General features: G+C 39.6%; 2 protein-coding genes and 1 long non-coding RNA gene across 4 annotated transcripts; 1 reads left to right on the top strand and 2 right to left on the bottom strand.

Moving 5' to 3' along the window:
* Positions 1-22,900: 22,900 nt before the first annotated feature.
* Positions 22,901-69,500, bottom strand: MYBL1 (MYB proto-oncogene like 1). The gene is made up of 16 exons (XM_030795529.1): positions 69,442-69,500; positions 59,290-59,395; positions 58,575-58,646; positions 57,314-57,406; positions 55,578-55,798; positions 53,829-54,003; positions 51,362-51,436; positions 50,684-50,788; positions 38,521-38,754; positions 36,812-37,180; positions 34,135-34,277; positions 33,238-33,352; positions 27,602-27,718; positions 27,410-27,514; positions 26,784-26,963; positions 22,901-25,545 (listed from the first exon to the last, which is right to left on the bottom strand). The coding sequence occupies exons 1-16, from the start codon at positions 69,498-69,500 to the stop codon at positions 25,417-25,419; spliced, it is 2,298 nt and encodes a 765-aa protein (XP_030651389.1). The 3' UTR covers positions 22,901-25,416.
* A 15,823-nt stretch (positions 69,501-85,323) lies between these two features.
* On the bottom strand, positions 85,324-127,439 carry VCPIP1 (valosin containing protein interacting protein 1). Its single transcript, XM_003274789.2, has 3 exons — positions 124,438-127,439; positions 111,628-111,714; positions 85,324-92,205 (listed from the first exon to the last, which is right to left on the bottom strand). The coding sequence occupies exons 1-3, from the start codon at positions 127,148-127,150 to the stop codon at positions 91,334-91,336; spliced, it is 3,672 nt and encodes a 1,223-aa protein (XP_003274837.1). The 5' UTR covers positions 127,151-127,439; the 3' UTR covers positions 85,324-91,333.
* A 323-nt stretch (positions 127,440-127,762) lies between these two features.
* On the top strand, positions 127,763-138,105 carry LOC115830634. Of its 2 annotated transcripts, XR_004026162.1 has the most exons (4): positions 127,763-127,894; positions 134,786-134,886; positions 136,890-137,047; positions 137,794-138,105. It is a non-coding gene; the product is annotated as an uncharacterized LOC115830634 (long non-coding RNA). The 2 variants fall into 2 exon arrangements; XR_004026161.1 differs by lacking the exon at positions 134,786-134,886.
* Positions 138,106-144,179: the final 6,074 nt, after the last annotated feature.

The following is a 144,179-nucleotide window of genomic DNA, read 5'->3' as shown; positions in this document are numbered from 1 at the left end:
GATCCAAACAGGCTCGCTGTGGGCAAATATGTCAGAAGTGGCTTTTGGGGTTCCTCTGTGGAGTCTTCTCTCTTTGCCCCACCACCCACAGCTGGGACCCTCTGCTGGGCTTTCACAGGTCTGCCTGTCCTCTCTCTCTCATCCTAACTGCAGACCTCTCCCGGTTCTCATGCCTCAGTGTACTTTTGGGCCAAGAGTCATTGCCTGCATGTAATGACTGGTCCCTGCTAAAGGGACGAGGTGAGCTAATAGACTCGGGTCACCACCACAGATGTAACCAGGGCCTTCTGGAGACAGCATCTAGACCTGAAGAGGACAAGGCAGTGGAGCAGCTGCTTAGAACATAGAAGGGGCCTTCATACAGCTTCCCTCACATCTACTGGCCCAGGACCTTGGTGTTCTAGAACAGAACACCCCATTCAAATCCAAACGGGGCATTTCCCAGTCCGTGTAAACGGTGGTCAAGCTGCAGCCCTAGATAAATCATGCTTACTATCATCAGTTCTGCTGCCAGATCTGAAGAAACGGCCACCAGGGGTGGCAGAGGTCAGGGGACGTGTGGCTACAGCTAGAGCATGGCTCTGCCTGCCTGTGTCCTACCTCCCTCCCCTACACACACCACACATCCACACCTGGTCAGGGGTGGGCCCACGTCTCCCAGTTGCCAGGTCTTTCTCAGGGCAGGAACACTGGGCCAAGAGGTAGCTTGGGAGACTCTCTCTGGGGGTCCCGGTGTCCTGTCTGTCTGCAGATGCACACACCCTGGGCGCTCCTGGGGCGGGCCCTGGACAGAAGGATGCAGCGCAGATCCATCCTGGCTGACACCCTGCATTGAAGAGTTCTAACAATGGCCCGGGGCCAGCCGCGCTCACCCAAGTGCAAACATCGCTCTAGTCTCTGCCCACAAAGGCCAGATGGAAACTCCCCCTCATTTGCTGGCTCAGATCTGACAGAGCAAAAGCCTTTTATCCCAGAGGAAAGAGCCGGTTCTGAGCGGCAACCCCGCCCCCGAGCACACACAAAGTCAAAAAGACGTTTGTCCGAAAGGCCTGTCACAGGGAAGACGTTCTTTTATTTATTTTGTTTTTAAATGATTTTCTCTTCCCGCCAAAATGTCGGTAGTAGTAGCAGCAGCAGCAGGTCCACGGGGAGCCTGCCCTCGGCCCTGCTTGTCACATCCCTAATGGCGTCCCATCTGGTGTCTGGCATGCACAAAGGCCGCCCGCTCCGGCGGGTTGTGCATTTATGCTGCGCAGCGGGGCCGCCCCGCACCGGGCCGACGCGACACGCTTCTGGCAGGTGCGGGTCAGGGCCATCCGCAGGCTACATGCCCGCCGCGCCCTCAGCCTCTCCGGGGCTCGGGCCACACAAAGGGCGCCGGGTGCTGCGGGCTTGGGCCCCCTCCCGTTCCGGGCTGGCACCGGGACTGACGGCTGATGTGAGTGGACTGGCCCTCAGCGAGAAAAAGGGATGCGTGTGCCCTGGGACCCCAGCAAGCCTTGACAGTGCACATTAAAGTGTGCGCCTCCGACTCAGCAAGTCGCCTCTTCTAGAAGTACATCCTGAGGTGTCACTCAGAATGGTCCAAAGACACACCAAGCGCCAGCACCACTATTTTTTGTGTAATAGCAAACATTTAGAAACAACTCTGACAAGAAAGAGTTAGGTTACATAAATTGTAGAAACACACATACTATAAAAATATTATGTAGCAATTTCAAGATGCTAAGAATAAGACCTACTATTTGATGGCACAGCAGGGGTGACTATAGTCAAAATAACCTCATTGTACATTTTAAAATAACTAAGAGTGTAATTGGATTGTTTGTAACAAAAGGATAGACCCTTGAGGGGATGAATACCCCATCTCCATGATGTGATTATTACACATTGCATGCCTGTATCAAAACACCTCATGTACCCCATAAAATATACACACCTACTATGTACCCACAGAGTTTTTTTATTTAAAAAAAATAAAAAATAAATGTTTTTAAAAAGATTAAAGATGCTGAAGACAGGTTTATATTACTATCAAAGGACATCCACAAAAACATTCTTAAACTGAAAAAGCAAGTTACAAAATAATATGTACAGTATGATTCTATTTTGTTACTATATGTGTGTGTATATATATGTGTGTATATATATATATACACGTATATATATATTTACATATGTGTCAATGGATGAAGAAAAAGTATATACACCAAGATGATAATAGTGATTATTTCTGGGTTGTGTGTTTATGGCTGATTTTATCTTCCTATTTTTGGATCATCTGCATTTTCTGACTTTTACATATTTTCTATAACTAAATGTGTTACTTGTATAATAAAAAAGAAACTTAAAAAAATGAACACTGGGGACAGCTCTCTTTTTACATATAGATGTTATTGAAAGCCATGGACTGGATGAAGTCACCTGAGGGGACAAATACACAGAGAAGAAAAGGGGGCCCTGGCTCAGCCCTGGGGACTCCAGTATTTAGAAGTTAGGCACCCAACGAGGAGGAGACAGGAAAGGAAATCAAGAGGGCAGCCAGAGAACAGGAGAAGAGCTAGAAAGATCCCAGAGGCCGAATGAAGGAAAGGGTCAAGTGGGCTCTGCCATAAGCCCCTAAGAGATCAAATAAGAGAAGGACTGCAAACTGGGCACTGGTTTGGCAAGAGGTGATTTTACCAGAGTAAGTGGGAAGGTGAAAAAGTGGAGTTTTGCTGTGAAGAGCAGCAGGGTAATAAATGGGAGATACAGAGCAGGCTTGGGTCACGGGAGGGTTATTTATTCAAAGTGAGAGATATTTCCACCCTATTGTAGATGATAACCACAATCAGGTAAAGAGGGGGAAATAGTCTGCTAGTGCAGGATGCTGGAGAGAGAAGGAAGGCATGCAGGGGCAACAAGTCAGGGTGGGTGACAGGGTCCAGCTCACAGGGTGGGTGCGCCGCAGAGCAAAGGATGGTGCACCCTCAGGAAGCAGAGTAGAGAGTATAGGTGGGCACCTCTGCAGGGAACTTGATGGGTGTAGGCCCAGCGGGAAGTGGGGGGTTGTGCTGGCAGGCAGGGGCAATGAGGTATTTCTGGCTGGTTGTCACTATTTTATCTAAAACACAAAGCAGAAACCAAGAGTGAATGCAAATCTCAAGAGAGAGGAGAAGATGGAAAGTTCCCTCCTGAGAGGGAAGGAGCTGACCGCCCACGGGCATGGGGCAGGATCATGCAGCCATGCTGAGGGACTGCTTTAGGTCTGTGGGCATGAAATGCATTTCATAGAAGGCCAGTCAGCACCTTTGTGCATTTTGCTTTTGCGACCTGCAGGTGCTCCTGAGAGAATGGTGAGCCCTATGGAGGAAACCTGCCCAGGGTGATGTCAGAGATGACAAGGAGCACTGGGGATGGCTGCCCTGCAGACAGTTTGTCACCTTGGAACATTGGATTGTGATGTTCTTCAGCCTCTTGCCGGAGAGAGCTTGTCCAACCCCAGCTTAAAGCCCAAGCCTATTTTGACTCTTTTTTTATTTTTATTTTTTTATTTTTGAGATAGAATCTTGCTCTGTCATCCAGGCTGGAGTGCAGTGGTGTAATCTCGGTTGACTGCAACCTCCATCTCCCTGATTCAAGCTACTCTTGTGCCTCAGCCTCCCAAGTAGCTGGGATTACAGGTGTGTGCCACCAAGCCAGGCTGATTTTCATATTTTTAGTAGAGACAGAGTAACACCATGTTGGCCAGGCTGGTTTCGAACTCCTGGCCTCAAGAGATCCACCAGTCTTGGTCTCTCAAAGTGCTGGGATTACAGGTGTGAGCCACCACGCCTAGCCTTATTCTGAGTTTAAGACTTAACTTAGGGGTTACACCCTGTAAAACCTAAAGAAGGGGCTGTCACTGAGCACATGAATTATAATTATGTCTTTGACTCTGTTTCTTGTTCTTCTTTTTTTGTTTTTAATAAGGTCTTGCTCTGTCACCTGGACTGAAGTGCAATGGTGAGATTTCAGCTCACTGCAACCTCCACCTCCCTGGTTCAAACAATTCTCTTGCCTTAGCCACCCAAGTAGCTGGGACTACAGGTGCACGCCATCACACGTGGCTGATTTTTGTAGTTTTAGTAGAGACAGGGTTTCCCCATGTTGGCCAGGCTGGTCTCAAACTCCTGGCCTCATGTGAGCTGCCTGCCTCAGCCTCTCAAAGTGCTAGGATTACAGATGTGAGCCACTGCATTCAGCCAGTGACTCTGTTTCGGAAAGTAGACTAGGAGTTACTGGGGCTAGAAATGATTATTTCTATCTCCTGAATCTCTAGCACAGAACTTTAAAAATATATAGTAGGAGCTCAATAAATACATGTTGGAGGAAGGAGGGGAGGGAGGGAAGGAAGGAGAGGAGGGATGGAGGGGAGGAGGGAGGAAGGGAGGGAGGGGAGGGAAGGAGAGAGGGAGGGAGGGAAGGAAGGAGGGAGGGAAGGAAGGAAGGAGGGAAGGAAAGAGGGAGGGAGAGAGGGAGGGAGGGAGGGAAGGAAGGAAGGAAGGAAGGAAGGAAGGAAGGAAGGAAGGAAGGAAGGGAAAAGGAATAAGATTCTCTATTTTAGAATTGAGGAAATCAAAGCCCCGAAAGTCTTCTATATAAGCCTTCCAATTCCAAATCCTACCTATAAAACCAATCAAGAGTTACATAGAACTTTTTTTTTTTTTTGAGACAAAGTCTTGCTTTGTAGCCTAGGCTGGAGTGCAGTGGTGTGCTTACTGCATACCTCAACCACTTGTGGCTTACTGCAGCCTTCAACCTCCTGGGCTCGAGTGATCCCCCCAACTCAGCTAAGTAGCTGGGACTACAGGAGCACACCACCACACCTGGTAATTTATTCTATTTTTTGTAGAGGCAGAGTCTCACTTGTTGTCCAGTCTGGCCTTGAACTCCTGGACTCAAGTGATCTTCCTTCCTCAGTCTCTCAAAAGTGCTGAGACTACAGGCATGAGCCACTGCTCTGGGGCCAAATATTTGTTATATTATCAGACACAAGATTAGAGGTAGAGTGACTTTGCATATGACTTGCTCATGTTTATTGTTCCTGTATGATTATGAATAGCATCACATTTCAAGTTCCAAACTGTCCTTAGTTTACATAATAAATTCTATGATCATTCCAGTTACAGCTACTCTTTCTCTTTTTTTTTTCTTTTTTTTGAGACAGGTTCTTACTCCGTCACCCAGGCTGGAGTGCAGTGGTACAATCATGGCTCACAGCAGCCTCAACCTCCTGGGTTCAAGCAATCCTCCCACCTCAGCCTCCCAAGTAGCTGGGACTACAGGTGTGCACCACCACACCTGGCTGATTTTTAAACATTTGTGTAGAGAAAGGATCTCACATTTTTGCCCAGGCTGGTCTCAAACTCCTGGGTTCAAGCAATTGTCCTGCCTAAGCCTCCTGAAGTGCTGAGATTACAGGCGCGAGTCATCACGCCTGGCCACAGCTACTCTTAAGTCGACAAAAACCCTCTGAGTCACCCTCTCCTATAAACTCTTTCTTGTCCATGGTTCCTGTTAGTACCTCAGAACCTGTTGGAGTCATTGCTGAACACTGAATACAGAACTGGGGTGGTTACATGGGTCAAAGCTTTCAGAGCACTCTTCAAACTAAAAATGCAAATTTTTTCATATTTCTCACGTGATTCAATATCAGAGTCTCACTTTTGACCATCCGTCTATAGCCTACAATATTACACATGGATGTGAACTAAGTTACGGCTTTTTAAAAATGTTTTGCTCCTATCTTCTTTTGTTACATTTTATTGGTTATACATGCCAAACAAATCAATTAATTTTTAACAGCTTTATTGAGACATAATTTACATACCATTAAATTCACTCATTTCAAGTATTGAATTCAATAATTTTCAATAGGCTGGGCATGCTGGCTCATGCCTATAATCCCAACATTTTAGGAGGCCGGTGAATTGCTTGAGCCCAGGAGTTCAAGACCAGCCTGGATGACATGGCAAAACCTCATTGCTGTAAAAAAAAATACAAAAATTAGCTAGGCGTGGTGGTATAGACCTATAGTCCCTGCTGCTTGGGAGGCTGAGGCAGGAGGATCACTTGAGCTCGGGAGGTCGAGGCTGCAACGAGCTGTGATTGTGCCACTGCACTCCAGCCTGGGAGACACAGTGAGACCCTGCCTCAAAAAAAAAAAAATTTTTATAAACTCACAGAGTTGTGTAACCAACACCACAGTAATTGGATTGTTTTTATTTATGTAATGGAAATAATGCATATCTTGAGCTATTATATGAGTTATTTGATGTACAAAACCCCAAACATATATTCTCTAACTCTCTCTCTTTTTCTCAACAATTCAATTTTGTAATAACTTATATCTGTCTCAGGAAATGACTTCCTCTCAAGCCTTAGGAAAATAATTGGGGATTATAAAATAATGACCATATTCTTGAGCATAATAGTACTGTTAGCAGGCCTCAAATCCATAAGGGTCTGCAGCAACCTCAATTCTTGCCTCCTCAGAAGAATTCAACCGAGGGGCATAAGGCAGAGTGAGAGACCCAGGCAAGTTTTAGAGCAGGAATGAAAGTTTTTTAAAGAAATTTTGGAGTAGGAAGGAAAGAAAGTAAAGTACACTTGGAAGAGGGCCAAGTGGTGACTTAACAGATTCAAGTGCCCTGTTTGACCTTTGACTTGGGGTCTCATACATTGGCATGTTTCTAGGGTTTTGCTCTCTCCTCCCCTGATTCGTCCCCTGGGGTGGGCTGTCCACATGCTCAGTGGACTCCCAGCACTTGGGAGGAGCCCCAGGAGCAGTGTTTACTGGTGTTGTACATGCTCACTTGAAGCATTTTTAACTTACCAGTCAAGTGTTCCTGGAGGAAGGTCATATAGCACTTAAACTCTGTCATTTTGCCTCTTAGTGCTCATGCTGGAGCCTGCTCACCCGACTCCTAAGATCTTATTGGGAAGCTGCTAATCACCAGTTTCAGGTGTTTCTATCTATTGGGAGACTGCCTTTGCCTGGTGCTGGTTGTGACCAATTTTTTTTTACATCATTTTTTTTTACAGAGACGAGGTCTCACTGTATTGCCCAGGCTGTGATCCCCCCACCTCGGCCTCTCAAAATGCTGGGATTACAGGAGTAATCCCACTGCCCCTGGCCACTAAAGCCACTGCCCCTGGCCACTAAAGCCACTGCCCCTGGCCACAATTATTATCTTAGACAGTTTAATAACCACCTGACCATCACCTGATGGTTGCCTGACATTTCTGGTGAACACAGGGTTGGCGGGGGGCCTTTCCTGCCCTGCTTGTGTCTGACTAGCTATCTACTGTAATGGTACTTTAGTATTTTTTTTTCCAGAACACACTGCATTTTACGTTTTCGTGAAAATGAGGAGAAATAACCATAAGTGAGAAGATAGCTCTCTCCTTACAATGTAGGAGAAAGTCGACAGCCGACATCTGATGATTTAATTACATGGCCCATAGACATTCCACCTCCAGGGTTCCTCTCATCACTATCACCCAACCAAGCATTCTACCTCCTCAGCTATTTTCTTTTTGTGGTTATTACTAAGTAGACATCCTGTGTTGTCATTTAAAACCATTGCCACTGGGTTGTAATAAGAGAAGAAAATCCAGGCAGCTGCTAAGAATGCAGTGGCTTGTTTTCCCGTGGGCTCCTTTGTTCTTTACCACGGCTTGACATTCTGTGTGAGGATTCCAGGCTTGAAACTGCTAATTCACTGTCTTTCATCACAGAACCCAAAGAGACCCCATCATGGCTGCAATGCCCAATTTAACTGAAATGTATCATTAACTGTGCTATTATCCATTTAATATAAAATCAACTACTCCAGTCAACTCCTGTGACTAGAGTTTCTGATACCAACATGCCAACAAAACAATGGCAATGAGAGCTAAATCTTACTTCCCACCAAGCTTTGTGTCATAGTTCACTGGCCACCGAACATATTCAAGCCACCGAACATATTCAAGAACACGAACAGTACAAGGAAATGCTGGAAGAGAGTGAAAGAGATCTTTCTAGGGATGGGGGTTTCTTATTCAAGAACCCCAGGAGTCGTTCCCCAAATTCTGGATTTCATGTGCCTGTAAGATTTCAAAAATATTAGGAGTTTGGAGAAGTAATAGGTTTGGGGTTTGGCATATATTGCCAAATTAGGACTATCCTCATTGTTTCAGAAAGAAAGATTATTATGCAGACACCCCAAAAATAGAAAGAATGTGTTCTCAGAATGAATGACCATTCTATAAGTTAATTAACTTTTGTTTTACTTAAAAAACTTATTATGCCCACCAACTTTTCTCAAATAAAAGTATAGCTTCACCCAAAATATAATTGTCTTTCATATAGACAATGAAATTTTTAAAATACTTGTTTGTACTCAGCTACAGAAAGGAGATCCTGGATGGGCATGGTGAGACATGCCTATAATTCCAGCACTTTGGGAGGCCAAGGTAAGAAGACACTTTAAGCCAGGAGTTTGAGACCCGCCTGGGCAACATAACAAGATCCCCATCTTTACAAAAAAAAAAAAAAATACAAAAATTAGCTGAGTGTGGTGGTGCATGACTGTATTCCCAGCTACTCAGGAGGCTAAAGTTCAAAAATCACTTGAGCCCAGGAGTTTGAGGCTGCAGTGAGCTATGATCACACCACTGCACTCCAGCAAAACTCTACCGTTAAAAAAGAGAGAGAGAGAGAGAGCCTGCCATTTCCCACAACATGGGATGGAAAGGACCTGGAGGACATCATTCTAAGTGAAATAAGCCAGACACAGAAAGAAAACATAATGCATGATCTTACTTACATGTGGAATCTTAAAAAAAAAAAAAAAAAACCCAAATATACAAAGATAGAGAACAGGGACAAGTGAGGAGGGGAAGGGAGAGAAAACAGGGAGACGTAGCAAGTACAATGTGAGGACCAAAGTTAATAAAATTGTACTGTATTGGGAATTTTCGTTAAATAAGATTAAAAGGAACTATGTGAGATAATGTATATGTTAATTTGCTTTACTATAGTATCAATTTTACTATCTATACCTATCCCTTAATATCATGGTTTGTTTTGTTTTGTTTTGTTTTGCTGTTTTGTCTTGTTTTGTTTTGAGACAGGATCTCACTCCTGTAGCCCCCGCTGGAGGGCAGTGGTGTGGCTCAATCTCAGCTCACTGTAGCCTCAACCGCCTGGGCTCAGGTGATCCTCCTACCTCAGCCTCCTGAGTAGCTGGGACTGCAGGCACCCAGCTAATTTTTTTGTATTTTTAGTAGAGACAGGGTTTCGCCGTGTTGCCCAGGCTAGTCTCAAACTCCTGGACTCAAGCAATCCGGCCACCTCGGCCTCCCAAAGTGCTGGGATTACAGGCATGAGCCACCATGCCCAGCCAATATCATGTTTTAAGCCTCAAATATATGCAACTTATTGTTTAGCAAAGAAAAACATTTATTTCTAGTTATTTGCCCAGATTGAAAGATTGATTTTTAAAAATCTCAAACTGAATTCTAGAATTCAGGCAATATTTGGTATTGCAATGATCTAATGAATTCCATTCACTCTATGTTCCTATCCCGCCCACCTCCCAACCCTTAATTTGTATTATGGTCTAGGGAAACACGCTGTTCTTTCTACGGAAACAATGCTATTCTTTCTCCACCAGCAAGCTTGAGAAAACATTTACCTTTAAAACCACATCATAGCAAGACCCTGTCTCTACAAAAAAAAAAAAAAAAAGAGAGAGAGAGAGAGAGAAAAAAAAAATTAGCCAGGCTTAGTGGTGTGCGTCTATGGTTCTAGCTACTCAGGAGGCTGAGGTGGGAGCATCTCTTGGGCCTGGGAGGTCGAGACTGCAGTGAGCCATGATTTCACCACGCACTCCAGTCTGGGTGACACAGCAAGACCCTGTCTTAAAAAATAAAAACCATATCATAAAAAGTTACAGTGAGAAAAACTATTAGGTTGGTGCAAAGGTAATTGCAATAAATAAAGGACCCAAACTACACAAAGAAGCTGCCACTAAATCTAAAGTGCTCAGAAATTGCGGTAAATTTTGATGTTATCATCACATCTATTCCCCAGACTCACTATGACTCCCTGGTGCCATTCATATAGTTTCTCCTTTGGAAAGTGAACAGTAAATGAAATAATAAATATATAAGTTACATTTACACTTCAAATTGTTTAAATACCTCAGAGGTTTATCACCCACTGGCTAGTCTCAAAGAAGGGAGGTCAGACGCAAAGAGCAGCCTTCAAAGACGTGGGTAGCGGGGCCAGGCTAGAGGCACAACATCCAGGAAGAATGGAGGAAAGTCTTATTCCCACCTCCTCCAGAACTCCAGACTTCTTTTGCTTCTTCAAACATTTCCTGTTTAACTTTTCATTCTGAAACGATTCAACACTAAATGTAACAAGAATAGCACAAGAAATTTCTTTCTTTCTTTTTTTTTTTTTTCTAACACGGAGTTTTGCTCTTGTTGCCTAGGCTGGAGTGCAGTGGTGTGATCTCTGCTCACTGCAACCTCCACCTCCCAAGTTCAAGCGATTCTCCTGCCTCAGCCTCCTGAGTAGCTGGGACTACAGGCACCCGCCACCACACCTGGCTAATTTTGTATTTTTAGTAGAGATGGGGTTTCACCATGTTGGCCCGGCTGGTCTTGAACTGACCTCAGGTGATCCACCCACCTTGGCCTCCCAAAATGCTGAGTTCACAGGTGTGAGCCACCGTGCCTGGCCAATACAAGAAATTTCTGAATCGTTCTGCAAACCTGGTCCACCAATTGTTGACGTTTTAGCCATGTTTGCTTTATTATCCTCTTTCCCTCTCTCTCTGTATGTTTACATGCATACGTGTGTGCACACATACATGCATATGCACAGGCACACACATTTCCCTTGAACTGAGTTACTCCTTTATCCCTAAATACTGCTCCTTTATTAGAAACAAAAATATTCATTTAAATAATCATACTATGAAGATCAAAATCATGAAAGTTAATTCTGATACAATACCATTATCTAATATATTAATTTGATTTAAGTGTTGCTAATTGCATGGACTGAATCTGTCTTTCTACAATTCATATGTTGAAACCCTAACCCCTAGCATGGCTGTATTTGGAGATGGGGCCTCTAAAGACGTAATTAAGGTTAAACAAGGTCCTGAGCGTGGGGCCCTGATCCGATAGGACTGGTATCCTTATAAGAAGAGACACCAGAGCTCTCTCATGCCTGTCCACACATGCATAGAAGAAAGGCCATGTGAGGACACATCAAGAAGATGGCTGCTTGCAAGGCAGGAAGAGAACTCTCTCCAGAAACCAAGTTTGCCAGCACCCTGATATTGGACTCCCAGCCTCCAGATCTGTGAGAAATAAATGTCTGTTGCTTAAGCTACCCAGTTCATAATATTTTATTATGGCAGCCCAAGCATGGTCCCAATAATGTCCTTTATGGCAATTTTTTGCTCTGGCCTAGCATCCAATCTTCCCCAAACTCTTAAAGGGCTCCATCTCTATCCCTTCCTTTGGTCCGCAGCAGGAACTGCCGTGTGTTTTTGGTAAACTTTTCACATGCACATGTCCATCTTTCTGGGGGAGCTGTGAACAATGTTAATCTTCACTTTTATCTTGTACTTCTGTGATTGCCACACATGGTCCACACAGGCTCTTGCACACAGAGGCACTCAGTAAATACTTGTTGGTTGATTGGATGGGAATAAGTTATAATCACTAGCTGTATTAAAGCTTGGGGCCAGTGATCACTATGTGAGCCATTTCTTGGTAGCCCGTCTTGCCTATTGTCAGCACAAACTTTCCTGTTTGTAACACATACTCATAGGTTCCCAAACTCCTTCAGTATAAAAGTTCAACCTCTTACCAGGATTTTAAAGACCCCTTAGGGTCTGATCCCAGTGTGCATTTTTACCACATGATTTCTTCAACCAAAGTGGAGCCACTTGGCATTCCTTAAGTACATCTTTAATTTTCCATTCTCCAGCCTTTTACTCATTTTTTTCTCTCTGCCTAAAATTCAATTCCTCCATCTATATTGATTAAAATTACCCTCTAATATTGGAGCCCAAAATGGGAGTAGGGCAGAATTTCAATCATTCTTGCATATATGCATGTATACATTTATTCCACAAATAATTATTGAGCATCTACTATACGCCAGGCACTCTACTATGTGCTTGAATTACAGTATTGAATGAGATAGAAATGATTTGCTGCCCTCTTAATCATCCATACCTCTGCTAATTGGGCAGTCTCTTCTGCAAATTTGAGGCAGGGTTTCTATTTACAATGACTTGTTTTCCTGATATAATAATACAGTAGTTGGTCATTTGGCCAATACAAATGCCTCATCTTTGCAGACAATTCCATAGTTGATAGGCACATACACACCCATTAGCTCATTTCATCCTAACTCAGAGGTTAGTAACAAAGATATACCTGTTCCCATTCTATAAAAGAGGAGACTGAAATTCAGAGAAGTTAAGGCAGCCAACATAGGCCACTGTCAGATCTATCATTCCTCTAGAGATCTCTCTCTAGGATGAGAATCCTGGCCTTCTTTCTGACCCTTTGTGCCATATCAACACCTCCTTTATATACAAACGAAACTAGGTGTTAGAGAAGGGATAAGCAGCATTAGTTCTACTTTATTTGTAAAAACCGGCTGGGCACAGTGGTTCATGCCTGTAATCCCAGCACTCTGGGAAGCCAAGGCGGGCAGATCACTTGAGGTCAGGAGTTCGAGACCACACTGGCCAACATGGTGAAACCCTGTCTCTACTAAAAATACAAAAATTAGCCAGGCATGGTGGTGCACACCTGTAATCCCAGCTACTCGAGAGGCTGAGGCAGTGGAATTGCTTGAACCCCGGGAGGCGGAGGTTGCAGTGAGCTGAGATCACGCCACTGCACTACAGCCCCGGGGGGACAGAGTGCGACTGTGTCTCAAAACAAACAAACAAACAAAAAACAAAACAAAAACAATATGTAAGCACAGTGGATGTCAAGGATCTACTGCAAAATAAATGCAAGCTAGTGGCATTTGGAAATAAAATTCCATCTTACTTCTTCCATCAAGAAAATATAAATGAGATATCAATGCCTTCAGAGAAAATAAGCTCTTTGCCAGAATTTATCTGAATTTATAAGTTTGATTGTTGGTAACTTGGCCTTGCTTTATAAACACTTAAAATTTGAACAACTAGTATCATAATCTGTTAAATCAGTAAAAATTGTAAATTCTTCTGTATGTCCAGTTTTGTCTTACACCATTGAAATACCTTAGCATTTCAGAAAATTTGGGGAAAAAAGAAGATAAATCACTAATCTACACATTTTAACACATAGTTCTTAGCCTGAAAGTGTTTTCTTTCAGTCTTTTATCAAATATAAGGTTTTACATTATTACACTTATAATTCTCATGCCCTGCCTTTTCTGATGTCCTATTTATACTTTTCTGTGTTTTGACACAGTCTGAAAATAGAATAGGTCTTGGAATCAGAAGACTGAAATTCAAAACCCAGCTCTATGACTTACCACCTGTGTGCAAAAGCACATGCAGGTTTGACGGGGCTCAAAGCTTTTACAATTTGGGGACCCTTTATACAAAATTAGAAGAATTGACTGTTTCTTTGGAATTAAAAAGGAAATCACAACACATTTCTGGAGATGTGGAGATTTCGATCTTTTCTTGTAAGAGCTCTTTAGGCAATTTACCAGAAATGCTTATATAGAAATGCTTTCCAGTTGCAATCTGGTTTCCCCTCCTATATCTCACACTGTGTGACTCCCTGCGCTCACGGGAGTCCATACAAGCCTTGATGTTTAAGCCTCATTTGCTTTACAGTAAATCCACCTCTGCCAGTATGATCTTGGGCAGGTCAAATAACTTCTTTGGTCTTCAGTTTGTTCCCCTGTAAAATGGAATCATTATATTAATAGCTACCTGCAGAAGTTACAGTGAGGACCAAATGAAACCATGCAGAAACTAGTGCTGGAAAGCACAGAGCACCACCCAGGCCGTTTATCATTCCCCTAATGCCAGCCCTGCAGTCCTCTGGCTCCTTATGAAGACCAGCTTCTTTCCATTATGTTATTGTCATTTTTCAACAAACAATCTATGTCTTCCTTTCTTATGTCACTTTTAATGGATTTTTAGACTAGTAAATGTTGTTCGTTTTCACAAATCCTTCTGTAGCAATTTATGGCTAAAATGGGAATTAAGTAAAGAAACTCTTTATCTGAGCGCTATCCCTTGGTTATTTCTTCAGAAAACAATGCCTAATAACATCTGATTTTGGAGAAAGTGGATTAAAGCAACTAGGAAAGAGGTTAGAGGACTCAAGGGATCCAACGGCTCTGGCCTCTGAGCAGACGGGCCATTCATAACTTTGTAGTTTCTCATTCAGAGCAGCCTCCGAAGAATCTCCTGCCCAAGCTGGTCTGCTCATGGAACAAAAGGCTGGCGATGTGTGTGTTTCACGCCCCATTGCTCAGGGCTGGCCTCTCTGGTGGCCTGCAGTCATCAGAGGGACTTGCCGCCCTCAATTATTTGGCTTTTACAAATTACTACAGGGAAATCCAGCATAGGCAACACATAAACGCTTTCCTTCATACCACCGGGAAGCTGCCACAATCCTTTTATTGTTTAAGTAACCGACAAAGGTTTCTATTGACTATTTCCTGTTACAGCTTCCTCACCAAGGAAAGGCACCCTTTCCTGCAGTGACTTTTTCAAAATGTTGTGAAAACCCTGAGAGTGATCATTGAAAGTTGTCCCTAAGTCATTATTCCATGGTTTACAACATAATTCCCTCAAAGGATGATTTGCAGGTGGCTGCATTTCACCTGATATTCTCCCAGCTCTGAAAAATAATACACAACCTTGGAAAAGGTGATAATACCCCAACAGGAGAGAGATGCCAATTTGTCTCATTCCATTTTAAACAATTGTGAAAGAAATGCTTCTGCAGTTACAACTACTCCCACCTCAGCTGGAAGCTACCTCACTTTATATAATACTGGAAGAAGGAAAGGGTGGAGAGAACTGCAACGTGGGAAGAAATGAAGGCTTGGCCCCATCTCATAAGCAGATCTGGGCCTAAAGGACAGGAAAATGGGCCATATATTAACCTGGGAGTACTGGAAAGAGGAAATAAGTTACCAATTAGCTAATTTTATTTATTTATTTATATTTTAACTTTTATTTTATTTTTATTATTATTTTTTTTTGAGACAGGGTCTCACTCTGTTGCCCAGGCTGGAGTGCAGTGGCACTCACTGCAACTTCTGCCTCCCAGGTTCAAGCGATTCTTGTGCCTCAGCCTCCCCAGTAGCTGGGACTACAGGCATGCACCACCACGCCCAGCTACCAATTAGCTAATTTTAAAGAGTAAGAAGAAGCTGTTGTTGTTGTTGGTAAGAAGCGGCTGTTACTTCCCAAGATTTCTCTAAATTTTAATTTTCTCTTTCACATATAAAAGAGTATATGTTTAAAATACATGGAGATAATTCAATACATATAAGCAAATTTCCTTAAATATTATATGTCTAGCAATTACACATTCTGTAAGAGATAGAATTGACCTCAAATTTTCAATTAAATTTATTAAAATAGAAAAAAAATTAGCCAGGCATGGTGGCGAGCACCTGTGCTCTTAGCTACTTGTAGGGGCTGAGGTGGAAGGATTGCTTGATCCCAGGAGGTCGAGGCTGCAATGAGTTGAGATTGTGCCACTGCACTCCAATCTGGGTGACAAAGTGAGACCCCGTCTCAAAAAAAAATTATAAAAATAGAAAAAAAATACTTGCTTTACCAACTTTTGGTTCTATGGCAAACCTCATGATCCCACCTCTCAATATAACATGGCCCACCTATTTATTCCACAGTCCAAAGGCATGAGAAATTTACACTAACACCTATAATTGTTCTTCCCAAAGATTCAACCCAGGTTTCTTCTTTATATCTTGAATTTTGGCTTCCATATTCTTCAAACATTAAGCTAAACTGATTTTTTTTTGTAGTATCAGTATAGCTTTATGCATGGTGTTTTCTAATAAGAAGAGTGTGCCCAGCCCAACCAAATTCAAAGTTAAAAGTGTCTAAGGGAAATCAATAAACACAATCCAATGTAGATACTTTATTACATTAGTTTTAAAGAAAGAATTTACCCAATAACTATCATTATGTGCTTTTCAAATCATTTCAAGTTTTGTTTTTTTTTTAAATACTATTTCAATAAACTCTAGAGTCCTTTAGGACTTAATGGTAACGGTGAACTCAATATGTTGACAATTATAATAATGGCCCTGACTGTATGCTGGGTTTGATTTTTCTAGACTCAATATAGTTATAGAAACAGATTGTAGATGTGTATAGAGGAAGTTTCTTCCAGAAGTATTTATAGTTGTCAAATGAGAACCAGAAGGTCAAAGGTCAAGGGGGCCTGTCCTAACAACTGGCTTTCCTTCTTCGAACACTCCCCAACAAGGTGCCGTATTTCTTGTGCCCTTCTGAAACTTTGAAAGATGCAGAACTTGGACAAATGCCATTTGGTAGCAAATGCCAAGCAATAAATAATCGTAGCCTCGTTCTGTTCATATTCTTACGTTTTATCTCTTTCTCCCTATTAATCCTTTCCCCAGTCAGGGATTCTGACCCTGCATCATTTCTTTGGGAAAACTTTCCCCGCCTGACCCATCTATTGAGTCCCTTCATTATAGATGGCCATACACTCTGTATTCCCTTTCTTCAGAATGTTTATCATGTTTTGTAGTTACGTAATCACTAGGGTGGTTATGTGTTTGGAATGTGTCTCTCCCTACCAAACATTAAATCCTGTGACTGGGATTGCAACCAGGTCTGACTTATCCCTACTAGGTTATGGCAGAATATGATCAATATTTGTTGAGTGAATGAATGAATGAATGAATGAGAAACCTAGGGTACAGATTCAGGCTCCCTTCCTCGTCCCCTAACACTTGGCTAAGTTATAAAGTCAATGTAAGTGAGTCAAAATAAAAACAGAAAAAAACATTCCAGAACATTTAGAAAACATTTATTGAGGGCCCAGTGGGAGTTGGAACTCTTCAGAGAGCTACGGATTGAGAAGAGGAGCTAAGCTGCACATAAATACCACGACCAAAAAAATGGAATGAATGACAACCACAAAGAAGGGACAGATACAACTGGAATTCAAAAGAGGCGAGATGACGTCATGTAGAGGGTTGTCCTGCCATTCCATGAACCACTATCCTTGATAATATTCCACACTCCGTTGCCTCTCCAGCCTTCGTCACATCATCTGGCAAATGCATATGCTGCCTGTTTCCTCTGCTGCTGCACCAGATCAACCTTGCCTTGTTAGATGATGCCAAGGGCAAGACAGGTGAGTATCACTGTACACTCATGCAGGGCTTCTGCTGTGGTAGTGTGCCCAGCTGAGAGGAAAGTGGGGACTAAATTAGCACAAAGTATCATTATGGACATAGGAGAGGGCCTGAACTCATGCTTACCAACCTAAAATGAGTCCTTGGTGCCCCTTGGCAATTCTACTGTGTTTCCCTCATCAAATCCCTCATTCTTCTCAAGGGCTATTTCAAAAATTCTTTATTCTCATGAGATCTCTGATTGTGCCTCCCATACCAACAATACCTCATTTTCCTCTCAGCAGACGATTCTGCCTCTTATTCCACAGACACTGATCAAGGAATTAGCTCTGCTGACAAGAGTGTTCTCACCCAAGGGGCAGCCCCCTTTCCCAGGGCAGTCCACTTCCAGTGTTAGACCCAGGACTATAAAAATGTGGTCTCCTTACCCTGACTTGGGACAACTTGAAGGGCCATCAGCTTCAGAGCTCCCCCCATGGAACTTCCGAGGCCTTCATGGAGACTGCACCGCAGCCCAGCTTCTCCCTCTGCTAGTCCTGCTTCCTCCCCTCCCTCAGGTGTCGATCACCAAAATGCTCCCCAATGCATTTCCTCCTTGCTAATCTCCATCTGCGAATCTGCCTCCTGCGGAATACATGGCCAGCCAGGCCCCTCTGCTTCAGGAGCCTCCTCTGGACCATCTATTCCTCCACCAATCTATTTCAGCACCCACTCCCCCACTTTTAAATATGGAATGGGCCCCTCCATTGGGCCATTACCTGCTATTCCCCAACCTCTTTACCTATTTACCTCATGCCTAATCATCTGTAAGATCTCACTTCAAACATAACTTTCTCCTGAGGAAAGCAGATGAGTTTCCTTTCTCACAACCTCTCATGGAACCATATTTCCTTCACAGCACTTGGATTTCTGTCTATCTCTGCTCCTAGACTCTAACTATGCCAGCAGGGCTGCTTGTTTCCACTCTCCATTGCACCATTGGTGTTTTGCATAGTTTCAGGTGGTGTGCTAAATGCTGGACATGTCGTAGTGAGCAAGACAAAGCTCCCACCTTCGGGGAGCTTACAGTCCACTGAGAGAGATGGGAAAGGAATTAAAAAATGTAGTAATCTCTGTTTTACTAAAGAACAAAAGGGACTGCAAAATACTTCATTAATAACGTATATTAATCACATGTTAAAATTATATTTTGGATATATTGGATTAGATAAAATATATTAAACCTAAAAAAGTAGTAGTCCTCGTTTCTGGCATTATTTGCACTCACAGTTAACTGAGCAAAAGTGTTCAATAAGTTGGAGAGCCCTACTAGTCCACAAGCCCTTGATGAACAGGGACCCTGGTGAAGGAAGCATGTGGGTTAATTGGGTGAGTGAATTAAGTAAATGTTGGTTAATATCAACTCTAAATAAACAAGAAAACATACTGTGTTATAAAGAAGTGCAGTTGATAAGGTACAAAGTAACTAGTGGACCACATTAGACAGATGACTATCTCGTGACAAGTGATTTGGTGAATGTGGATATTTTGGTGGGGGCGGGAGTGAAAGTATGAACTTTGAGGTGGAGATTCAGAGATGGGTAATTGTGAATATTTATGGAGAACTGCAAGTGTGTAGCTTGGCTTGAGTAAAGGATTCATGCAATGAGGTAGAGTTAGCACTTACAGGCCAGGCGCGGTGGCTCATGCCTGTAATCCCAGCACTTTGGGAGGCTGAGGTGGGTGGATCACTTGAGCTCAGGAGTTCAAGACCAGCCTGGGCAACATGGTGAAACTCCACCTCTACCAAAAATACAAAAATTAGCCAGGCATGATGACTCGGGCCTGTAGTCCCAGCTACCCAGGAGGCTGAGGTAGATCACTTAAGCCCAGGAAGCAGAGGTTGCAGCGAGTTGAGATCTCACCACTGCACTTCAGCCTGGGCGACAGAGTGAGAGCCCATCTCCAAAAAACAAACAAACAAAAAACCAAGGAAATAAAAAGAGTTTGGTCATATACATAAAAATTTAGTATATGTAGCTCAAGGAAATAATTATTTCATGTAAAAATTTAGTATAAATTTACTTTACCAGGAGAAATGGGCCTAACACATGCTGGAGAATAATGAAAAGTTCTGAGTGCTAGCTTTGTAGACTGTTATAAGTAAGCATACAAATGGAAGAATATAGAAAATGATTCATTGGCCAGGCGTGGTGGCTCACACCTGTAATCCCAACGCTTTGGGAGGCTGAGGGGGGTGGATCACAAGGTGGTGCACACCTGTAGTCCCAGCTGCTTGGGAGGCTGAGGCAGGAGAATCACTTGAACCCAGGAGGCGGAGGTTGCAGTGAGCCAAGATCGTGCCACTGCACTCCAGTCTGGGCAACAGAGCAAGGCTCCATAAAAAAAAAAAAAAAAAGAAAATGATTCATTACATTTTGTTCTGGCTGAGCACTTTTATTTTCCTGTTATAACCTAGCTTTCATTTTTAAAACTTGTTATTAAGGCATAATGTAGATAAAGCACACATACCATTAATAGTAGAGCTTGATCTTTACAAACTGTGAAGACATCCATGAAATCAGTACCTGGTGCAAGATGTGGAGTATTGCAGCACTCAGAACTGCCCTGTGCTCCTTCCAACCCTCCCGCCCAGGGCCACCAGGACCATCACTATCCTGACTTCTAACAACACGCATTAGCTCTGCCTGTTTTTGTACTTTTATATAAAGGGAATCATACACTATGTAATCTTTCGTGCCCTATGCTTAAAGAATCAAACTAAACCTCGGATGACTGAATCCCAGCTCAGTATTTCATTGTGAATTTGGAAAGCCTCTTAACCCTGTTTCCACATCCAGAGAAGTGGATTATAACAGTGTTTGCCTCATAGGGGTATTGTGAGGATTAAGTGAGATAATGTATGTAAAGGTTTTAACACAGTGGGTGGAGTGTGGCTACAGCTGCCACACTGTACTCAAACTTATAGTCTGTGAACTTCCTGGGTAATGCAAGACTCCAATCAATTCTGAATATGAGAGAGGGAAAAAATCCATGTCATCTGGGCAGAGTCCAACTATTCCTTTATTCACAAATGAGCATCTACACATACAATAGGGAACCTGGCTATTTGATCCATCTCACTTTTGGCCAAAGGAGAAAAGACATTTCTGTTACATACTTTTTCATCTCCCCTTCTAGAATATCAGCTTCCTTAAGGGAAAGGTAATGCACTGTTTACCATAGTATATGCAGTGCCTAGCACAGGGCATCATAAGCACTTAACTAAACTGAATAAATAGGTAAGTACTAACAATATTAGGGCTTAGGACATTATGTTCAAATCTGCTCAAAACTTTTGAGCTTTGTTTGGCAAAATCACAGTAGTTAAATCAGAGTAAAGTGAATCTCCTGCCTTCTTTCCCTGTGCTGGCCAGGAAAATCCAATCAAACCTAGCACATTCTGTACTTGGAACTTGAGTTAAGCATACTAGGTCTGAAAACTTCAGAAATAAGGGCAGTACACACTACTACTTTTAATACTATTTGCTCCAAACTCAACAGCTTTTGATGTACTTAGACCAACACACTAAAATGTTTTCAAAAACACTCTCTTCCTAGCACATCAGTCACAAGTATTTTCCAAGTGCACTTTATCTTGATTTTCTACTGATATATTTCACATATTATTGACAATATCCATACTCATTTAAAAAAAAAGGCCAGGGGAAAGTGCAATGTTCCAACAGAATTCTACTTGGTTCAATTTATCTCCTACTACTTAATTAAAAATAAATTTTCACTTCTCACCAAGTAGGAAGCACGTCTTCAAATACTATCATCAGTTTTACATTACAAATTAAAGGTCTGATTGGCTGGCAAGCCTACCACTATAGAACTGGATAAGTCAGGCAGGAAATTATCTGGCTATAAAATGAACTGAAAGATTTTAAGAAAGTAATAGAATTTATTGGCTATGAAGCAAAACTAGCTTCATGCAGATAACTAAGAAATCAAAGCTATTCATAATTCATAGTATAAAAAAGTATGGTTAATATTCCAAGTCATGACTAATTTTTTAAATTACTCAACACTTGGTGAGATTTTTCTAAGCACCATGATGGGCACAGAAATGAAAGAGTTATAAATAGCAATCCCTACTCTTCAGAAATGTAGTCTGGTGGGAAAGTTTTATGGAAGCACTAGGATAATCAGGAAATGACTCACAGACCCATGCCTTGAAGGCTAAGATTTTAACAGGCTAGGGAGACAAAGAAAAGAAGTCATACAAAGAGGGCCCGGCGAGGTGGCTCACGCCTGTAATCCCAGCACTTCGGGAGGCTGAGGCGGACGGATCACTTGAGGTCAGGAGTTGGAGACCAGCCTGGCCAACATGGTGAAACCCCATCTCTACTAAAAATACAAAAATTAGCCTAGCGTGGAGGTGCACACCTGTAATCCCAGCTACTCCGGAGGCTGAGGTAGGAGAATTGCTTGAACCTGGGAGGTGGGGGTTGCAGTGAGCCGAGACGGTACCACTGCACTCCAGCCTGGGCGACAGAGTGAGACTCCATCTCAAAAAAAAAAAAAAAGTCATGCAAAGAGGGTATTACAAATACGGGCCTGGAGATAGGAGTGTGCACATATGTTCCTGGGAGATCCAAGTCGCCAGTATGACTGAAAAATGAAGTGTGGAAAAGTTGGTCATGTCCAGGTTAGGGAGTGAAGGAGGAGGAGAATTATTATTATTTAGGCAACAGAGAACTATGGAACGTCTGTTTTTTATATTTGTTTCTTTCTGTTTACATATAAGGAGAAAATGTGCCTAGTCCTCTCAGCAGTTTTATTTCACACTATAAATTAAGAGCCTGTCATTATAATTTCATATATCAGTCATAAACTTGATGTAAGCCTTCTACTGAGAGGTAAACTCATTTTTAATGAGTTAATTCCCTCAGACTTCTGAGCCTACAAGGCTAGAGATAGAATCTAGATGGTGATGAATTTACCGAGGTAATATAATACCAAACAGCCCTGCCTGGATGACCAGTGTGCCTTTCCCAGATGACACCCTTATGCCACTGCTCAATTTCTTGACATTTCTATAGAATGGAGACAGAGGCCATATGCAGGCTGAGAATTCACAGCTGACTTCAATGTGGAGATGGGTGATTACTCAGTGGGTAAATGAAGGGAAGGCAATACCACTAAGTGACAGAACAAAGGGCAGGTCAAAGTTGGGAAAAAGAGGAAATCTGCTTTGAACATGTGTTTAAGGCGCCAACAGGAAGTGTCATGTGAAAGTATCTGAAAGACAGCTGAAAATCTGGTTTTAAATGAGGCTCAATAAAGGGGCAATGTTGTATTTATTGGTAAAGTCACCATAAAGAGAGTTCTAAATGAGAAAAAAAGGCCTAAGAACAGAATGTTAAGTCTCTAAGGAGTCCATCAGTCCTTATAAAGCACAAAACCAAGTGAATGAGCAACGCCAAGTCAGCTTGTACACAGATGCTTTATTTTGGATGTTAATATGTCAACATTGTATGCAAGATTCTCTTACAATGAAGTTTTCCATATATCACAAAACTCAATTTAGTCAGGGTAATTGCTGTATTAATGTGAAAACCTTACAATAAAATGCAGTATTATATAAGTGTAGTCAGTTTCTATGCAAGTATGGCTGCTACAGGTATGTCTGGCATTTGTATAACATACTGAAAGAAACTCAGAGGAACAAAACAGTATAAAGGTGACTTAAGATGCCTGACATGTTTAAGATAAAAAATCTTGCAAAAAGCAACAAAACAGTTAACTGAAGGATTCAACCAGTACCAACCCAAATATGTATTATGTCCAATAAGCCCAGACTTATCCACAATATATTACCATATAGGATAATTTAATGCTCAAGAAAAAATATGCTTTAAAAAATATAGCTCTTACAAGATATTATACTTTGGTGATTGCAGACTATGTATATCCAGGTAAGGGCTACATTAAAAACAACAACAAAAAACCATTATGTGCTATTAGTTCAAGGTAACTGAAATGATCCAGTATGAGTTTGCTACAATCATTGGTTTCACTAAGTGAAATTTCTGTGAGAAGTTCATTAATTAGAAAGCATCAACATACTTAAACATGCTAAGAGGATTCAAATTGATTTATCTATTTATCAATAAGGCATAATCTTGGTACCATACATTTTCTTCTTCACTTCTCACTATATATATAAAAATATATATATATAACATGCAAAAACTAGCAAGTAGATTTAAATAGCTTAAAACCCTTTTGGGTCTACTGTTCAAGAGCTAAGCATTAAAATACTTAGTATTTCCATTTCTATTAACATACAAACAGAGCAGAAAATCTTAACCTGCTTTCATTTTGTTTTATAAGGCATAGTAGTATTTTGGTATTTGTAAGAATTTGTCTGGTAATGGTTGATTCCATTTAGTTAACTTGAGAACTTGCCATCATTTGTTTTTTATCTTTTCACACAGTGCAAGTGGTGGTCGCTCTTTCCTTCTCTCGTAGCAGCAAGCCGATTCTGCTATTTTCTATAGCAGCATACTTCAGGAGTGGAGAGGGAGAGAGTGTGTCAATTATAAATAATTCGAACTACAGTGTACAATTCTATTTACCTGTCAGTGTTTAAGTTGACAGCACACCATTATATGACTGAAAAAAAATTACATATACTATCTACCACAAAAGCAAATAAAAATTCTTTCAAGAAGAAATAAAATAAGTGCAAACACCTAAAACAGGCAACTGAAGCAACTGTTGTAACCTGTAGAGAAACACAAAACATTTAAAAAAAGGACAAAATATTTTTATAAATAAAAGATAATGTTCTCCACTTCTGAAACACTGGGTAAATATAAACTTCTAAGTGCAGACTGTTTTTAGGGACCAAGGTACCATATTATTTTTTAAACAAAATGCAAAAATTTCAAACACATATACAAATCACCAGATTAATGTATATGACCACCCCCGATATAATTTAAAAAGAAAATATTAAATTATTATTTAGTACATTTTTAGAACTACTTTATAACCAACATGATTTAAAGGGCATAGTGCAACATTTAGGTAGATGTGACATACAGTATAGATATTGTATTCTTTGCAGCTATAACTTGCTACTGTTTCATACTTAAAGTCAAAATTATTCTTTACTGTGTTAGCTGTAATAACAGGAAACAACATTGGCTTCTAGGCACCCTGTATACGTATAAATATCTACATTTAAGCTTTAAAAATAAAAATAAATTATAAAAACAGACTTCTTTCCAATTTACAAAGTCCTCCTGCTCCTACATACTGTACAATACATTCAACAAAACTCTCAGCTCCTCTGAGGTTAAGAAAATACTATTTACTAATAAAGAAAAAACTCTATTTTGAATGCTTTTTGTTTTCAGTACTATGCTCAAATAAATACATTTAACACTGTAGTTAATTTTACTGCTTCTGAAAAAAAAAACCAAAAATTAGTAGTGCAACTTTCTATCCTTCCTTTAAATTCCTTCTCAATGTGTTTCTTTGTAAATGGTAGCCTAAGTAAATCAGCACGTGGGCAAAAGTACTTCATAAAATCATGTGTGCTTTCCATACATAGACTAATTTCAGAAATCATATATACTCATACACCTGTCTATAACAAAACTGCAGCATCAAGAGAGTAGCAACATATATCTGGTGAAGAAAATATATGAGAATTTACTTTTAGAAATCCATGAACATTCTATTATTTTCCCATCTTGTTCTTTAAAAACAATTTTTAAAAATCTCATCTCTTAAAAAATAAACTATGAAACTGTCTACCCCTTAAGTGACTTACTACCTTTCTGCCTACTATATAGAATAGAAAAAAGATGCTGTATTAAAAGGGCTATCTTACAACTTTAAAAACAACTAATTGAGAAAAATTTCACTGCAACCTAATTTAGTAGAGATTGCAGTAAGGGAGTGGGGCAGTTCATCAATTTTAATAACAATTACAGTATGAGAGCTCTTGAAGTACTACTGGTAGCTGTGTAAGTACTCAGATATCTTCTTGCTTGTTCAGTCATAATAAGTTGGTCTTCTGTCTTCCCATAAACCACTGTTTCCCATTCACAATTTGACTAGAAAGGAAATATTAATAGTGATGTGAAAATTATTAAAATAGCTATCCATATTATATCACAATTAGACTCTTAAAGTCAGTTATTTTAACTGATTATTTTATAAACAATAATTATAAAAATGTTTTAACAATGGCATTGTTTTTTTTAATAATAATGTTTTAAAATATATACTGAAATATTTTTGATCAAGTTTTTAAAAAGTCAATTATTTTAGCTATCTATATTGCTTACAGGCCTATGGAGGCAGTTTAAAAGTCTTGTCCCCAATAATTCCTCCCCCAAATCAAATGAGTCTTAACATGGAAATAAATGTTAGTCTTTATTGCTTCAAAATTTTGCAAAAGGTTTAAAGAGAGGATGTAATGTCAAAAAATGAGCCAAGAATGCTTTATTTACAAATTAGGAAATATATTCATAACAAAAAATCAAGCTTATGTTTTTTTCCTTCCCTTATTATAAAGATTACTATGTTATAGACACGATCTTCTATATAATAACTTTCCCCAAAAGTTCTATGTTAATTAAACGCTGGGAACTCAAATCATTTTACATGGATTAAGAGAATATGCTACATGGCTCTTAGAAAGCAGTGGCTGAAAACAGATGTAAGGTGGTCATATGTAATTGCCAAAGATGTTTTCAAGGTATGCTTCAACATCAGGAATACTAGTGCTGCAGTCACTGTGGCATAAAGAAGAAAATTTCCTACTCAATGAACTCTCAAATTCTCTGGGGTAAACTCTTAATGCAGTAAAAATTTTTCCAACCTTCATTTGCAGTTATACACTGGCCACAACCCAACAGAAAAAAGAGGACTTTGTTTTACAACTTCTCAGCCAAAAAGTTCACTGGAAACCATGGTACCAACAAAATCATGCTGAAACTGCTTCCAACCACTTACCCTTTTTCAGAATAGCAATTAGGGCTATACATATTTGTTACAGGAGAAGAGGTGCCAGAAGTAGATTTATATATCTTTAGTTTAAAAAAGATACAGTGCTTAGGAAATCACCAAACGAGTCTTTGGTTATAGCTCCAATTGTTTAGTTTATATGTGCCCTGATGAATGAGTCTCTCAAACCCAAATGTGAGTGACAAAATAATGGTAAATGCTTAGTTACTGTTACAATCAATTTTGAATTTAAAAGAAAAAGTATAATTTGTGATCAGTAAATCCAAAGTGATCATTGATTAAACAAAAACAAAAATCACTAAAGAAATTTATAAATCCATACCTGAAGATTCTTTTCCAATTTGACAACTTTGGAAGTGTTAGGGTTTGGTTTCTTTTTAGTAAGTGTATATGTTTTGTTGGTTGAATTTATATCTTGTTTTTCAGGAATCAAGTTGCACCTATTGTCATGTATTTCCAATAATGGTATCATTAATAAGGATGTAGTAAATATATTTTCTGACTAAGAGAGAAAAAAGAAAGAGGAAAATAACTAATTCAAAAATGGAGACAAATGGAGGGACTACTGAATAAGTGGTGATGGAAGCCCTGTTTATTTCCCTCCAAGAAAGCATTGGGCTCTGATCAAATTTCTAGTAATGTAGTAATATTAAGTATTTTGGAAATGAACCAAAGATAAACTTTGATATTTAAAATCTTGAGAACTACGATTTTTTGACATCAGATATAAGGCAGCTAACTCCTCTCATAACAAAAGAAATATAAAAAAAAAGTAAATAAAATATCCTCTACAGTGAATAGTTTCTCTGTGAATTAGGCAAAATGATACTAAAATTAAAAATCCTCCATGATTCTCTAATGAACTGGCTACACAATGAGTAAGAAATAAGAACCTCTAGGACTTAAAGCAACCATTTAAAATAACAATAATAATAATCCTTTACAAACCTGCATGTCTGAAATGTCTTCGGTCAACAGCTGAGTGCCTGATTCTTCTTTTTCCCAATTATCTAAGACTAGTGATTTTCTGACTTTCTTCCCAGAAGCGGTATTCTAGAATGAGTAATTTATGGAGAAGCTTTATGGCAAAGTCTCTTGGATAAAATAAGACTTTTATTAACAATAACACTAGAAGATTACCTCTTGTTTGCAGCTTTTGTAAGCAGATTCATCTTCCTCTTTGAGGAATAAGTCTCTTCCAGTTTCTTCTTTTAAAACTTCCCGAATATCTTCTTCCAAGAAGGCAAGTGGCTGGGACTAAATTGTTTTTTAAAATGTTGTAAAAAGTCATTTATAGCAATTCCTCTTTCTCCCTATATATAGGAAACCCATCTTTTATACTTTTCCATTATTGTCATAATTTTCTCCTAGCCCCTATAGATATATTAATTAAATTAATCCATGTTATGGCAAAACAATATTATACATTTGCAAGTACTGAGTAAAGAATAGCAATTTCTTCTTTCTAGGCTACTAAACAAAAATCTTCCTTTTGGGGAAACCACTGTAGCTCCTGCTTCAGGTCAGGATCTTCAGAATTAAACAGAAAAGAAAGATGTTATTTCTCAAGTTTTTTTTTTACATAAAAACAGGAAATACAGAACATTGGGAATACACTAGCTCTTATTCTACTTTTATTGTACTTATTACATAGTATGTAATTGCTAGTTAACATGTTTCTGTTACCACTAAGATTGTGAGATACTTGAGAGCAATGATCAGGTCGTTTTCATCTTTGTATACCTAGCCTAAGCAAAGAGCTGACACAGTATCCAAGAAGACAGAGAGAGAGAGAGAGAGAGACTGAGAGAGAGACTGAGAGAGAGAGAGAGAGTGTGTGTGTGTGTGTGTGTGTGTGTGTGTGTGTAGTGTGGGAGGGTAGGTTACAGAGAGATAGATACTTGAGTGTGAGCTGAGTGATGAAATATTATTCATCTAGCTTTCTGTCAAATAGGTAAGCACAACTTATAACCCAGAAAAAATTTAAAAATTATATCTAACTCATACCTTTCATAACCAAGATATACTTGAAAAGGTAATCAAACCTCTACTAAATAAAAGAACTGGCAGCACTTAATAACCAGCAGCTGCTGGGCATGGTGGCTCACGCCTGTAATCCCAGCACTTTGGGAGGCCGAGGCGGGCAGATCGTGAAGTCAAGAGATCGTGACCATCCTGGCCAACATGGTGAAACCCCATCTCTACTAAAAACACAAAAATTAGCCGGGGGTGGTGGTGTGCATCCCGGGAGGCTGAGGCAGGAGAATTGCTTGAACCCAGGAGGCAGAGGTTGCAGTGAGCCGAGATCACGCCACTGGACTCCAGCCTGGGCGACAGAGCCAGACTCCGTCTCAAAAAAAAAAAAAAAAACAACAACAACAAAATAAAAAACAAAAAAACACCAGCAGCTTATGTCCCCAGGCAGCAAAGTTAGAGAGAATAGTATTCATATATAAATGAGATTTCACAGCACTTACAAAAACTTTTAAGATGAAAACAAAATGTTAAAAGTATTCTCATCTAGACTGAGACATACAGGAATTATTTTAGTGTTTCTGTATACTTCTCAAAGAGCTTATTATTATTATTATTATTTACTTATTTATTTATTGAGATGGAATCTTGCTCTGTCACCCAGGCTGGAGTGTAGTAGCATAATCTCAGTTCACTGCAACCTCCACACCCCGCCACCCTCTGGTTCAACCGATTCTCCTGCCTCAGCCTCCCGAGTAGCCGGGATCATAGACACCTGATACAATGCCTGGCTAATTTTTTGTATTTTTACTAGAGTCGGGGTTTCACCATGTTGGCCAGGCTGGCCTCGAACTCCTGACCTCAGGAGGTGATTTGCCTACCTCAGCCTCCCAAAGTGCTGGGATTACAGGTGTGAGCCACTGCACCTGGCCTCAAAGAGCTTTTTAATGATGGTATTTCACCAAGAACATAAAGTATTCTTTTTTCAAATTAACTTTTAAGTTCAGGGGTCCAAGTGAACGTTTGTTACATAAGTAAACATGGGGGGTTGTTGTATAGGTTATTTCATCACCGAGCCGGGCGCAGTGGCTCACGCCTGTAATCCCAGCACTTTGGGAGGCCGAGGCGGGCAGATCAAGAGGTCAGGAGTTCAAGACCATCCTAGCTAACATGGTGAAACCCCGTCTCTACTAAAAATACAAAAATTAGCCGGGGTGGTGGCGGGCACCTGTAATCCCAGCTACTTGGGAAGCAGAGGCAGGAGAATCACTTGAAACTGGAAGGCAGAGGTTGCAGTGAGCCGAGATCACGCCACTACACTCTAGCCTGGGCAACAAGAGTGAAACTCCGTCTCAAAAAAAGAAAAAAAGATTATTTCATCACCCAAGTATTAAGCCTAGTACCCATTAGTTATTTTTCCTGATCCTCTCTCTTCCCACCTTCCACTCTCTGAAAGGCCCCGGTGTGTGCCGTTCCTCTCTATATGTCCACGTGTTCCCATCATTTAGCTCCCATTTATAAATGAGAACATGCAGTATTTGGTTTTCTGTTTCTGTGTTGGTTTGCTGAGGATAATGGCTTCCAGCTCTATCCATGTCCTTGCAAAGGACATGACCTCATTCTTTTTTATGGCTGCATAGTATTCTATGGTGTATATGTACCGCATTTTCTTTTTTTTTTTTCCTTAATTTTTTTTGAGGTGGGGTCTCACTCTGTCACCCAGGCTAGAGTGCCATGGCATAATATCAGCTCACTGCAACCTCTACCTCCCAGGGTCAAGCGATCCTCCCACCTCAGTCTCCCAAGTAGCTAGGGCCACAGGTGCACAGCACTACACCCAGCTCATTTTTTGTATTTTCGGTAGAGATGGGGTTTCACCATGTTGCCCAGGCTGGTCTTGAATTCCTGAGCTCAAATGATCTGCCTGTCTTGATCTCCCAAAGTGCTGGAATTACAGGCATCAGCCACTGCATCCAGCCCACATTTTCTTGATCTAGTCTAGTATTCTTAAAAAGATTTGGAGTTTTCTCCCCCTTTAAGAATACAAATGTCCTAGAATAGGGCTAAGACAGATTAATTCATTCACTAGCAAGAATTATTCTCTTAATTGTTCTAATGTGTCAAAAGCAAAGAACTCCTGCATTTAATGCTTTCAGGTTTGATACTACCAAACTTAATATTTCTACAGTTTTTAGCCTTTTGAGTAATTCATAGTAAATATTAAAAGAATTGGTTTATTAAAAGGGCAACAGATATTTAAGGTATACCTGATTAAAATTCCAAAGCTAATCTCCAAGAAGTACATTTGACTCATAGTAAGATACAAAAGAAAGCTAAGTGGTTCGCATATAGTAGATGCTCAGTAAATAACTGGAGGAGGAGCAGGAGAAATGAAAAGTCAGCTTACTGCAAAGAGATGTATGAGCCTATAGATATTCTAGGAATTTTAATTTATAAATCATTGCCTTCCTTTTATCTTAAATTGCTGATGCAAGTAATCTATTTTGGCAACAGTCAAATTCTATCCAAAGAGCTGTGAGTGCTGCTGGTATTAAATTTAAAATGTCAGAAGGCTAGTAAACAAACTGACAAGGACTTTAGGTATTTGAAACCTATTACAAATGATACTTTTGTTTTTGTCTTTTTTTTTTTTTTTTTTTTTTTTTTCAAAAAGAGCTGCACTCTGTCCCTTAGGCTGGAGTGCAGTGGCTTCATCACCACTCACTGTAGCCTCCACTTCCCAGGCTCAAACAAACCTCCTGGGACTACTACAAGAGCATACTACCACACCCAGCTATCAAATTATAATTTTTATTCCACTTATATGTTGACCAAATGACCCTGACTCACTGTAGAACTTTTAAATGCTTTCAAATCATTGTTTACTTGTCTAATCCCAAATTAGTCTACATGCTCCTATGAAGGCAGAAACCATACTTGACCTTTTCAACATTCATTCCATCCCTAAAGCCTAGTACAGTGCTTGGAACCTATTAGGCACTCAATCAATATTTGCTGAATTAATGATGAATTTTTTAAATAAACAGCAAAACACTGAAACAGCCTAAATCAATCAGGTAATTCCATACAATGGAATATTATCCAAACATTAAAAATTATGGGATAAATATATACATTTACTTGGTTAAATTTAAAAAGTGTTATAAAGTGTGGTCATACTCTTGTTTTATTTATGTATATGCATAAATAAAAACTCTAGGAAGCTCTAAAGGAAATATGATTGTTCATAGCAGTACATGGAGCTAAATGACAAAAAGACGATCAACCCTACTATTTACCCTTTAACACAGTATTTTGAAAAAGAAAGAAAAGACGAGAAGATGTGCGTGTGTAACATGCTTTTGGACAGAAAATTAATTAAATCAAGTAAACTAGAATTTGTTAATGAATCTAACCAAAAAGTGACTAAAAATAGAAGAACATAACTGAAAAACCCTGGAAGTGACCAGTATTTTAAAAATCCTATTTCTAAAGAACTTGTCAGAAATCTGTATCTGCCTAAAATGCCCATCACTTTTCCAAGGTATTTCAAAGGCGGTAAGATATATGAAAGCACAATAACTAGAACACTTCTCAGTCCTATTCATTCGTGAACTACTACCACAAATACTATTATTAGAATAATAGCAGCAACCAAGCACACACTACTTGAAACTCAGACAAGCCCCTTTAATTACATCATCTCTTTCAGCTTCACAATAACAATTTGGGGTGTGTTTTATGGTCTCCTTTGCATAGAAAAGGAAACTGAGCCTTCTCCTAATCAGTTTCCTAAAGAGGTACCCTGATTAGTTTCCTAAATATTATCATGAAAGTGCTTCAGTATATCAAAATATTAAAATTATTTTATTCTAATACATGTAACCATGACTGAAACTACTAAAATGTATATTTCAGTATTAAGAAAAGTGTTCCGACAGGGCGCAGTGGCTCATTCCTGTAATCCCAGCATTTTGGGAGGCCGAAGTGGGGTGGATCACGAGGTCAAGAGATGGAGACCATCCTGGCCAACACGGTGAAACCCCGGTTCCACTAAAAATACAAAAATTAGCTGGACATGGTGGCGCAAGCCTGTAGTCCAAGCTACTCGGGTGGCTGGGGGAGAATCGCTTGAACCCAGGAGGCGGAGGTTGCAGTCAGCCGAGAATGAGCCACTGCACTCTATCCTGGTGACAGAGCAAGACTGCGTCTCAAAAAAAGAAAAAAGAAAAAAAAGGAAAAGAGTTCCACTGACATCTGATCTATTTTCTCTAGATGCTATAAAGTTAAGAATTCAAAACAAGCCAAGCAAGGGTTTATTTACAAGTTAAAGAAAAAGGTGAACACACATTCAAACTTGAAAATTAGGCCAAGTGTGATGGCTCACGCCTGTAATCCTAGCACTTTGGGAGGCCGAGGTGGGGGTGGATCACCCGAGGTCAGGAGTTCAAGACCAGGCTGGCCAATGTGGTGAAACCCCACCTCTACTAAAACTACAAAAACTAGCCAGGTGTGGTGGCAGGCACCTGTAATACCAGCTACTCAGCAGGCTGAGGCATGAGGATCACTTGAACCCAGGGGGTGGAGGTTACAGTGAGCTGAGATCGTGCCACTTCACTCCAGCCTGGGTGACAAAGTGAGACTCCGTCTCAAAAAAAAAAACTTGAAAATCAAAAGATAAACCTTTGTATCTGTTTCAGTAAATATCTTTTTTTAAATGTTAAAAATCAAAGTGAAAAAAATCACAATTTGTGTTTTATTAAAATTAGGAAAATTATTAAAAATAAAATGAATATACATACCACAATTTTAAGAGGTCCATATTTTTTCTCCTGAGCAGCAAGCGCATTCTTAAAAGGAGTAGGAGTTCTTGGTGTGGTACCCAATATAGATCTTCTAATAGTAGGTGTTCTAAACCTATCCAGTCATTTAGATATTTATGTTATAGTCACGATCTGATTTCATACAAGTTAATGAAAGCAAAGCAATTTAAGCACACGCTAAATTTTCTTACACATATATATATGCTTCATTTAAACATTCTAAGATTATTTTAAAGTATGCCCACCTATGGTAATTCTGGTTTCAATCAATCATCTTAAAATAGAAAAAAAGAATTAATATAGAAAAAAGTACTAGAAATGTTTTGATTGAAATCAAAGTTTGATTTTCATTGAAATCAAAGTTTGATATATAAAAATATAGTTTTGATACTATATTTAAGTGGGTTTTCACTGTCCTAAGGAGAAAACATAAGGTTATGATTAAAAATAAATTCTGGCTGGGCACGGTGGCTCACACCTATAATCCCAGCACTTTGGGAGGCTGAGACGGGCAGATCACCTGAGGTCAGAAGTCCAAGACCAGCCTGGCCAACATAGTGAAACCCCATCCCTACTACATTCACAATATTAACCAGGCATGGTGGCACATGCCTGTAATCCCAGCTACTCGGGAGGCTGAGGCAGGAGAAGAATCACTTGAACCCGGGAGGTGGAGGTTGCAGTGAGCCAAGATCTCACCATTGCACTCCAGCCTGGGCAACAAGAGCGAAATATCATCTCAAAAAAAAAAAAAAAAATTCTAAGTCCTGCAGGAATAGGGATTATGATACATGCTATTTATATGCACAAAAAGCTAATCTACTTTGACATTGTGCTCCCCATTTTCTCTAACACAATTATTTAATACCTACTTACCCTACATTTTCCTTTTGATCTTTGGGAGTTGTTTCCTTATGAAGAGGAGTTGTAATGAGAACTTTCTGCCCACAAATAGGGGTTGATGTAAATGAAGGATTTTCTATATTAAGTTGTTCATTACCAGGACATGTGTTGAAAAACTAAAAAGGGAAGAGAGTTTAAAGATGACTTCTAGAACATCAAAATCCCTACACAAATATTAAACTGATAAGATTTTCAAATTATTTCTTCATACCTCTTAAAAAAAGCTTATGAATAATATTATACTTATACTCCATGGAAATTATGCTCCATGAGGGTAGGAATTTTTGTCTGGTTTGTTCATTTTTGTCTCCCCAGCTCTTAGAACAGTGTTTAGCACATATAGGAATTCAAGAAACATTTAACAAATATTCAAAAGTTACAAAAAAAACTAAAAACTTAAAAAACAGTATATTATCAAATAGAGATCTATAGAAACCATAAACAGCTGCTGTGTTAAATGTAACAGTTTTGTACAACAGTGTGTAACTGAAAAAACAAGTTTTTTAGCTCTTATTAATAAATGACCTTAAGTGGCTTTTTCTATGAGAGTATTTTAATTTAGAATATAATAATAATGCTTTGCTGATAAGAAATACAGCTGTCTGGCAAATTTGCCTATCTGGAACACAGAACTGAACCTCTAAGCAGCCAAAACTGGCATAACAGAGTCCATTTTCTAAATTATATAATTTACAATTGTGAAATACTAATTATATTCACAATACGATTGTGAAATACTAATTTATTTTTGTAGTCAAAAGATTAGAAACAGTGATATGAAGCCATAGAAATGGCTTCAAAGCTACTTATAACTAGAATGAAGTCTAGCTCTATCACTTCTGGCTCTGAATACTTGAATTTATTTTACCCTAAGATTAGTAATCAAACCCTCTTTTACAGGATGAAATCCAAGCAGTTTGCCATGGGAAATTAGCATCTTTCAGCCACTTCTACCTTAGAATTCACACTTCAACAAAAATTGCTAGCATGCAAAACTCCAGAATAGAAAACTGCTAGTGTGCCCAAGCCTACTTCACTTTCTCCAGTGCTTTTTAACTCTGAGAGCAGGGCTGGGGGTGAACAGACTATTCACATTGTAGTCTACACAACATCCCCTGAAGCATGGGTGCACAATTTTTAGAGATCTGTGTTCTGCCAGATCCTACTTATCTCCCTAGCCTCAAAATATACCTCCAATAATATCCCAGCATTCTCCATGTTTGACCATTAAACTCCCTTCTTCCTCCTTAAACTTTGTAGTCTCTGCCAAACACTTTCAGAAAACATCAGCTCCATCTCTTACTAACTGTTGCCTTTGACAAGTGGCTCAACTTCAGAATTTTATTCCACCTAACTCCTTTTGAAAGAGCATTAACTGAGATGCTGTAAGAAAAGTGTTTGGAGGCCGGGCGTGGTGGCTCACGCTTGTAATCCCAGCACTTTGGGAGGCTGAGGCGGGCAGATCACCTAAGGTCGGGAGTTCAAGACCAGCCTCACCAACATGGAGAAACTCTGTCTCTACTAAAAATACAAAATTAGCTGGGCGTGGTGGCGCATGCCTGTAATCCCAGCTACTCGGGAGGCTGAGGCAGGAGAATCACTTGAACTCGGGAGGTGGAGGTTGCGGTGAGCCGAGATGGTGCCATTGCACCCCAGCCTGGACAACAAGAGCAAAATTCCATCTCAAAAAAAAAAAAAAAACAGTGTTTGGCAAACAGCCTGGAGCATAGCAAGTGTTCAATAGGAAACTGTCCTAACATAAACATCTATTGTCCAGGGATATTACGAGAGGAGAAAGTAAGTAGGTAGTTCCAGACATGCTTAGGAAACCTCTTGACACATTAAATTCTTACAGTAAGCAATTATCTAAGTTTCTTCCAAAGAACATTAAAAGGAAAAATTCAGTGGGCAAACTAAATAAATTACTCTAAATAGGTAAGGCCACTTTAAACTTTATCAGGTGTATCTATCGAACAGTAGTCAGTCAGGAAACTGGATCTTAGTCTCAGCCTTGCATTAAATAACTTTGGGCAAATCAATGTTACCTTTCCGGGCTTGTTTTCTGATGAGTTCTATAAAGATATGGGACTACAAGATAAAGAAAATGTCCCTCTAAAAACTGTAGTATAATATCATGCAGAACTGGGAGCAGTGGCTCACGCCTGTAATTCCAACACTTTGGGAGCCAAGGCAGGTGGATTACTTGAGCTCAGGAGTTCAAGACCAGCTTGGGCAACACGGTAAAACCCCATCTCTACAAAAAATACAAAAATTAGCTAGGTGTGGTGGCACGCATCTATAGTCCAGGCTACTTGGGGGCCTGAGGAGGGAAGATCACTCGAGCCTGGATGGTTGAGGCTGCAGTGAGCCGTGTTTGTGCCACTGCACTCTAGCCTGGGCAACGAAGTGAGACCCTGTCTCCAAAATATATATATATATATATATATATATATAAATAAATAAATATTTGCGGCTACTACATTTTGTGAGATACTTTCTATTCTCTCAGAGTTCAGTATTCTCAAGTATACATTTAAACACATTATTTTTATATGTTATCAAAGCTACCAACTGCTAGTAAGGATGTTAAAGATCTAATTTAATGTAACTCATTGACATTTAGAAACATAAACAAAATCAACACCACTACCTGTGAGGGAGAAAATGGTAGTGTTTTCAGTGGTGTATGTTTTAGCGTTGTATTACCACCATCGTTCAATGAGCCATCCCTAAGTTCACTGCCTGGGGAATGACCCACTCGCATTTTTCTCTTCTTTCTGAGGATGGCTGGTGGAGTGCTAAACTTGGCTATATTTGGGGATGTCAAAGGAACAGCTTCACTGTTGCCACCATTACAAGTGTTTTTTTTCCCTTCAAGTACAAGACTGACGTTGAATTGGCATTCCATGGCTCCTTCATTGTGTTGAATTCTCATTAATTTAACTGGGGTGGATTTGATAGGAGAAGCAGCAGCATCAGAAATATCAAAACTGGTAACATCACTCCATGCTACAGGATCCTGCAATAAATTAAACTGTTAATAAAGTTAATGCTATAACCTAGTTAAATCTGATCTTGAACACAGGATGATGATTTCCACAGAGTTAATTAACAACTCATTTTATCAGTAGAAATGCTTTCCTTGGACATTTTTTTTTAAGCAAGACCATTTAAGAGGAACAGATTATGGCTTTCCTATGATTCCAAAATACATAATAGTTCATCTAATTCAGTAGTTGAAGCTTACTGTCAAAGTACTTTAAGTAAGAAGAACAAATTATAAGTTATTACAAAAATTAAGTTATTATCCAAAAGTATAGTTCATCATAAAACTTCACATTCTACCGCACATCAGGAAGACACCATCAAATTCTGCATAATCATTTGGAAATGTGTATGGAACATGTTAAAAATGGTGATACACTTTGATCCAGAAATTCAATTTAACCTAAAGACATAATCATGATTTTGCACAAAGCTTTATATGTTATTTGTAGTACTGAAAAACTAGACACTACCTAAATGTCCAATAATAATAGTTGGGTAAATATATTTTCTTATATTCATTTGATGCAATACTACAAAGCCCCTAAAATTCAAATTTAGGCCCGGCACGGTGGCTCATGCCTGTAATCCCAGCACTTTGGGAGGCCGAGATGGGAGGATCACTTGAGGTCAGGAGTTCAAGACCAGCCTGGCCAACATGATGAAACCCCCATCTCCACTAAAAATATAAAAATTAGCTGAGTGTGGCGGCAGGCACCTGTAATCTCAGCTACTCAGAAGGCTGAGGCAGGAGAATCGTTTGAACCCAGGAGCACAGGCTGCAGTGAACTGAGATTGCACCACTGCACTCCAGCCTGGGCGACAGAGTGAGACTCCATCTTAGAAAAAAAAATCAAGTTTAAAAAAGGAAACAGAAGCATGCTCATGACAGGGTGGAAAACAAAAAAATCCACAAATATAATACAGAAGTGTATTTTTGGGTTTAAAAATATAATGTTTTCTAAGTACAGAACACAGACTGAAAGGAATATATCAAATTATTAACTCTGGGTTTATGAAGGATTTTAATTTTCTTTTTTATAGTTTTCTCTAGTTTCCAGCTTTCTCTAATGCACTTGTATAACTTATATAATAAAAAATGAATTAAGTTTTTAACTTTTAAAAATTCCTCACAAGGCACATACTTGAGAAAAATTTAAACTTTTTTCCCCTAGAAGCCACTGCAAAATATCAGAACAAAATTAAGCATGGCATACAAAACATAAAACTGGCCAATGTCCAAAACTGACTTTCTGAGCATGAAATCATATAACTAAAATTGAACTTTTGATAATCTTACAATTTTTTACTTACAGATTCAATAAGTTCTAGAGTCTCTGCAAATTCTGGGATGGTCTGCAAAGAGGATAACACAGCGTTTGCCTCCACGGCCAGGAACTTTGTGGGTGAATTCTGCTGAGCAGACACAGGCTGATTTTCATCCATACTGTAAAACTCACTAGTGTGCTCGTCAAGGCTATTTAGAGTATTAGACATGTTATCATCCATGAGGAAACTACCAGACCAGCTAGAAAAACTTCCAGGCTGCTAAAGGTACAAAAGAAATTTGAATATTATTTGTCATTCTCAATGTAGGCATAAATTCAGATTTCAACAAATTTCAATTAGGCTAAAAATATGGTAGCAAATATTTTGTCTTTCCTCAAAATTGGTATACTTTTTTCATTAAACTTCATGCTTTGACTATGTTTCTTTTTTCTAATTAAAATTTTTAATCTATACAATCACGATGAGATAAAACAAGCACTTACATACAACATAAAGTCCAAACTCTTAGAATCTGGCTACTCCCTTCCTTCCAAACTTCATTCCTCAACACTTCTACTCAAGAGCTATATATTTAAACATTATCAGGTGTATCTATTTATTCCTGGTAGTTATCAGGAATACCCAACTATAGCACTTGCAATTCCCCAGTGAATTATACTCTTTTTTTTGAACTGGAGTGCCTTTGCACATATTGCTGCTCCCTTTATCTATTAATAAAATGCTCTGTAACCTACTGACCAGGGAAGCTATTCTTTTTTTTTTTTTTTCTGAGATGGGAGTTTTCACTCAGTTGCCCAGGCTGGGGTACAGCGGTGCTATCTCGGCTCACTGCAACCTCCACCTCCTGGGTTCAAGCAATTCTCCTGCCTCAGCCTCCCAGGTAGCTGGGATTACAGGTACCCATCACCACGCCCAGCTAATTTTTTGTATTTTTAGTAGAGACAGGGTTTCACCATGTTGGCCAGGCTGGTCTCAAACTGCTGACCTCAGGTGATCCGCCCACCTCAGCCTCCCAAAGAGAAGCTATTCTTAAGACACAGTTCAAATACTGGAAAGTACTTCATCTGATTATACACTTTTATCTGCTTCATTCATAATAATGTCCTAATTCATTTATCTTGCTAATATATAATCACTGTCCTTCAAGGCTGAGTTCAATTAGGACTTCTTCCAGGAACCCTTCCCTGATGACAACAATCTAAATCAAGCACCTCTCCTGTATGCTACCATAAACTTTGTGACTTACAAATTGTCAAAAGTCAAAGACAGAATTCTAAAAATAGCAAGAGAGACCAGGTACGGTGGCTCATGCCCATAGCCCCAGCACTTTGGGAGGTCAAGGCAGGCAGACTGCTTGAGCCCAGGAGTTTGAGAACAGTTTGGCCAACATAACGAAACCCCATCTCTACAAAAAATACAAAAATTAGCTGGGCATGGTACCATGCGCCTGTAGTCCCAGAACTTGAGAGGCTGAGGTGAGGGCATCACTTGAACCCAGGAAGTCAAGGCTGCAGCAAACTATGATCACACCACCACACTCCAGCCTGGCTGACAGAGTGAGACCCTTATCAAAAGAAAATTAAAAATAAAAATTGCAAAGTAAAAGTATTACATCACATATAAGGAAATCCTTATTAGATAACAGCAGATTTATCTGAAAAAACCTTACAGGCCAGAAGAGAATGAAATGATACATTTGAGAAGCACTGAAAAAAGAAAAATGCCTGCCAAGAATACCCAGCAAAGCTATCCTTCAGAAACGAGCGAGAAATAAAGTCTTTCCCAGACTTTTTCTTTTTAAATGGTGGGAATTCATCACCACTAGAACAGCCTTACAAGAAGTGCTCAAAAAAGTCCTATATCTGAAAGCAAAAAGATAACAGACACTATTATGAAAATATGTAAAAGTATAAAATTCACTAGTAGAGCAGGTACACAAAGGAGAAAGATAAAATAATCAAACCACTGTACTACAGAAAACCACCAAACTGCAATAATAAACATTAAGAGAGGAAGAAAGGAACAAAGAATGTACAAAGCCAGAAAATAATTAACAAAATGAAAACAGTAAGTCTTCACATACCAGTAATAACCCTGAATGTAAACAGATTAAACTCCACACTTAAAAGACACAGACTAGCTGAATGGATTAAAAACACATGACCCAACTATATGCTGCCTACAAAAACTCATGTCACCTGTAAAGACACACACGGACTGAATGTAAAAGGATGGAAAAAGATATTCTATGCAAACAGAAACTAAAAGCAAGCAGGAATAGCTATACTCATATCAGATAAAGCATAATTTAAATTAAAAACTATAAAAAGAAGCTGGGCATGGTAGCACATGCCTGCAACCACAGCACTTTGGGAGGCCAAGGTGGGCTCAGGAATTTGAAACCAGCCTCGGCAACGTGGCAAAACCCCATCTCTACAAAAAAAAAAAAAAATTAGCTGGACATGGCAGCACATGCCTGTGGTCTCCGCTACTGGCGAGGCTGAGGTGAAAGCATCACCTTAGCCTGGGAGGTTGAGGTTGCAGTGAGTCAAGATCACAGCACTGTATTTCAGCCTGGGAGACAGAGTGGAACCCTGCCTCGAAAAAAAAAAAAAAAACCACCCTATAAAAAAAGACAAAAAAGGTCAATATATAGTGATAAAGGGATCAATTCAGCAAAAGAATATAATTGTAAATATATATGCACCAATATCAGAGCGCCCAGCTACATCAAACAAATACTATTTGATCTAAAAGGAGTAATAGATTCCAATAAAAAATAGTTGGAGCCTTCAATACCCCACTCTCAGCAATGAAAGATCATCTAGACAGAAAAATCAACAAAGAAACAAACATTGACTTTAAATTGCACATTTATACCGAATGAACCTAACAGACATCTACAGAATATTTCATCCAATATCTGCAGAATATACATTCTTTTCATCAGCACATTCTCCAGGACAGACCACATATTAGGCCACAAAATAAGTCTGAAGAAATTTAAAAGAATTAAAGTCATAACAAATACCTTTTTTGACCACAATGAAATAAAACTAGAAATCAATAACAAAAGGAACTTTTGAAATCGTAAACGGAAATTAAACAACATGCTCCTGAACAACCAATAGGTCAATGAAGAGATTAAGAAGGAAACCAAAACATTTCTGGAAACAAATGAAAACTAGAAACAAACATACCAACACCTATGGGATACAGCAAAAGCAGTATCAAAAGGGAAGTTTATAGCAATAAATACCTACACCAAAAAAGTAGAAATATTTCAAATAAACAATGTAGCTAGAAAAATAAGAACAAACCAAACCCAAAGCTAGCAGAGGAAAATAAATAATAAAAATCAAAGCAGAAATAAACAAAATTGAGACAAACAAATACAAATAATCAATGAAATGAGAAGTTGGCTTTTTAAAGAAATAAACAAAATTGACAAACTGCTGGCCAGACTAACCAAGGAAAAAAAAAAGACCCAAATAAAACCAGAAACAAAAAAGGAGACTACAACTAATACCACAGGAATACAAAGGATCATTAGAGGCTATTATGAATAACTGTGTATCTAATTAGAAAACTTAGCAGAAATGGATAAACTTCTGGACAGATATAACCTATCAAGATTGAACCAAGAAGAAATAGAAAACATGAACAGACCAATTACAAGCAGCAAGACTGAATCTGCAATAAAACATCTCCTATAAAAGTAAAGCCCAGGACCCAATGGCTTCATTGTAGAATTCTACCAAACATATAAAGAAGAACTATCAACTCTTTTCAAATTCTCTCAGAAAACTGAAGGGTAAGGAATTTTTCCAAACTCCTTCTACAAGGTCAACATTACCCTGATACCAAAACCAAATAAAGAAAACTATAAGCCGATATCCCTGATGAACATAGATGCAAAAGACATTCACCAAGGTCAAATGGAATTTATCCCAGGGATGTAAGGATGATTCAACATACATAAATCAATAAATAAAATCAAATATCAATAGAATAAAGATTATCTCAATAGACACGAAAAATCATTTGATAAAATTCAACATCCCTTCATGATAAAAACTCTTGACAACTTAACTACAGAAAAAACACACAATAAAGGCCATATATGACAAAACCACAGCAAACATCATACTGAACAAGGAAAAGTTGAAAGCTTTTTCTCTAAGATCTCAAATGAGACAAGGATGCCCATTTTCACCACTTTTATTCAACACAGTACTGGAAGTCCTAGCCAAAACAATTAGGCAAGAGAAAAAGAAAAGGCATCCAAAATGGAAAAAAGGAAGTCAAACTGTCACTGTTTGCAGACAACATGAACTTATATATAGAAAACCCTATAACCAACCCTATATAAAGCTCCTCTAAAAAAAACTCTTAGAACTGACAAACAAATGGGGTAATGCTGCAGGATAAAACATCAACACACAAAAAATCAGTCGTGTTTTGGCTGGGCATGGTGGCTCATGCCTGTAATACCAGCACTTTGGGAGGACAAGGCAGGAGGATCACTTGAGGTCAGGAGTTCAAGACCAGCCTGGGCAACATAGCGAGACCCCCCCATATCTAAAATTAAAAAATAAAATAAATCAGTAGTGTTTCTATACACCAACAACAAACTAGCACAAAAAGAAATCAAGAAAGCAACGCCATTTACAATAGCTACAAAAAAATAAAATACGTAGGATAAATTAAACCCAGAAGGTAAAAGATTTCTACAAGAAAAACTACAAAACACTGATAAAAAAAAAAAATCAAAGAGGACATGAAAAAATACAAAGATCTCCCATGTTCAATAATTAGAAGAATTAATATTGTGAAAATGATCATATTACCAAAAGTAATCTACAGTTCAGTGCAATCTTTATCAAAATACCAATGACATTCTTCCCAAAAGTAGCAAAAAATGCTAAAATTAATTTTAAAAACTACAAATAGCTAAAGTAATCCTGAGAAAAAAACAAACAAACAAACAAAAAAACAAAGCTGGAGGCATCACACTAACACGCTTCCCAATATTCTATATAGAGCTGTAGTAACCAAAACAGCATGGTACTGGAACAGAATACAGAACCCAGAAATAAATGCACACATTTACAGCCTCTCAACAAAGGTACCAAGAACACTCATTGAAGAGACAGTCTCTTCAATAAATAATGCTGGGAAAACTGGATATCCGTATGCAGAAAAATGAAACTAGCTCCCTATCTCTGACCATATTAAAAAAAACCTCCTTTTTTGTGAAAGAAGAAAATCAATTCAAAATGGATGAAGGACTTAAATTTAACACCCAAAGTATAAAACTACTAGAAGAAAATATAAAAGGCTGGGCACAGCAGTGGCTCATGCTTGTAATCCCAGCACTTTGGGAGGCCGAGGCAGGCAGATCACTTGAGGTCAGGAGTTCGAGATCAGCTTGGCCAACATGGTGAAACCTTGTCTCTCCTAAAAATACCAAAAAATTAGCTGGGCATGGTGGCAGGCGCCTGTAATCCCAGCTACTCAGGAGGCTGAGGCAGGAGAACTGCTTGAACCCAGAAGGTGGAGGTTGCAGTGAGCCGAGATAGCGCCACTGCCACTGCACTCCAGCCTGAGTGACAAGAATGAGGCTTCGTCTCAAAAAAAGAAAGAAAACATAGGAGAAATGTTTGAGGACGTTGTTTGGGCAAAAATTTTCTGGGGAAGACCTCAAAAACACAGGCAGTAAAAGCAAAAATAGACAAATGGGATTATATTAAACTAAAAAGCTTCTGCACAGCAAAGGAGGCAATCAACAGAGTGAAGAGAGAAATGATGTACAGGATGGGAGAAAATATTTGCAAACTATTAACCAACAAGGGATTAATATCTAGACTAGACAAAAAAACTCAACAGCAAAAAATACTAATAATAATCTGGTTTGGGTTTTGTTTTTTGTTTTTTTTTTTTTTGAGATAAGGTCTGGCTCTGTTGCCCAGGCTACACTGCAATGGTGCCATCCCAGCTCACTGCAACCTCCACCTCCCAGGCTCAAGCCATGCTCCCACCTCAGCATTCTGAGTAGCTGGGACTACAGGTGCTCACCACCACGCCTGGCTAAGTTTTGTATTTTTTGTAAAGATGGGGTTTCACCATGTTGCCCAGGCTGGTCTCGAACTCTTGAGCTCAAGCAATCTACCCACCTTAGCCTCCCAAAGTGTTGGAATTATAGGCATGAGACAAGGCACCCAGCCAATAATCTGACTTAAAATAGGCAAATGAGCTGAACCAATATTTCTCAAAAGAAAACATACAAATGGATAATGGGTATATTAAAAAATGCTCAATATCATTAGTCATCAGGGAAATGCAAATCAAAACCACGATGAGATATCACCTCACCCTTGTCAGAATGACTATTATCAAAAAGACAAAAAATAACAGATGCTGGCAAAGATGTGGAGAAAGGGGAACTCTACTGTTGGAAGGAATGTAAATTAGTACAGCCATTATCAAAAACACTATGGAGGCTCTTCGAAAAACTAAAAATAGACTATGATATGATCCAGTAATCCCACTACTGGGTATGTATCCAAAGGAAAGAAAATTATATATGTACTCCTATGTTTATTACGGCACTATTCACAGATATGGAATCAACCTATCAACAGATGAATAAAGAAAATGTGCTGTGTCTATATATTTATACACACACACACAGACACATAACGACATAATACTATTTAGCCATAAAAAAAAAAACCATGAAATTCTATCATTTGTGGCAACACAAATGAAGTTGGAGGACATTATGTTAAATGAAATAAGCCAGGCAGAGAAAGATAAACACTGTAGGTTCTAGCTGACGTGTGGAAGCTAAAAAAGTAGATCTCATAGAAGCATAGAGAAGAATAGTGGCTACTAGAGGAGAAGAAGGGGAGCCAAGGAAGGGAAGCAGAGAAGGGAGAGTAGCCAAAGGTTGGTTAATGGATATAGAAGTACAACTAGAGAGGAGGAGTAAGTTCCAGTGTTCTATAGCACTATAGGGTAACTATAATTAACAGCAACTTGTTGTGTATTTTCAAATAGCTGTAACAGCAGGATTTAAATGTTCCCAACACAAAGAAATGATAAATGTTTGAGGTGATGGATATGCTAAGTACCATGACTTGACCAAGACACATTGCATACATGTATCAAAATAGTACACTGTACACCCAGAAAATATGTACAATTATTATGTGTCAATTAAAAATAATAATAAAAGCAAAAAAAACCCTTGTGTCTTATTTTATCATATACTATCCTGTTTCTTGTGTAGGTTCCCATTGCAGAGTAAAACCTGAAGTCAGAGACTATGTCATTTTTCTTTATCTCTTTAGAAATGTACACTAGGCAATTTACTTATCTTGCAAGCCTAGCTTTCTGGTGTTTTATAATAAAAAATAAGAAACGAGGCCTTGAAGAGTTATGAATGAGAAACAACATGTAAAGTGTGTAGCACTGTTCAACAGAACTTTCTGAGATGATGAAAATGTTCTATATTTCCAGCTGCTCAATATGGGAGCCACCAGCCATATAAGCAACTGATATGTGGCTAGTGCAACTAACGAACTGAATTTTAAGTTTTGTTTAAAATTAAATGTGGCTAGTAACTACCATATGGTAGACAGCACATTGGAAGTCCATAGGAAGCACTGAATAATGTTAACTATTACTACTTAAAGTAAAAATTTTCAGAATGTTCTAGAGATTCACAACAAAATGTTACATTTCAACTTAAATAAGGTAATAAAACACTGTTGCAAAGCAAATTCGACATGTTTTGTTTTATAAATAAAAGAAATTAAAGTAATCTTATTTCATTATTTCCCATTTCATTAGCATAGCCACCTTCTGAATTGACAATCACTTGCAGGAGACAGCATGGTTTTCCTGTCATGCTGGAGGGAACATGTGGTTCCCTCCAAACCACATACCTTTCAGTTGGTATGCAGGTGAGAAAAAGATCCAACACACAAAGAGGGCGATAACTGGGCCCAGTGAAAAAAACCATAGGTTACAATCAGACAGACTTAAATGTGAATCTCTTTTCTTTTTTTTTTTTTTGAGACAGGGTCTCGCTCTGTCGTCCAGGCTGGAATGCACTGGCCCGATCTCAGCTCACTGAAAACTCCACCTCCCAGGCTCAAGTGATCCTCCCACCTCAGCTTCCCGAGTAGCTGGGACTACAGGAGCGCACCACCACACACCTGGTTAATTTTTGTATTTTTTGCAGAGACAGGGTTTTGCCATGTTGCCCAGGCTGGTCTCAAACTCCTGGCCTCAAGTGATCTGCCCGCCTCAGCCTCCCAAAGTGTTGGGATTACAGGCGTGAGTCACCACATTTGGCCCTAAATGTGAACTCTCTAATGAAATTCTACCCACTTAACAGAGTTTTAACATCAGGATTACCAAGCATACATATAAAACATTCACAAGAGTAGAGCTCAATGGATACTCAGTAAAATGGCAGTCAATATTGTCACATAACTGTTTAGAAAAAAAACTTTAGGCAGGGCACGGTGGCTCATGCCTGTAATCCCAACGCTTTGGGAGGCCAAAGCAGCAGGATCACAAGGTCAGGAAATCAAGACCATCCTGGCCAACATGATGAAACCCCGTTTCTACTAATAATACAAAAATTAGCTGGGTGTGGTGGCACGTGCCTGTAATCCCAGCTACTCGGGAGGCTGAGGCAGGAGAATCTCTTGAACCAGGGAGTTGGAGGTTGCAGTGAGCCGAGATCACGCCACTGCACTCCAGCCGGGTGACAGTGTAAGACTCCATCTCAAAAAGAAAGAAAAAAATGCTTTATATGTGTATGGAGTCTATTCTACTGGCTGCAGCAACTTCCCTCTAGATTTCAGAATACGCTTATTCAACCAAATCTTTATGAGAACAGATTTTAGATAGTGAGTTCTAAAAAGAAAATAACTTTCTTCCTTTTTAATGCAAAATATTCATTCTTTTAGTTATATTTTTCCTGTTGAATTAAAAAAGGGTAAGATTCTATTAAAAATCCAAAATGGTTTAAACATGATATAATCATCTACAAATGCTGATTCTCTAACCATAATTCTTTGTGGCTTTTTTTTTTTTTTTTTGAGACAGGGTCTTGCTGTCACCCAGGCTGAAGTGCAGTGGTATGATCATAGCTCACTGCAGCCTCAAACCCCTGGGCTTAAGCAATCCTCCCTCCTCAGCCTTTTGAGTAGCTGGGACTACAGGCACGTGCCACCATGCCTGGCTAATCTATTTATTTTTAAGATGGGGTCTTGCTCTGTTGCCCAGGTTGGAGTGCAGGGGTGTGATAACTACTGACTGCAGCCTCGACCTCCCAGGCTCAAGTGATCCTTCTGCCTCAGCCTCCTGAGTAGCTGGAACCACAGGCATGTGCCACCATGCCTATCTAATTCTTTTTAAATTTTTTGTAGAGATGGGGTCTCACTATGTTGCCAAGGCTGGTCTCAAACTCCTGGGCTTAAGTGACCCTCCCACCTCAGCCTCTCAAAGTCCTGAGATTACAGGCATGAGCCACCAAGCCCAGTCTATTTGTAGCTTCTTAACAAAACAAATTAACTTTAAGGTAAGTATATGTCAGGTCTTCCTAGTTGCTCATGGTTTTTGCAGTTTCAAAACAGAAACTGCAACATAGGGAAGTCTTGTCTCTACAAAAAGTATTTTTTTTTAATTAGCCAAGTGTGGTGGCACACACCTGTGGTCTTAGCTACCCAGGAAGCTGAGGTGGGAGGACTGCTTAAACCCAAGAGGCTGAGGCTGCAGTGAGCCATGATCATACCACTGCACTCCAGCCTAGGCAACAGACCAAGACCCTGACTCAAAAAACCCCAAAAAAACAAAAAACAGAAATTGCTTTTCTTATGGTATATATCTTGCCTATTATAATCAATAAATATCATTTTTATTAATATCCTCTTAATTAGTATAAAGACATCACCAGTTGCCTTATAATACTATTTCAAGATCTCAGGTTATCTTCTTAGTAATTTTGCCTGAGTTCCCAGTCACTCTCAATATTCTGTCCTCTCATTCAGTCCCAAACAAACAACAAACAACCAAACCCTTTTCTAAATGTAAAAAGGGGCAAGGAATGGTGACTCATGTCTGTAATCCCAGTACTTTGGGAGGCCAAGGTGGGCAAATCACTTGAGGTTAGGTGTTCAAGATTAGCCTGGGGAATATGGTGAAATGCCATCTCTACCAAAACAATTTTAAAAATTAGCCGGGCATGTTGGTACATGCCTGTAATCCCAGGTACTCGGGAGGCTGAGGCAGGAGAACCACTTGAATACAGGAGCCTTCTGGGTAGTTAGGACCACAGGTGTGCACCACCACACTTAGCTAATTAAAAAAAAAAAAAACGTTTTGTAGAGCCAAGATTGTGCCACTGCACTCCTGCTTGAGAGAGAGTGAGACTCTGTCTCAAAAAAAAAAAAAAAATAATAATAATAATAATCATAAGGCTCAAGGCATTATTTTAAACTTTTAAAAATGTTATTTAAAGGAAGGGTAGGGTGAAGGCAGGGACAGGGAAATATGTGTTAAGGAATACAAAATCACAGCTAGATAGAAGGAACAAGTTCTGGTGTTCTATATCACTGTAGGATGACTACAGTTAACAATATTAAATAGTTAGAAGCATGGATATTCAATGTTCCCAAGACAGAGAAATTATAAGTAATTTGAGATGATAAATATACTAATTACCAAGATCTGGTCAGTATACATTACATGTACGGAAACATCACTGTGTACCCCACGAATATGTACAAGTATTTCCCAATTTAAAAATTTTAATTTGGCCGGGCGCGGTGATTCACACCCTAATCCCAGCACTTTGGGAGGCCGAGGCAGGAGGATCACGAGGTCAGGAGATCAAGACCATCCTGGCTAACACGGTGAAACCTAGTCTCTACTAAAAATATAAAAAATAGCCGGGTGTGGTGGTGGGCACCTGTAGTCCCAGCTACTAGGAGGCCGAGGCAGGAGAATGGCGTGAACTTGGGAGGCGGAGCTTGCAGTGAGCCGAGATCGCACCACTGCAGTCCAGCCTGGGCAACAGAGCAACACTCTGTCTCAAAAAAAAACATAAATTTTTAATTTAAAAACCTAAAAAAAGTCATTTAAATATAAAGTTGTATCTTTCTTCTAACCAATCTAGCATAACCTGCTTAATTCTACTAGAATGATTACCTTTGATCCTAATTTAACACTCCTAGTTAGTCTCATCAACCAAATCTTATACAATAGTTTTCACATGTGGTAACCAACACCCAACATCTATATAAAATTTCTTCTTTTAGAAGAATTGTTTAGAGAGCATAAAATCTAAATGTTCCTTTTTCCATATATTTTTAGTGTTATTACTTTTTTTTAATTTACTGAACTCATATTCTAAATCTAGTAAATAGGAAAAAATTTTCAAAGAGAATAAAAGTAATTTTGGAGCTCATAAATCCCTCTACATCTACTCAATTCTTTATTTCAAAAAGAATTAAACCCATCATTACATGGAATGTCTAAAATAAAGCCAAAGCCTAATCTAAACACACATAATTTTCACAAATATATATGTGTATATATATAAGATTTTACTTTACATCTGCTTTGCATTTATGACTCAAGAAGTATCCTAATACAGAACATTGTAAATTATGCTCAAAGAAATGCATATCAGGCAAACTTGGGCCAGGCACAGCGGCTCACACCTATAATCCCAGCACTTCGGGAGGCCAAGGCAGGAGAATCACTTGAGCCCAGGAGTTTGAGACCAGCCTGAGCAACATGGCGAAACCCCATCTCTACAAAAATAAAAAAATAAAAAAATTTTGTCAGGCATGGTGGCAGGCACCTGTAGTCCCAGCTACTTGAGAGGCTGAGGTGGGGCATCATTTGAGCCCAGGAGGTCAAGGCTTCAGTAAGCAATTATTACACCACTGCATTTCTGCCTGGGTGACAGAGCGAGACCCTGTCTCAAAAAGAAAAAGAAAAAAACAGGCAACCTCAAAATTGCAAATGAAAAAAGAAACAAAACTATTTTTACTCCATATTAAAATCCGCAGTCATACTGAGTATGCTTTCTAACTGATAAAAATGACAAAAAGCATATATGAAAGATTCTAACAATACAAATAACAAGCTTATTTCTTACTGATGGAATTCGCTTTCTTCTAACTTCATTCTCAGCTGACATAAGAAGCAGCTCAAGTTCCTTTATTTTCTTTTCCTTATCAGGATCTTCATCAATGAAGGGTTGCTAAAATAAGTTAAATAAAAGAGAAAACAGGCTACTTACATAATTGCTTTATTATTAGTGTTCTCATTTTTATTTTCTTCTATGAAACATGAAATATATTTTTTCTAATAAAGCTTAATGCTACTAAATACTAAATACTCATTATCACAATCCCTCTGGTATCTAAAGAGGTGCTGGTAAATATTTTCAACTTAATGGATGTGGGAAAATTTTAATGCCTTAAAAAATGTTGCATCATCTCTATCAGCTGAAATGTATGCCTGGAATATTTTAGATTTTTAAATCTTAATACATACATTCTATACAATTTGGCAAAAATATGTCCATTCCCAACTTGAATGCTTTACCTTGAAAGAATGAAAGGACTACCATACTGGTATCATCAATCATATTTGTACAGTTTATATTTCTTCAAACTCACTTACACACTTTCTTTTTTAAGGTTAGAGTACTCCAAGTAGGACAGATCATATTATTTTTACACTAGTTTAATAGATGAGGAAATAGATACTATTAGGCTTTTAAAAATGTGACTGAACACATTTCCTTTGGTTTTTGTTATAAATAAGTTACCTGAATAAAGGCAGAAGTAGGCTGAACATGTTCTATACAATTGCCTTCAGGTGACACATACTGATACCCAGGGATCTAAAAAGTAATTAATGCATTATTATCATACACATAATGCTATATAAATGTTTAAAATCTGAAGCAAATGACAAAAACTTTTGACACAGTATCAACATAAAAAACTTAAAAAGTACCTGTATTAATTTTGAAATTTTATACCTATAATACTTTCTTATCTATTAAATAATAACTATGGCTCCACTCCTAGAATCTATGATTAAAAGTCGTAACACTTAGAAAAGACTTTTTTTCCCAGATGAAATATGAGAATTACTTAGCCTAGATTTATCAGCCAGTTTATTAAATCTAACATTCACCAAATATATTTAAACATCTACTATTAGAAGGGTTGCTCTATCTCCTAAAGAAAACAAAGTAATTGTGTTCCTAAGTGTCCATATGAATGAAGCACTCACAAGGACAGAAACCTGAAGCAAGTTTTTCAATGTTCATATCTCCTACTTTTATCACCACCCCATGCCAAAGTCTTCTTCTATTACTTGTCTTAGAAAAACAATAAGAATCACTCATATACTTTTAATAGACACACTGATGATAGGCTAAGTATCATTCTGCTTCTTTTCTAAAACATCTGTAATAAGAATTTTCAAGATACATATAAACTTAGTAAGCAGTAGTGGAAAGAAATAAGAGAGAAGGTGTTTTTAAAAGCCTTAAAATCGGGGCCAGGTACAGTGGCCCACCCCTGTAATGCCAGCACTTTGGGAGGCTGAGGGGGTATGGTCGCTTGAGCCCAGGAGTCCAAGACCAGCCTGGGCAACATGGCAAGACCCTGTCTTTACAAAAAATACAAAAATTAGCCTGGTGTAGTGGAGCACGCCTGTAGTCCCAGCTACTCAGGAGGCTGAAGCAGGAGGATCACATGAGCCCAGGAGGTTGAGGCTGCAGTGAGCTGTGTGCGCACCACTGCACTCCAGCCTGGCAACAGAAAGAGACTCTGTCTCAAAAAAAAAAAAGCCTTAAAATCAAAAACTATAAATATGAAATTGTCTGCTTTCCGTAATGGTCTACCTAAATCACTATATAATGCAGAATCATTATGTATAACTTCTAACGTAGAACTTAACTTTTAGAATACTCGATTAGTACCACTTATCACTCAACTTGGTAACTCTAATGAATTAGAAACGTATCTTCCCCAAACTTTTCATGAAAATCTGTGACAGTATTTTAAACCCATCTATTTTTTTATCAAGTCACACATATAATAAAATTATTTTATTAGTTTAAATTAAATGAATAATGAATATATCTAAATTAAAAGGGAAACAATTCTTACAGTATAAGAAATATCCTCATCTTTCCAACATATTTAGATTAAGACTTAAATACTGTTGGCCCCATATATTATCTTTCTATGACTTAAAAAAATAAATTTAAATGATAACCTTTCTAAGACAGAAGCAGAATGTTTCAGTTTATGCTGCTGAAACCTAGACTCTAAAGAAAAATGTGAAGAAACATAATAAAAACCTTAAGGTATTGAGTATCAGCAGATAATTATACTGTCTTCACATGTTTTCCTATTGTTAATGAAAATGTCATTACTCTAAGTGGTTCTTTTAAAATGATGCTTAAAAAACTTAACAATGTCCACAAAATGTCAAAAATCAAATCTGAGGCATAGTAAGCACAGATTTTTAATATCTTGCCCAATTTTATCTTTTGGTAGACAACTACTAAGTCCTGACTTAATCTTTATAATTTATGTGACAAGAATCAAGAATTGCTCATTGTGAAAAATGGCATAACAGGTAGACAGGGAAATGTAAAACAAATCCCATGAAGACTCCTACACTAATTTCTTCCAAGTAGAAAAATGCACTGTAAGGGACAACATAGAGCTTGCCCCATTTTGAGCTTGTGTAATATCTACTTTAATGAATCATCTAAACAAAGACTAAAATTACCCAAGTGATTAGTTATTAGGGGGAAAAGCAAAGTTGAATGCCAGCAAAGTCCAATTAATTACCACATCCCCAAAACAATTACTTGAGTTATTTTTTGCTACTTTCTCTTTTAAGCCATTCTATATATACCTACCTCTTAGAGATAAGCAATACTATAATTACGCCAAAATTTTTAAAATGGAAAGTACAATAGAATGTTAAAGCACAGATGACCATTAGCTTTGAATCATAAATGAAGATTCAAAGAATCAGAGTATTAGGAAATGTACATAGCTTCTTAATGTAAAAATTACATATAAAAGGAAACATTTTAATAAGTTTGTTCTCAAAATACTTATAAATCAAAGTTACACATTTTTTTCAGTTTGTCTATTTACCCCTTAATACGCATTGTATTTGTCCTATTAAGAAACCAAACACCTTCCCATATAGCAACTTAAGAAAATTTTTTAAATAATAAAGGTATTAAAAGTATGTGCCTGAACAGGTATGTAAAACTGATTCTGGGTTTGCATATGATCCATAGCTGCACAAGGTTTGTGTTGAAGTTTAGATGAAGATTGTTCTGATTTTATTCCATCTTGTAAATAGCCCTCCTGTTCCACTTTTCTTCGCATAGTAGAATTCCAATGATTTTTGATAGAATTATCAGTCCTAAGAAAGGAAAGGTATGATTTAAAAAGAAAAAAGGATTCCACAGGTTTCAACACTATGTAACTTGTACAAAGTGCTTAAAACAAATTTTTACACTGATGAAATTAGATACTTTTTTCTTAATTTTTCTTTTGGAGTTTCTACTCAGGAAGATAGGTATTTTTTAAAAATTCAAAAGATAAACTGTATGTGCATATGTCAGGCTTAGTTCTAAGCACCAGAAATATTGCAGTGAATAAGGCAAAGTAGGCCACTGCTCTCGTGGAGCTTACACTCTCCTTGGAAGTGTGGGAGTGGGAAGCAAAGAAGAATAGAAAAACAAATAAATAAAAAAAAATCAGTACAATGCAAATAAAGTAGGATAAGAAAAGTGGATAACAGAGTAATTTTGGTTTGGTTAGAACAAACCAGCTACACAAGAACAGAAAGAAAAAAAGAGCATTCCAGATAAAGAGCATAGCAAGGGCGAAGGTCTTAAGCCAGGAACAAACATGATCATGAAAAGCAAATCACAAACTAAAGAATCCCAGTATTCTTTTTCACTTCTTAGAACAAAATATTTATGGTAAGAAAGAATTCATTGGCTCCCTTCTTATCTAAGGTTCCCTTTATAAAAATGAAAATCTTCAACCTATGGCTACCTGTAGTGCAAATTTCATCCCTCATAAAATATACACACATACAGCAGGTTTTCAGTAAATGTTAAGGCACTAAGCTAGGTTCTATGGAAAGCAAGAAGATGTACAAGAGATTAAAAGCATCTAGACCTGGTTTAATAACTTGAATAAAAAATTTAACACTATGCCTTAATATCTTATCTATAAAACAAAGATAGCAATGTTTGCTCTATATACTTTCCAAGTCTATAAAAATTAAGAATACATGTAAAAGCACTTAATGCTATAAAGTACTATACAGATAGAGATTACAGCAACAAAAGACAAATGCGTATCTTCTAAGTTATGAATTTTCACAAGGTTGTTGTCTGCTGTACTAAACACTATCAGAAAACATATGAACCAGTACAAGGTAGAGTGTACTTAGCACATGACTGCCTCTGAGGAAAATTTTGTATTTTAGCCACACGGATATATATACTACTTCCATGGTTTGGATCACACCATAATTAATTAAGATTGAATTTTCCCCAACACACTTTCATGGCAGTTTACTGCAGCTAGCATATCGTTCCCTGGTCTTACACACAGAACGCAACATGAAAGAAATCTTAAGATTTAGATTCCGTTCCAACAGAGTTTATACAAAGGGGATCTCACTTGATTGGCACTGATACATCAACATGATTTTAGGAGTGTATTAAATGTTTATATAGTCTAAAATCTATCATTTTATTGTACAAATTATTGCCATAAAATAATTAATTAAAAAAGTAATCATACCCTTTACCACAGAATTTAGTACAAATGGTCCCAAAAGGTTGCTTATGTTATATAGTCTACATTTTAATTATAAATTTTAAAAAAAGTCATGGGGGACTTGTAAATGTAGTTAATAGTAAGGTAATAAAGGTCATGTTTAAGTACAGAAAAATATATATACATTTATATAAGCACCTTCCTGGAAGTAGTTTGGCAATTTCTGCCCAACGATTTCCCAACCGCTTATGTGCTTCATAGATGATCCTGTCCTCCTCTTCTGTCCAGGAAGATTTCTTTACCTCAGGATTCAGATGATTATGCCATCTTTCTCTACACTGCTTGCCTATTCTTCCTTTTAAATGTTTTGCAATTAAAGACCATCTTTTTGGTCCATATTTCTGAACTAATTCAATAACCTAGGAAACAGAAAAACAAAGTTTAAAAAAGCATTACCTTGAAAGAATTTTAAAACATAATTCAAGAATACCATTTTAAATAAATGCATTAAATCCAAGCCACAACTACAATTTGTTAAAAAAAAATTACTAATAAATACCCCTTTAGCATTTGCCAGCTTCAAAAATTGATTCCAAACTCATCTAAAAATCCAAGAGGCTAATTAAAGACTCTTGAAATTCAATTGCTTTCACACACTATTAACTTGAAATAACTGTAAACATGCTGAAACTTGTGCATTTTCTACTCTTACATCAAAAACAAAAAACAAAAAACAAAAAAAACAAAAAAAACGCTTCAGCACAAAGCCAAAAGCCAAAAAACAAAAAAACAATTAGGAAGCAGAAAGAGTCTACCAAGTTGTTGGTTGTCATTTCTTCCTTTCTCAAACTGAAAGGACACAGATTACATATTCTTTTTTCCACATTTTACAGTTGTTTTTATTTCATCTAAAATTGCAAGAATAGTTATTCCAGCCCACTTTACCTCACTGCCCTATGTCAAATATCACCTCAGAAACATTTTATACTGGTAGACTAAGTTTAATATATGTTGATATTTTCACTATATGTATCTATTTACTATCTTTAAAAAATAAAATTTCAGGCTTTGGTAAATGTATTTTTAAACAAGATCACACATTTTAAAACTTATGAGTAGCCATCAAATAAATCAGAGCAGTCTAGGTGAAGTAACTTTAAAGTTTGTTCTAGCTGGGCATGATGGCTCAGCCTCTAATCCCAGCATTTTGAGTGGCCAAGATGGGCAGATTGTTTGAGCTCAGGAGTTCAAGACCAGCCTGGGCAACATAGCGAGATTCCATCTCTACTTATTTAAAAAATTTAAAAAATAAGAATAACAAATAAAGTTTGTTTTGAGCAGGAGTAAGGATGCTGTAATTCCTCAACTGCATTAGCAACTTTTATGACTTAAAGGGCATTAACTAAAGAGTGCAGAAACGCTTCTATTTATCTCCAACTTCATAGCACAAACAATGACCTGGGTTTTTAAATCACAAAACCTTTGGAAACATGACGCTCTGACATCTGTCTAATCCTGGGGCTCATTATAGGTTAAGAGAAAAAGTTAAGAATGACTTCCGTGCTTATCAAGTTATTAGATGTAAAAATAAAATGAAAATCTGTTTTAAAATGTTAATTAGATTTTTGACAAAAAACTATACCCTAATAGTTATGAAACTGAGCTCAAAACAAGGTAACTAACCTTACAGCAAGTATTTTTCCTTCTGCAAACCAAACTCTCAGAAAGAAAGGGCTGTATGTTATACTTGGTTTGACTCCATTTTCTAAAAACCCAACAACATTTCCAGACACTTGACATTCAATTCTTATGCAAGTAGCCTCCAGAGAAAATCAAAGTGACTTAAACATGTACTTCATACGTCAAAACACCACATTAAAAAGAAAAAAGCTAGTCTACCTACATAGTGTATATAAAGAATATGAACATATTACCCTCTGATCTTCTTCTTTAGTCCAAGGACCCTTTATCAATTCAGGATTTAAAACTTTCTGCCATCGATGCTGGCATTGAAAATCAGAGCGATTCTGAAAAAATTTAGATGATTTTGTTATTAAACAACTGTCTTCCAGAAAGCAAGTCAGCCCGAATTTATGTCTCACATCCTTAGAACAAAGACTTCAAGAATAGTGTATTCAGTAGCATTCTTTAAACATGTAACATTTATGTTACATGTCTCTGTTCCAATTACGTTTTTTCTTAATTATAGTAGTCAACAAGGCTTAGACTACAAATAAAAACAATTTATTTAAAACTAAAGTGTGTATCTTTACACTACACCTTATAATACAGAAGCAGCAAAGATAAAACACAGATAACTGCCATAAAGAAATGGATTTAATGTTGAGGAATAAAAAGCAGTGGACAGAAAACTACACAAAGCTGACATAAGAACTCAAATAGTGCCAGGCGCAGTGGCTCATGCCTGTAATCCCAGCACTTTCGGAGGCTGAGGTGGGTGGATCACCTGAGGTCGGGAGTTCGAGACCAGCCTGACCAACATGGAGAAACCCTGTCTCTACTAAAAAAAAAAAATACAAAAAAAGTTAGATGGACGTGGTGGTGCATGCCTGTAATCCCAGCTACTCAGGAGGCTGAGGCAGGAGAATCGCTTGAATCTGGGAGGCGGAGGTTGCAGTGAGCCAAGATTGCACCGTTGCTCTCCAGACTGGGCAACAAGAGCGAAACTCCGTTTCAAAAAAAAAAAGAGTACATGTGAAAATACTTCATAAATTATAAAGTTATATAACGAACAGCAGGTGAATAGTAGTATGGTAAACAATAGGCATAACAGTTTTTAAAATCAACATTTTAAAAGGTAAGCCTCAGATGATAAGCTTTTTTAATAGGGCTTTTCTGGATTTTTTGGTTAGCTATCAAATATCTCAATATATTTCTCACAGAATGTTTTAACATGTATTAGCAAATATTTATAAGGTCCCACATACATTTATTATCATTTTTGTTTTAAGTTAATAATCTTTTTAGGCCCCTGGATAAACACATTACTAGAAAACCAGACTCTAAACCAGACTCTCTAAGCCATTAGCAACCAACTACAGGCAGACCAAACAGGGATGTTTTTAGGAAGGAAACCTAAAATTAAAATATGTAGACACATTTTTGAAAAATAGCAAATTTAACCCAATGCCTTAAACCAGCCATGTTAGAAATATAATTTAATATTTCACTTACTTGAAGATGACTAGCAATTAGAGTCCAATCATCAGTTCCATGTTGTTCAACCAACTTCTTTAATTTATCATCCTATTAAAACAGTACGAAAATTAGAAAGCTTTCCCCCATCCTTTACCTCTACCCCTAAATATAGATAACTCTCCAATTCTATTAAGGAATATCTGGTAACCATAGAATAACTAAAGCCACCCACTATAATACAAATTCCTCCATTTATTATACTGTTTCTGTAAGTCCCAATGTCATCAGTTATTCATGTCTCTGGTTGAAGAAAAAGAACGTACAGTTAATTGATGCATACCTTTTCTCATATGTTTTTAAATATCTTTCATAACTATAGTAGCATTTTTTTTTGTTTTTGAGATGGAGCCTCGCTCTGTCACCCAGGCTGGAGTGCAGTGGTGCAATCTTGGCTCACTGCAACCCTCTGCCTCCCAGGTTCAAGCGATCCTCCTGTCTCAGCCTCCCAAGTAGGATTAGGATTACAGACATGCACCACCACACCAGGCTAATTTTTGTATTTTTAGTAGAGACGGGGTTTCATCATGTTGGCCAGGCTGGTCTTGAACTCCTGACCTCAAGTGATCCGCCCATCTCGGCCTCCCAAAGGGCTGGGATTACAGGCATGAGCCACCACACCCGGCCGTATAACTATAGTAGTATTAACCAATAAATACATGTAAGAAACTATGAAACCTTGTCAGATAATTACCTCGTCCCTTGTCCATTTTACTCTGTTCCAGAGTTTCTTCAGTCCTTTTTGTTGTGGTACTTCATAATCATGATCGGCATACTGAAGGTCATCATCCTCATCCTCACTACAAAAAAACACAATTTGTGAAATCAAGAATTTTATTTAAATTTGTAAATTCAAACATTGAACTTGTGTGTGCAGGTATGACTGAAGAAATCATACAGACTACAAGACATATTCACAATGCAATTATTCAAAGTATAAAAAGTTAAGAGTCAGACGACGGGGTGGGGTGGAGCTATACTTTTTTTTTTTTTTTCTGAGACAGAGTCTCGCTCTGTTGCCCAGGCTGGAGTGCAGTGGCGTGATCTCGGCTCACTGCAAGCTCCGCCTCCCAGGTTCATGCCATTCTCCTGCCTCAGCCTCTCGAGTAGCTGGGGCTACAGGTGCCCACCACTACACCCGGCTAATTTTTTGTATTTTTAGTAGAGGCAGAGTTTCACCATGTTAACCAGGATGGCCTCAATCTCCTGAGCTTGTGATCTGCCCACCTTGGCCTCCCAAAGTGCTGGGATTACAGTGTGAGCCACTGCACCTGGCCTGGAGCTATACTTCTTACTGATACCAAACACATGAGGTTGGATATGCCACTATGGGAAAAATCATAATCTTGTACATCATGTTAAGGAATTTGACCTTTATTCTTTATTTGACCTTTACTCTAAAGAGAAAGAATTTTAACACAGCAAAAGACAAAAGACAGATATCTTGTGTTTTAGAAAAATCAATGACAAGAGTGTGGTGAAACTGAAAAAGAAAAACCAATTAGTAATCTTCACAACAACCCAAGCAAGAAATTATTGGGGCCTGACAAATGGTAATGGTAAAATATAAACCACACCAATTAAAAGACACAATAGAAGTGATCCAATTAACAATACCAACAACAAAAAATTTTTAACATCTAAAAATATTTTTAACATAAAAGATAAAGGTACAGTAAGTGACAAGACACTATCGTGAGACACAGAAGTCTTGAACAAATGGAAGAACATTCTGACTTTTGTTTTGTTTTGTTTTTTTCAGAGAGGGTCTCAGCTTGCTCTGTTGCCCAGGCTAGAGTGCAGTGGCACAATCACAGCTCACTGTAGCCTCGAACTCCCAGGCTCAGGCAATCCACCCACCTCAGTCTCCCGAGTAGCTGGGACTACAGGCATGCACCATCATGCCCAGCTAATTTTTTCTATTTTTTGTAGAGATGGGGTTTTGCCATGTTGCTCCACCCCAAGGCTGGTCTTGAACTCCTGAGCTCAAGTGATCCTCCTGCCTCAGCCTCCCAAATCCCACGCTTGGGATTACAGGCATGCATCACCATGCCCAGCCTCCTGACCACATTCTTGGATAAGAAAACAATATTATAGATATGTCCATTCTCTAATTTAGGGAGATGCCCATTCCCCCTAATTCATAAATTAAATGAATAAAAATACCAATAGATTTTGGGAGGGAACTAGACAAGCTAAATCTACAATTCATATGAAAAAAAATCAAGAAGAATGGCGAGAAAAGTTTTTAAAAAGAATAATCAGAGAATTACCACTACCCAATATCAAAATACACTGTAGAGAAATAAAACAGAATGGTACTGCCACACGAACAAACACATAGATAAATGGAACAGAACAGAACATTTAGAAAAGAAAAAAGACCCACACGGAATTTGGTAAATTATAACAGTAACATTTCAAATCAGTGGAGTAAAGGTAGACTTTTCAATAAATGGTGTTAAGACACTGGGTAGCCATTTTTTAAAATTAAGATGGGCTGGGCATGGACACCTGCAATCCCAGCACTTTGGGAGGCTGAGACGAGCAGATCATTTGAGGTCAGGAGTTCGAGACCAGCCTGACCAACTGGCAAAACCCTGTCTCTACTAAAATTGCAAAAATTATCTGGGTGTGGTGGTACGTGCCTATAATCCCAGCTACTTGGGAGGCTGAAGCAGGAGAACTGCTTGTACCCAGTGAGCCAAGACTGCACCACTGCACTCCAGCCTGGGCAACCAAGTGAACATCCATTTCAAAATTAAAAAAACAGAAACAAAAACAAAAACAAAAACAAACAAACAAAAAAACATGGTGTCCTACTTTACAATAAAATAAACTGGGGTGAAGCAATTATTTACATTTTTTACATGAAACCATAATAGTACTATATAAGAAAACACAAAAGAAGTCTACTTTTCATATCCTTGAGTAAAAGAGAGGTAAATGTGACAAAAATCTGGAAGTCATAAAATGGATCAACCAAGGTAATGATATTAGGAATTGAAAGAAATATATTAAACTGAGAGATATTTAAAAAGTAGAAAAAAAAGGATTTTGTAACTGATAGATGAGGGACATGGAAGAAGGAGGAATTAAGGATGACTCCAAAGTTTCTGGCTTTGAAAACATAAGTAGAGCTATTTACCATGGAAAATGATAGAAGGAGAAACAGAACTTTGGGAGAGAGAAGAAAATGGGGAGAGTGTGTATAGTTTGGGATTAGCTGTTTTCAAGGTACTTGAAAAATACACAGGTGGATGTCTGGAACAGCACTTCCCAACAGAGATATAATACAAGCCACACATGTAATTTTCTAGTAGCCACATTTTTTAAAAAAAGAGAAATAAGTGAAATGTACTTCAATAGTCAATATTCTTTAGCTTAATATAGCAAACATATAATCATTTCAACATGTAATCAATATAAAAAAGTATAAATGAAACGTTTTACATATTTTTTTCTTACTAAAGTCTTCAAAATCTGGCGTGTGTTTTGTAGTTAGAGTTCACTACAATTCAGACTAGCCACAGTTCAAGAGCTCAATAGCCACATGTGGCTAGTGGCTATCCTACGGGGCAGAGCAAATCTAGAAGGCAAATGAGCATGGGGACCTGCTCAAATACAAGGTCTAGGGTAGAGATGCAGTTTTGGCCAGCACACAAAGAATAGTTGAGGGCACAGGATGACCCAAGGAAAATTAATAAAGTGAGGAAAGGGCCAAAGTCAGTATCTGAGTTTTGATGGAGTAAAAAAAGAAAAAGCAACTTTGAAGAATAAAGCCCCATAAAGAAGGGCAAGCCTTAACAATAAACTGAATTAGAAGGCCAGGCGTGGTGGCTCACACCTGTAATCCCAGCACTTTGGGAGGCTGAGGCAGGCGGATCACCTGAGGTCAGGAGTTCAAGACCGGCCTGGCCAACATGGTGAAACCCCGTCTCTACTAAAAATACAAAAATTAGCGGGGCATGATGGTGGGTGCCTGTAATGCCAGCTACGCGGGAGGCTGAGGCGGGAGAATCACTTGAACCTGGGAGGTAGAGGTTACAGTGAGCCGAGATCGCACCATTGCATTCCAGTCCGGCTGACAGAGCAAGACTCCGTCTCAATAAATAAATAAGTAAACTGAATTAGAGGATTCTGAGTAGGCAGTGGACTGAATAAAGTCATGGCATCTGAAAATAACACAGTCTAACATTTATTTAAAAATTTCTAAGTACCAGACATTGTGGTAGTCTATTAAATTTTTCTCTTAAAGCCTCACAACTGGAAGAGGGGAATATTATCATTATTCCCATTTCACGGAATAGGAAACTTTGACTTAGAAATGTAACCTCTTGCCCACAGTCACTATTTAACCACTATACTACAACATACTGGAAAAATAGGGGGAAAGTTCTAGGAAGCTGGAAGATACTAAAGACAAACCTCAAGTTCATTTTGGAATCAGAACAAGGTTCTGGTTCTAATTTAATTACTCACTCTGTAACCCTGAACACATTAACCTCTCAGGGGTTTAGTTTACTTGTTTGTAAAATGATAATAATACCACCTACCTTACAGTGCTGCTTTAAGGATAAAATTAAATGAGAAAACATATATAACACCTCATACAGCACATGGCACAGAAAGGTGCCTCAATATTAGTATTACGTGCATAGGCTGATCACCTAATAGTATTCAAAATAATTTTTGCCTTACTAGATTCAACTCTTTCTCAAAAATTCATTCTGATTTCAAACAGCAAAAGTTTGAAGATTTGTTTAAGCTTACTCTAATATAGTTAAGCGCATGCAAGTAGTTTCTAATATCTATGTAAGTTATGTAATTTTAATCTTACAAAATTGAAAAATGAAGGCCCAGATTTAATATATGCTGTCTATAGATCCTTTGCAGGAACATCTAACTTCCGTTGACTTGTCAATTCCACTGGAACAAAATTCTTCATATTTGACCAGGCAAAACACCAAGATTCTCCCATTCCCCTATGATCTGCTTCTACAGTTCAACACACTTCAGTAGTCCAATGTTCTCTCTCCCTGAAGCCATTGTCTATTTGTAACAATAATCCACCAGTCCTCCTTCCATACATGGCTGTTTTTTTTTTTTTTCTTTTTTGAGATGGAGTCTTGCTCTGTCACCCAGGCTGGAGTGCAGTGGCGCAATCTTGGCTCATTGCAACCTCCACCTCCCCGGTTCAAGCAATTCTCCTTCCTCAGCCTCCCAAGTAGAAGGAATTACAGGTGCCTGCCATCATGCCCAGCTAATTTTTGTATTTTTTCGTAGAGATGGGGTTTCAGCATGTTAGTCAGGCTGGTCTCGAACTCCTGACCTCAGGTGATCTGCCAACCTTGGCCTCCCAAAGTGCTGGGATTACAGGTTTGAGCCACCACGCCTGGCCCATATATGGTTGTTTTATTAAACTGTGTTAAAAAACAACAACAACAACAACAACAACTAAAAAAAAAACCTCTACAGGCTTGATTAAATATCTGATACGTGCAGCCATTTTTGGCTATCAGAAATATCACCTGATTGGCCAATATTAAATTGTTAAATTCGACATGCTTCAGGGTCCAATGACTTCATAAATTTCTAAGAAAGCTACTGAATCAGATAAAACACCAAACTGTAACTTGCTGCCCTATTTGTATGTACTAAGAGCACCTACCTTTCTTCTTTTTAATGTTTATCACATTTGCCAACCTCCACATCCAAAAAGTAAGCTCATGAGTGCAGACCATGTCTATCACGTTCACCTCTCAGGACTAACTAAGCACAGTACCTGCCACTCAAATATTTGTAAAACTAATGAACAATCTTCCCTAACCTTCCAGCTTCACCAACAGCTCTATATTCCAAAATTATCTCACTTCTTTCCAACCCAACCAAAACTTCCACCTTCTTCAATACATGTGATCTCAAAGTGGATCTGAGAAAGAAAACTTTTTAACAAATGAAAATACCTCTAGGAAGAGGTAAAAGGCATTCTCATTTGTTAAAGGAGACTTTCAAAACCCAAAAAAAACACCTCCAAGTGGTAGAATTTTAAGAAGCAGAACCTGCTGAAACAAACATTTTTAAATATTCAATACAGAAAAGGTTATTCGAAGGTATCTACTATACTGTTTAACCTTTCTTAGAAATGCCACCAGCAACATTACCACTTCCTAACACCCCAAATAGCCCCCAGGCATGCTTTTCACAGGGTCTCTTTCTTTTCCTACCTCTCTTCAGATCCTCAAAGTTTCCAGAACAGCATATTTGAGACTGCTTTAAAATACAGGTTATTTCTAAGTCAAAATAATTTTTACCTTGGGAATTTGCCCATATAAATCTTGAGTATTCACAAATCTACATCACATTTAATCTATACGAAACCCACTTTAAGGTTCTTACAAAATATTTTAAGGATACGAGTCCAAAAACATTATTTTGGTCAAAAAGATGAGTTTTCAAAGAGTAATTTTCCTAAAAACTTGTTCATTTTAACTGTAAAACTTTGCCCCTTTTTACCCACATACTTTATTGTGAGAAATTTCTATTTCTACATGAGGTTTCATTCTCTGTTTTGCATTTCAGCATGGTCATCAGTTTCAGACACTGAGTTATACAGCCCATTCAATGTTCAGTAAGCTGGGCTTTTTGAATGGGTAAGTGTGAAGAAGCAAGTAGAATTCTTAGAATTATCTACCACTGGGACTTTCCTACAGTCTACCTACTTCTTAGTTATAGCATCAAGTTATCTCTACATATATATGAGTATTGAAAAGACAATGTTAACTTTCAAATACATGAGACCAAAAAAAAAAAGATCCTAGATATCTATCAACATCGCTAGCTACAAAGAAAGATGCCTAAGAATGCGTATAATTTGCAAAGAAAACGGGGAAAGGATAAAACCCCACAAATCACTGCACCAATATCCCACTTTCACCATTTAACAATGAAAAAGTCCCATCACTGAAAAATGGTTAGACATCATCAAAATGGATCTGCTCTATTTGTCTACTTTTATATAATCTTTTGACATTTCTGTATTATAGCAATCAATGCTGTTAATATGTAATAATTTAATAAAATCGGCTTCCTACCATGTAGTTAAATAAACCATTTCTAGCCTAGTGTAATTATCTAGAAGACAGCAAAATAAAGTGACATTATTTCTCTAGTCACAAAGCAATAATAGATTAATTGGTCTTTGACTCTCCAGCCCAGGACTTGGTTTCCAGAATGATTCTGCTAGTTTTCCTAAGTCAAAGAAAATATTTATGTGATAAATGTCTAATACATAACCAAACTACTATATTCAAATGGTAAGTTTCACAGACTGAATTAAAGTGATTACAGTGATTATAAAACAGTCAAAGGAAGCACACAAAAAAATTGTATAACTCATTAGGCCAGGAAAATAGTTTAAGAGTAATTTTACATTGGGGTACAAGCTAACAGGACATGATAGTCATGACTTTGTCTGTGAAATAATACGCACTTGATGAAATAATTCACATGTGATGTTAAGATAAAACATTTAGAAGTTCAATTTTAGAGGATAATAATTATATCACTTAAACCAGTAAATGAGGTATTCCAAGGAGGAAACTGAAATTTTTAAAAATTTTTTATTCTAAAAGAAAGAGAAATACCGGTTCTATAAATTTGCTCTAGTAAAATCACATCAGGTTGATAATATTTTAATCACAAATTAACTCAAGTCCGAAATCTTTATCACAGACAAAAAAAAAAAATCTTTATTATACAATCTTGAGGACAAGTCCAATCATATTCAAGGTATGAAAATTTACCAGGTTGATTTAATAAAGTGAAATTAGGCCACCCAGTGGTTAATATGATGTACTGCATACATGAATATTTTATTTCCAAATCTGGACTGTGCAAACCAGCATTATTATAGTAAGACAAACTTTACAAAATCTTTGATCATTATTAATAGCAATATTGAGGAGAGTTCTACCTAGTAATTCCATAAACAAAAACAATGTGAGAAAATTTCTATTTCATTAGTATGTATGTACTTTTAAATGAGAAAAGATTACAAAATGTCTTCAAATATATACATTAAAGCTAGAAACTACCTTACAGACCATAAAATCCAAACTCCATATATTAACCAGATGAAAAACTGAGGCAGAGTTTGCCTGCTTCCCCAAACAATATTGCCAGTTAATGACAAAACTGATTAAAAGATCAGTTCTCATATTTCGGTATAATTTCACTCCCACCCATTTTGCTGGAAACAACACAGTAAAACTGGTTCCTATACACACACATATACATAACACTGCAAAAAACATCTTCTATTTCAAGAGCTGGCTTTTATCTTTTCAGGTGAGTGTAGTCATAGGTCATCTCAAGTGTAAATAGTTTAATCTGTTACTAGTAAACAGGTTTCTAAATGCCATTTTTTAAAGCTTACTTTAAAGGGTAAAACTGACTTTCGAATCTCAAATTAATTATGCATATATAAATATGCTTAAAAGTCAAATATATGTTAATAACAGATATATTAATTTTAGTAGTGCCTGTAAATTGTCATTGCAATTCCCAGTGGGATGTAAAATTATTTAAAGTCAACAATACAAATGAGTCTTCCTTTATGTAAATCTAGAGGACAGATACTACAGCTATCTTAAAGATCAAAACAGCTGACATCCTGCAGTTGTTTCACACTTGAGGTAACACTTAGTTTTCTACTCTTAGGTTTTTTTTTTTTTTTTTTTTTTTTTTTTTCAGATCACGTAGGAAACATATATTACAGGATTTACGCCTATGCTCTTAGGCAAAACTTTTATACAGCAAAGTATAGTTTTCACTTGAACGCTTAAGTGGTTGTATACTGGAGATCTCAAATTACAACTTGAAGTAACTGAATTATTTCTTTTCCCTTTCAACTATAAATTGAGTTCAAATATATTAAGATACTTAGCTAAAAGGCAAGAGAGATTTTTCCCAATGACTACATTATTTTTGCTTCAAAACAATTCACACTCTATCCTCTTTTGTTTTTTGTTGAAGCACAAAAGCAGAGCATCTACTGTCTTCTAAGATATGTAAATCATATTTACGTGGGCAAGAAATGTAATTCAGAGTATGAAACACATTCAAGTATGAAGACTTAAGAGATATATCATTCAGAGATGATAATATCTCCCCACATCCTCTATCTGTATACTCCCAGGGAGAGTGTAGCTTCACCCCACCACATTTAATTACTCCAGATTTATGACCCTTTAAATCATTCTATCATGTTTAAATTAACTTACACAACTGTCAAGGGATAAATGTCAAAAGTACAATATTTAGATTTCAAGCTCACAGTATTCTCAATAAAATAACTTATATAAGCAAACTAACATTAAGTTATTTCTCCTTTCTTTGTCCATTATTATGAAGCATACACTTCACACATATGGACAGAAAACCCATGGTGAGGGGAAGGTTCTGACATTTAAACATTCGTGTCTAGCCATAATTTAAATTTAACTAAATGCTGATGACAGAATTAGCCAAGAAACTGTTCCAAATAAGATTAACATCAATACTGATAGTAGATAATATCACACATTAATAAACTTGTTATTGAGTTAACATATTCAATTGTCATCTTATTTTTAAATTTTTTCATATTTAAAAATTCAAAAAGCCTACACCAGTACTTCAGCAATCATAATTACAAGAGCTTTAAATATCTATCTTTTCTGAAGATTGATGTTAATTGGGTGCTTGAAGTTCTAGAGGGGTGGTTCTTTCCTGGGTGATTTTGTCCCCCAAAAGATACTTGGCAATGTCTGGAGACATTTTTACTGTCATGACTGAGGGAAGCGGAGTGTTACTATCTCTACTGGGTAGAAGCCAGCGATGCTGCTAAACATCTCCCCATTACAAAGAATTATCTGGTCCAAGATGTCAATAGTGCAAAGGTTGAAAACAGTTTTAGAGGGGTCTGTGTATACATTTATTTCATCTCAAGGGTTTGTCCTATAACTTATTTCAAAATTAATAAGCTTACAGAGACCTACGGATTTCTGCAGAAGCATCCTGCACACAGCAGATGCTTAACAGAAAATTAAGGAAAAAACAATTATGTATATATAGTTACTGCCAATTTTTAGCAGAACTCTGCAGTGAATGACCCCCATTACTAAATTTCAACTTAGGAAATACATCTCTAGTTAAGATTTTGGGGCTGTGGATCTAGACAAATAAATATTTGGAAATTCTGCCAAACATCTTTTCAGGTTTATCTGATAATGCTGAAAATCAGAAGACATCCTATATTTTTGTTATCTAAGCAATTACTCCACATAATTTATGAGTAGCTGCTGTAATGGCATGTAAACAAAAATTAGACGCATAAATTCATCCTAGCAAATTTTCCAGGCAAAGGTGGAAAAAAGTGCCTTACCTCTGTGCAACACTTAGGTACGGTCAGAGCCAAACACAGACACTCAAAATATTAAGTGAATCAAACACATTGTTTCATTTTAAGATCAAGCTACTAGTTGTTACTACTAGTTGTTACTATGTGACATGGTCCCAATAGAGGATATTAAAATATACATATATCCATAAAGCTGAGAATATGGGTATAGGAATTACAGAAAACACCAGAAAAGTCCTCTCAGCTATTCCCCAGAGGATTTTCCACAACGTTTCAAGATAGCCAAGTTGGCAGAGGGGTGGCCGCCCAGGTTCACCGAGGAGTTCCTATTTTGACTGTACCGTCATTCAGAAAAGAGTCGCCCGAACACCATTTTCAAGTCCTCCCGGCAGGACACAGCCAGTTTTCTCTGCGTAGCGAACTCCCTAAAAGCGCTCGACTTACCTGGCAAGAAACCTGCCTCGAAGAAGTGGCAGCATGAGGTCAGGAATCTGGAGGCGCATTGTGGGGAGAGCCACCGAGAAACCTGGGCATCTCTTACGTCCCGCGCCTCAAACACCCTGGTCCCCAACTCTCCCCACGTCGCAGCTGCGCTCCGGCCATCGAGGCCAAGCGGCCGCAGGGACGCGGGAAGAAAAACCTCTGCCCTCGCCGGGGAGGGCCTTATGGCGGGAGAAGGCAGCGGGATAGGAAAGAGAATCTGAGCCGAGACGGCGCCGACAGGCCTGGGCGAAAGGGGTGCCACCCACCTGCGCGACCTCTTCGCCATCCTTCAAGTACCGCATAGGAGCGGGCTGGGTGGGGACGCGGGTCAGCCTTCTCCAGCCTCCGGCGAATGCTCCTTCTCCCCGATCCTCCAGCCGCTTCCCTCTCTCCCTCTGGAGGCGGCCGAGTGCGGAACGCACGTCCTCGACAGGGCAGGACGGAGGGACAGCGGGGGCGGACCGCGACCCGCCCCCGACCCGCAGCGCAGCTCTTAGCCCCGGCCCGGCTCGGCCAGGGATGCCCCCAACATGTCAGGAGGCGCGATCCCGCCCTCCGTCGCCTTCTCCCGCCGCCTGTCAGCCTCCCCGCCCGGGTCCCAGCCCGGCTCCGCCACAGGGGCCCGACCCCTGCCCTCTTCCCCGCAGCTAGCAGTTCTGCAGGGCTCGCAATCTCCTGCAGGGTTTTGTCCGCACCGCCGAATCTCGCGCCCAGCCTCCCTCAAGAGCCGCCGTTTGAATCTGCGCACGCGGCCCTGAACCTCATTGGCTGTGGGGGCCGCACGCGGAGGAGCGAGGGCGGGGCGGGGAGAGCGCGCGCGGCTGAGGGCGGGGCTGGGGAGCTGGAAACTGGGACTGGAACTCGCGGGAGTCGGGGAAGGAGCCGGGAGCCAGGGGGTGGGGCCGCGGGTGGGGCCGTGGGTGGGGCAGGCGAGCCGAGCTGTCACAGGACTCGGAACGCGCCGAGAGGCGCACCGCGCGGGGCCTACTGGGAGAGCGAGTTCCTGCGCTCGCCGAGGAGTGGGTCCGGAAACGGCGTCGGAGCGGGTCCGGAAGCGGGCGGTGAAGCCGTCCAGTTGCCTCAAACTTCTTAGGGTGAGCGGACCGAGTTTCTGGCGGGGTGGGTGGTCCCGCGGCCCAGCAAGAGAACGTCTCCCCAGCCTCGTCTCGGCCACAGCCCCTCGCTCCTTAGGTGTCTTCCGCCTCACTAGGTAGGAGGCGCGGTCTTCAGACTTGAGACAAATCTAACCATAAATTTGCGCGGCCGTTATTTTTTAAGCAAAAATGTGAGCTATTTTTACCCAGACATCATAGCTACGAGAGTGACGAAGACTCTGGCAGGAAACCACATATCACCTATTTTCCTCAAAAAGCAGAAGAAGCGTGACAAGTGAAAAAAGTTCCTAGCGGGAGACGTGCTTGGAACGGGAGATAATCTGTGTCTACCGCTGGTCCTCAAGGTGCTTAATTTCGTGCCCGCTCTACAGGAAATAACGTCCGCGGCGGAGGAGCCCGGTCCTGGAGAATAACGCGTGAAGATGACAGTGGACTGAGCATTTCGTCCAGATGAATGAGCATGGTAGTTAAGTGTAGAAGGTGACCTTCTTCCCTCTGGAGAAACCAGGGAGGGGGGAACCACCGGAGGAGTTTTCTAGCGGTTGCAGCTACTTGAGGTTCCAGTCTAATAACTACGAACTGTTCGTTTCAAGTAGCATTAAAGTAGATTTGCTACAGTAACAATTAGACTTGGCTAAGGAAAATTTGCAAGGCAACATGGTCTACTGCATAGAGCACTGAGCCACATGTTAACACTGTAACAAACACTTGCTATTTTGAAATTTTACGCTTCATCTTTTGCAAATCAGATGCAGGTGCAGAGTGAATTAAGAGGAGCTGAATTAAGAGAGAAGCTTGCATGCACTGCTGTCAAAACCTAAACACACTGGCTTTTTTTAACAGTTCCTTTTTTCAAGGTATAGATTCTGGGAAGGTAAGGGAAGGTAAAACAGCTTTTCTTTTTCTCTCCTTTTTTTTTTTTTTTTTTTTTTTTGAGACTAGGTCTCGCTCTATCCCCCATGCTGGAGTGCAGTGGCACAATCATAGCTTACAGTAGCCTCGAACAGCGATCCTCTTGCCTCAGCCTCCAAAGTAGCTGGGACTACAGGTGTGTGCCACAACACCTGGCCAAGGGTTTCTTCCAGATCATTCCTTACTGGGTTGCTGGTTCAGTAAAAATAAAAAATAAATTTAGAAATGAGTTCCCAAATTTCATTATGTTCCCAATGTCATTTGGAATCACTGTTTCACTGTTTTCTTATTTACCCCTGGGTCATACATTACTTCACATATTTATATCTAACAGGAAGCAGAGCTTCTGCTATATTTTAGGCTGTATTCAGTTTTATACAGAATACCTTTTTTAGAGCTTGAAGACAGATGTTTTAGATTTTGACAGTAAAACAAATTTCCCTCATTTTTACATATAGAGAAAAACAATTCCCAGAAAGATAACATTGTGAAATAAATCAGTTACAAAACTCAGGGCAAAGTGTGGAATTAAAGTGGTTCAGTCATTTGAATACACATACTCAGATGTATTCTAAACTAACATGGGTTTTTTTTTTTAAGCAAACATTTAGAGATTTTATTCAGAGTATATAAAGAACTCTCGAAACTCAGTGAGAAAAAAAAGCATTTAACAAATGGGCAAAAGATTTAAACAGATTTCACCAAACAAGATATATATATATATATATACACACACACATGACAGGCACATTAAATGATGTTCCACCTCATTAGTCATTAGAGAAATGCAAATTAAACCACAATGAGATACTAGACTACACTTCTGTTATAATGAGCGGGGAAAATGACTGACTATACAAATGTTGGTGAAGATGAAAATGCTAAGCAAGTACAACTTGCATACATTGCTAGTAGGGATGCAGAATTCAGCCATTTTGGAAAACATTTATAGTGGCTTTGTTTCGCTTGTTTTTTAATTTTTGTGGGTACATAGTAGGTGTATATATTTATGGGATACATGAGATGTTTTGATACAGGCATGCAATGTGAAATAATCACATCATGGAGATGAGGTATCCATCCCCTTGAGTATCCTTTGTGTTACTTTTAGTTACTATAAATTTTAGTTGTTTTAAAATGTACAATTAAGTTATTGACTCTAGTCAACTTGTGCTATCAAATAGTAGGTCTTTTTTTTCTTTTTTTGTTTTTTTTTTTTAAGACAGAGTCTCACTCTGTCACCCAGGCTGGAGTGCATTGGCGCGATCACCACTCACTGCAACCTCCACCTCCCACGTTCAAGCAATTCTTGTGCCTCAGCCTCCCAAGTAGCTGGAATTACAGGCATGTGTCACCATGCCCAGCTAATTTTTGTGGTTTTTGTTTTTTGTTTTTTGAGACAGAGTCTCACTCTGTCGCCCAGGCTGGAGTCCAGTGGCATGATCTTGGCTCACTGCAACCTCTACCTCCTGGGTTCAAGAAATTATCCTGCCACGCCAGGCTAATTTTTTGTATTTTTAGTAGAGACGGGGTCTCACCATGTTGACCAGCCTGGTCTCAAACTCTTGACCTCAGGTGATCCTCCCGCCTCGGCCTCCCGAAGTGCTGGGATTACAGGCGTCAGCCACCATGCCTGGTCCAATTTTTGTATTTTTGTACTAAAATTTATAATAGTAGAGATGGGGTTTTGCCATGTTGGCCAGGCTGGTCTCAAGCTCCTGACCTCAGGTGATCCGTCCATCTCAGCCTCCCAAAGTGCTAGGATTACAGGCATGAGCCACTGACCCTGGCCTGTTCTTAACGTTTTTAGAGATGGGGTCTAGCTGTGTAGCCCAGGCTGGATTGCAGTGGTGTGATTATAGCTCACTGTAACGTTGAACTCCTGGGCTCAAGCAGTCCTCCTGCTTCACTGTCCTAAAGTGCTGGGATTACAGGCATGAGCCATCTATGCCTAACCAGGGCCATTCTTTAGAGATGCTGGTGTGGTTACTAAAAGAAACAATCTTCCTTGGTCTTCTTGCACTCCTATATACATCTTGCTGGGTGTGCCTAGATTGCAAGGCCCTGAGTACTCTTTTACACAGGCCATTTCTAAGGGCTATTTGCAGCTAATTGCCTTGAGAGATGAGGTAACATCTCAGTCCGAGACAAAAACTAGGTTTACTTACTGCTTACTATGAAAGCAGTGGATTCCCAAGTTCAGTGTTTCTCAACTGTAGCACAAATCCACTCTATGCATGACATCCATCTGGTACCATTACATTGCCCCATGGGACCTGAAAGCAAGAATAACTGGCACAAATATGTTGATGCTCAAGGTATTTGCTGTGCTGTAAGTAATACCAATACTTTGTCCCCAACCTAAGAGTCTTGTGTCTTCTGGTAAAAGGATCCATGAGCCAGTAACAGTTTAACTTAGCTTGTAAGTAGGGTAAAATCAAATCCCAGACCTGACAGCTAGAGTGTCATGAATGAAGGGGCACTCACAACCCCTGTCACTCTCCTTATTATATTTAAATCTTCATGAAGTAAATTTTTATTTTTCCAATTCAAATTTTTATTTTAGAATTCCTAAATTCTTCAGCCCAATTTTTACTGGATAAAGTGCACGTCTTAGGATTGAAAATAACCATCAGACAGGTGCGGTGGCTCACACCTGTAATCCCAGCACTTTGGGAGGCTGAGGCAGATGGATCACCTGAGGTCAGGAGATCAAGACCATCCTGGCCAACATGGTGAAACCCTGTCTCTACTAAAAATAAAAAAATTAGCTGGGTGTGGTGGTGTGTGCCTGTAGTCCCAGCTACTCAGGAGGCTGAGGCAGGAGAATAGCTTGAGCCCGGGAGGCGGAAGTTGCAGTGAGCCAAGATTGCACCACTGTACTCCAGCCTGGGCGACAGAATGAGACTCCATCTCGAAAAAAAGAAAAAAGAAAGTAACCATTGTCAGATACAACAAGAAAAAAAAAAAGAGACAAGGAAGGAGGAAGGGAGGAAGGGATCAGCACCCTTCTCTCATAGCTATAGTTGTGTTGGATGTGAAGCTCCAGAGGCATAGAAAGCATTCATAGCTAATGGTGACCCGTTTCTGCTTTGTGAATGGCTGGCTTTTGCTTATTTGGTAAAAGGATAAATCTTTGAAAATGACAATCTCAACATTCTGATTTTTAGTTTTAGAAAAACCTACTTTTAAGAGCTGCAATACTGGACTCAAATACTGAAAAGCTAGTGATACTCTGCTGTTCCTCTTTAGTGAATTACTGATAAATATCACAGTAAACAAATTAGTGCAAAGTTGGTTCATTTGTACATATTCATGTAAATTACCATAATAGGGAGGTAGTGGTATAATATAAAATTTCTGCACAGAGCACATAGCACCTGGTGCTATAATAAAGATTGAGAATCCCTATTCTTATAAAAGAAATGCTTATTTTGTTTATTTCTTTTTAATATTATTTAATTCAATTTAACAAACAGTTCTTGAACACCTACTCATGCTACACATTAGTACTACAGAGATAAATTTTGCTCTCAAAAGCAGTCTTAAGTATAGCACCTTAACCTGTTACCAGGAAAGTCAAGCATTCTATCTTCTAAATTACTCTTATTTTTCAACTAAGTTAATTTTTTTAGGTAGAACTAGCTAAAAGAAAGTAAAGTAATTGCAAAGTCAGATTTGAACATAGATCTCTAAATTGAGAGAACCAACTTAAAAATTTAATATATGAAGATGTACTTTAAAATCATGTACATACAAATAAAGGACATACTCATTATTATTTTAATAATAACTGCAAAGTATGTTTTAGATTAGCTATAATTTGGTAAATTCTCAATATTAAAATGAATAGTCTTTTCCTCTACTATATAAATCTGCAAGTCTTCTCCCAATTATCCTTCCTTCCTTTCTTTTTCTTTTTCTTTTTTCTTTTTTTTTTTGACAGGATCTTGCTCTGTTGCCCAGAATGGAGTACTGCATGCAGTGCAGTGACACAAACAGAGCTCACTGCAAACTCCTGGGCTCAAGTGACCCTACCACCTTGGCCTTCCAAAGTGTTGGGATTACAGATGTGAGCCACTGAGCCTGACTCAATTATTTTGAATTCAGATCTATTAGCGAGTTCATATTCTATTACTCTCTCATACTCTAGTAATATGATCCATTCATTTAAAGCATACGATTTAGTTTTTAGTATCTTCAAAGAGTTGTGCAACCATCACCACAATCAGTTTTATACCATTTCATCACCTCCCCTCAAAATCTGTACCTATTAGCAGTCATTCCGCATTTTCTCCCAAGGTCCTCAGCCCTAGGCAACAACTACTCTACTTTCTGTCTCTTTGTTTGCTTTTTAAACAGGATAGAGATAAACAGATTTATGTTTCAAAAGATACCCCAGGTGACCATGTGGAGGATATATTGGATTGGACATGACTAGAAGCTGGGAGATGAGTTAAAAGATTTGCTGTAACTGGGTGAGAGACAGGAGCTTAAACTGATGCATTGGCAGTGGCGATGGAGAAGACAGGATAATGGAGAGAGAAAAAGGTGAATCCAAACTCTCAGGTTCTTATTTGAAAGACTGGCTGACTGGTGGTGCTACTAATTTGGAATAGGATACAGGAGTAATTATAGTTTGGTGGGTAGGAAGTGAGTTCCATTTTGGAACATGTTGAATTTTGGGTATTGGTACTTCCAGATGGAGAGAGAGAGAGTTCATGAGTGGGGTTGGGATTGAAAATAAAGATTTGTGAATCACAGGATGTGACTGAAGTCACAGGAGTAGATGAGATTGCCTAGGAAAAAAGTGTAGAGGGAGAAACAGGGCTAAAAGTGAAGTAATGGGAAATGCCAACAAGGAACAGGCAGAAGAGCAAGACTTGCAAAGGAGTTTAAGGGATAGAAATCATGGAGGTGATATAATATAAATCAAGGAATGAAAGTTTCAAATAAAAGGGAGAAATGAACTCAAATGCTGTAGAAAGTAAATTGGGACTGATTTCTTTCTACAGGTATATATTGGATTTAACAGGGTTTAGTGACTTTGTGGCCACAGTTTCAATGGCATGTTGGTAGTAAAAGTCAGATTTCGGCCGGGCGCGGTGGCTCACGCTTCTAATCCCAGCACTTTGGGAGGCTGAGGCGGGTGGATCACGAGGTCAGGAAATGGAGACCACGGTGAAACCCCGTCTCTACTAAAAATACAAAAAATTAGCCGGGCGTGGTGGCGGGCGCCTGTAGTCCCAGCTACTCGGAGAGGCTGAGGCAGGAGAATGGCGTGAACCCGGGAGGCGGAGCTTGCAGTGAGCCGAGATTGCGCCACTGCACTCCAGCCTGGGTGACAGAGCGAGACTCCGTCTCAGAAAAAAAAAAAAAAACGTCAGATTTCAAGAGGACTGACAACTGATTAGGTAGTGAAGTCAAGGCACTCTTTGAAGATATTTGAGAGAGAAGGGAAGGCAAGGTAGTGATACATGGTTATGGAGGGAGGGATGGATGGATGGATGGATGGATACATTTAAAGCAATGATTTCAACCCTACTGGAGCCAATATCCCCTTTTTATAACAATATTTGCTATTCCCTGTACCACACTAAAATGAAATTCATAGATAACTTACACATTACTTTTTTAAAAATTGTTTTATTGCTCTACCTACAATATAGAGGACAGACAAAAGAAATTTATAATAAAATCTCTCTCAGGCACAACTAATACAGCCAATGTATCTAGGTAGAGTCACTATGAACACAACATCTACGAATACAGACATCCATACATGGGCTGTGTTAGCGTCTTAAAACTTTGAGCTGGGTTGCCTTCAGTAATGTGATTTTCTAAAATGGGGAAACAACTCTTGGTTCAGCCTGAACAAAATAAAATACAATATTTCCTTGGTTTACATGGTAGTTGCATTTCTGGAAATATTCAATTATTTTAAAATAGTGCAAAAAACAGTTGTGCATTTATGTATAAAAGGAAGTCTGGTTCTAGCTTACATAATTATAGTCAGGTGTTTCACTTACATGACTGGTTGAAAGGTGAATGGAATGCAGGATACGTCTTCCTCGTGCAGGACTGTCTCACACATTGCAAGAGGAATGTGTTCCCAGTCCCAGCACACTAAATGCCAGTAACCCCAGTCAAGAAGCACAGATTCCCCCTAAACTTTCAAAAATTCACTGTGCCCATTAGTAATGCCTGGACATGCCAGGCCAGTAGAGAAGGAGAGGCTGGAAAAAGACAAGATAGATTATTATCTCTGTTAAAGTAGAAGGTGGTAACATTTAGAGTGGAGGTAGAAAGATCAGAATTTAAGAGAAGCACACATACTCATATCTTGGTGGGTGTCATGTTTCCCACCAATTAGTAATAACTCTGCTTTGAGGATTTTGTGGCATGCTGGTAAGTTATCATTTTAATGCCCTGAATACCCTCTTCCCTAACTTGGAGTTCCTATCCTTCATTTTGAATCCTCAGTTAGTAGGCTTATTTGTTGTAAATAAGGACTAGAATTTGAACATTATGGAAAATTACTTTTTGAAGAGAAACATTACTTTTATCATTATAGGCCAAAAATGTTGAAAATTTCAGCAAAGGTATATCAGTTTCCTATTGCTGCTGTAACAAATTACCACAAATGTAATGGCTTAAAACAATACAAACATGGCCAGGTGTGGTGGCTCACACGTATAATCCCAGCACTTGGGGAGGCCGAGGTGGGCGGATCACGAGGTCAGGAGATCGACACCATCCTGGCTAACACGATGAAACCCTCTCTCTACTAAAAATACAAAAAATTAGCCGGGCGTAGTGGCACATGCCTGTAGTCCCATCTACTCGGGAGGCTGAGGCAGGAGAATCGCTTGAACCTGGATGGCAGAGGTTGCAGTGAGCTGAGAGCATGTCACTGCACTTGCTCTGGGCGACAGAGCAAGACTCCATCTCAAAAAAAATAAAAAATAAAATAAAGAAATACAAACATTACCCTAAGGTTCTGGAGGCCAGAAGTGCAAAAAGGATTTCATTGGGCTAAAATCAAGGTGTCAGGAGGGCTGTGTTCGTTTTCTGGAAACTCTAGAGGAGAATTTGTTTCCTTGTTTTTGCCAGCTCCTAAAGGCAGTGTGCACTCCTTGGCTCACAGCCCCTTCCTCTATTTTCAAAGCCAGTGGTGTAGCACCTTCAAATCTTTCTCTGACTCTCCTGTCTGCCTCTTCCATTCTTAAGTAGTCTTGTGATTATACTGTGCCCACCTGGATAATCCAGGTTAATCCCTCATGTCAAGATCCTTAATTTAATCACATCTGTAAAGTCCCTTTTGCCATGGAAGGTAATATATTCACCTGGGTTCTGGGTATTAGGACATGGACACTTTTGAGAAATCATTCTCTCTACCACAAAAGTGTAGAGCAAGGAGTCTTGGGTTTAAATAGGGACACTTTGAAACTTTTCTTTCTCTTTACAATTTTTCTTCCCATGCAGTTCAAGTGCTCTTATTTTTAACTTTAAAAGCCAAACTAAGAATTCTATAACTGCTTATGTTAGACAGTGTGATTTCTATTTATAATTTCCATCAAATTTAAAATAGCACCCTAAATGTAGACTGAAGATTAGCAAAAATATTGGTGGTGAGGGGACAGAGAATGGAGCAAACATTTCTCTATCCAAGATAGAGTTCTGAACCTGAGTTTTGCTTTCAGATTGAATACATGGTTTCATCATTTCTGTCCAGGCACTTTTATTTTTTGGAGCTATTTCCTTCTAGGATTGATTGATTGACTGATTGATTGATTGACTGATTTTTTTGGAGACAGAGCTCGCTCTGTCGCCCAGGCTGGAGTGCAGTGGTGCAATCTTAGCTGACTGAAACCTCCGCCTCCTGGATTCAAGCGATTCTCCTGCCTCAGCCTCTGGAGTAGCTGGAATTATAGGTCTGTGCCACCACGCCTGGCTAATTTTTTGTTTTGTTTTGGTATTTTTACATGTTGCCCAGGCTGGTCTGAAGCTCCTGAGCTCAGGCAATCCACTTGCCTGGGCCTCCCAAAGTGCTGGAATTACAGGTGTGAGTTACCATGCCTGCTCATTCTAGGATAAAAAAAAAAAAACATAGCTGGGCCTGGTGGCACCCCTCTAGTTCTAGCTACTGGGGAGGCTGAGGCGGAAGGATCCCTTGAACCCAGGAGTTTGAGGCTACAGTGAGCTATAATCACACCACTGCACTCCAGCCTGGGTGACAGAGTAAGATCCCATCTCTTAAAAAAAAAAAAAAAAAGTATAGTGTTCTAGGTACTAGATTAACCGGGGCTTTTCAAACCAGCATAAGCAAACCCTGGGAGTATTGATTGCCCTTTCGTTACAGGAGGATGGGAAGCAGTAGGTACAGCTATATGGATGGCGCATATTCCTGGGGAAGCAATCTAAAGATTTAGAGTAGAAAATGAATTAGGCATTTTTTTATTATTTACATAATAAAAATACAAATATATTTATCATATTTACAAACTGAATTTGTAGAGATAAAACAATTTTCAAAGAAAATGACAAAAATTAGCCAGGTGTGGTGGCACGCGCCTGGAATCCCAGCTACTTGGAGGCTGAGGCAGGGAGAATTGCTTGAATTCAGGAAGCAGAGGTTGCAGTGAGCTGAGATTGCGCCACTGTACTCCAGCCTGGGTGACTGAGCGAGACTCCGTCTCAAAAAAAAAAAAAAAAAAAAAAGAGTGAATAGCGGGACATAAAACAAGATAGTTGAAGTGTCTATTAATCTTGTCCACAATCTATTCCTACTTTCTTCTTGTGGAATAACTGCCAGTGAATTTATACCCAGGCAAAAACAAGAGGCCTGTTCTCCAAATAAATTAAATTACAATGACTGCCTTGATTTCACTGGGTGAAGAAATAGGTGAAAAAACAATTACAACATTTGCCTTGAAAAAACTCTAACTTCTAATTAGTGTCCCAGAAAAAAAACACCTTTTCATTTTTTTTCTTCAATTATTCTAGGGAAAGTGAAATCCTTTTCATTGTAACATTTGGGACTACTTTGGCTATTTATTAGCTTAATTAAACTATAGATTTTTTAAAAGGCACTTATGGCTAAAAGAACATAACTTGAATCCCATCAACCTTGACAATGTAAAAGTAATAAATAGGATAGCTAATAAAAAATTAGGAAGTAGAATGAGAAGATAAGGGATTTCAGAAAGTGTAAAAATGCTAATTTCCTCATTTTTCATAGGGAGAGTCAAGAGATAATGTTTGAAATTGGTGGATTAATAAACAGAGACCTAACTATATTATTTAAAGTTATAGAGAAACCTAAAAAAGGGAAAGGGAACTAATATTTTTCACAATGGAGGAATAAAATACTGTCTAAAGTTGACAGATCAAGAGATTATACATATCTTATTTAAGTTGTGGAGGTAACCACCAAAGATAAAACAGTTGATTTAGCGATTGGGATGGGAGAACTGGGTGCCTTCTATAGTTTTGAATTATTTTAGCCATGTACATGTATTGCTTTGAGAATAAGTTTTTTTTGTTTGTTTTGTTTTGTTTTTGAGACGGAGTCTCGCTCTGTCGCCCAGGCTGGAGTGCAGTGGCTCGATCTCGGCTCACTGCAAGCTCCGCCTCCCGGGTTCATGCCATTGTCCTGCCTCAGCCTCCCGAGTAGCCAGGACTACAGGCGCCCGCCACCTCACCCAACTAATTTTTTGTATTTTTAGTAGAGACGGGGTTTCACCATGTTAGGTAGGATGGTTTCGATCTCCTGACCTCGTGATCCGCCTGCCTCTGCCTCCCAAAGTGCTGGGATTACAGGCTTGAGCCACCGCGCCCAGCCGAGAATAAGTTTTAAATGGGAAAAAATTAAGGCTTATTTGAATGAGAACTTTTCCAGATAGTAATTGTTCTAATTACCCCATGTACCAAAAATAAATTTAATAACATTGTAACATTTACAAAGGCGCCAAATCACCTGCCATAAGAAAGATCACATAATGATAATCTTAAATTGAAATGGAATACTATAAGCACAATTTAAGATAGGCATTTGATTACTAGCCACTTAGGCAGTACCACTGCTTAACGGAAACAGGTGACAGATACTGGTATAGACTGGGAGAAGCTATAGAAAGAAATGAAACTAATCTTTCTAGGTCGGGCACCATGGCTTGTGCCTGTAATCCCAGCCCTTTGGGAGCCGAGGTGGGTGGATTGCTTGAGTTCAGGAGTTTGAGACCAGCCTGAGCAACATGGAGAAACCCCATCTTTACAAAAAATACAAAAATTAGCCAAGAGTGGTGGCATACGACTGTAGTCCCAGCTACTTGAGAGGTTGAGGCACAAGAATCGCTTGAACCCATGAACAAAGATCATCTGCTGCACTCCAGCCTGGGCAACAGAGCGAGACTGTCCAAAAAAAATTAAAATGCCAGGCGCGGTGGCTCACACCTGTAATCCCAGCACTTTGCGAGGCCGAGGCGGGCGGATCACGAGGTCAGGAGATCGAGACCTCCTGGCTAACACGGTGAAACCCCGTCTCTACTAAAAAATACAAAAAATTAGCCGGGTGTGGTGGCGGGCATCTGCAGTCCCAGCTACTCGGGGGGCTCAAGCAGGAGAATGGCGTGAACTTGGGGGGTGGAGCTTGCAGTGAGCTGAGATCGCGCCACTGCACTCCAGCCTGGGAGACAGAGCGAGACTCCATCACAAAAAAAAAAAAAAAAAAGAGGCTGGGTGCTGTGGCTCATGCCTGTAATCCCAGCACTTTGGGAGGCCGAGGCGGGCGGATCACTTGAGGTCAGGAGTTCGAGACCAGCCCGGGCAACATGGTGAAACCCTGTCTCCACTAAAAATACAGAAATTAGCTGGGCGTGGTGGCGTTTGCCTGTAGTCCCAGCTACTTGGGAGGCTGAGGCACGAGAATCACTTGAACTCGGGAGGCAGAGGTTGCGGTGAGCTGAGATCGCACCACTGCACCCCAACCTGGGCAATAGGGCAAGACTAAGCCTCAAAAAAAATAAAATAACTAGTCTTTCTATAGTCCTGGTCATGTTGAAAGAAATCAGAATAACTGAGGGCTTCTAACCCTCTAATTTGATTCTGGCTTTACTGTTTTGCTTACATTTGTGTTATTCATCTATGTATCTAATTTACATTGGTCATATTACAAAGACACATTTTCATTTTAAAGGAGAAGCTTATGTATCTGGTTACTTTTGTATACTCAGTGCAGAATCTCATTCCTTGCTAAAGTTTTTTTTTTCTCTAGCAACCCTGTTTTCAACAGTTTTCTCAAAAGTTCCTCATCCTTCTCTATTCAGCTGGCTCACTGCCCCCTTATAGGATCTGGAGTCGAAGGTATGGCAAACATAAGCATCCCATTTAATTTTGTTTGATGAACTGACCTAGTTAGTAAAATATTTTTGGAGATACTGAGTCTTGCCAATTTATTTTTTAAGAGACAGGGACTCACTCTGTTGCCCAGGCTGAGTGCCGTGACACAATCATAGCTCACTTATAAACTTCCCCAGCCTCCTGAGTAGCTGGGACTACAGGCATGCACCACCACACCCAGCTAATTTTTTTCCAATAGTGTTGGGGTCTCGCTATGTTGCCCAGGCTGGTCTTGAATTCCTGGCCTCAAGTGATCCTCCCATCTCTGCCTCCCCATGCACTGGGCACGATCCTCCATCCCTGGCCAATTTGATTTTTTTTTTTTTTTTTTTTTTTGAGACGGAGTCTTGCTCTGTTGCCAAGGCTGGAGTGCAGTGGCACCATCTTGGCTCACCGCAACTTCCACCTTCTGGGTTCAAGCAATTCTCCTTTCTCAGCCTCCCAAGTAGCTGGGAGTACAGGTGCACGCCACCATGCCTGGCTAATTTTTGTATTTTTAGTAGAGACAGAGTTTCACTATGTTGATCAGGCTGGTCTCGAACTCCTGACCTCGTGATCTGCTGGCCTCGGCCTCCCAAAGTACTGGGATTACAGACATAAGCCACCGTGCCTGGCTGGCCAATTTGATTTTTAAGTATCCTATCAATTATTTAGGTCTCAGATAGTACATCACCTCTCAGGAAGCATTCCCTAACCATTTAGCAGGTCAGGTTAGTTCCTCTTGCAGCATAATCCCACACCACCCAATGCTCCCCCAATATGTACAGTTACTTGCTTGTTTAAATGTATCTCTCTATCACTAAAAATGTAAATGTAATGAAGGCAGGAAGTGTCTTTCCCAGTTTATTTATTCCTTCTGTTTAGCAAAGTACCTGACACGATTCCATAGAAATAAATTTTCTAGTTGAGATGCATATAGCCCATGAACTATTTTTTGAGAAACATCACCTTTGGGAAACCTCCCCTCCAAAGCAGCAGACCCACTTAGTAAACAAGAATTATTTTAGGTCCTTGAAAAGCTGGACTTTAACCAGTGATTCTCCAATGTACCCAGGTTAGTCATCTAAGAAATTCTGAAACTCTTCCTTAAAGCACCTCCAAATTTAGAGGAGGCAAGAAAACAAATCCAAGGAAGGAAGAACTTGAGATGGAGGACTAGGGTTCAGGAAGGGAACTAGTAGGAAGTGAAATTAAAGCTGTTGCTCCTACCTGTAATCCCAGCACTTCTGGGATTTGAGACTAGCCTGAGCAACATAGGGATACCCTGTCTCTACAAAAAATAAATTAGCCAGGTGAGGTGGCACATCTGTAGTCCCAGCTATTTGGAAGGCTGAGGCAGCAGGATCACTTGAGCCCAGGAGTTTGAGATTGCAGTGAGCTATGATGGCACCACTGGGCACTCCAGCCTGCACAGCAGAGTGAGACCATCTCTTAAAAAAAAGCCAGATACTCTATACACTGAAATCAATTGAAACCATGTTGATGTATCTAAAAACAAGCTAGATTTAACAATAAATGTTTGTAAAGACTTATGTGACCCCAAATTTTATTCCCTTGCTAAATTACAAATGTAGCATTAAAGTTAAGAACATAGACTATGGAGTCTTAAACATCTGGATTTAAATCTCAGCTCTGCCACCTAACTCCAGGACTTTAGATAAACCAACTAATCTATATCAACTTGTTTCCTAAAAGATGATAATGGTAGTACCCAACCACAAAGGCTTTTGATGGTTAATTATTGCATGTAATGTTCAGCCTATTGCCCAGATATAAGGAAAAGAGTCACTAAATGTTAGCTATTACCAATGTGTTTTGTGCTCATCTCCATCATTGGGATGTAAGCTCTAAGGACACATGGAATTTGTCTCACTTGGAACTGTTTCCCAGGTTTTTAAAACAGGCATTTGATCAGTACTTGTTTAAAATAATGAATGACCCCTCTATTTAGTAGAGACCCTGTCTGTACTAATACAAAAATTAGCCGGGCATGGTGGCGGGCGCCTGTAATCCCAGCTACTCGGGAGGCTAAGGCAGGAGAATTGCTTGAACCTGGGAGGCAGAGGTTGCAGTGAGCCAAGATGGTGCCACTGCACTCCAGTCTGGGCAACAGAGCGAGACTCGGTCTCAAAAAAGAAAAGAAAATTAAAAATAAAATACTGATTCCATAAATCAAATATTAAAATGTCATCACTTTATAGGTAGACTTCGTACTATACCTGTTTCTATAAATAGAACAAACAGGGATAATCCCCCCAGATTCCTACACAATTTATCTGTTTCTCAAATAATTTATGTGGTATGACAAATGGGCCAAAGACAGGTTTACTTCTAAAGAGTGTGCAAATTTGAAGAGCCCATATGTTTTTCACCTCAGTGTATCATACACAGTTCAGAAAATCAATTAAAGACTTACTTCAGTTTTTCTATATACATTTTTAATGATTAGAAACAATCGATTATTAAGTCAGAATTGCAGTTGCTGGGGTCTGAGCCAGACAATAAAAATAAAATCCATAATGAGCTGTTATAAGTAGGATGTTTATCTTATTTACTAGAGTTTTTGAGAATTCTATTCTGATGGTATGTGACCAATGGCATGCATATACAAGACCTCAAGTCCAAGTTTGAGATAACTGTAGCCAACACCTAAAGGAAAGGTAATTATGTTTAGTTTACATGGGGCTCATACCCATGTCACTTGTCCCGTCAGCACTATGCCCTCTGCAAGTGAGACTATGACGACAATCGTCAGCAGAACAAAAGGCTGACAATTGTGAAACCATAAGGTTACAGAAGAAATGGAGGCCTTGAAAGGCTCCAAGACTTGCCTTGGGTCACAGAGCACACTGTCGGTTCATGAGATTCTCAGTGCTGCACATGGTCATAAATGTTTGAATGTACAACCATCCATTTTTTAGTCAATTATGTACGAGTAAAATAAGTTTTAATGTAACAAATTATTTAAATAATGTGTGCCCTGTAAGGATTTATCCCACTTAATGGCAACTGAACTCTACCACATTACATTAACATGTAACAACAGCAAATATTTGAGTGTTTACTATGTGTCAGGCACTCTTCTCATCATCAGATACGTGTTAACTCATTTAATACAGCCACCCTAGGAGCAGATGTGATTCTCATCCTCTCAGAGAGGAATGCACAGAGAGGCCACAGAAAGCAGCGTACCAGGACTCAGACCTAGGCAGCCTGGTGTCTAAGGCTATACTCTAAATTATTGAGTTAAATGATCTAATAAAATGTATATTAAGCATGTACAATAAAACTTAAAATGTGTTGACTGCTAAGCTACACAAACGTTATTTAGTACCATTATCTGTATTTCCTTTCATTTCCTTATCACTAACCAGTTTTTTTAAACCACCACAAAATCAAGTTCTCTATTAGAATTTGCCTTTTAAAATATTCAGTAAGCATTATGGCCCAATTATGTAATGTCTGAAGAAATTTTGCTGGCTGGGTGAGGTGGCTCACGCCTGTAATCCCAGCACTTGGGGAGGCAGAGGAGGGCAGATCACTTGAGCTCAGGAGTTCAAGACTAGCCTGGGCAACATGGCAAAACCCTGTCTCTACAAAAAATACAAAAATTAGCCAGGTATGGTGGCACATGCCTGTATTCCCAGCTATTCAGGAGGCTGAGGTGGGAGGATCACTTGAGCCCAGGAGGTTGAGGCTGCAATGAGCCCTGATCGTGCCATGGCAATCCAGCCTGGGCAGCAGAGTGAGACCCTGGTTTTTTTTTGTTTTGTTTTGTTTTTGTTTTTTTGTTTTTTTTAATTGCGCACTCTGTTTTCACTGGGTCCATTTCATCTAGCAATGAAATCTACATTAAGGGGAAAAATTACTATTCCTGTATGATAACCCGCTTAAGTTCAACAAGAAAACTTTATTATTTAAGAATTTCTTTACAAAACTGAACTATATGTTCATGCATTGTAATTCCAGGAAACTAAAGAACATAAAATTACCTTTAAAAGCTAATGTGGAGAATTTCAGGGGAAAATCAGTTATTAACTTATAGTTTTATTATTGATATAAAAGAAAACTTCAAATACTGTACAGTAAGGTGTGCTGTGGAACACTATAATACACTACTACCAATTATTCATTACTCAAATGTAATATATACAGCAATCACGAAATCGGAAAATAATGGGCAACAGCCAGTGCCTTAAGGGTGACATAACATCTATACTATTTTATTGAGCAGTTAAAGCACTTGCTATTTTTCTAAATATTTACACTATTACTGCTTATGTTTACAAATTCTAAATATCATTTCCCTCCAAAAAGTGGACTTTCCAGTTCTTGGCACGAATTCTTAGTCAAATAAGCCTGAAAATACTGACAACCTTTTCAGTCTTGCATTGCTCTACCACAGGCATAAGGGCTCAGGACAAGATTTCTGCATTCTAAAGAAAAGTATGCAATACCTTAAAATTTTAAAAACTAAGTAATTGATACTCACAAGCAGGTAACATCAACTAAAACTTTTTTCTTTACTAATTTTTCCTTTTCTTTTACAAGAGAATAATCATTAATATTATACTACAAAAGCATGTAGTCTCCATAATTAAAAAATTAAATGTCAGATATACAAGTAATGGCATTTTCTCCAATAATTCACAATTTTTACAATTTCTGCTATTTTGGAACAAACATTAAAATTCCCACGATTTAAGTATCATTAAGTACGAACTGAAACACTTAGCATCTCAAAGAATTATCAAGAATGGTAGAACTTGTAATTAACTCTATAACTTACATGGGTGATATAGTTCCCCTTTGTTGTTTTATTTCTTAAATATACATTCTACTAACGAATATTTTCATGTGAACAGCTCTGGTTTGAAAAATTAATTTATACTGTGAAGAGGCTTAAGGTTGTACAATTTTGTTAAATTATATAACCTTGAATGGTAGGATACATTTACTCAACTTAGAATATGGCACTCACTATTATTATTATAAATGGTGGTTTTTAATTCACATTAAGATAGGTGGAATTTAATCCAATTTTGCAAAGGCTTTGTTTTTATAAAAATCTTAAGATGGAAACCTTGCTTTGAGAATCATAAAACTCAAAATCTGTGCTGTAGTATTTTAAGTATGAACCAATTGAAATTACTGTTGAAAAATGAAGACAAAACTGTACTGATATTCTGAAATAAACACTTTATGCTGCCACTATATTGACCAGTTGAAGTGTAATTAATGACAGAAGTAAATTTTTTACCTAAAGGTTAATTATTAGTGAGGTCTACATATTTAGAGAGTTATTCAGTAGCAGATAGTATTGTAGCTAACTACATAAAACAATACTTTTATACATTTTGCATTTAGTAGCTAACATGTGATGTCAGTACAATTCTCAAAAACCTGTCATTAGTAGTATGAGTTGCTAGCAAGTGATCTTCCCTGAGGTAAGAGACCATATGCAAAAGTCAGTGTTCATCTCCAATGAAGATACTTAAAAATAATGGCAATAAGGACCTGTGGCCAGGAATTACAGATGCATTTCAGATTGATACCTTAATTGCAAGCAGTAGGCTTGACTGTAAAAACCCAACTAAAAATCACTGGAAGACACAGAGCCAGTATCAGTCAATAGCATTTGCTAACTTTCTCAGGCCTCTACCCTAACATTTTCCAATAAAATATCTGAAACAGAGTGAAGGGGGAGAAATGGGTTTGCTCTTTAACTAGTTCCTGAGTAACCATTCTCATGGAGTTAATTATATTCTATCTTAATATATGGCAGCATCTTGTTTTCTTCAATTTACAACAATTTCTCATTACCAGTATTCTAGATATATACTATCTTCAACACTACCTGGACTTTAGGTCGGTATGATTAACTATAGAATGGATTATTGAAGAAAAAATTTACAACTTTATTTCAATGTTTAGTGAAGCACTGCAAACAGAATTGCAGGAATGCATTTTAGTTATAATGTTACCTCTAGGGCTAAAAAAAAAAAAAAAATTTACCTGAGATGTCTAGCTTGCACTCCAAGATGTGGCTATATCACAAATGGCAGTACTAGAAAAATAACCATGCTATAGTCATGTATTTGGTTATGAAAACCATATGGAAAGACAAAGGATGATATTTAAAAACTTAAAGAAACCCTATTCTAAAACTTCTTTGTGAGGATACCTGGCCTACTTCTCAAAAACCATCAATCACCCCAACCAAATTTTCAGCTGATTTGAAATAATTTCAAGAAATTTGATCACTTATCAGAATTGAGCCTTTTATTCATTTATCAAGGGAGAACCCAAACTGTTATTGTACTATTCATACCTAACTGGCTTTTAAATAGCATTGCTGTAGCTAGAGAAATTAATAAAGTTGTCAGAGATTAAGTCCATCTTCTAACATTCACATACACATTCTAATTTGCACTAAATGTAAGAATAGGGATATAAAGTTTGTTTCTGGTATTTTATGTTAATGCTATGAGATATCTGTCAGTTATCAATGAACAAAATATTTGTTAAAGATGATTATATCATTTTACATGAAAGCAGTGCATTTTTTGATTAAACTTCCTGTATTTAAATCCCCCCCCCAAAAAGTTACAGTGGCTGAAAAAGCCAAAAATAATTATAGTGGTTAGTGAAGTGATATTTGTAATTTGTCGTTTAATACACAGAAGCCACCTTTACTAAGTAGTAAATAGTATTTGGTAGCTACAGCTCTTATTTTATGCAAAAATAGTGTACAATATAAAAATTTAAAAATTTCCTGCTGTTTTGATAGGGAGAAAGAAAATTTAGGATGAAGATAAAATATAGACAAACGTGATAATGTGATAAAAACTAACCCAAATATATATTTTGCTCAGATACACCTGTAAAATGTCTAGATTCTCCAATCTTTCCTTATTTAAAATAGAGTAGTTTGTTTAAGAAGTGGATTCAGTTAGAGATACTTTCACAGAAAGATGACCAAAATCTGCCTTATCTGGAAACACAAGTTAAAGTACTGTCTATATCCCTTATGAATCAACAGGCAGAGACTTTTAAACATCTGATAAAATACTTTCTGACATACATTTTCTTAGAATTACAAACACAGTTCTGCATCTGTTACATGTGCAAACAGAGACAGCCAGGCTTTGAATGCTCTAGGTAAGAGATTGTATTAACATACATTTTGTCTTTCAGCCATTCAAATTCAACTTAATTTCAGTGAACAGATGAAGAATATGGGTTGAAATGTACATTTCAGAATACAGATTTGCAGAATAAAATAAAATAGTGCAATACCAATCTCAGGATAAACACTCTTCTGTTGTTTTTAAGGAATAAGCATGAAAGCTGCTTCTCAAGAAACTGGCACTAAAGACTTGATGAATACACTAAGCAAATACCCAGCTGATCAGGGTGTGATGCAGTAAAATTTGCATCTAAACCCAAGTGAGGCCAACAAATAAACTCTTATGGATTCTAAGAAAAAAAGAAAACATTTTGGCTCAAAGGGGCATAAATACACTTAGCATATACAGGCTTAAATACCACTGATCAAAATTGTAGAACAATTAACTCATTCATAAAGATAAACTCTTATTTATAAATTCTCTACTGCTACCATTATTTCTTTTTCTACCACACTTTGCAATCAACTTTTCTGCAAGATTAAAAAAAAAAAAATCAGGTGGTTCTTGACCAAGCCAGGAATCAAAAATAATGGTAACATATTAATAGAGCACACACAATTGGCTGTGCTGGCTCAGACAGCAACACAACTGAATCACATTGACCTCATCAATCTAGAAGAGATTTTTCCCCAACCTTGCGCAAATCAGCAAAATGTTATATCATTACATTCTATTCTCAAGATATTTTCGCCAAGAAATCTCTATGAATGTGTTTATGTTCATGGAAACATTTGCATCCCACTGTCTAATAAATAATTGTATGAATTTTAAGATACAATTTAGTTCAGATAAAATTCAAGTTTACATAAACCTTTTGACACTAGTGTATGTGAGATGGTTACCTTGATGACATCAACATTAGCAAAATCTCATTTCCCCTCCATTTCTAGCCTTTTCAGAAATCAAACGTATTTAAGTAAGAGAATTTTCATGTTGGAAACATAAAGACTTTCATGGAATTAAAATTACAAAGAACTTCCAATGAACCACATATATGGAAGAAAGTCATCTCAGCAGATCTAATAGCTAATTTATAGAAATTCAGAGCCAGCCTGGGCAGCAGTATATTAAAAGCTATGGCCAATCACACACTTGCTATCATGCACTGAATAACAAGATATAATCTTTGAATTATATACGTACAAGATTTTTAATGACTAATCAAGTTACGTGGCCCAGCCAACAAATATTACATATTCACAATAAACATTCTGCCTTTATTAGCCTCTAGTTAAATCAAGAGTGATCCATTGGCTCAGTTGTGTTAGTCATCTCAGCATCTTGACTATCCATCTCTTCAAGCTCCTCCACAGAATTTCCCCTTTGTGCTTTTGACCTTGTGGCAAAGGCTGCTCCCAGTGCATCTGCTACACAGCCATCAGTTGTTTCTGTATTCAAATTTTCAGTACCACCAGTTAAAGGAAAAGATTCAGGCAAGCCAGTCTGAAGACTCCCAGACTTTGCAGAAGAACTCACAACTTCTGTTTTCCTTTGAGGAAGATCAGATGGTGACTGCTCTGTACTTTGATCCCGAAGGTGCCTGTCCATTGAAGCCTGAATAGAAGAAACCATTTCCTGCAATTTTTTTCGCTGGGCCTCAACCAAATCAGGATCAAGCTGCCTACCGTCTCTCATTGTTACTACTCCAGGAGCTATTCGAATAAGCTCACTATTACTAGAAGAAGCTGTGAATACAGCAGGCTCTGTTTTAGTGGAACTATTACTAAAGTCTGTCCCTGTATTATGCTTTCTTACAACTGAAGTTTCCCTAGCTCTTGGATCAAGATGTGGGTTACCAGATGCAGTTCCTAAAGAATGCCCTTTTCCCTGAAAGGCAGTTACGTTATGAAGTTGCTCAGATTTCTTTTTCACTACTCCACCACTACCTAGTTTTAATAGCCCATGTGAGGGACTTGATTCCCTACTTCTTGTAGTAGCCTCTGCTCGAACCTGACTTACAGCCTCTTTAACTAAATCTTCAACATCAGGACCAATGGGGAAATGTCCTGCAGCATCCACACACAATTCCAGTCTATCTTCAGAAGCATTATAGACAAAGGTTTTGCCAGGCAGATGTGGAAAAGTACAATGCTTGCCATCAGCCATACCTAAAAAAGGGAAAAGATATTTAACATATTAAAATCTTAAGGTATTAACAAAAGTGTAGTCAAGACAATTATAGTTAAAATAGTGAATTTTAAATAACAATTTACAGATAAAAAAAAAACAATTTACAGATAACAGCTTTCAAAACAAAATTCATTCAGATTTATTGTATTACAAAAAAGAACCATCACCATAGACCCTAAAGTAGTTCTCCCCAGGATCTTTTTTTAAAACATTTTTTTGCTATCTTAACTAATAGCAAAGTTAAGAATGGGGCTTGAGGTCGCGTAGTGGCTTACACTTGTAAACCCAGCACTTTGGGAGGCTAAGGCAGGTGGATCACCTGAGGTCAGGAGCTCGAGACCAGCCTGGCCAACATGGTGAAACCCCATCTCTACTGAGAATACAAAAAAGTAGCTGGGCGTGGCAGCAGGCGCCTGTAATCCCAGCTATTTGGGAGGCTGAGGCAGGAGAATCGCTTGAACCCGGGAGGCAGAGGTTGCAGCGAGCTGAGATTGCGGCACTGCACTCCAGCCTGGACAACAAGAGTGAAATTCCATCTCAAAGAAAAAAAAAAAGAATGGAGCTTGAAGCCAGGTGCAGTGGCTCATGCATATAATCCCAGCACTTTCAGAGGCAGACAGGTGGATCACCTGAGGTCAGGAGTTCAAGACCAGCCTGGCCAAAATGGTGAAACTCAGTCTCTACTACTAATACAAAAAAAAAAAAAAAAATAGCCGGGCGTAAAAAAAAAAAAATAGCCGGGCGTGGTGGCATGCGCCTATAGTCCCAGCTACTCAGGAGGCTGAGGCAGGAGAATCGCTTGAACTCGGGAGGCAGAGGTTGCAGTGAGCTGAGATCACATCACTGCACTCCAGCCTGGGCGACAGAGTGAGACTCAGTCTCAAAAAAAAAGAAAAAAGAATGGCGATTGAAACAAACAGCTGAGCTATAAGGAAAACACAATGTAAACAAATAAAAGAATATACCTTTATTACAATTCAAATTATAAACTTTGCCAAAACATCTATCAAGGCAAAGTGAGGTATACCTAACTTGTTGCACAGTATGTTGAACTAAAAATCAAGTCATTCTATTGAATTGTAAAAGAAAGGTGTTTTCACAGTGTGCCGTAGGTATGTATCTTTCACGAATATAAAAAATATGAGCTTTCAAAATAAGATATTCCATAGTTAAAGCAGTAGCTATGGGGCACATTTAGAAAAACTAAATAATGCACCATGACTTCAGTGTGAACTAACGCTTATAAAAAATTTAAAATACCTTATTCAATTAAATTCCTTTGAAATAATTCTTATTCATTTCTGGTAGGCCAGAACCACCCAGGTAGGCCAGGGGTTATGGATGCTCCTCACAAGGCTCACTGCTATTTATTTCTCCTGGTCCACTAATGCAGCAGCAGAGGATAAAAACTTTAAAGTAAACTTCTCTTATTTTCTAGTCAAGGAGTTGGTCTCACTACAGGGTATTCAAAAATTTTACACTTGTTTCAGCCTGTGTATTAAAAAAAAAATTGTGTGTTTTAAACAATCCACTACCTTTACACTTTAAATTTGTCACTCTAAGTATACTCCACATATGTGACAGTAAGCGTTTTCCAATTTACAAAATTATATACTATTTTCAAAAAAAAGATAAAGAACTTTTTATAATATATGGTACATAGTAATATGTTTATGGCAAAATATAAAGGCAAAAGCAAACTAGTTAGAATCAAATGAAAGGATAAGTGCTACAGAAATTCGGAGAGGTGGGATAATGAATAAACTCGGGAATGCTTTGTGGGCATTTAGGCATTCTCTAGTTTTGTAGGATATTAAGAATAGTTCTTCATTCCCTGAAAAAGAGCTTCAATGGTTCTAATGTACCTCTCTGAAATAACTCAATTGCAAATGTATAAATAACATACATTAATTTCAAATAAACATTCATTTCAATGGTAGGTAAAGTATCAATTAATAAAAATCCAAGTAGAATTTCCTCTTGACACATTTTCAGCAGAGATAAAAGACAAAAACAGATATACCAAAGTTGAAGTCAGAGATGTGGTCTAAATACTACTTTTCTGCGTACATCTGGAATGAGTTTATTGGCTACCAATCCCTGTCCTCAGAAATCTATAGACTATAGCTCAGGAAACAAAAGTAGCAAAGAACAGAATTTTATAAGGCCAAAACTGCCTCAAGGCAAAGCTTTTAAACATCCATCTGAATAGATAACATCTATTGAGCCTCACTACGTGCCAGGAACTAAAATAGACTCTGAGGATTTAAAAATAAAATACCATAATTCTTAGAAGATAGTTACAAACAGATTATTATAATACAATCGGGTAAGTATAATGATGGGTATATTACTCATTTCACTCAATTATTTAAGGATTAAATGAGAAAACATTTAAGCACATTAAAAATATTAAAACACTGAAGCACATACCACAGTGCCTAATATCAATCAGGTAGTCAATATGTTTTAATTCTTCTATTAGAAAAAAACGGGGCCGGGCGCGGTGGCTCACGCCTGTAATCCCAGCACTCTGGGAGGCCAAGGCGGGTGGATCACGAGGTCAGGAGATCGAGACCATCCTGGCTAACATGGTGAAACCCCGTCTCTACTAAAAATACAAAAAATATTAGCCGGGCGTGGTGGCAGGCGCCTGTAGTCCCAGCTACTCGGAAGGCTGAGGCAGGAGAATGGCGTGAACCCGGGAGGCGGAGCTTGCAGTGAGCTGAGATCGTGACACTGCACTCCAGGCTGGGTGACAGAGCGAGACTCCATCTCAAAAAAAAAAAAAAAAAAAAAAAAAAAAAAAAAAAAAAAAAAGGTTTTGTGGCCGGGCGTGGTGGCTCACGACTGTAATCCTAGCACTTTAGGAGGCCAAGGCGGGCAGATCACTTGAGGTCAGGAGTTCAAGACTGGCCTGGCCAACATGGTGAAACCCAGTTTCTACTAAAAATACAAAAATTAGCTGGCATGGTGGTGTGTGAGCCTGTAGTCCCAGCTACTGGGGAGGCTGAGGCCGGAGAATTGCTTGAACCCAGGAGGCGGAGGTTGCAGTGAGCCGAGATGGCGCCACTATACTCCAACCTGGGTGACAAAGCAAGACTCCATCTCAAAAAAAAAAAAAAAAAAAAAAGGTTTTGCAGGTGTTTCCAAATTGCTACTGAGATGCTTTTACTTGGCTATCCCTAGAAAGAATCATAGTTCCACACATGTTCATCACAGTATTACTTACAATGAAATAATGGAAAAAATCTAAATTTTCGATAAGAAATAATTATTTCCTATCTACCTGTTGGAAGTATATGCAGCTATTAAAATTTAGATAAACAGGCCCGGCGCAGTGGCTCACACCTGTAATCCCAGCCTTTGGGAGGCCGAGGCGGGCAGATCATGAGGTCAGGAGTTTGAGATTAGCCTGGCCAACATGGTGAAACCCCATCTCTACTAAAAATACAAAAATTAGCCAGGTATGGTGGTGCGCACCTGTAGTCCCAGCTACTCAGGAGGCTGAGGCAGGGAGAATTGCTTGAACCCAGGAGGTGGAGGTTGTGCTGAGCCAAGATCGCACCACTGCACTCCAGCCTGGGCAACAGAGCAAGACTCCATCTCAAAAAAAAAATTTTAGATAAACAATGCTTGAACCCAAGAGGCGCAGGCTGCAGTGAGCCCAGATCATGCCACTGCACTCTAGACTGGGCAACAGAGTGAGACTCCGTCTCAAAAAAAAATATTTAGATAGAAAACTGTGATGCCTGATATATACATTAAAATGTGCATGATGCTGCAATAGCAGGAAACAAATCTAAGTACTATGATTACAATCTTGCCTAAAACATGTATGTATAAGACAAATATTTTTAAATGATAGGTGATGTTTCCCATTTCTATAGTTTCTGCACATTTATACTGTTATTAAAAAACTCCAGCCAGGCATGGTGGCTCAGCACATTGGGAGGCTGAGGCGGGAGGATCACTTGGAGTTTGTTTCCAACAAACAAAGGCTAGGAGTTTGATACCAGCTAGGCAACATGGTAAGACCCTGGTCTCTACAAAAAAACAAAAGGTTAGCTGAGGGTGATGGCATACACCTACAGTCTCAGCTTTTTGGGAGGCTGAGGCAGGAGGATCACTGAGCTCTGGAGTTTGAGGTTGCAGTAAGCTATTACTGAGCCACTGAACTCCAACATGGGTGATAGCAAGAAACTGTCTTAAAACAAAACAAAACAAAAAACAAATGCCCCAATTTAAAATGTATATTTAAAAATCAATGGATAGGCTGGGCACAGTGACTCACACCTGTAATCCCAGCACTTTGGGAGGCCTGGGCAACAGAGCAAGACTCTGTCTCAAAAAAAAAAAAAAAAAAAAAAAAATTATATACTTTAAATACAATACAAATACTGTTGTGATACTTTTAAGCATAATTGTTTACGGTTTTTTTTTGGCAGGTATAGAGAATGTTCAGATTTTATATAGTCCTTTGAATTTTAAGAAGCAAGGCACATTAAAATTTCTCTATCACGTATCAACAATTCCACTACTTAGGGCCAGGCACAGTGGCTCACACCTGTAATCCCAGCACTTTGGGAGGCTGAGGTGGGCGGATCACAAGGTCAGGAGATCGAGACCATCCTGGCTAGCACAGTGAAACCCCGTCTCTACCAAAAATACAAAAAAAAAATTAGCCAGGCGTGGTGGCGGGTGCCTGTAGTCCCAGCTACTCGGGAGGCTGAGGCAGGAGAATGGCGTGAACCCAGGAGGCGGAACTTGCAGTGAGCCAAGATCGCGCCACTGCACTCCAGCCAGGGCAACAGAGCGAGACTCCGTCTCAAAACAAAACAAAACAAAAATTTAATTACTTACATATGCTAATGACATGTATACTAGTATTTATAGTTACATTATTCTTTACATTAAAAACCCAGAAACTACCCAAAAGCTCATGAGCAGAACAATGAATTGTGTTAAAAACAATACAACAGAATACTATGTGGCAGTGAAAATGAATAACCTTATAGTTGAACTCATCAACACAGATGTACCTGAAAAAGTGTTGCTAAACTAAACAAGTCAGCCAGGTATGGGGCTCATGCCTGTAATCCCAGCACCTGGGGAGGCAGAGGCAAATTGACTACTTGAGCCTAAGAGTTCCAGCCTGGGCAACCTAAGGAGACCTCACCTCTACAAAAAACTTAAAAAATTAGCTGGGTGTAGTGGCATATGCCTGTAGTCCCAGCAACTTGGAAGGCTGAGGCAGAAGAATCACTTGAACCTGGGAGGTTGAGGCTGCAGGGAGTTGTGATCATACCACTGCGTTCCAGCCTGAGAGTAAAACCCCATCTCAAAAAAATAAAAAATAAAAAAGCTGGGCAGCCGGGCGCGGTGGCTCACGCCTGTAATCCCAGCACTTTGGGAGGCCAAGGTGGGTGGATCACGAGGTCAGCAGATCAAGACCATTCTGGCTAACACAGTGAAACTCCGTCTCTACTAAAAACACAAAAAATTAGCCGGGCATGGTGGCGGGCACCTGGAGTCCCAGCTACTCAGGAGGCTGAGGCAGGAGAATGGTGTGAACCCAGGAGGCAGAGCTTGCAGTGAGCCGAGATCGCGCCACTGCACTCCAGCCTGGGCGACAGAGCGAGACTCCTGTCTCAAAAAAAAAAGAAAGAAAGAAATCATAGAAGAAGGTATACAGCATAATTCCATTTTTATAAAGTTCAAACACAGGCAAAGCTGAGTATTATATAGTTAAAACTAAATTCGCCATTCATTTCTTCATTTCTCTGTACAAAAACCTGCAAGAAAACTTTCTCTCTCTCTCTCTCTCTATATATATATATATATATACACACATATATTTTGTGGGGGACAGGGTCTCACTCTGTCAACCAGGCTGGAGTACAGTTGTGTGATCATAGCTCACTGCAGCCTCGGCCTCCTGGGCTCAAGCGATCCTCCCACTTCAGCCTCACCAGTAGCTGAGACTACAGGCACATGCCACCACACCTGGCCAATTTTTCTATTTTTAGTAGAGACAGGGTTTCATCATGTTGCCCAGGCTCGTCTCAAACCCCTGGGCTCAAGCGATCTGTCTGCCTTGGCCTCCCACAATGCTGGGATTACAGGCATGAGACACCACACCTGGCCGAAAACTTACTATATTTTAAGCCAATTAATTTTATTCTTTTTTTTTTTTTTGGTGTTGTTGTTGGGGTTGGGGGGAGTGGAGTCTGCTCGCAGCTCTGTTGCCCAGGCTGGAGCACAGTGGTGCGATCTCAGCTCACTGCAGCCTCCTCCTCCCAGGTTCAAGCAATTCTCATGCCTCAGCCTCCTGAGTAGCTAGGATTCCAGGTGCCTGCCACCATACACAACTAATTTTTGCATTTTTTGTAGAGACAGGGTTTCACCATGTTAAATGATCTGCCCACCTAGGCATCTCAAAGTGCTGGGATTATAGGCACGGGCCACCATACCTGGCCTAAGCCAATTAATTTTAGCATACCTTTCCAAAAATGAAGAACAGAAATAGTAATAGTATAGTTTAGTTTAATGGGCAATACTGTTTTTCAAATGTAAATGGAACCATCTATATGTTAAGGTGGATTTGAATAAAGTAAGAGAGTTATGTATGCTCCTTTCCTGTTTTTGGAAGACGGAGGTAAATGGCTGGGGTTGAGAGAGGCTTGATATGTTTTGATTCTTTGACCACAGGATGATGATGAGGATGATGATGATGATGATGATGATAATAAATGGGAGGTACATGATGAGAACATATGGACACAAAGAGAGGAACAACAACACACACTTGGGCCGTTCGGAGGGTAGAGGGTGGGAGGAGGGAGGATCAGGTGGGTGCTAGGCTAAATATCTGGGTGACGAAATAATCTGTACAACAAATCCCCATGACACAAGTTTACCTAGGTAACAAACCTGCACTTGTACCCCTGAACTTAACAGTAATAATTTGCCACATGAATCTGTTATAAAAATACAGGGAAAAATTTACCACAAATATCAGAAAAAATTCTATTTTGGAAGGTACTTTTCTGAGGATGATCCATTTCAAATGGCTGTGTTATAGTCAGAGTTTTAATTTTGCGAACAACAGCTGGAATTCTAATAACAACAACAAACATTTGCTAAGTATTTAAATACCAGATCATTTGCTAACTGCTATACATCCACTATCTCCTTTGATCCTCACAATCACCCTGACATTATCATACCCACTTTACAAATAAACTGACACTCAGAAGTCAGAGTGTAATACATCCAGAATTTGATCTCAAATGTTCTGACTCTGATACAGAAAGGAGGCAGGGAAATACTAGGCAGAAAAGGGCAGGGTCCCTGGTGGAGGCCCACCCTCAAGCCTGGACCTGCTGCCCAAAGTGAGAACATGTATTCCTGTTTTTCTGCTCAAATATTGCTTTTTGGCCTGCCCTGCCCCCCATCCTGTACCCATAAAAACCCCAGGCAGACCAGCAGACTGGCAAAGTGGCAGAGAACGAGAGAAGAGAAGAAACAGCTGGATGTCAGAGAAAAGTAGCTTGACTTCAGAGGGATGGCTTGACGGGGGTACTTCAGGGAAGAGTTTGGCTGGGGACAGCTGAACTCCAGGGGAAGACCACCTTTCCAGTCCATCCCCTTTCTAGCTCCCCACCCCACTGAGAGCCACCTCCACCACTCAAAAAACTCCTCCACATTCACCACCCTTCAATTCGTTCGTGCAACCTGATTCTTCCTGGATGCCAGACCAGAACTTGGGTACCAAGAGGGTGGGTGCAAAAGGCTGTCACCCTGACCCTCCACTGAGCTGTTAAACACTAAGCTATTTGTGGAGGGGAAAGCTAAAAGGGCACACTGTTAACACATGCCCTCTGGGGCCCTGGGGGTCACAGGTACCCCCCTAGATGCTGCTGCAGGGCCGCACAGAGTTCTACTCCTGCTGGTGCCCAGAAGCACTCATCCCGGCCCCTGTATCTGCTGACCTGTGTGCTGCCTGTCCCATGAAGGGTGGAGAGCTGCGGGCTGAGTAAGCAAACGAACCCCTTCATAAGCCCCTCGAAGGGGTCACGGGAACTATCCCATTTCAACTCCAGAGCTCTAAACTACCTCTTAATGATAAGCACTACATGTAACATTCTAAGAAATATGACAACTCTATTGAGATATAGTTCACATACAATTCACCCATTTTAAGTGTATAACCGAATGGTTTGGGATACACACACACACACATACACACATACATATATATAGTTTTTTTTAGAGACAGTGTTTCCCTCTATCACCCAGGCTGCAGTGTGGTAGTGCAATCATAGCTCACTGCAATCTGGGCTCAAGAGATCCTTCCACCTCAGGCTCCCAGTGCTGGGATTACAGGCATGAGCTACTGTGCATAGCCAGTTTTTAGCGTATTCACAAAGTTGTGGAACTTTTAGAACAGTTTCGTCACCGCAAAAAGAAACCCTGAACCTTAGCAGTCATTCCCTCTACCTCATTCCCAGCCCTAGGGAAGCCACTGATTCACTCTCTGTTTCTCTAAGTGTTCCTATTCTGGATATTTCACTATATGCTCTTTTGTGACTGGCTTCTTTCATATGGCATAATGTTTTCAAGGTTCATCCATGATGTAACAAGTATGAATACTTTACTACTTTTTATTGCCAAATAATATTCCACTGTATAGCTGTACCACATTTTATTTATCCAATCATCAGTTGATGGGCATTTTAGTAACTTCCATTTTAGGCTATGATGAATAATGCACCTATGAACATTTGTGTACAAATTTTGTGTGGACATATGTTTCCATTTATCTTGGGTACACACCTAGGAGTAGAACTGCTGGATCATATAGTAACTCTATGTTTAATCTTTTGAGGAACTGCCAAAGTTCCCAAGTGGCTGCATCATTTTTTACATTCCTACCAGCAGGGTATGAGGGTTTCAATTTCTCTACATTCTCGCCTGCAATTATTACTATGTGACTTTTGGACCACAGCCAGGCTAGTGAGTATGAAGTATTATACCATCCCATTTTTCTTTTGATTTGCATTCCCCTGATGACTAATGATGTTGAGCATCTTTTCACATGTGATTGGCCATTTATATATTTTCTCTAGAGAGAAATCTATTCATATCTTTTGCCCATTTTTAACTGTTATTTGTCTTTTTTGTTTAGTTGTAAGAGTTCTTTATATTCTGGATACAAATCCATTCTCAGATACATGTTTGCAAAAATTTTCTCCCATTCTGTGGGTTGTGTATTTACTTTCTTGATAGTATAATTTGTAGCACAGAAGTTTGCTTTTTATTTACTTTTTTCTCTTGTTATTTATGCTTTTATTTTCGTATCTAAGATTATGCCTAATCCAAGGTCAATACATTTTATGCTTATGTTTTCTTCTAAGAGTTTTCTAGTTTTAGCAAGTAAACTTAGGTCTTTGATCTACTTTGAATTAATTTTGCATATGGTGTGAGGCAGAGGTCAAACCTGAGGTAGACATCAAACTTCAATATTTTGCATGCTAATATCTAATTGTCTGAGGACCACTTGTTGAAAAGACTATTCTTTCCCCACTGAATTGTCTCAGCAACACAGTTAACATTTAAAAAATAATTCCAAACTAGAAACAAAACTATTTTGAAAATAGTAAAGATAGCCATTCCCATGCCACCCCCTTATCCTTCAACCCCCTCCCACACACAAAACACAACTGAAGGAAGTTATTTGCAGTTGCATGGAAGACAGTGCATATCGATCCAGATTACTGGAATCCCCATAATCAATCCTAATTAAATATTAACTTCTAAAAACCACTAATTAGTATCAATATATTTCAGAAAGTAGAATTTAAAAAAGAATTTTAAAAAGGAAGAAAATAAAACCAAGTAGAATGAAATGAAAGATAAAAAGTTTAAAAGGGATGTAAAAAGGCCAGGCATGGTGGCTCACACCTGTAATCTCAGCACTTTGGGAGGCCGAGGTGGGCAGATCACCTGAGGTCAGGAGTTCTAGACCAGCCTGGCCAACATGGCGAAACCCTATGTCTACTAAAAATACAAAAATTAGCCAGGTATGGTGGCACGTGCCTTTAATCCCAGCTACTTGGGAGGCTGAGGCAGGAGAATCACTCGAACTCAGGAGGTGGAGGTTAAAGTGAGCTGAGATCACGGCACTGCACTCCAGCCTAGGCAACAGAGTAAGACTTTGTCTCAGAAAGAAAAAAAAAAAGGATGTTAAAAAAAAGAGAAGGGAAGGGATGCTCAGAGAGAAATTTACAGCTTTAAATGCCTACATTAAAAAAAAATTTGTAGGCTGGGCATGGTGCCTCACGCCTGTAATCTCAGCACTTTGGAAGGCCAAGGTGGGTAGATCTCTTAAGGCCAGGAATTCAAGACTGGCCCGGCTAACATGGCGAAACCCCATCTCTACTAAAAATACAAAAATTAGTTGGGCATAGTGGCGCACACCTGTAATCCCAGCTACTCGGGAGGCTGAGGCATGAGAATTGCTTGAATCCAGGAGGCAGAGGTTGCAGTAAGCCAAGATTGCACCACTGCACTCCAGCCTGGGCAAGAGATTGAGACTCTGTCTCAAAAAATAAAATAAAGAAATAAGAAGAGCAAATTAAACCTAAAGCAAGAATAAGGAAGGAAAAAATAAACATAAAAGCAGAAATCAATGAAACTGAAATCAGAAAAATAACAAACAAAAAAAACCCTATGAATCCAAACGTTTCTTTGAAAAGATCAACAGCCAGACTGGACAGCCAAAAAAAAAAAAAAAAAGAGGCACAAGTTGCCAAGATCAGAAATGAAAGAACTACAGATTCCACAGACGTTAAAAGGACAACAATAGGGGAATACTAGAAACAACTTAATGTCAATACAGTTGATAACCTGGATGAAATGGGCAGATTTCTTAAAAGACAAAACTAACAAAGCTTACTCAAGAAGAAATAGATAATTTTAAGAGTACTCTATTAAAGAAATTAAATTTGTAGTTAAAAAACTGCCCAGCAAAGAAAACTCTAAGCAAAGATGGCTTCACTGGTGAATTCTACCAGTTAAAATAAAACTATTATAAAATCTACCAAAAAAACAGAAGAGGAGGCAATGCTTCTCAATGCTATTTTATGAAGCCAACATTACCCTGATTAAACAATCATTACAAGAAAACTACAGATAATTATCCTTCCTGAACACAATCACAGAAACACTCAACAAAATATTAGCAAATTAAATCCAGCAAGTAAAGTTGGTTCAACATTCAAAAAAATCAATGTAATTCACGCTATCAACAAACCAAAAGAGAAAAACCATATGATCATCTTGATACATGTAGGAAAAGAGCATCTCACAAAATTCAACATCCACTCATAATATAATCTCTTAACAAACCCAGGAATAGAAAGAAATATCCTCAATCAATCCTCAATCTTACGAAAGGTATCTCTGAAAAACCTGCACGCTGAATGCTTCCAAGATAATGGAAAAAGGAAATGTCTACTCTCATCTTTCCGCCTCAACACTGAACTGAAAGGTCCTAGCCATTGCTAATAAAATTGTCTTTTATTTCCAAAAGACATGATGATCTACATAGACAAGGATCTGCTAAAAGTTGCTAAAATATGTGAGTTTAGCAAGGTCACACATGGGGTACAAGGGTAATCAAGGGCAATGTTAAAAAAAAAAAAAAAATTTTAGGCCAGGTGCAGTAGTTCACACCTGTAATCCTAGCACTTTGGGAGGCCGAGGCAGGCGGATTACTTTGAGCTCAGGAGTTTGAGACCAGCCTGGGCAATACAGTGAAACCCCGTCTCTACAAAAAATACAAAAATTAGCCGGGTGTGGTGGCCCACACCTGTGGTCCCAGCTACTTGGGAGGCTGAGGGTGGAGAATTGCTTGAGCCTAGTTGGTGGTGGGACACGGGTGGTAAGGGTTGCAGTGAGCTAAGATTGCGCCACTGCACTCTAGCCTGGGTGATGGAGTGAGACCCTGTATCCAAGAAAAAAAAAAAAAAAGAGGCCAGGCATGGTGGCTCATGCCTGTAATCCCAGCACTTTGGGAGACTGAGGCAGGCAGATCACGAGTCAGGAGTTCAAGACCAGCTTGGCCAACATAGTGAAACCCCGTCTCTACTAAAAATAAAAAAATTAGCCAGGCATTGTTGCATGCACCTGTAGTCTCAGCTACTTGGGAAGCTGAGGCAGGAGAATCGCTTGAACTCAGGAGACAGAGGTTGTGGTGAGCTGAGATCGCACCACTGCACTGGCGCGATGGGCAACAGAGCAAGACTCCGTCTCAAAAAACAAAACAAAAGAAAAAGAAAGCCAATTTTATTTCTTTTTTTTTTTTAATTATACTTTAGGTTTTAGGGTACATGTGCACAATGTGCAGGTTTGTTACATATGTATCCATGTGCCATGTTGTTTTGCTGCACCCATTAACTTGTCATTTAGCATTAGGTATATCTCCTAATGCTGTCCCTCCCCCCTCCCCCCACCCCACAACAGTCCCCCGAGTGTGATGTTCCCCTTCCTGTGTCCATGAGTTCTCACTGTTCAATTCCCACCTATGAGTGAGAACATTCGGTGTTTGGTTTTTTGTCCTTGCGATAGTTTACTGAGAATGATGTTTTCCAGTTTCATCCATGTCCCTACAAAGGACATGAACTCATCATTTTTTATGGCTGCATAGTATTCCACGGTGTATATGTGCCACATTTTCTTAATCCAGTCTATCGTTGTTGGACATTTGGGTTGGTTCCAACTCTTTGCTATTGTGAATAGTGCCGCAATAAACATACGTGTGCATGTGTCTTTATAGCAGCATGATTTATAGTCCTTTGGGTATATTCTATGTACTAGAAATGAACAATAGGAAATTTGAAATTTGTAGAAGCATCTTTTTTTTTTTTTTTTTTTTTTTTTTTTTTTTTTTTTTGAGATGGAGTCTTGCTCTATCTCCCAGGCCAGACTGCAGTGGCGCTATCTTGGCTCACTGCAAGCTCCGCCTCCTGGGTTCACACCATTCTCCTGCCTCAGCCTCCCGAGTAGCTGGGACTACAGGCGCCCGCTACCGCGCCCGGCTAATTTTTTTTGTATTTTTAGTAGAGACGGGGTTTCACCGTGTTAGCCAGGATGGTCTCGATCTCCTGACCTCGTGATCTGCCCGCCTCGGCCTCCCAAAGTGCTGGGATTACAGGCGTGAGCCACCGCGCCCGGCCTGTAGAAGCATCTTTTACAGTATCATCTAAAAAACAAATATTTCATGGTGTGAATCTAACAAACTATGTGTCAGACCTATATGCTGTAAACTACAAAATTTTGATGAGAGATATTAAAGACTTAAATCAATGAAGAAATATAACATTTTTGGTCAGGCACAGTGGCTCATGCCTGTAATCTCAGAACTTTGGGAGACTGAGGCAGGAGATGGCTTGAGCCCAGGAATTCAAGACTAGCCTGGGCAATATGCAAAACCCTGTCTCTACAAAAAAATACAAAAATTAGCAGGGCGTGGTGGTGTGCACCTGTAGTCCCTGCTACTCAGGAGGCCGAGGTGGGAGATCAACTGAGCCAGGGAGGTCGACAATGCAGTAAGCTGTGATTGTGTCACTGCACTCCAACCCGGGTAACAAAGTGGGACCCTGTCTCAATAAAACCAAAAACAAGAACTATAACATCTTCATGATTCAAAAGACTCGATGTTGTCAAGATATCAACTGTCCCCAATTTGATCTATACAGATGCTCCTCAACTTACAACGGGTTACAGCCAGATAAACTCAAAGTCAAAATGCATTTCTTTTTTTTTTTTGAGACAGAGTCTTGCTCTATCACCCAGGCTGGAGTACCAGCAGTGTGATCTCGGCTCACTGCAACCTCTGCCTCCTGGGTTCAAGGGATTCTCCTGCCTCAGCCTCCCAAATAGCTAGGATTACAGGCGCATGCCACTGCACCTGGCTAATTTTTGTATTTTTAGTAGAGACAGGGTTTCACAATGTTGGCCAGGGTGGTCTCAAACTCTTGACCTCAAGTGATCCACTTTTCTCAGCCTCCCAAAGTGCTGGGATAACAGGCCACTGCGCCTGGCCCAAAATGCATTTAATACTCTGATAAACCCATCATAAAGTCAAAAAGTCCTAAATCAGGCACAGCCTGTATATTCAATGCAATCACAATAAAAATCCCGGCAGACTCTTTTTGAAGAAATCAAGCTGATACTAAAATTTATATGGATAGGCCAGGCGCGGTGGCTCATGCCTGTAATCCCAATACTTTGGGAGGCTGAGGAAGGCAGATCACTTGAGGTCAGGAGTTTGAGATCAACCTGACCAACATAGTGAAACCTTGTCTCTATGAAAATTACAAAAATTAGCCAGGTGTGGTGGCGTACGCCTGTAATCCCAGCTACTCAGGAAGCTGAGGCAGGAAAGAATTGCTTGAACCCAGGAGATGGAGGTTGCAGTGACCCGAGATCGTGCCACTGCACTCCATCCAACCTGGGTGACGGAGTGAGACTCCATCTCAAAAAAATAAATAAATACAGAAGTTTGAGACCAGCCTGGGCAACATGGTGAAACCCCGTCTCTACTAAAAACACAAAAAATTAGCTGGGTGTGGTGGTATGCACCTGTAATCCCAGCTACTCGGGAAGCTGAGACAGGAGAATCGCTTGAACCCAGGAGGCAGAGGTTGCAGTGAGCCAATATCGCACTACTGCACTCCAGCCTAGGCAACAGAACGAGACTCTGTCTCAAAAATAAATAAATAAGTAAATAGGCCAGGCATGGTGGCTCACGCCTGTAATCCCGGCACTTTGGGAGGCCGAGGCGGATGGATCACGAGGTCAGGAGTTCAAGACCAGCCTAGCCAAGAGGGTGAAACCCCGTCTCTACTAAAACTACAAAAATTAGCCAGGCGAGGTGGCAGGCGCCTGTAATCCCAGCTACTTGGGAGGCTGAGGCAGGAGAATGGCTTGAATCTGGGAGGCAGAGGTTGCAGTGAGCCAAGACTGCGACACCGCACTCCAGCCTGGGTGACAGAGTAAGACCCCATCTCAAAAACATAAGTAAATAAATAAATAAAAATAATAAAATGTATATGGATAAACAAAGGACTCAGAACACCCAAAACAATTCTGAAAAAGAAAAAAAGATGAGGGACTCACAATGATTTCAAGAATAACTATAAGATACAATAATCAGGATTATTACTGTACTGGAGAAAGGAGAGACATATAGATCAACAAAACAGAAAAGAGATTCTACAAATACTAATAGAACCACACATATAGTCAGTTGACTTAAGAAAAAGTAACTTCACTGTGGTATATTCTGCATATCACATAATTCATCCTTTTCAGGTGTATGACTCATGGTCAACTGATTTTTGACAAATATACCAAAATAATTCAATGGATAACATAAAGCCTTTTCAACAAACGGTGCTGGAACAACTGGTCATCTATACATTAAAAAATGAACCTTGACTCATACCCTGAAACATATTAAAAAATCAACTTGAAATGGATCATAAACCTAAATATAAAAACTAAAACTATAAACTCCTAGAAGAAAACACAATTGATCCTCCCACCTCAGTCTCCTGAGTAGCTGGGACTGCAGGCACACATCACCACGCCCAACTATTTTTTATATTTTTAATAGGGATGGGATTTCATCACGTTGCCCACTCTGGTCTTGTACTCCTGAGCTCAGGCAATCCGCTCACCTTGGCCTCCCAAAGTGCTGGGATTACAGGTGTGAGCCACAGAACCTGGCCGGTTACAGGTCTTTTAAAATATGACACATCTATATCATGGAATACTACTCAGCAATAAAAAGGAATAAACTCTAGTTATTCAAAGTGTTTTTAAAAAACAAAGGAATAAACTAATACATGCAACAAGACAGATCTCAAAAGCATATTAAAACATAAATAGGCACATTTTTTCTGTATAGGGCAACATTTGTGCACCACATGGTTTCTTTCACAAGTATTCAACTCTGCCACTGTAATGTGAAAGCAGCCATAGACAACATGTAAACATGAGTGTGGCTGTGCTCCAATAAAACTGTCTGTCTATCTATCTATCATCTATCTAATCTAATCTAATTGATCATTTATCTAATCAATCTAATCTATCATCCATCCATCCATCTACCTATCTATCATCTATCTGATCTAATCTATCCAATCTATCATCTACGTATCTAATCTATTATCTATCTATCTATCTATCTATCTATCTATCTATCTATCTATCATCTATCTATCTATCTATCTATCTATCGAGTCTCACTCTGTCACCCAGGCTGGAGTGCAGTGGCATGATCTTGGCTCACTGCAACCTCCGCCTCCTGTGTTCAAGCAATTCTCGGGTCTCAGCCTCCCAAGTAGCTGGGACTATACTCATGCACCACCACACCCGGCTAATTTTTTGTATTTTTTAAAGAGATGAGGTTTTACCATGTTGGCCAGGCTGGTCTCACACTCCTAGCCTCAAGTGATCTGCCCAACTCGGCCTCCCAAAGTGCTGGAATTACAGGCGTGAGCCACTGTGCTCAGCCCCAGTTAAACTTTTAAGTATTCAGCCAGGCAAAGTGGCTCACGCCTGTAATCTGCACACTTTGGGAGGCCGATGCAGGAAGATCACCTGAGCTCAGGAATTCGAGACAAGCCTAGGCAACATAGTGAGACCTTGTCTCTACAAAAAATGTAAAAACAATTAGTCGGGCATGGTGGCTCATGCCTGTAGTCCCAGCTACTCAGCAGGGTGAGAGAGGAGGATCATCCCAGTAGGGATCCACCCCAGTAGGGTGAGGGATGAGGATCACTTGAGCCCAGAGGATTGACGCTGGAGGCTGAGTCAATGCTAGAGGCAGTGAGTCACGATCATACCACTGCACTCCAGCCTGGGCAACAGAGCAAGACTCTGTCTCAAAAATAATAATAATAATAATAATAATAAATTGTATAAACAGGCAGCAGGCCGGGTGCAGTGGCTCATGCTTGTAATCTGTCGCTTGTAATTCTAGCACTTTGGGAGGTCGAGGCGGGAGGATTGCTTGAGCTCAAGAGTTCAAGACCAGCCTGGGCAACATGGCGAAACCCCATCTCAACTAAAAATACAAAAAGTTAGCTGGGCATGGTGGCACATGGCTGTGGTCCCAGCTACTTGGGAGGCTGAGCTGGGAGGATCACCTAAGCCTAGGACAAGGCTGCAGTGAGCTATAACTGCGCCACGGCACTCCTGCCCAGGGGATAGAGTGAGACCCTGTCTCTAAAACAAAAACACAGGCAGCAGACTTGAGATGGCCCCACAGGCCACAGTTTGCCAATTCTCATGCTAAATTAAAGATGCCAGACACAAAAGGTCACACTATAGGATTCCATTCACATGGTAATATGAAAAAGGCAAACATATAGGGGCAGAATCAAATCAGTGGTTGTCAGGGCCTGGGATTGAGGAGAGTTGACTACAAAGAGGCACAAGAAAACTTTTTGGAGTGATGGAAATATTCTATATCTTGATTACGGTGGTGGTGTTGGTTACACGACTACATATGTTTGTCAAAATTCATATACAGTATACAAAATTCATATACTTGTAAGTCTGAAAAGAGTGAATTTTACTGTTTATAAATTATGCCTCAATAATCCTGTCTTTAAAAAAACACGAGGCATTTTTTAGTCTCTGATTAAAGAAAAACCAAGAGAAGAAAACATTTTTTAGAAAATTATCAACATTAATTATCAAGAAAATTCAAACAGACTGGATATTTGGTGACATTAAAAAAATACTGTTCTTTTTTTAGGTTGTAATAATGGTTTTCTTTTTTTTTAAAAGAGTCCTTATCTTTAGAAATACATATTGAAGTTCAAAGGAAAAAAAGGAAATATGTATCAATGTACTTACAGGTGAAATTATAGTATATCTGAGATTTACTTTAAACTAGTCCAATTAAAAAGGGGACAGAGATGTACTAATCATTATTGAGGCTGTGTAGTAGGTAAATGAGGGCTCATTATATTATTCTTGCTACTTTTGTATATGTTTGAATATTTCTACAACGACCAAGTTGGAAGTAAAAAAAAGTGTATGAGGAAGAGATGAAAACAACAGATTATGCAATTAATGTCTACAGTGGCCAGGTAGGTGAAATAGATAAGCCAGAATGGTAAGTCTGGGGCTGAAAGCATTAACATAAAATCTTTGAAAAAAATGTGTGAAGTCCAAACACATGGCCTGGCAACCTCTCTCTTAAGACCACTCTGAAGATACAGACATACACTTGTACACAAGTCTATCTTTACAAACGATGTATGCACAATGTGAAAGAAGCTAAATGTATAATGAGCTATATCCTAGAACTTAGAAAGCAATAAAATATATGCTAAATATGGCCAAACATAATAACAACAACACAAATATTATCTGGTTCTGGAATACTAGCATTATAAACAAATCTGCTTCTGATCTCACAATTTGTCTTTAGTTGTTAAGAATCACACACATGGCAGGGTGTGGTGGGTAATCCCAACATTTTGGGAGGCCGAGGCGGGCAGATCACCTGAGGTCAGGAGTTCAAGACCAGCCTAGTCAACACAGTGAAACCCTGTCTCTACTAAAAAAACACAAAAAATTAGCTGGGCGTGGTGGCAGCTGCCTATAATCCCAGCTACTCAAAAGGCTAAGGCAGGAGAATTATTTGAACCCGGAGGTGGAGGTTGCAGTGAGCCAAGATCGCGCCATCACACTCCAGTCTGGGGGACAAGAGCAAGACTTCGTCTCAAAAAAAAAAAAAAAAAACAATCATACACATGGCCAGGCACAGTGGCTCACGCCTGCAATCCCAACACTTTGGGAGGCCAAGGCGGGCAGATCACCTGAGGTTGGGAGTTCAAGACCAGCCTAACCAACATGGAGAAACCCCATCTCTACTAAAAATACAAAATTAGCCGGGCGTGGTAGCACATGCCTGTAATCCCAGCTACTCAGGAGGCTGAGGCAGGAGAATCGCTTGAACCCAGGAGGCAGAGGTTGCAGTGAGCCGAGATCACACCATTGCACTCCAGCCTGGGCAACAAGAACGAAATTCCATCTCAAAAAAAAAAAAAAAAAGAAAAGAATCATACACCCATACACATAATTTAAGTGAGAAAAGAATAGCAACAAAGTGATAAATTTTTAGTAATACTAGCAGAAAACATAGCTGACCATATCAGGGTAATAATCCATTTTAACCAGGCAAATTGCTAAAGAATATAAACCTAAAAGTAACTTTGAAAATATTTTAGTAGAAAACTATATGAACTTTCTTAATCTTAAAATAGCTTCAGTAGAGCTATTATTTAAGAATAAAATCAAATTAACTATACCCATGGTTTTCTTCATAATACTGTAGAATACACCACCCTGCTGAAACATGTGAGGAAGTCCCTTTGCATAAGACCATACATCTTCTCCTGTAAGACAAAAACAGATACAGTATTAGCAACAAACAAAAGAGTTCCATCCAGGGTTGCTTTAGTAAGGATTAGCCTAGAATAAACATCAAGGCAGAGCTCCTAAATGGAACAGCCTGACACGCCATAGAGAGATGATACTGAGTGACAGATTGTGGCATACTAGAAAATGCATGGCCTATCTAAATATGCCAGCCACTGCCAAGTGCTGCCATGGAAGAGTGCAGGCCTAGTGTCTCAAGACCATGTGGCTTTTCAAGAGAAGCTCAAAATTCAAGTTTTTAATATGAATTCTCCCAATTTTAAAATGTAGGAACTAATTAAAAAGCATCTTTAAAACTGCATGAGTCAACAAACATGGTGGCTCATGCCTGTAACCCCAGTACTTTGGGGGGCTGTGGATAGCTTGAGTTCAGGAGTTCCGATTCCAGCTTTGGCAACATGGCGAAACTCTATCTCTACCAAAAAAAAAAAAAAAAAAAAAAAATAGCTGGACGTGGTGGTATGTGCCTGTCATCCCAGCTACTTAGAGGGCTGAAGCAGTGGAGTGGCTGGGGGGATCCCCTTGTGCACAGGAGGTCAAGGCTGCAGGGAGCAGTGTTTGCATCACTGCACTCTACCCTGGGTGACAAAGTGAGATCCTGTTTCAAAAAAAGAAAAAACAAAACCACGAGTCAAGATAGTCAATATTATGATGAACAAAATATATCTGAAGACTCAATCCAGCTCAAAGGAAACTAGTCTGTAAACTCTGTACTAGAACAGATAAGATTATTGAAAGATATTTTTGGGCCAGGCATGGTGGCTCACTCACGCCTGTAATCCTAGCACTTTGGGAGGCCGAGACAGGCAGATCACCTGAGGTCAGGAGTTTGAGACCAGCCTGGCCAACATGGTGAAACCCTGTCTCTACTAAAAATACAAAAATTAGATGAACGTAGTGGCGCACACCTGTAGTTCCAGCTACTTGGGAGGCTGAGGCAGGAGAATAGCTTGAACCCGGAAGGTGGAGGTTGCAGTGAGCCGAGATCGTGCCATTGCACTCCAGCCTGTGCTACAAGAGCAAAACTCTATCTCAAAAAAAAAAAAAAAAAAAAAGGATATTTTTGAAAGTAAAATACAAATTTTATATTTATATTAAAACCAAGAAATAAACAGAAGGGGCTATTTCAGTACTTATTTCAGTAAGAAATTTCAAATAAAAAGAATAATCATCACTGTTGGAGAAATCAATAAAGAAGGGCAGGAACATAAGAGTTACTATGGCTGTTTTTATTTGCTTCTTTATAGTTTACATTCTAATCTGCTAATGTATATGTACTACTTTTATAATCAGGAAGTTTTCAATTTTAACAAAAAAATTAACTTTTGTCTTCCCTACATGAAGATTATATTGTTGGACCTGAGCTCTCAATAGTTGTGACTGACAGTGCTAATTAATCACTATGTACTTACAACATCTCAGAGTTCTAATCCCGCCTCACATTCATAAACAGGGTATGACTTTATGTGGCAGTTGGCTAAACTTACCTTCAGTATACCAGCTTAAAGTAGACAAGTTTTAGGAGACCTGACAATTAAAGTTTCAGTTAATCAAAACATTTACTTATAAACACTTACTAATGATGCAGTACTACTAGAATAGCTATATTTAAGGGTGGACACACAGAAGTTTAATTTTAATAAGAGTCCACAAATAAAGAAATATTAATAACCACTAGTGGTGGCTCTGATTGCTGAGCTTACTATTAAACCTCACTTGGATAAATTATTTCTATGATGATAACCTTTCATTTCGTTATTGTCAATGTTGTCCTAAATGTATTTAATATTTTCTAAAATATTCTAGTATAGCATTTATTTGGAAGACATATCAAAAAAAGATACTGCGGTATTTAATTTTTTTGATAAGAATCCAAACAGGGCTGGTCTAAAGGTAGTGAGTTATCTCAACTGACTGTTCAGTTACAGTTGGAACTGCTTATTCTACCATTTCCCCCCTTCTCACTACCTGCACTTGACTAGTCCAAACAAACAAAAAACACAAGAGTCTGAATAGGTGCCAGAATGGTGAACTCTTCAGAACTGACCAACTGATTAATAAGAAAAATCACATCTCTTAGTACTTTACATACCTAGTTATACCTAATTTAAAAAGGCAAATCACTTACTCTACTGCAGTGTTTGTCAACCTTGTTTTCATTATCTCCCCCTAAGGAGCCTTTACAGGCATTATTTTCCTAGTCCTCCCCATGCCCTCATGATATTTGAATTACACAGATATACTTTATATCTGCTTATGTACTGTATATACATCTTAGTTTTATATATTAATCATAAGATTTTTTCACCCTTCCTCCTCCAAGAACAAATTTTTACCCCCTTCAAAGCAATATGGCCCCACTGTTTTATTGCTTTAAGGGAAATACCATGTAAGCCTCTATTATCTACCAAGCTCTGAGCAGGCTCTTCACATAGTTTCATTAAGGACAAGGAAACAAGCTCAGAGAGCTTAAATAACTCTTCCAAGATCACACAGCTAGTAAGTGGGAGAGCCAGGATTTGAATCCTGTATATCAGTCCAAAGCTTATACCCTCCTTTCCATTGACATTAAACCTCTACTGAAGGTCAAATTGGCCGGGCTCACACCTGTAATCCCAGCACTTTGGGAGGCCGAGGCAAGTGGATTACCTGAGGTCAGGAGTTCAAGACCCACCTGGCCAACATGGTGAAACTCCGTCTCTACTAAAAATACGAAAATTAGCCAGGCGTGGTGGCACATGCCTGTCATCCTAGCTACTATGGAGGCTGAGGCAGGAGAATTGCTTGAGCCCAAGAAACGGAGGTTGCAGTGAGCCGAGGTCGTGCCACAGCACTCCAGCTGGCTGACAGAGCGAGACACTGTCACACACACACACACACACACACACACACACACACACACATACATAAAGGTCAAGCTGTGTTTCGGCAAATTTGAAAGAACTATCCAGTCTTAATAGAAATTCATGACATCAGCAACTGGTTGGAGAAAAAATAGGTAATTTCTTTTGGTAAATAAATATCTCCACTGAAGGTCATGTTTGTTGGTAACAAAAATGAGGAAAAGGATTAGAGATCAGGAAGCAGGGTTTTGACACTTTGCACAAGTCCTGCACCACTCTCCTATGGCTCTCCACTGCATTTCTCTCCAACCCTCCTAACGCCCAGGTTCAATGCCTGGATTACTGCCACTTCCTCACAGCTGGTTTCCCTTGAGTCTTATCCCCCATAAATCCCTCCTCTATACAGCATTCAGAGTTAAACCTATAACGGTTCCCCAACGCCATATGGCAAAGTCCAAGTTCCTTTTCCATGGCATACAAGGCACTCTAAGAGTTGGTCCTTGCCTTTCCCATCTGACATCATACCATACCTTTATTTTTACAATGTTATACCACCACACAACTGTTCCTGTTCCCTAAAGGCCAATAATTGTTACGTGTCATTTAAAACTCAATCTAGGTATCACTTCCTTTAGGATTCTTTGGAGTGTTGGTTAGGTAGGTACCCTTATTTGATGCTCCTACATATATATGAATACCACAGCCCTTATCACACTTTAGGTTAATTAACTTTTCTGTTTTACCTTCTAGACTAGGTTTCCCTTTTATACTTTTCAGATTCAGGGAAAGGTCAGTGGCCTATCTGACTTTTTACCCCCAGGGCCTGGCACAGTGCTGAACAGATGGCAGCACTCTTAGTATTGGTTGAATGAATGTATAGATACAAGCTTGTCCAACCAGCCTTATTTTGTTGTTGTACTGTTTTGTTTTGTTTTAGGCTTTTAGCAGCCTGAAGCTATGGTTTTAATTTCTGTCTCTAGTGATAAGCAGAAAAGAGTGATGAGGAAAGGGCTCTACTGGCCCAACCAGAAACAAAAGCTAAGAACCCATAACTGTATTCTCTCCCTTAGACACCCTTGGCGGAGTGAATATTATAAATGAGGTTTTTCCTTTTATACAGTGCCTGAAAGCAATCCAGAATAAACTTAATCGAAGCAGCATGATGACAACCATTCTTCAATGTTACATATATAAAATACAACTAATGATTATATGCTACTGACTTTTCCCTGAATCTTGTTTTCTCTTCAAGAATCTAATAAAACAAAATAATAGCAAAAAACAAAGGGAAATAGTTTTTCTACCATTTTATTCGAAAGCAAACTTTTAGAGAATAGGAACAGTTTGGAAAAGCCTCTAACAAATATGTTAATTATATTTTTGTTAGTCTCCAATTATTTTTACTTAAAATCCAACTGTTTCTTCATACTACAAAAGTAAAAATACTTCTATCCAATGTATTGTGTATATATAAATGTAGAAAAAAAATCTACACTACTGAGAGCACTATAGATACAACCTCTGTTAATTACCTTGCTTCCACAAATCCTTCCCCCTCATAACCTTCAATCTTCTACCTGAAACAGTAGCTATATATGAGAGTGGTATTATGAACGTTTTTTCTTTTGGTTTATCCAATTTTTTTCCTATTTGATGTGAATAATTTCAATTGTTTAAAAATATGTTAAACTACAATTTTAAAAATGTATTTTTCTGATTTTTTTCTAATAAAATTATGGAGTTAAAAGTTTAAAGTCATCATCAAAAAAAGTTTAAGAGGTCACCATTCTAATTTTTAAATTTTAGGTATTTATTTATTTTTTGAGATAGAGTCTCGCTCTGTCACCCAGGCTGGAAAGTAGTGGCTCAATCACGGTTCACTACAGCCTTGATCTCCTGAGCTCAAGCAACCCTCTCACCTCAGCTTCCTGAGTAGCTAGGACTACAGGCATGTGCCACCACAGCCGCTAAGTTTATTTATTTTTTAGAGAGACAGGGTCTCCCTGTGTTGCCCAAGCTAGTCTTGAATGCCTGGTCTCATGCCATCCTCCTGCCTTGGCCTCCCAAAGTGCTGGGATTATAGGCGTGAGCTACTGTGCCTAGCCTTCTAACTTTAAATATTTAAAAAGGCAATTTGAACTTTTTACTTTGCAATTTATGGGGCAAAGCAGTAAATTTAAAAATCTAATACCTACATGAAATATATTTTTATTTATTTATTCATTTATTTATTTATTTTTGAGACGGAGTCTTGCTCTGTCACCCAGACTGGAGTGCAGTGGCGTGATCTTGGCTCACTGCAGCCTCTATCTTCTAGGTTCCAGCAATTCTCCTGCCTCAGCCTCCTGGGTAGCTGGGACTACAGGCGCAAACCACCATGCCCAGCTAACTTTTGTATTTTTAGTAGATACAGGGTTTCACCATGTTGGCCAGGCTGGTCTTGAACTCCTGACCTCAGGCGATCCGCCCCCCTTGGCCTCCCAAAGTGCTGGGATTACAGGCTTGAGCCACTGCACCCAGCCTATTTAATTTTTGAGACAGAATCTTGCTCTGTCCCCCAGGCTGAAGTGCAGTGGCACAATCTCTGTTCACTGAAACCTCTGCCTCCCGGGTTCAAGCAATTCTCGTGCCTCAGCCTCTCGAGTAGCTGGGATTACAGGCCTGCGCCACCACTCCCGGCTAATTTTGTATTTTTAGTAGAGATAGGGTTTCTCCATGTTGGCCAGGCTAGTCTCAAACTCCTGATCTCAGACAACCTGTCCATCTTGGCCTCCCAAAGTGCTGGGATTACAAGTGTTAGCCACCATGCCCAGCCAAAATGTATTTTTAAAGCCCCAAAAGAAACACCCAAAACGAACTCCGAACTCAAGTATTTATGACCATAAAATAAAGTACTTAAGTTTATTTAAATTTAAAATTTAAAGAAACAATTCAAAATTTTTTAATAATTTGAATAAATGGTTCCAAATATAAAGTAGGAACACAGGACTGTTTCAACTAGAGAGAATTCCAAAGGTAAAGGTATTCATTTGCTGAAAGAATTGTTGGCATCTCTCTACCCTTCCTGAGGTAATCCTCACGTTTAAAAGTTTATCTACCCTATTGATAGTCAAAATGGTTTATAAAAAAGGCAAATCTGTTTCTTGCCTGAAATTCAGTCCCCTTAACGGTGTATAGTCACACAACTTTAGTGTCACCAGCAGCATTAATGAATATTTTTATCATACACAGACATGCACACAAACTCAATAGTGTTTAAATGTGTACAGAGTCTGAAAGGACACATCCCAGTTTATTAAGAATGATTTTATCTGGGGAGTACAGATGTTAAGAACTATCATATTTTATATGTACTTGAATTATTTGAATTTTAAAAATATTGTAATTGAAAAAATATTAAAAATAAAAGTGATCAAAGTAGTTGGAACAGAATCAATCTATTATTATCTAGATTTCCTTTTCTATCTAGAAAGGAATAGCATCAATATTTGACTTAATTTTCAAAGTATAATTATATAAAATCACCATTTACAATATATACATTTATCTTAAGATACACCTATGCATTATTTTTTATTCAACTTTATAACTGCTCTCCCATTACAAGTATGCTATATATAAATCAACAGAAGGGCTATCAGAAGGCATAGAAAGAATAATAATATGGGGCCAGACACGGTGGCTCACACCTGTAATCCTAGCACTTTGGGAGGCCCAGGTGGGTGGATCACGAGGTCAGGAGTTCAAGACAAGCCTGGCCAACATGGTAAAACCCTGCCTCTACTAAAAATACAAAAATTAGCCAGGTGTGGTGGCAGGCGCCTGTAATCCTAGCTACTCGGGAGGCTGAGGCAGGAGAATCGCTTGAACCTGGGAGGTTGCAGTGAGCCGAGATTGCGCCACTGCACTCCAGCCTGAGCGACAGAGCAAGGCTCCATCTTGGAAAAAAAAAAAAAAGAAGAAGAATACGCATAAGTACTATCTAGATTTGAAACTGCCCTTTACCCAACATTTGAAAAAAAAAGGTGCAATAATAATATTCAGTTGTCACCTAAAAAATAAATGTCTCAGTCCCAAGCTCACTGATTCTGCAAAATTCTTTTTTTTTTTTTTTTTTTTTTGAGACAGAGTCTCACTCTGCCACCAGGCTGGAGTGCAGTGGCCCGATCTTGGCTCACTGCAACCTCCGCCTCCCAGGTTCAAGCGATTTTCCTGCCTCAACCTCCTGAGTAGCTGGGATTACAGGTGAGCGCCATCATGCCCGGGTAATTTTTGTATTTTTAGTAAAGACAGGGTTTCACCATCTTGGCCAGCCTGGTCTCAAACTCCTGACCTCATGATCCACCCACCTCAGCCGCCCAAAATGCTGGGATTAAATGCGTGAGCCACCACGCCTGGCCGATTCTGGAAAATTCTAAGGCATTTACAACATCAAGAGGTATTATGAAATTACAAAATATTGTGTATTTTAAATATATATATGTTAAAAAGCCACACAATTCTTTCAGTAACAGAGAAAGTATATCAAAATGAAACAAGTTTCTCAACTCCTGAAAGGTTGGTACACTTTGTAGTAAAGCAAGGAAGTGTCAGGTAGCCTAATTTCATTTAAGTAACTCCAAACTGACAAATTCTGTTCTTCACCTAAATCTGTCCTTACCTCTATGAAAACAAAAAAACAAACAAAACTAGAAACTTAATGAAATATAACACTAAGAAAAAATAAATTAGCCCAGATATTTACGGTGGATAATGTACCACCTATCCTATCTACCATGAAAGAAAACGTACAAATAACTGATCTACAAGAAATTTTTTTTTTTTTTTGGAAAGAGTGTTGCTCTGTTGCCCAGACTGTAGTGCAGTGGCGCAATCTCGGCTCACTGCAACTGCACCAGGTCTGCAAGAAATTTGAACGACATATTTTGCAAAGCCAGAGTTAGTCTTTTAAGTATTATATAAATAATGAAGATGATTGTTTGCAAAAAATTAAGTTCAATTACCTCGTGGTCTGGATAAAAGAGATTAAAAATGTGAAATATTATGGGTAGAATATTGTTATTTCATTTTACACTTCCTAAGATTCAAAGTTACTAGGTTCCATGAATGACTTGTACTAAGCCAAAGACTAATACACCTACTTATTGTTTTATTAATATAAGTAATAGACGATCTAGTCAATGAATATTCTACTTAAAAACGAAAGAAAAAGCTCATGTCCCTGGCTATCATGCAGTCAGCCTATTTAGTGAAAACATACAGGCCGGGCGCAGTGGCTCACGCCTGTAATCCTAGCACTTTGGGAAGCCGAGGTGGTGGACTGTCTGAGATCAGGAGTTCAAGACCAGCATGGGCAATGTGGTGAAACCCCATATCTACTAAAAATACAAAAAGTTAGCTGGGCGTGGTGGTGTGCACCTGTAGTCCCAGCTACTTGAGAGGTTGAGAATCACTTGGACCCAGGAGGCAGAGGTTGCAGTGAGTTGGGATCACACCACTGCACTCCAGGCTAGGCGACAATCTGTCTCCAGAAAAAAAAAGAAAGAAAGAAAATATACAATCCCCACGTGTATATTTGATTCTTAATCAAATGAGAAGTTCTAAAATGCTATGTTGGTCCTATTTGGGGATTTTATAATTTTTATGTATTTAGAAAATAAAGCTGGAGATCTGCTGATGAAAGCTAAAAAGCATGGAACTCCTTCAGCTGAAAGCCTGCAGGTAAGTTAATGGAGGGCAAGCACTGACTTTCATTTATCTTTGTACACTCAACATACATACAAGTTCACAGCATACACTGATTTTGCTGAAATAATTGCATTCATTAATCCAACAAGCATTTACTTGGTACCTACTATGTGCCAGGCCCTGAACTAGGAAATAAAGTATTCATTAGTGAAGAAAATAGGGTACAGTCTCTGTCTTGATGGACTTTATAATATAGTGGGGGAGACAAACAAATAATTAAACCAACAAATGAGATTATTAAAAATTGTGATAGATGCCGTGAGGGACATCAACAGGGTACACTGATAGAGGGAATCTACTTAGAACGGTCAGCAAAGGTTTCTCAAACCCTTACAAGGTGGTGGTATTTAAGCCTAAACTTGAATGAGAAAGAACCAGCTATTTGAACAGCATAAAGTCTGATGAGCTATATTCTAAACTAACATAACACAGTTTAGCTCACATTTGGTAATTCACAAAGTAATTTCTGCACTTTGAAATCTGTAATCTTCTAAACAAGCTCTGTCATTTTCTAGCCCTCTCCAATCTAAACATCAACAGTTACCCAGCACTCTTTACATATGGTTAGTATTTATCCCCAAACTGAATTTTGTAGAAACATCTTTTTTTTAAATTAAGAATATCTTCGGCCAGATGCAGTGGCTCATGCCTGTAATCCCAGCACTTTGGGAGGCCGAGGCAGGCGGATCACCTGAGGTCGGGAGTTCAAGACCAGCCTGACCAACATGGAGAAACTCTCTCTCTACTAAAAATACAAAAATTAGCTGGGTGTAGTGGCACGTGCCTGTAATCCCAGCTACTTGGGAGGCTGAGGCACGAGAATTGCTTGAACCCACGAGGCGGAGGTTGCAGTGAGCCGAGATCACACCACTGCACTCAAGCCGGGCGACACTGCGAGACTCCATCTCAAAAAAAAAATATCTTCTACATAATTCAAATACAGTTATAAGAGAACTAGAGGAAGAAAACTAAGATTTATAAGGGACTAATATAATAAAGGCTATGCACTTAATACTTCAATTTAAAGCAGAAAGTATCTCAAGTGATACCATTACAAAATTAACACAATGCTCTCTTTTACACCCAAATTTTGTGGTAGTGGAAGTAGTTTTAAAGAAATTTGTGGGTTTATACAGGCATAAATGCTGGATATGAAGAGGGAAGGGATCAGAACAGAAAGACATTATCTTGGTAAACTCATTGCAGTCCATACTCTAGTTCTCTCAGATATTCAGGTCCAAGAACCTCCAACCAAAGTAAAAAAGTATTTATACACCAGAATTATATTTGATTAATTTTCATTATGAAATATATTATCAACCAGGCACAGTGACTCACGCCTGTAACCCCAGCACTTTGGGAGGCCAAGGCAGGCGGTTCATGAGGTCAGGAGATCGAGACCATCCCGGCTAACACGGTGAAACCCTGTCTCTACTAAAAATACAAAAAAATTAGCCAGGTGTGGTGGCACATGCCTGTAATCCCAGCTACTTAGGAGGCTGAGGCAGGAGAATCGTTTGAACCCAGGTAGCAGAGGTTGCAGTGAGCCGAGATTGCACCACTGCACTCCAGCCTGGGCGACAGAGTGAGACTCTGTCTCAAAAATCTATATATAATCATACTGATCAGATTTTTTTTTTTTTTTTGAGATACGGTCTTGTTCTGTCGCCCAGGCTGGAGTGCAGTGGTGCGATCTCGGCTCACTGCAACCTCTGCCTCCCAGGTTCACAAGATTCTCCTGCCTCAGCCTCCTGAGGAGCTGCGACTACAGGCACCACACCCGGCTAATTTTTTTTTTGTATTTTTAGTAGAGACAGGGTTTCACCGTCTTAGCTAGGATGATCTCGAACTCCTGACCTCGTGATCTGCCCACCTCGGCCTCCCAAAGTGCTGGGATTACAGGCATGAGCCACTGTGACCGGCTCTGATCATATTTTTAAGACTACTGATCATAATCCTGCCCATGTCCATTTATTAGTCTACAATGGAGAATACAGCTTTCAAAGTGAACATGTCCTTATCTGCACTGTCACCTGTATATCAAAACTTGTTATCAGGAAGCTAAATAAGTGTTACGAATAGATGCCTGATGAACATGGAAGTCAGGCAAAGGGATAGAGATGTTTCAGCCAGGCCACAGTCAGGATCGATCAAATATTCCTACCCCTCGACAGAGATTACCTTTCTAGTTACCAGAATTTTCATGAACCCCAGATGATGTACCTTTTTCCTTTGTACAGCAGTATATAAACATTGCCAAATTCTGCTTTTCACTTTTTTCAATGTTCGGTGCTGACTGACCATCCATTCCATTTCTGCAGATACAGCCTTTCTTTAGCTGTGTTAATGTCATCTATTTAATTCAATTAAAAATATTTCAGAGTGCATACTACCTGCTGAGCACTATATCAGGTTCTGTGCATACAAGGATAAAGATAAGAGCCACATTCTCAAGAGTCCATCTTCTATTGAGGAAGACCTTCTCTTTCCTGTTTTTCACCTGGGAGATTGAAGGTCTTTTATTTAGTTATTTATTTTTTGAGACAGAGTCTCGCTCTGTTGCCAGGCTGGAGTGCAGTGGTGCGACCTAGGCTCACTGCAACCTCCAACTCTGGGGTTCAAGCGATTCTCCTGCCTCAGCCTCCAGAGTAGCTGGGATTACAGGCACGCGCCACCTAGGATTTGTATTTAAGTACACTAGCATTCGTATTTAAGTGACCTTGATCACAAGGTCAGGAGATCAGGACCATCCTGGCCAACAAGTTGAAACCCCGTCTCTACTAAAAATGCAAAAATTAGCTGGGCATGGAGGCGTGGGCCTGTAGTCCCAGCTACTTGGGAGGCTGAGGCAGGAGAATTGCTTGAACCCGGGAGGTGGAGTTTGCAGTGAGCCGAGATCACGCCACTGCACTTCAGCCTGGAGACAGAGCAAGACTCTGTCTTGAAAAAAAAAGAAAAAAAAAGAAATACATAAAGTGCGTAGGACAGTTCCTGACATACTCCCCAATTCAATTCCTATGTCTGGCAAACTAAAATCAACAATTCCGGGTTCTAAATTTGTGCAGGGTTTTTAGATCCCCTATTTACTACTCCCCCAGATAAGCCAGGAGTAGTATTCATTTTGGTAGTTTAAGGCCCAATTTACTGCCATATAGTACTATCAGAAAACAGAATCAAAACCCAGATCACTTTTCTAGTTGAAAGCTTTAATCTCAGCAAAAATAAAACCCTTCCAGTAACTAACACATTTAAATTTTACTTCATACTTTAACTTAGTAAAGCATACTAAGTTATTTCAAAACAAAGACTAAGCAAATATAGACACTGTAAAAAGTACACCATTGAACAGTACCCCAAATCATCTAAAGCTTTAAATTACACATTTGGTTAATATATTTTTCTTTAATTTATGCTGATTAAAAACAAATACTTCTTTACACCATTACCATCCATCTCTGTTTATGTTTCTCATGAACTACAACTTATAATAGTTCATTATAATTGATGGCAAAGACTTATTGAGTAGTGAAATTACTTAAATACAAATCCTAGTGTACTTAAATACAAATCCCAGTGTATGAGTAAGAAAAATGTGATGAACTGGGAAAGGAAGAAAATGAAATGTAAGAGACTACTAGGTGGGAGTGCAGTGAGAATATAAACACCAGAAACTGCAATTCATCAAACAGGAAGTGCTGAAATCACATGACATACAGGAAAATAAAAATTAAAAATAAATGAAAAAGGGGCAAGATAGGCAGGATCAATAGAGCCTACCAAAAAACTTAAAACGCTTTAAATAAATACAAATCTGTTTTTTAAAAAGCAATTGCAAGAATAAGATATATGTAAATAATCTGTTGACTATTATTGAGGGACTACCTTAACTGTCTATTTTCCTAATAGTTACTCAATAATCCTACTAACATCTATCCATTAACTGTCAAAATACTAAAAATAATTCTCTCCTGAAATATATAGTTAAAAACTTACAATGGCCACAGATTTCTTTTCCCCCAAAAACAACAGGAAAACTCAGTGTATTATATTTACAATTAAGATATACCATCAGAATTAAATTCATCTTACCCATTAATGTTGCTAAAAGACACAAGGAGTACATTTCTTTTTCAGCTTGCTCCTGAAGTTCCTTAGATGACAGTTTACCAGTAACAGCAATATCTTCTTGTTTCACAGTATGGGCTGAGTGTGCTGCAGCAGACTGACCACCTTCAGCTTTACTTTTTAGAATTTCTATTGTAATTCTGTCGCCATGCTGTAAAGGAACTGGTTCCTTTTCCATTCCTGCCTGTGGTGGCATTAACTCTTTAGGAGGAAACCCGTATCTAATACATTGTAAATATGGAGGAATGTTGAATTCTCTGGCTATACTTTCCTGAAGTTCAAAAAAGGTTGTTGAAGACTTAAGGGTAACCATGGACTGTCGTCCATCATTAGTTGTGATTCGGATCTTCTTCTCCTTAGAAGTTGTAGGTGAATAGGGAGCCTTGGTAGGTGTAGCAGGTGCAGAGGATGGACCATCACGAATGGTACTGGGAGAAACAGTCCTGGGTTGCCCTTTTTGTTCTTGTTTTAACTTCTCTGTTTTCCGTTTCTGCATTACAGAAGCCTGTTCCGTAATATTCTGTTGAATAGTTCTTTCAGTTTTACTCATGTTTAACTCCTCCTTGTGCAAAGTTTTTGTTTTCTGTCCAGTAAGAATAATTTTAGTTGGGAGCTGAGACTCTGATTCTTGTCCTTGAACATCTCCAACTCTTTGGGCGTGAGCACCATCTATATTTACAGGAGTATAATCATCGGGATTCTTTTTGGCAGTCTGATGCAATATAGTGTGGACAACTTTCTGAACTAGGATTTCACTCCCAAATTCACCTGGAAAGTGCTTGGTAACAAGTTTCATTGCAACATCGTAAACATTACTATTCAAAGATGAATCACTTTCATACTGGAACCAATATACTGTTTCTCTGACCACTCTTCCACCCCATTCTAAAGTAATAGGGAAAGCTTCTGGTAGATTGTCATACTCCTTACCATCCCAAAAGTGTTTGAATCCACAACCACATTTGCCACCAGTGGACCTAGAATTAGTTCTGTCTCCATCCAAATACACAATAGACCCATCTCCTCTGACCTTTCGCACAGATGTGCCATGGCACCAATTACAAGCTGTTAGGTTACTCATTCCATAGTCTGGTACCAGAACATCTTTCACTGAATCATATGAGCAAACCAAATTGTTCAAGGGAAAGCTATAATTTTTGTCAGTCCTCAGCTGTCCATGAGTACTTTTTGCCAGGTTATACAATTTCCCTCCAGGAGCCAACCACTCTGGAGGAACATGAAGTTCTGAAAGGGCACCACAGAGCAAACATTTGTGAAGGCGATTATCCATTACTGCTTTTTTAGCAGCTGCTGTGACTTCTTCAGGCTGAACTCCTATCACTCCAGTCCTTCTGTAGAAATACTGATGGACATCAGCAACCAAGCTAGGATGGATACCATGTTTGTCCATAAAGACTTCTTCCATAGCAGCAACAAGCCTAAGTAAGTATTTATCTTGCAAACTTCTGTCACCTCCAATAACACAACCACCATCCTCTTCAAGTTTTATGTACTTTTTAATAAGGTCCTGAGGCACACCCCATGCTTTAGGAAGCAAATTCATAGGCAGTTTGGGCAAAGCAGCCCCTTTTATGCCCACCAAGGGGATATAATGGTTTCTACCGGAGCTGCTCCATGCAATACAGATTGGTTTGTTCAAATGACCATCTTTCCCAGTGCACTTCTCTGCAGGGATGAGCCCAGGTAGAAAGGTGGCTGAATAATCACCAGAGCTTCTCATGCCACTGAGGGAATCTAACAGAATAATAGGACGATGTAGCACATTGGCAAGACCAAATATGTGGATATTCCTCAGGCCCAAGGGAACACCCTCAGGTGGTACAAACAGAGGGTCACACTCATTGATAATGTCCTCCCACTCAGCAGCATCAATGAAGTCATGGAACAGAGCTTGATATCGGGCCAGGTGCTGCTGAAAGTGCTGTTTAAGATTCTCTCTTAAGGCATGCCAGAAGAGCTCTCGGCCTACTAGAGCCCGAGACACAGCATGCACCAGGCAGTGTCCATCCCCGTCCACATGCACTGGAATGAGACATTCCTGACTTTTATTGGCCCGCTTAATGTCCTCCAGAGTGTCATGCAAATACAGGAGGCTTCCGGAGCGGTCCTTGCCATAGCCCACAGTGTTAACATGCTCTGGTTCTATGAGGAAGGCGCGGTCACCCAGTAAGGCGCAATCGAACAGTTCGCCCTGGTTCATGTCCCGGAGAAGCTTGGCCCGGCCTGTCTGTTTGTCCATTCCATAGCGAGCTAATATGGGCGACAACAATTTGCAGTGATAGTTGGAAAGGCCCATCACCTTTACCAGTTCCGTGTTCTTCTTGGGTGCCCCCGTCACCCCGAGCAGCGCGTTCCGCAGCAGGTTGTGTAGCACTACGTCCGGGTCGGTCACCTCTTCAACCCCCAGCAGCTGTTGCTGCTCATGCCGCTGGCCGCACTCGGTACACTCGATGCTGACAGAACCGGAGGCCGGGAAAAACAGACGCGCCTGGCACTTCGGATCCGGGCAGCTCCCGGAAAGGATTCTCCGGTCTCTCCGCTTCAAAAGCCCCCCCGAAGCAGCCGCCGACGCCGACGCCAGGGACGGCGGAGTCTGTGGAGCCTCAGGGGGAGGAGGTGGCGGCGGCAGCGGAGGCGGCGGCGGCGGCTGAGACATAGCTCCCGGCTCTCGTGTCTCGCTCCGCGTCCCAAGCGACCCTCAAAAGCTCATAGCCCAGACCCCCACCAACCCGACTCGGTCTAGTCCAGGCCCAGGGCGAAGCACTTTCCTTTCCCTACCAGCTCCTCCTCCTCCTAAGCGAAGGCGGAAGCGCCGGACGTTGTTTCTCTTCTTACTTCTCCACTGCCGTAGCCGTTGCCCCGAACGTAACGGCCACCACCCCACCCCGCACTCACACTCACTCACTCTCGCTCTCTCTCCCTCAGACACAGACATACACGCCCTCATTGAGTGTGCGCAGGCGCAGCTTCCGCTCTGCCCTCTGGGAATTAGAGTCTTCCAGCCTCTGTGCTGGCCATCAAGCCCTAGGATCTTGAGTCCAGAAGGAACTACGAGTACCGTGAGGCCAAGCGGTTCAGCGCTAGCGGAGAGGAGGAAGAGGACGGCAACAGGAAAAGGAGCGAAAGAAAGATGGTGACTCGCGTTGCCTGCCGGTAGTTATAGTTTTACTGGGATCTCCTTCGTCGTCTTCCCCACTCTGCAGCCCAAGCCAAAGAGTCTGAGAGACCACATTTCCTAGGATGCCGTGCGGTGCGTCCAGCTGCACTTCCTCCTTAGGCGGAGGGGAGGATTCAGGGAAGCTTGGTTAAAAACAGTTAAGGCAGTGGGAGTCGCAGCGGAGGGTCTGAAGTTCACGACTACTAGAAGGGGAGGGGAGTGGAAAGGCTCTCAGTGAAAAAGGTACAGTAAATAAATGTCCAGGGATATTGTGGGCTGGGAAGTTGAATAAATGGTCTAATCTAGGCTGGAGGCCATAAGGGGGAAAATAGTTGATTCTCGGAAGCTCTGCCTTCTCCCCCTCTCTAGTGCGAGTCACTGAGGCGCCATTTGATTTCTTGTTTGCTGCATGTTTTGGCAGTTTGCAGTACAAATAACGGTACCTTGGATGTCTAGAGTTTTATGTGCATATACAAATTCTCTTAACTAGGTTTAATTTCATTTGCTCTTTACCACCCTACCCCCCTAGAGAATAATAAGAGCTATCATTTGTTAAGTTCTTAATATGTGTCTGAACAGTATTTGCATAACACGATATCATTTGATCTTAAAAAATAACCTTCTCAGGAAACAGGCCCAGAAAGGAAATGACTTGCCAAAGTTCACGCAGCTGATAAGTGACTGGATAGACATTCAGATCTCAATCTATCCTCTTTTTACAGATAAGGACATAGGCAGGAAAGGTTAGGCCTGTATTACATAGAATAGTAACTAGCATTTGCTTGCTATTGCCTTATAGTTTACATATTTAATAATATGTTCACATGTATCATCTCATCCTCACACCAATCCTGTAATACCTTTACCAGGTGGTGTTGACTTCATTTACAATTAGGGAAACTGAGACTAAAAGGAATTAAATGACTTGCCCAAGGTCAAGTCACCAGTTATGCTGGATCCCAATCTCAAACCTAGAGAGTGATTTTTACGCTGCTGCTTACCAAAAAATCCCGGCCGGGCGCGGTGGCTCACGCCTGTAGTCCCAGCACTTTGGGAGGCTGAGGCGGGTGGATCACGAGGTCAGGAGATCGAGACCATCCTGGCTAACACGGTGAAACCTCGTCTCTACTAAAAATACAAAAAACATTAGTCGGGCGTGGTGTCGGGCGCCTGTAGTACAAGCTACTCAGGAGGCAGAGGCAAGAGAATGGCGTGAACCCGGGAGGCGGAGCTTGCAGTGAGCCGAGATCGCGCCACTGCACTCCAGCCTGGGCGACAGAGCGAGACTCCGTCTCAAAAAAAAAAAAAAAAAAACAAAACCCCAAATGTTAGGCTCAGATCTTTTGCTACGCCTTAGAGTCTCCTCTTAGTGATGCAGGGATGTTTACTGTTAAGGAGGCAACAGCTTTATTCTTTTTCACTTGTGTAGGAAACTGCCTCTTCATACAGAATAATATTCATATGTTAATTGAAAGCTAGTATTAATTATTTTTGTACATTCATCCCCTTTCACTTATTCTGGAAATTCTTGCTTTCTGGAAGTTTAGTATCACCTTAGGTAAGTGGACTACCTCAAAATTTCTGAAACATTTGGCATCAACTAGAAACATTAGTGAAGTCCGTGAGATCATTTGAGTCTTCTGTAGCTGCCTAGGAAACCGCCTGATTAGGTTTTGTGTGTGTGTGTGTGTGTGTGTGTGTGTGTATGTGTGTGTGTGTGTGTGTGTGTGTATGTATGCAGAACTTGATACTTTGAAATGAACCATCTGTAAAATAGAGGCCCATAAAGGGTATTAGTTTTGATGTGCACCTAATTGTTACAATTTTCTTGAAAATAAATTAAATATTTGAAAGAGAAATCCTCCATAATGGACCCTAATTACAAGAGAAGTGATTTTTCCTATCTTAAGATAGTTTTCTTTCTTTTTTTTTTTTTGTTTCTTTTTTTTTTTTTTTTTTTTGAGACAGAGTTTCACTCTTGTTGCCCAGGCTGGAGTGCAATGGCGCCATCTCGGCTCACCCCAACCTCCGCCTCCCGGGTTCAAACGATTCTCTTGCCTCAGCCTGCCGAGTAGCTGGGATTACAGGCATGAGCCACCACGCCTGGCTAATTTTGTATTTTTAGTAGAGACGAGGTTTCTCCATGTTGGTCAGGCTGGTCTTGAACTCCTGACCTCAGGTGATCCGCCCTCCTCGGCTTCCCAAAGTGCTGGGATTACAGGCGCGAGCTACCGTGCCTGGCCGGAGAGGGTGTTTTTCAATAAAGTTTTTCTCAAAGAATTCATGCAAGAAAAGTTGTTTATTCTAATAAGTTTGGTGGTAACTACACAGACTGGTTTTGGCACTGATTTTTTATTAACAGTTGAATGCTTTATGAGTAGAGAAATTGGATATCTCCTTTAAGTGGAGATTATTTTATGCTGTGACTAAAACGTTACACCTGCAGTGAAACTTTTTCTCATACAGAATCCAAATAATTGAATTAAAGCTTTGTAGCACGTGAGATGACAACAGTCTGCAATTCTAACACTGTCAGGTACTTTTTTATATCTTAACAACACCAGGCCAAATTTTTCTTATTGATGATACATATACATAGTGAAGTAGATTTTTAAAATTGTGTTTGAATATGTCATTCTGAATCATACCTTGACAAAATAGTCACTTCCCACCCCACTGAAGAAATGAGAAGCCTTTTTCTGGCTTGTCTAGATCATTTAATAAGTTTGTAGATGCACTCAAAGTTCAGAAAGAAAGCTAACATAAAGGGCAATGAAATTAATCATGCCAAGTTTAATATGTGAATTAATTCTTTATTACTAGCACTTAGAAGGCATGGGTACCTACAAAGAAAAAAAAATTGTTAGGTCAAAAATAGGACGTACTGTTTCTTATTTATGGCCAGAGGAGTGTAGAAAGCCTCTCCTGCTTATGCAAGATCTGCAGGCTTCCTTCCTCTTTTCCTCCCAAATTCCATGATCTTGCCTAATGAAGATTAACTTAACTACCTAATTAACTTTCACAGGATTTTTGTGGGGTAGATAATAGTTCTTCTTTTTAGTATTCCAGATGAAAAGAATAAGGTGGGCCCCTGACATTAGCTGTGCTGATACACATCTCTTCTACCACCATCACCCCAGCATCACTAATATCTAAATTGCCAAAACTCAGTTAAAATTGAAATTCATCTTTTTCATAGTTTCTAGTATGGCACTTGTAAACTCCCTATATTGCTTTTAACAAACATGGTAAATGTAAATGCAGAAGTCATCCACTTTTACCAACAGAACAACCATCATTGTTCTTGATCTTTTATATTTTATATATATAAGGAAGGGAATCATAACTTTGGGGATTGCTGTAAGTTGGCCACATACCTGCTTATATAAACTATACATCTTTACTAAGAATTGACTGTGTTCTTCCAGACCCGTACCACATATAGTCAGACTTCCAGTCACAAGCTTCGACTGAAGCTCAAAGTGGATTTGGGGGGGACTAATTATTGAAGTAGGTATTGTAAGAATTTAAAGGGATGCAAAATTTCATCTCTGTCTAAAAGAAGCTTAGAGTTTAATAGAAGAGGGAGGCTAAACTAAATTGTTCATAAATATGAGTAGAATAAAGCATGTGATCAAAATAATACAGGAAATATCACAAATGCTATGAAAATTTAATTGAGGATTTATTATAGGGCAGTGTTTTGAGTATATCATCTTAATCTTTAAAACACTCCTGTGATACAGTATTGTCCTTATCATACGGATAATATTTAACTCTAAAAGGTTAACATCGTTTTTATTACCACCAGCTATGAAATAGAGCTGGGCTTCAAATCAAGGTTTTCCTTGTTCAGCACTCACTCTTTCCACTACATCACAGCTGCTTACTGATTTGAGAGAGAATTAGCCAAGAAGTCAATACAAACTGGTGGCCAGTAGCCAAACTTGGCTTGATGTAATTTTGCTGGGTCAGCAGCAGTTTAACTTTTTTTTTTTTTGAAATGGAGTCTCGCTCTGTCTCCCAGGCTGGAGTGCAGTGGCGCGATCTCAGCTCACTGCAAGCTCCGCCTCCCAGGTTCGCGCCATTCTCCTGCCTCTGCCTCCCGAGTAGCTGGGACTGCAGGCGCCCGCCACCACGCCCGGCTAATTTTTGTGTGTGTATTTTTAGTAGAGATGGGGTTTCACCGTGTTAGCCAGGATGGTCTTGATCTCCTGACCTCGTGATCTGTCTGCCTCGGCCTCCCAAAGTGCTGGGATTACAGGTGTAAGCCACCGTCTCCGGCCTTTTTTTTTTTTTCTAATGTGAATGTCTTTGAGCAGTGGCCAGTATTTCACTCTTTAAGACCTTACACCAGGGCCCCTTGAGACAAATGACCAAGTACAGAGCTACAAGTCATTCCTTCACACAGCAGTCCTCGAGCTTTACTGTGCATCACAGTCAAATGGAAGGCTTGCTAAAACACAGATTGCTGGGCTCCATCTTAGAATGAGTGTGTCTGAGGTGGAGCCTGAGAATTACATTTCTAGCAAGTTCTCTGGTTGCAGATGCTGCCAGTCCTTGTGAGGATCACACTTTGAGAATCACTGCTTACCATTACCAAACTTGTAGGGCACTTTTGGGGAAGGTCTTGTTGTGCTTCTGTTGTTTATAATACAAAAGGAATTGCTTGTCAGAATGTGCAGAAATAGGTAAAAAAGAAAATTAAAATTATCTATCAGAGATTATAATTGCTAACATTTTTAATGGACTATTCAAGCTCTTTTTTTTATGTGTGTATAGTATGTACTTTTTTAAGAAACCAAAATTATATAATAATAATAATAGCTATTAACACCTTTTTAGCATCTATTGTGCACCAGGGTCTTTACATGTAGTATTTACTTAATCCTTTTAATATCCTTATGAAGCAGGTACCATTACTATCATTCTTATTTTTCAGATGAAGAACTTGAGGCACAGAAAGGTTAAGTAACTTGTTCAGTGTCTCATCCAGGACAGGTGGATCACTTGAGGCCGGGAGTTCGAGACCAGCCTGGCCAACATGGCGAAACCCTGTTTCTATTAAAAATACAAAAATCAGCCGGGCATGGTGCCTGCCTGTAGTCCCAGCTGCTTGGGAAGCTGAGACAGGAGAATTGCTTGAATGTGGTAGATGGAGGTTGCAGTGAGCCAAGATCACGCCACTGCCCTCCAGTCTGGGTGACAGAGTGAGACTCTGCCTCAAAACAAAAAACAAAAAGGAAAACAAAAAATAAAATAAAACCAAAGCAATCTGGTGCCAGAACCACTCTGCTGTACTGACTCTTCTACTGTGCGTATTGTTTTTCACCTGTATTGTGTAATCACATCATGAACAATCTTGATATTAGACATTTCTTGTTTAACATTTAATTTTTTAATTTTATGTAATTTTTTGTTTAAGAGACAAGGTCTTGTTATGTTGCCTAGGCTGGAGTTGAACTCTTGGGCTCAAGCTATCCTCCTACCTCAGCCTCCCGAGTAGCTGGGACCTCCAGCATGTACCACCACACTCGGCCTCTTGTTTAACATTTTAAGTGAAAGCCTGCTTTTTTATCTTAAAATATTGGAAACGTTTAAAGGTATACGAAAAAATAATGTAAAAAAAACTCACGCACCCACTACTAGATTTAACAAATGTTAATTTTTCAGCATATTTACTTCATAATCCCCCCTCTTTAAAAAACATTATAGGCTGGGCGTGGTGGCTCACGCCTGTAATCCCAGCACTTTAGGAGGCCGAGGCAGGCGGATCACAAGGTCAGGAGATCGAGACCATCCTGACTAACATGGTGAAACTCCGTCTCTACTAAAAATACAAAAACATTAGCCGGGCGTGGTGGGCGCCTGGAGTCCCAGCTACTCGGGAGGCTGAGGCGGGAGAACAGCGTGAACCCAGGAGGCAGAGCTTGCAGTGAGCCGAGATTGCGGCACTGCACTCCAGCCTGGGTAACAGAGCAAGACTCCATCTCAAAAAAACACATGTTGGCCAGGCTGGTCTTGAACTCCTGACCTCAGGTGATCCACCCTCCTCGGGCTCCCAAAGTGCTGGGATTACAGGTGTGAGCCACTGCACCTGGCCCAATGAGGTGGATTTTTAAAAGTAAGAGAAAAAAAATTGAGTTCCAGAGCTAGAAGTTCCATCCTCAGTCTGTCTGAAGCATGCCTCCTGCAATCCTTTTCCTTTTCTAAGGACCAACAAAGTCATCACTACAACATAAAGGACCCTGTGTAATCAGGCACCTGGCTTCTCTGACATTATTTCCATGGCTTGTGTGCTTCAGCCACACTGGCCTCCTTGTGGGTCCTCAAACAGGAATGGTCCAAGTACATTCCTGTCTCAGGACCTTGGCATTTGCTCTTCTGCCTGGAAAACTCCTCCAAGGTAGAATTTATATAGTTGTCAGCTCAAATCTCAGTTCCAGTGAGATGGCTTTTCTAACCAACGTCTCTAAAACAACACCTCTATCCTTTTTCTCTCTTCCCCTATCCCACTCATTTTCTTTCTTTTCTTTTTTTTGGCTCTGTCGCCCAGGCTGGAGTGCAGTGGCACGATTTTGGCTTACTGCAACTTCCCCCTCCTGGGTTCAAGCAACTCGCCTGTCTCAGCCTCCCAAGTAGCTAGGACTACAGGTGCCTGCCACCACGCCCGGCTAATTTTTGTATTTTTAGTAGAGACGGGATTTCACCATATTGGTCAGGCTGGTCTCAAACTTCTGACCTCAGGTGATCCACCCTCCTTGGCCTCCCAAAGTGCTGGGATTATAGGTGTGAGCCACTGCGCCTGGCCCCCACTCATTTTCTTTATACCACTAATCATCAGGAATTATATGATTACTTGTCTGTTGTCATCCTTCCCCACTAGACTCTTTAGTAAGGCTTTTCCTAAGGGCAGGCAGTTTGTTGATTGTTGGATTCCCTGTGCCAGGCATATATAGCCTCAATAAACATTGTTGAATGAATTAATGGCTATCATTTATGGCAGTGTGTTTCAGCCTGATATTCAAGCATAAGTTCCTGGAGAATCCACCATTTGGTTGCAATTTAAAAATGTTTGTGTTGTCATTTTGATGCTGATCTAAAACAAAGTCATATTATTTGTGATTTTTCCAGATGAACACCTTAAAACATGAAGTTTTGAGAGCCTGAATTCACACCGAGTTTAGGATTTTGTTTTTATCAGTTGAAAGCCAAAGAACATTGTGACAAAACGTGTAAGATTTCAGGATCATTTTGAGAAAAGAGGTGGGAGAGTTGAGTCATCACATGTCACACAGTAGCCCATGGCAAACTCAGTGCTATAACTGTCGGTGCCACGTTCCTACTAAAAATAGAAATTGCACAAAACACACGTGCACTTACATATATTTGCAACAACTTAGTCACTGTAAGTAAAGTAGTAAATACACAACGAGAAATTTTTTTTTATTTCCTAGGAAGAATTAAATTAGATACTATATAATTCAGATTTAAAATAGTCAAAAAAATACTAACCTTATCTTAAAGTGAGTAAGACTCTAATCAAGTGATATTCAAATAAAACTGGCTTTCCAGGGTTTTGTAGTGCCAGAATTTTTATTAAAATTTGAGATCTGATTATTTCAAACTAGCAACAGAAGACCAGGAAGTTAATAATGCAGTGTATTTGTGCAAACAGGTATTTTTGCATTGACATTATTAAATGTACAGAGGGCCTGGGAGCAGTGACTCATGCCTGTAATCTCAGCACTTTGGGAAGCTGAGATTGGAGGATTACCTAAGGCCAGAAGTTCAAGACCAACTTGGTCAACCCCATCTCTACAAGTAATAAATTTAAAATTTTTGAAAGTTAGCCAGCTGTACTGGTGTGTGCCTGTAGTCCTAGCTACTCAGGAGGTTGAGACAGGAGGACTGATGGAGCCCAGGAGTTTGAGGCTGCAGTGAGCTATGATAGTACCACTGCACTCCAGCCTGGGTGACAGGGAGATATGCTGTCTCTAAAATAAAAATAAACATACAGAGACACATTTAATGTAGAAATAGATCAGAAGTTGAATCTTAATGCTCATAAAGCTAACACTTTACAATTCAAGTTACTATTGATTTTATTTTATTATTTATTTATTTATTTGAGACAGAGTCTCACTCTGTTGCCTAGGCTGGAATGGAGTGGCGCAATCTCGGCTCCCTACAATCTCCGCCTCCCAGGTTCAAGGGATTCTCCTGCCTCAGCCTCCAGAGTAGCTAGGATTACAGGCACGTGCCACCATACCCAGCTAATTTTTGTATTTTATTTTATTTTATTTTTGTAGAAATGGGGTTTCGCCATGTTGGCCAGGCTGGTCTTGAACTCCTGACCTCAGGTGATCCGCCTGCCTCAGCCTCCCAAAGTGCTGGGATTACAGGTGTGAGCCACCATGCCTAGCCAAGTTACTATTAATTTTAAATGGCAAAACCAAACAACCAATATTGTTGGAGCAGGAGAATGCTTATCACTGCAATTGTATTACCTTTGCCTGTTACCTGTCTTTATTTTCCCTTTATTTAGAACCTGAAGAATATAAAGTTTAAGAATTTGCTTAAGTGAAACACTTGTTGTATCTTCATTCTAGTAACAATCTTGAGTTTTTGTAGAAGGGCCTGATCCCTCTCTCTGACCCATTTAACTCTGTCTCCTAAACACAGTCTAATTCAGTTCCTTTTGTATGACATAAAAATCAGAATAAGAAGTATCCGACATACTTTCTACATCTGTAGTTGCAGAAGACATTTTAATAGGTAAGAGCAAAAGCACAAGCCTGCATACTTCTTTTTTAACCCTGTGGATCATTTAAATAAATCCTTTGGTATTATTCCAAGATATAAGTGCATTGTGATTATGTATAAGAATTTAAATATAAGGCAGTCTGCAAGCAGGGTTTTTTATGTAGGTGAGCAGCAGTTTATTGTAGGAAATTATGTGTATGTACTAAATTTAAAGCATCAGCACTAGGTGTCTGCAGATTACATCAAAGAGGGCCTCAAATTGAGTATCAGTAAAATCACAAGAAATGGACTACATCCTTTACAAGGACACCTCTGGTACAACATTTTCCTGTTCAAACATTAATTTCCACATAGCCTGGCATTTGGCAGGTTATGTGCCATGAATTCTATGGATATTAGTAGGCATCATGTTGAGGGAAGGGTTCTGTAGTCAAATGCGGACTAAATTAGTTTTATTCTTTTTCCACTGTAGGTCTTCTCATAGCCTTTCTATGCTAAGGACATTGTGACTCTCCAGAGAGCAACAGTGATGGATCTAGAATGTCTAGGAAAAAGAAGGGCTTAATGTCAGGAGTCTGCTTGGGGCACACCACACTAGAAGATGTCCTCCTGCACATTGTTTCATATCGAGTGTGTATTTTGTGGTGATCTGGGATGCTGATAGAAATAATTGGATGTCAGTGCCCTAAGCCACCTCTGCACTATTTTTGTTTTTATGTATTTATTTATTTTTTGAGACAGAGTCTCGCTCTGTCACCCAGGCTGGATTGCAGTGGTGCAATCTTGGCTCACAGCAACCTCTGCCTCCCAGGTTCAAGCGATTCTCCTACCTCAGCCTCCCAAGTAGCTGGAATTACAGGCACCTGCTACAACACCTGGCTAATTTTTGTAGTTTTTGTAGACACGAGTTTCACCATGTTGGCCAGGCTGGTCTCAAACTCTTGACGTCAAATGATCCACCTGCCTCGGCCTCCCTAAGTGCTGGGATTACAGGCACGAGCCACCTTGCCTGGCCCACTCTGCACAATTATTGATATGTAGCATTTTCACACTTCTATGGCTATGAAACCATTTTGAACCTGTATCAGAGGCGCACACTTTAGGAAAAACCAATATAGACAATAGTGCCTCTTGTTACAGTTTTTGCTTTTATCAGTGTGTTGGAAAAGGTCCTCTTTATCCCCAAGATCAGTTAATGCTTCCTTATGTTGTCATTCCTGTGGCCTTTTTTCCATTTAATGTTTAAATCCAGTTGAAATGTATTTTTGTATATGATGTAAAAGACATTCAGCTCATTTTGTGTATGTATTTATTGATTGAAAAATGCCACTTATTTCCAAACCTTGCATTAAATGTGTTTTTGTTTTTGTTTTCAGGTATGGAACCCTTCAGATCAAAGCTTACCAATAAGTTCAGTATGTAGAACAGATTAACGTAGTTGAAGTGAGGAAGAATGAGAGTTATCCCAACCAGCCAGCACCCCCTACCCCCATTCCCACACTTTCCCTCATAGGAGGCTGCCGGGAGCACTTCAAAAACCACTGGAAAGGCCGGCACGGTAGCTCACACCTGTAATCCCAGCACTTTAGGAGGCCAAGGCAGGCGGATCATCTGAGGTCAGGAGTTCGAAACCAGCCTGGCCAACATGGTGAAACCCCATCTTTACTAAAAATACGAAAATTAGCCAGGCGCAGTGGTGCACACCTGTAATCCCAGCTACTCAGGAGGCTGAGGCAAGAGAATCACTTGAACCTGGGGGGCGGAGGTTGCAGTGAGCTGAGATTGTGCCGATGCACTCCAGCCTAGGTAACAAAGCAAGACTTCGTCTCAAAAAAAAAAAAAATAACCCCATTGGAAAAATTCATCTTCTCATAAATGACTAGAAATGCCACCTCCGTAACACACTACATTAAAAATTTTACATACTCAAATTGTTTTTCTTTTTGTGCCAAGTCATACTTAAGGGGCCCGAGAGCTTTATAACATAACAAAAGAAGAAACTGAAATGTCTAATAAATGTGTACATAACAGTATGAGTTGTTTGTGTTTTTTTGGCCTATAAAATTAGCATAGATCTTTAAAATAATATACAGCATTGGTAAGAGCTGAATAAATACCTTTAATATAGAGAAGGTTTAACTTAGTAAAACTATGTTTGGTAGATAATGTGTGTCAAAAGTTTACAATGCTCATATCCTTTGATCTACATCTCACAGGGTTTCACCCTAAAGAAATAAACAGAAATGTGTGAAAAAAATTTGCTATTGTTTATATTATTGACAAAATTAAGATGATCAATAATAGTGTGGGACTGGGTAAATGAATCATGGCACATCCCCATGAGATGGGATATTCTTCAGCCATAGAAGTGATATTGTAGAAAGAAAAATACTGACTGCTTGTGATGAATCTGGCACCATACCAAGCACCTCATTTATACTGTCTTAAGCCTAACAATACCCCTATACAATAGGTATTATTCCCATTTATAGGTGAGAACACACTCAGAAAAGTTAGGTAGTTCAAACAGCTAGTTAGGTAGTGTTGGTAGTGTAAGGTAGTGTTGCTGGAATTCAACCCATGTCTACTCTTAACCCTTATTCTTAGCCACTGTCATAATGATACAGGAAAATACTATTTACTGATAAGTTTATAGTAATTTAACTGACATTAAACATCAAATGAAAACTCCTATATGCAATCCCTTCCTTTCCAAAGTTCCTAGGCTTGGTAATTTTTTATCCTAAAATGAATTTATATGTTTTTTATTGCTTATGGAAGTATTACATGTCTACTCTTAAGAATTCAAACTGTACGGAAGATTATAAAGTAGCTGCATCTTTAGTCGTAAATTATACCCTCTGTATATGATAGGACAGATTCATAGGCTCTTTCTGTTCCCTCAATTCTGTTCTTGCTGTGGTATCAGCTTGTGGGCCCTGGTTGGGGATAGAGATGAACTAGAAAGGCAAACTGAATGGAGTGCAGGTGTGGGTGGTTGACTTTCGCCACAGGTGATTAGAAACGCTGATTCTGGAGCCAGTCTGGCTAGATGGAGTCCCAGCTCTTACCAGCTGTTTGGACTTGGGCAACTAATAGGAGTGCTTACTGTGTGATACGCGTACATGGTTTCCCCATTTGTCTTTATGAGTTAGATATTTTTATTCCCTTTTATACAGATGAAAAACTAAAATTCAGGGAGGTTACGTATGGAAGTAGAATGAATCATTAGACCCATTTCTAGGACTACAGACAAGATAAATACTGAAAGCTGCTTGTCCAGGAGATAGCAAAATGCTGACAAATGAGAAACAGACCTGCATAGCCATCACACCCTCTAGAACCAAGGGGTAGTGTTTTAAGATAGAGGACTGGGTGAGTATCAGAAAGCTGTGCTTTGAAAACCTGACTGCTTTTAAGTATTTCCTGTTTTGTTTTCATTTTGTAGGTATTAGAATTATTTCTGAATTGTCAGTCTCTCATTTGTGCTTTGGGGAAGCAGAAAAGGCAAAAGGGGTCTTTGGCCATCTTCTGCTGGAGCTTCCAGGGAGGATGTGTCTCCAAGAGACGAGATGTGCCGGGTGTGAAATCCCAGAAGCCCAAGAGGAAAAGAACCACAGGGAGGAAAAGACTATCCAAAGGCTTCTGGAGTCTTCTGTGCTCTAACCTTGGAAGGTTTTGAACAATATTTCTCAGAGGATAGCCTTTCACTTACTCATCTGTCCAGCATGACTCATCCCCAGGAGTGTTGAGTAAGTGAAATTTTGCTGTATTCATGTTTTTGTGACTTACAAACTAGGATGATAAGGAGAGAACATGAACTCTGGAGTCAGACCTGTTACCTCGGACATGATACTCTTAGCTTTGTCATTTAGTATTTGAGTAATTTTGGGCAAGCTAACATCTCTGGTCTTTCGCATCTGTAAAATGAGAATAAATGAAACCCACTAACCAGAATTGGTATGAAAATGAAATGTGGCAGAAAAAAAATGAAAGTGAATAGTATCACCACTGACACACAAGCAGTAAAAGCCCTTCCTGTCTCCATCAGGTATGGATTTGGGGCAACATTTGGCCAGGTCTTGTTTATCTTTCTGTTCATCTATTCTGTCTAATTCAGTGCTTTGTTTACAATGAATGTCTTACAAATGCTGACTGAACAACACTAACATAACTGCATGAACAATAGGTAAATAAATTTTAGATGTGTTTTAATGTTTATTAATCTATCCTGTCAAAGAAGAACTGCCAGTTATAGATAAACAGGATGCCAGGTCAGGGCTGAAGAGTTGGGCAGGTTGTTATCTGCATGGGGTCACTAGGCTCCAGTGGAGAGGTGGGGGCTAAGCTCTCACCCCCTCTGCAGCCACCTGGCACCCGGTTTCAGTTTCCTGAAAGGGAGCCTTCTACTAGCTGACGACTGCCTCATCTCTTCTGAGGTTTCCTCTTATAAACAATTTTCTCTGCTTGATTTTTTTCTTGAAATTATGAAATACTTAAAATGTAAAGAAGATAATGTGACACACATTTACCCGTAATTGAGATTGCCATAATTGCTATAACTTTTTCAAAATTTTGACTTAATTTCAGACTTTTAGAAAAATTGGCCGGGTGTGATGGCTCATGCCTGTAATCCCAGCACTTTGGGAGGCCAAGGTGGGTAAATTACTTGAACCCAGCAGTTCGAGACTTGCCTGGGCAACGTAGTGAGACCTCATCTCTACTGAAAACAAACTAAAAAAAAAAAATTAGCCAACCATGGTGGTGCATGCCTGTAGTCCTAGCTACTCGGGAAGCTGAGGCAAGAGGATAGCCTGAGCCCAGGGGAGTTGGGGCTGAAGTCTGGGTGACAGAGGGGGACCCTGCCTCAAAAAAACAAAAAAAAAAAGAAAAAGAAAAATTCTTTATATTACAAAGAATTCCCATATACCTTCCACAGTTTCCCAAATGTTAATATTTTCCCACATTTGCTTTTATCCTTGTCTCTCGATATTACATATGCTGGTTATATTTTTCTGAACCATTTAGGAGAAATTTGCATACATGATGACTGTTTCCTCCTAAATACTCTAGTTCTTATTTTCTAAAAATAAGGACATTCTCTTACACAACCACAGAACAATTATAAAAATCTGGGAAACTAACATTGATACAATACTTTAATCTACATACCTTATTCAGATTTCACCAGTTGTCCTAATAATGTACTAAAATTATTTCTGGATTATGTCTATCTCATTTATAGTAAAAGAAAATCCTGGATCATGCATTGCACTCTGTTGTGTATCTTTAGTCTCCTTCACTCTGAACACTTCCTCAGTCTGGCTTTATCTTTCCTGACATTGACATTTTATAAAAATACAGGCCAGTTTTTTTTTTTTTTTCCTTTTTGAGATGGAGTCTCAGTCTGTTGCCCAGGCTGGAGTGCAGTGGTGTGATCTTGGCTCCCTGCAACCACCGCCTCCCCGGTTCAAGCGATTCTCCTGCCTCAACCTCCCTAGTAGCTGGGACTACAGGTGCCTGCCACCACACCCGGCTAATTTTTTGTGTTTTAGTAGAGACAGGGTTTCACTGTGTTGCCCAGGGGTGGTCTTGACCTCCTGAGCTCACACAATCAGCCCACCTCGGCCCCCCTGAGTGCTGGGATTACAGGCGTGAGCCACCACGCCTGGCCCAGGCCAGTTACTTTTGCAGAATATCCTTCAATTTGGATTTTTCTTCTCTTTTCTTCCCTTCCTCCCTCTCCTCTCCTCTTCCCTCCCCTCCCCTCCCCTCCTCTCCTCTCTCTCCCTCCTTCCTTCCTCTCCTTCCTTCTTTCCTTCCTTCTAAAGCATTTTAGGTAGAGCTAAAACTTCACCTCTTCACCCATCTCCTGTTCTCCCTGTCTGTTTTTTCCTTTGTCAAGGAACCTGCTTTCTAATGTGTTTTTGTCCTTTTACTACATATGATAAGATCTACAGATACTGATTTTTTGGTATGTATTGAGACTTGCCTTTTGACCCAGTACATGACCACTTTTATAAATGTTCTGTATAATATAAGAAAGAATGTGCACTCTTCAGTTCTTTAAATGAGTTAATAAGTGTAAAGCACTTACAACCAGTGCCTGTTGCATCATAAGCACCATGCAGTGTCAAATTTTTAAAATAATATGAATGTACAGTTTTATATAAATCCAATAGCTCAAATTTGTTAACTGTCTTGTTCATATTTTGTATGTTTGAGCTCTCAATTTTTAGATAAGTTCATTAAAACCTCCCTGTGATTGCGATATGTACGCTTTGGCATGTCTCCTACCAACTTTGTCTCCCTGGCGTGGGAGTGAGAGGTCCAGGCCAGTCATCTGGATCCTGTCCCCTGATCCTTCCTGTAAGTGAGGGCTGTGCTTCACTACACAGCAGAGAATTAAGACAGAAGTCTGGGCACTGACTGAGCAGAAAGGGCATCACAAGGACATAGAGATTAATGAATTCAAACAGACTGAAAATCACAGTGGCGTTGCCATCTCCCCTTTTGTAAGCTTTTGCACTGCAGTCCAATCATCACTTGCTGCCCTCTGATATTTCTTCTCTCAAAATGCCTCTTCTGTTCTCTCAACACTAATTCCTCAGAAGTTTAGGCCAATTTTTTGGATAGTAGTCACCAAATTCCCTGTTTTTAACATTTCAAAACTACATTTCAATATTCACCTGATACTTATGGGACCGGAAGCTTGAAGAGAAATGTTTCTTAACTGATTAGATAAATATTGAATATTGTTGGCTGTACAGTGGTAAACAAAATACACATGGAAATTTCAGAAGAGTGGAGACATGAAACAAATAAATTGCTGAGAGGATAGAGAGCTGGACTCTATAAGGGAAAAAATAAGTGGGGGAGGATGTGCCAAGAGTAACATCCCAACCGGCTCTCGGAAGGTCATGGACCAGGGCAGACCTTGGCCACTAAGCTCTGAAAGAAGCCACGAGGCTGGACACCACACACAGGTGGTGTCCAAAAGACAGGGGCTAGTTCCCAGAGGGCCACAGGAGAGCTTTGGGTTGTGTTCTAGGGATGGGAATCCATTGAAGGGTTTTAGGAAAAGAGTGAGGCCAGGTGCAGTGGCTCACACCTGTAATCCCAGCATTTTGGGAGGCTGAGGTGGGTGGATTACTTGAGGTCGGGGGTTCAAAACCAGCTTGACCAACATGGTGAAACCCTGTCTCTACTAAAAAATACAAAATTAGCCAAGCATGGTCGCGCGTGCCTGTAATCCCAGCTACTTGGGAGCCCGAGGCAGGAGGATCACCTGAACCCAGGAGGCAGAGGTTGTAGTGAGCTGAGATCGTGCCATTGCACTCCAGCCTGGGCAATAAGAGTGAAACTCCATCTCAAAAAAAAAAAAAAAAAAAAAGAGAAAAGAAAAGAGTGAGATGACTGGATTTATGGTCTTAAAATGCAGCTGTAGCTAGTAGGTAGAGAATGACTAGAGAGGGTCAAGAGTGGAAGCAGGAGCCAGGTGTGGTGGCTCACGCCTGTAATCCCAGAATTTTGGGAGGTTGAGGTGGGTGGATCACTTGAGGTCAGGAGTTCGAGACCAGCCTGGCCAACATGGTGAAACCCCATCTTTACTAAAAATGCAAAAATTAACTTGTGTGGTGACATGCACCTGTAGTCCCAGCTACTCAGGAAGCTGAGGCAGGAGAATCACTTGAACCTGGGAGGCGGAGGTTGCAGTGACCTGAGATCACGCCACTGCACTCTAGCCTGGGCGACAAAGTGA

This window comes from Nomascus leucogenys, chromosome 16 (genome assembly GCF_006542625.1).
Source record: "Nomascus leucogenys isolate Asia chromosome 16, Asia_NLE_v1, whole genome shotgun sequence".
Taxonomy (NCBI): domain Eukaryota; kingdom Metazoa; phylum Chordata; class Mammalia; order Primates; family Hylobatidae; genus Nomascus; species Nomascus leucogenys.
The sequence above is the reverse complement of the archived record's forward strand: the minus strand, read 5'-3'. Positions and strand labels throughout refer to the sequence as shown.

What these genes read in the sequence shown, in the direction of transcription:
- VCPIP1 (XM_003274789.2), bottom strand. Translation starts at nt 127,150, where the DNA reads ATGTCTCAGCCGCCGCCGCCGCCTCCGCTGCCGCCGCCACCTCCTCCC. An exon ending in TCTTTTAGCAACATTAATGG is followed by an intron (nt 111,715 to 124,437) that starts GTAAGATGAATT and finishes TTTGTCTTACAG; the next exon opens with GAGAAGATGTATGGTCTTAT. An exon ending in TATTATGAAGAAAACCATGG is followed by an intron (nt 92,206 to 111,627) that starts GTATAGTTAATT and finishes TCCCTTTTTTAG; the next exon opens with GTATGGCTGATGGCAAGCAT.
- MYBL1 (XM_030795529.1), bottom strand. Translation starts at nt 69,500, where the DNA reads ATGCGCCTCCAGATTCCTGACCTCATGCTGCCACTTCTTCGAGGCAGG. An exon ending in TAATTGCTAGTCATCTTCAA is followed by an intron (nt 57,407 to 58,574) that starts GTAAGTGAAATA and finishes AAATTTTTTCAG; the next exon opens with AATCGCTCTGATTTTCAATG. An exon ending in GAAGAAAGCGAATTCCATCA is followed by an intron (nt 38,755 to 50,683) that starts GTAAGAAATAAG and finishes TTGTACCTTTAG; the next exon opens with CAGCCTGGAAGTTTTTCTAG.